At 46.9% G+C, this 144,179-nt stretch overlaps 3 protein-coding genes and 1 long non-coding RNA gene across 4 annotated transcripts in view; 1 reads left to right on the forward strand and 3 right to left on the reverse strand.

Annotated features, from left to right (window-relative positions):
* The window catches only part of ASAP3 (ArfGAP with SH3 domain, ankyrin repeat and PH domain 3), a 77,548-nt gene extending 57,442 nt beyond the window's left edge, over positions 1-20,106 (reverse strand). The window contains exon 1 of the mRNA XM_035120399.3: positions 19,515-20,106. Coding sequence (XP_034976290.2) covers positions 19,515-19,640 — 126 coding nt within the window. The 5' untranslated portion in view covers positions 19,641-20,106. The remainder of the gene's footprint in view (positions 1-19,514) is intronic.
* Positions 20,107-33,839: 13,733 nt separating this feature from the next.
* Positions 33,840-73,034, reverse strand: E2F2 (E2F transcription factor 2). The gene is made up of 7 exons (XM_035120147.3): positions 71,730-73,034; positions 44,286-44,391; positions 42,403-42,622; positions 41,265-41,423; positions 40,381-40,495; positions 39,176-39,323; positions 33,840-37,718 (listed from the first exon to the last, which is right to left on the reverse strand). The coding sequence occupies exons 1-7, from the start codon at positions 72,012-72,014 to the stop codon at positions 37,471-37,473; spliced, it is 1,281 nt and encodes a 426-aa protein (XP_034976038.1). The 5' UTR covers positions 72,015-73,034; the 3' UTR covers positions 33,840-37,470.
* On the forward strand, positions 36,265-41,425 carry LOC148685378 (uncharacterized). Its single transcript, XR_015950645.1, has 3 exons — positions 36,265-36,361; positions 39,312-39,421; positions 41,291-41,425. It is a non-coding gene; the product is annotated as an uncharacterized LOC148685378 (long non-coding RNA).
* Positions 72,565-102,869, reverse strand: CATSPER4 (cation channel sperm associated 4). Its single transcript, XM_088671321.1, has 17 exons — positions 102,822-102,869; positions 101,754-101,897; positions 100,030-100,131; positions 98,628-98,725; positions 96,932-97,052; positions 96,357-96,490; positions 94,082-94,274; positions 92,787-93,001; positions 92,124-92,286; positions 90,513-90,594; positions 89,336-89,340; positions 88,482-88,523; positions 86,859-86,903; positions 85,593-85,637; positions 82,625-82,702; positions 73,407-73,516; positions 72,565-72,943 (listed from the first exon to the last, which is right to left on the reverse strand). Exons 1-17 carry the CDS (start codon positions 102,867-102,869, stop codon positions 72,565-72,567), a joined length of 2,004 nt encoding a protein of 667 aa, XP_088527447.1.
* Positions 102,870-144,179: the final 41,310 nt, after the last annotated feature.

Genomic DNA, 144,179 nt, shown 5'->3' on the forward strand with positions numbered 1-144,179 from the left:
CAACAGCCAAACAGGAGCCTCTGTGAATGTGGAAACAGGTGCGTCTCCTGAGCCCTCCTTTCTATCCAAAGTAACTTCCAATCCCACTTTCCTTCTGCCCTCGCTGGGAGGGATTCAAACAATGAATCACAAAACAAAGCCGGATCCTAAAGATGCCTTTCTGCCACAGTAAAAAGGAGAGACACCAGCCTTCTCTCTCTGTCTGGCCATTTGAGGCAAAATGTCCATTACTGTTAAGTGCTCATCCACACCCAGAGGGTCACCAGCGATTGGCTGCTTTGCAAATTTGCATGAGTTTTGCAAAAGTTTTTTGTTTTTTTTCTTATTAATGAGCAATTGCACACCACCCCTTTAGCCAAAAAGTCTCTCAAGACAACAACAAAAAATCAATACTAAGACAGCCCCTGCCCTCAGGCTCACAATTCAAAAGAGATATGACACACAAGGGGAAAGTAATGTGAGGGAGGATGGAAAAGCAAGTTCTTCAAGTTACAGATGAAGCTAGTAGTGGTTCCATCTGTCTTGCTCTCCTGAAGCATTCTCTCCCTTCCACCTCTGAGATCAGGGCAGTCCCTACCCCACAACTCTTCCCTAAGAAGGAACAACCACAAGCAGTGCTGGATTTACGTATAAGCTAAACAAGCTATAGCTTAAGGTCCCACTCTCTTGAGGGCCCCCAAACAATGTAAAGGAAAAACATATTTTGGATATGTACATCCAGTTGTTAAGATAAAAAACAAATAAAATAAAACCTACATACAGCAACAGTGTTTTGTGTTGTGTATGCTCCTATTTATTATGTGCAAATGGCTTTAGAGACCTATTAGATTAGGTCCATAAATTAGGGACGCGGGTGGCGCTGCGGTCTAAACCACAGAGCCTAGGGCTTGCTGATCAAAAGGTCGGCGATTCGAATCCCCGCGACGGGGTGAGTTCCCGTTGCTCGGTCCCTCCTCCTGCCAACCTAGCAGTTCAAAGGCACATCAAAGTGAAAGTAGATAAATAGGAACCGCTACAGCGGGAAGGTAAACGGTGTTTCCGTGCGCTACTCTGGTTTCACGAGAAGCGGCTTAGTCACTCTGGAGGCGAGTGTGTGCACACACACACACCATACTTCCCTATACTGTGCAGGGCTGCCTTCAGATGGCTTGGTATGTGTGTGGATAACTCCATACAGGGCTTGCCGATCAGAAGGTCGGCGGTTCGAATCCCCGCGATGGGGTGAGCTCCCGTTCCTCAGTCCTAGCTCCTGCCAACCTAGCAATTCAAAAGCACATCAAAGTGCAAGTAGATAAAGAGGAACCGCTCCGGCGGGAAGGTAAATGGTGTTTCCGTGCGCTGCTCTGGTTTCACGAGAAGTGACTTAGTCATACTGGCCACATGACCCTGAAGCTGTCTGCAGACAAACGCCGGCTCCCTCGGCCTACAGAGCGAGATGAGTGCCACAACTCCAGAGTCGTCTGCGACTGGACCTAATGATCAGGGGTACCTTTACCTTTAGGTCCATAAATTACCATATAGCATGCTGTATATTCAACACAAAAAACAGTGACAATTTGTTGTTGACAAAGGACAGCTGGACATATAAAGGGCCGCATTACCTTCAGTAGCTTAGGGCCTCATCAAACCTAAATCTGGCCCTGACCACAAGCAACCTCAATCGGTTATTAACTCTAAATCAGCAATGACAGCACGCTGTAGCTTTTCACCTTAGCTGTATGCAGCTGGCAGAGCCATTAGGCAGGGGGAGGAGGCTGCCTCAGGTGGCAGAAGTCGCCCAGGCAGCATTCCTGCAGGCATCCCACCTACCCCACTGCCTCCTCCAGAGACAAGAGAAGCAGCAGCACCATCTCACCCAAAACCTGTGTGATCTTCCCTGAAATTAGCACCTCCTGGCAGTGGTAGCAGAGCGGGTGGTGTTGGCGGCGGCAGCAGCAGCAGGGCAGGGAGGCACTTCCTGTTCCACCTCAAGTGGCAAATGGGATGTGGTGCCCTGGCTGTATAAATCAAAGCTTGGGGTGTAACAATAAACACCCCCCCCCGATATTACCACCCCAAGCCTTCGGCATGGGATGGGTATATTTAGCATGGGGTTGGAATGAAAATATCAGAAAGCCTGGCTTAGACTTTCAGTGCAAGTCAATGGACAGGGATTAAGGTTAAGACTAACAGTTTTATTACTTGCTTTAGGAGAGAGAGTTTGGTGGTTAATTTTTCTGTCAGCACTAATTGCCAGATTTTCATCGCAAATTGAATTTATTCCTCCCTCACGCCAAATTGCAGGGGTCTTTGTTTACCTGCTCATCTATGAGAGCAGCACTGCCACAAACCATCAAACAGGTTGCAGAGACGGATGGAGCAGCAAAGAGTTAACCTTAAGCTTGGCTGAGGTTCAGTCATGATAACAGTGCTGGAAAAATACTTGGAGGATGTAATCATGGGATGGGGAGAAAGCAATTGTTTAGGGTCAAGCAAGGGATAACATTTGTTAAAATGGGATGAAGTCAGAGGAAAACCGTGGAGGGGAGGGGAGCTTGGCTGGGGGAAAGGGGTCTTCTTAAGGGAAGGGACTTCATCAGCACTTGCATTACAGCACACACAACCCAGAGGATCCCAACTAGGGTTGCCAGACTCAATAGAGGACAGGACTTCTGTGCCTTTAATTGCCCTGCTCTCTTTGAGTCTGGAAACCTTAAAGAGAAACCAGCAGACCCTTTGCTTGGAAATTAAACAAAGGCGCTGCTGGTTTCTCTTTAAGGTTTCCAGACTCAAAAGAGAGCAGGGCAATTAAAGGCACAGAAGTCCTGTCCTCTATTGAGTCTGGCAACCCTAATCCCAACGCAACCTTTAGCATGCATGGAAGGCAGCCTTAGTTCTTTGTTTAGAACCTGATGTTAACAGCTGGGATAGCTCAGTCAGTAGAGCTTTTAATCTCAGGGTGGTTTCCTTATAACCAATCAGTATCTACTGATATCTATTTCTGTTTTTATGGATCTTTTCGTTGATTCTATCTTTAGGTGTTGTACCACACCTTGCTTTATTTTTGTGAAAGTGTGGGCTATACCTTTGCAAATAAACAAATTTGAACCTGCAACCATCAGAGGTGCTTGGATTTGCCTCCGAGTCAGCCTCTCATTGCTCCCTGAAAACAGCACGAACCTCACAGTCAGGAATCCACCTAAGCAAGGAAGCAGGGCTCCACCAACATCCACAGTGTCCTTGGCAGGCCTGAGCCTGTCTCAGGAGCTGCAGGAGGGACAAACACCTACTTTGTTCCTGGAAGACCAGACGCAGGTGAGAGGCAGACTGCTTGTTGCTAATTATACTCCATAGCATGAGATTCTCAGTTGCAGCAAACAGATTTGTTTTTTTGTTTTTCATAAAGCTAAGAATGAGGCCACACCCTTGCATTTTGTTGCCATCTCAGAAGAAACATCCCCTTCCTTCACTTTCCTACTTTCAAAGATCTGGAAGTTCTTGCAAGCATTCTAGCATTGTTCAGACAAAACATTTGTAAACATGCCTATTCTCAAGCCAAGACCTATGCCCCACTCCTCCAATCAACAACGAAAGCTCACCTGTCTGCTGTACAGGTAAATTGCAACTTGTGCATATTCACATTTATAAGCTCAGATATATAAGCTAGGCGTCATATGGCTCCTTAAACCAGTCCCCAAAATGGAATGCCTAGTTATTATTGTTGGGCCTGACAGCTTGAAAGTCGTATTTTTCAATATGACTTCTTGGTTCCCGAAATTCATTCTGATTGTGCAGATAAAATGTAACAGATAGAATTCTGCAGGTTGTGTTGCTAGTGTGTGAAAACAGTCAAGATCCCCAGGCATGCACCTCCAGATGGGAGAGATGTCAGGTATCATCCTGGTGCCCAAGCATCTTCATTTGGTTGCAAGTGGCTGATAGCCAGGTGCAAAATATGCCTGGCTCCTGCTGAACTTTGAACACTGTCCAGAACATAACCCAAGCATAAGTTGAGAGTCGCCTGTATTCCATTCTCTTGTTCTACAGCAGGAGTTGCAATGTGGTGCTCTCCATATGTTGTTGGACAACCCCCCATCAGCCACAGCCAGCATGCCCAATGGTCAGGGGATGATGGGAGCTGCAGTCTAACAACATCTAGAGGACGTCAGTACCGCAACCCCTGCTCTCTAGCAACTTCTCCTGAACCTTTGTTTTTTAAAGGCAAGGAAGTTAGAGCATGGGAAAACCTTTTGTGGATCCCCAGATATTGTTGGACTGCAAATACCATCATCCCTAGCTAGCAGGACCAGTGGTCAGGGATGATGAGAGTTGTAGTCCAACAACAGCTAGGGACCCGAGTTTGAGAAACAGTGCACTAGACTGTAATTCCCATTACTGTTGGTATACTGGCTGGGACTGAGGGGAGTCAAACAACATCCGGAGGGTCCTAGGTTCCCCACCCATGGGTTGACAAAGTGCTAGGAAGACATCACCATCCCACAACTCACTGTCGAAGGAGTTTGGATTTGATATCCCGCTTTATCACTACCCTAAGGAGTCTCAAAGCGGCTAACATTCTCCTTTCCCTTCCTCCCCCACAACAAACACTCTGTGAGGTGAGTGAGGCTGAGAGACTTCAAAGAAGTGTGACTAGCCCAAGGTCATCCAGCAGCTGCATGAGGTTGACAATCCAACGGCAGCTCAGTAACAAAGCATCTGCTTTGCAAGCAGATGGTCTCAGGTTCAATCCTCAGCATCTCCAAGACGGACTAGGAATGTCCCCCTCTGAAGCCATGGAGCATCGCCATCAATCAGTATTGACAGTACTGAACTAGATGTGCAGGGGTCTGACTCCATCCAAGGTAACTACCTATGTCTATCAACAGTTCAAAAAAGAGCCTTCCTGGTGTGCAAAATAGCATCTTACACACGCCCACAGACACTGCTTTTTATTTTACTTTCTAAGATCCCCAAGCTCATGCCAGCAGAAGCCAAGCCAGGCAGCTGTGCATGTCCCACTGGACTTATGCAGCTGCAGTCCAAAATCTCTCAGAGATATACACCCCTCCTTGAGGATAATCAGCTCAGCCGCAGATGCAGAGATGCAAGGAAAAAATGTCTCCAGAATGAGAGAGAGGAGACAGCTCTGCACCTGTAGCTGGTGGTGACCTCACACAGCCTCCATCTGTGACTGCATTAGACCCCATCACTGACCCCATGGAGCCTCTCTGTGCAATTGTCTAATTTACACTCTGCATTCTAGAATCAGCCTTGAATTCCTTCCAAATGTGCCCGGCTAGCCAGATAGATTCTTTTTTTCTGGCTGTCAGAAAGAGAGTGCCTCTTTGGAAATCTCCCTTTCTTTTGCAGGCTGGTTGTTAAGTAAGATCAATGAGAGCCATTCTCCACTTTGCAGAGCTGCTCAATGAAGTGGGAACTGGTTGGTACGGCAATAAAACACAGCCAACTGTTTAGGAAGCCCAGCCTGAAAAGGGCAGCTATGAAATCTAAAATTAGGAGCAGCAGAGTATAAAAAAAGATATTCAGAGTCAGGGGTGCCAAGAAGATTTTCTGAGGCCAATACAATGTCTGTGGACTTGGGCCCTCTGCCCTACCTGCAAAAGTGGGCATGCATTTGCATAAATAATGCATGCACTTTGCATCATGCAAATTTGCATATTTCTTGCAGGTGGGGTGGAAGGCTCAGAATTAAATCAGGGGGTCACATGTCAAGTACTAAGATGCTTGGCAGGCAGAGTGCCAACAGGCAAGGTTTCCCCCGCAAATTTATTTCCATAGTAGAAAAGGCTTAATCAGTTGAATTTCTGCCCAATTCAAGGCACAAGAGCCCCACTTTTCCTCATTGCTGACCTTAAACTGTGAAAATAACTCTAGTTTCGTGAGTCGTAAAGTGTTGATCCTGGGTAGCCAACATGGTCGCTCATGGCTATCCTGGCTGCGGCTTATGAGAATTGTAGTCAAATCCTGCTGGAGGGCACCATGTCGGCTACCCCTGCTGTAGATCTTTCATCAATTTCTCTTAAGCTTGCAATACTGTACTACATTCAGTGAAAGACCAGGCACGGTTATTTCAGATGGTAGGTAACGGGTCAAAATATTTTCAGATTTACGATGACTAAGGTTCAGATCCCTATGCTTGGACTGATTCCAGATTAAAAGTGAGCAGTTGCTGAGTGACCTTGGGCTAGTCAAACTTCTTTGAAGACTCTCAGCCTCACTCACCTCACAGAGTGTTTGTTGTGGGGGAGGAAGGGAAAGGAGAATGTTAGCCGCTTTGAGACTCCTTAGGGTAGTGATAAAGCGGGATATCAAATCCAAACTCTTATTCTTCTTCAGTGTATTCTAAGGACTGCGGCCATTATTTATCCATTGAAACAAGTACAGCAATGTTATCAACAGGTAAGAACAGCCATCCATCTCTCTCTCAATAACAAGGATTTCAATCCTTTGCATAAAATATACACATTTAAACATTCATACTACCAGGAACAACCCACCCCGAAGTATCCACTATGGGCGGGAAAGCAATTAATCACCCCCTCCCCAGTTACTGCTACAATCTACTTAACAGCCTAAAACTATATTTCACTCCCGACCTTTGCTTTAAGATGGACTCACTACTGCCCAGGATAGAATTACAGTAAAATCCTGGATTTCTCAATTATTTTCATAGACTGGAGGCCAAGGCTGATGTCCTACACACACACACACACACACACACACACACACACACACACAAACACACACACGTTTGTTTGTTTGTTTGTTTGTTTGTTTGTTTTTGCAAGCGTTTTGAAGAATTTTGTCACAAGGCTCAATTAGCTCTCCACTTCAGTGTCTGAAATTTGCCCAGACATGTCTGTACAGTGTCCCTCCTCCACTTTGCCTCTTCCTCCATGATGAGACTTTCTCTGTCTCCTGAAAACAACATTTCAATCCAGCCTATGCAGACCCAGACTGGAGTGGATAGAGGTGAAGGAGGGTTTCTGGCCTTGGCCCAGGAAGGAAACCAACTTTTGAAATTCATTCTTGTAGCGTGTGGCAATATCCATTAGCTTATTTTTCCTTTGTCTTTTTTTTAACTGTTAGCCAATATTGAGGAAATGTCACCCCAAGGCAATTTCTCTAGAAGTAGTACACTCCAAATGTTCTAGTTACAGGTAGGTAGCCGTGTTGGTCTGAGTCGAAACAAAATTAAAAAATTCCTTCAGTAGCACCTTAAAGACCAACTAAGTTTTTATTTTGGTATGAGCTTTCGTGTGCATGCACACTTCTTTAGAAAGAAGGTACTCCAAATGTTGTTGGACCACAATACCCATAGTCCTTGACCATTGGCCTTGCTGTTTGGGGCTGATGTGAGTTGTAGTCCAACATCTGAAGGACACCATGTTGGCAACTGCTCTGAGGTATGCTGTTTTATCCCCTGTTCAGTGAAGGTTTCCCTTGTTTTACTCATAAGAGGAGCCCTCCCAGATCAGAGGTCAAAGACCATCTAGCACAGCATCCTGTTCTCGCAGTGACCAACCAGATGCCCATGAGAACTAGGGTTGCCAGACTCAATAGAGGACAGGACTTCTGTGCCTTTAATTGCCCTGCTCTCTTTTGAGTCTGGAAACCTTAAAGAGAAACCAGCAGACCCTTTGCTTGGAAATTAAACAAAGGGTCTGCTGGTTTCTCTTTAAGGTTTCCAGACTTGTCATCACTTTATTATAAAAAATTAGAGGAGGTATTGATAGAACCTTTGAAAAATGTAATGAATAACATACAACAAAAAGGGAAAATGCCAAACTCTTGGAAAGAAAGCTACATTACAATTATACCTAAACAAGGGAAAGATATTTTAGATATTTCTAATTATAGACCTATAGCTCTTCTAAATAACGACTACAAGCTGTACACGAGTATACTGGCAGAGAGGACCAAAAAAGTCCTCAATGAATTAATACACAGGGACCAATCAGGCTTCTTACCAGGGAGACATATCTATAATAACACAAGAAATATAATCAATATATTGGAATATTTAGATCTGCGGATAGAGAAACCGGCTGCCTTAATGGCGGTCGATGCCAAAAAGGCCTTCGACAGGGTTTCCTGGAAATTTATGAAAGAATTAATGCACCATATGGAATTTGGAGAACAGTACAAAAATAACATCAAAGCAATATATACAAAACAAACAGCAAAAATCATAATAAACGGAAGGGTGTCTCAAAAATGCGAAATTAACAAAGGAGTAAGACAGGGGTGTCCACTATCCCCACTAATTTTTATATTAGCCCTGGAAGTATTATGTCAAAAAATAAGAAATGAAGAAGAGATTAAAGGGATAATTTTAGGGAAAAATAAATATAAGATTAAATCATTCGCAGATGACATTATAATTACTACGGAACAGCCTAAAGAAAGCTTGAATAAAGTATTAGAAGTAATGGAAGAGTATGGGAAAGTCTCGGGATTTAAATTAAATTTAGGAAAAACAAAGCTATTAGTTAAAAATTTATCAAAGGAAGAACAATTGAATATAGAAAAAGCAACAAATTTAAAGATATATTCGAAAATAAAATATCTGGGGATCTGGATCACTCCAAAAAACTTAAACCTATTTGAAGATAATTATCGGAAAACTTGGGGGGAAATAAAAAAGGATTTAGAACTGTGGAATAGACTTCACCTCTCCTTTCTGGGGCGCATATCCGCAATTAAATTAAATGTGTTACCAAAATTACTCTTCTTATTTCAAACAATTCCAATCATACGAAAATTAGAATTTTTAGATAATTGGCAAAAAGAATTATCAAGATTTATATGGTCCGGGAAAAGACCCAGACTAAAGCATAAAGTATTAATCGATACTAAGGAAAGAGGGGGGTTCGGGCTCCCGGACCTAAAAATTTATTTTGAGGCGGTGTGCTTCGTATGGTTAAAGGAATGGTTCATTCTGAAAAACACAGAACTTTTAGATTTGGAGGGGCATGACACCCGATTCGGGTGGCATGCCTACCTAAATTATGAGAAATGCAAGTCCCACACAGGATTTAATAATCATATAATAAGATATCCTTTACTAAAAACATGGGGGAAATATAAAAAATACTTAGAACCAAAAACCCCAAAATGGATATCCCCAACGGAAGCAACAGCGGTCAAGAAAAGAAACATGAACGGATGCTGGACAACATATAACAACATATTGATAGAAAAGGATGAGCAAATAACAATTAAAAAATATGAAGAAGTTAAAAAATATTTCACAACATGGTTGGAGTACCATCAAATTTATAATTTATTCATAAAGGATAAGAAATTAGGATTCGAGAGAAAACCATCAAAATTAGAAGTCAACTTAATAAATAATAATAACAAAATTATATCAAAAATGTACAAATTATTACTGGATTACCACGTAATGGAGGAGGCTGTAAAAAGCAATATGATAAAGTGGGCGCAAGATATTGGGCGACCCATTATGTTGGCAGACTGGGAACAACTATGGAGGGTTAACATGAATTTTACAGCGAGTTATACCATTAAAGAAAACATGCTCAAAGTCCAGCATCGGTGGTACTTGACCCCTTATAGACTATCAAAAATATATAAAAATGCATCAAGCACCTGTTGGAGGTGTGGGGCAAACAAGGGTGACCTTTTTCACATGTGGTGGGCCTGCCAAAAGATCAAAACATTTTGGAACCAAATCTATGAGGAAATTAAGAAAATGCTAGGAACAACCTTTGTTAAGAAGCCGGAAGCGTTTATTTTAAGTATAATTGGAAACGAAATTCCAACGGCAATGAAAGAACTATTTTTATATGCAACCGCAGCCGCTAGGTTATTGATAGCAAAAAGCTGGAAGGAGACTGAAGCCCCCACTTTGACGGATTGGCAGAGTAAATTACAAGAATTGGCAGAAATGGCCCTATTAACAAACAACCTGAAAGGCAAATCGCAAAATTGGATAAAATATAAATTATACGTTCAAAATTATACTAAAGGTGCACTGAATTTGGCAATAATTGATTAAACAGAAAGAAGGGGGAAAGAAAAATTGAATTTATATATATGGTTTTTGATGCATGAAGAAAAATGAACGTATTAGACATGTATAATAGAGAAATATACTGGGTGTAGTACGTTCGCATAAGTTTAAGAATACATTAGAAAATGGCAGGAAGGAGTTAATATTTATAGTTTCGATGATTCTTATTGATTTTTCTCTCTCTCTTCTTGTTCTGAAATTGTTGTATATATATAACATACATATGGTACGATATGGAAAGAGGGTAACAGAGGGGAGGGAGGGATGATGGTAAGGGAAGGTTTAGAAAGAAAGAGGGGTGGGGGGTGGGGGGAAGGGGTATTCTTTTATTCGCATAGATATGCATAGATATAGGCAATGGTCATGACTTATAAGACTGGATGTTTTTGTCTTACACTGTTGCCGTCTATGCCTCTGTTCTATGTTATGTTTTAAATCGATTAATAAACTTGCTTTTTAAATTTAAAAAAATAAATAAATAAAGGCACAGAAGTCTTGTCCTCTATTGAGTCTGGCAACCCTAATGAGAACCCCACAAGCAGAATGTGAGCACCACAGCAACTCCAGCCAGCTACTGGCATTCAGAGGCATGCTGCCTCCAACAAGGAAGGGAGAGCATAGCCATCCTGTACTGATACATCCTCTACTGTACTGATATTCTTTCCCTCCATTAAAGCCATCCAAGTTGGTGGCCATGACTACCTCTTGATGCCATTTGGGGGGTGTTCCAATAGCAATAACATGAACTGAACGACTCCCTGAGCAAGTGCATACATAGGGAATGCTACAGGGAATGTGGTGAACAGAGACCACAGCCCCTTTTTTGAGGGTAACAAGAGTTGTGTTGGGTCATGTGACATTTGTTCCTTCCACATTTCAGTTTCTAAAGGTTGCTGCAGCAAGTACTGCGAATCCCCAAAGGAGATCAACCCCTTAGGAAGCGGGAAGCTGAACAAGTGAGTGGGAGAGAGAAACCATCTCGTCACAGCTCAGCCCATCAGCACAAAATTGCATCGGACCCTCAATCTTGTGGCGCTCCCTGGCTCGCCATTCTGACAGGAATGCCAACTTCCCCTCCTGCCTCCGGTGTTCTGAAATGTTGTCTAAGCATCTTTAGAATGAGCTTGATGCAGATTCTGTTCTTTTAACCACCTCCGACTCCAATTTTGAATCAGGGTTGTTTTCACTGCTGCATTTCCTTTGTTATACAGCAATTCTAAATGCTGGGTTTACTATTATTATTATTATTATTATTATCATCTCCAGCTTGATTCTACCTGTTGTAATTTGATGGGAACCTATGCTGAAAGGCAGCCTGGTGTCTATTTGGGGTGGGTGGGATGAACAGGGAAGATATAATTTACTGTAAATAAGACACAGCCCTGGCCATTCAGAATTGTAAGACAGCATCAGAAGAGAGAAACTCTGATCAGGTACATTTGCAGTTCTTCTCTTTGACCTGCTTGCTGCAGCCCATGAGCTCAACCTTCACTGAATTCAGTCCCAGCAACCTCAACCACTTCACTCACTTCCGGTGGAGGGTGGGGAACCTTTTTAGACCAACGGGCCAGATCCCCATCCCTGGGGCCAACTTTGACAAGTGAGTGTCGTTATGACTTCAGATGATTGACATACATTTTCATACCTCTGCAAACCTCTGCATAATGATATAGCCTCTCTTGTTCCTCAGTGTCCCAAATTGGGCTATAATCCAATTGGCACTCAGCACCTGAGGTTGCTATACAGAGGAAATGACGTCTCCCAAACACATGCATGTAGGCCAATGGCATTTTGCTTAACTACAGGAAATAACTGCAAGCTGTGGCTTCTGGGATTCTTGTCTAACCGGTTAAAATGGAGATTTAGGGCAATCCATAGGTCATGTATAGCTCTGGACATAACTATGCAGAAGAAGAGCTCGTTTGCTTAATGAGGGGCACACGTACACAAGCCAACCACAAGCCAAAAGAGCTGAGAAAGCAGTGATATAAAAGCAAGCAAAATTCAGTATATACTTCCAGAGGCAAAACTTTCAGGGGCAAAACAGTTCCCCCGAGTCAAATGGATTTCCCAGATGGGGTGCCAGGGTAGCATCACTAGGCCCCCAGCAATTCTAAACTTTAAAAATACAGCACTGTACAATCAATGGAAGGTGGAGTTCTTTTGTTTCCAGCCCCTGACCTGTAAACTATATGAGGTCATGAGGCCAAGACAGATTTCCAAGCATGATCTAGAAGTAGGTCAGCATGAGCTCATGTGAAGAGTGGATCTGGAAGAAGAGCAAAGCTTTGTCTGGCAATGAAATTGCAGGGTGGCTCTGATTTCTTAACCTGTTTCTTGCTCTGTACAAATGAAGAAGAATCAGCCTACTCTAGAGGGGGCTGTTGTGAAGTGTGGAGGAAGTGAAAAAGTTTTCTCTCTCCCCACCTCCCATAATACTAGCACCAGGAGCCACCCTATGAAGCTGAATGTTTGAAAATTCAGGACAGAAAAGAAAGCTTTTTTTTTTTTTTGCATAATTAAGCTACGGTACTCACTCCCACAGGAGGCAGCAAAAACCACTAACTTGGATGGCTTTAAATAAGGATTAGGAAAATTATCGTAGAATGAAGCTATCAATGGCTACCAGCCCCAGTGGCTATATGCCTCTGAATGATGGTTGCTGGGAATCCCAAGCGGAAAGACAGCTATTGTGTCCAGGTCTTCCTTGGAGGCTTCCCATAAGCATCTAGTTGACCACAGTGAGAACAGGATGCTGGACTAGATGAGGCTGATCCAGCAGGGCTTTTCTTCAGCTCTCATGAGGTCAGACAGTTTAATTACAAAGCATTTCTGGTGAACCACAGGTGCAATGCAATAGCATCTCCAAATGTGTGCCTACACCATACCAAGGAGAGGCACTGTACTCTCATAGTGTTAGAACCGCCTTGGGGAACCTGCCACCACAATGTGCATTTTGCAGAGTTCTTGGGCCACAACGTGTCTGTTGGGCAATTAAGCTCCTCATCTTCCGCAATTTGCCTATTCAGGAACATCCTATTGCTTCATTTCCACCCTGAATAGTGCCAGATCACAGTAGCAAGCAGTTGTTGTTGTTGTTGTTGTTATTGTTTTAAAGGCAACGGCCCACTCAAAGAAAAAAGCTGCAACAAAATATAAAGGGCTCTATATTACGGATGACCATTTGGACACAGCCAGTGTGGTATAGTGGTTAAGAGCGGTAGACTCATAATATGGGGAACCGGGTTCGTGTCTCTGCTCCTCCACACGCAGCTGCTGGATGACCTTGGGCTAGTCACACTTCTTTGAAGTCTCTCAGCCCCACTCACCTCACAGAGTGTTTGTTGTGGGGGAGGAAGGGAAAGGAGAATGTTAGCCGCTTTGAGACGCCTTCGGGTAGTGATAAAGCGGGATATCAAATCCAAACTCCTCTTCTTCTTCTTCTTCTTCTACCGTATGAGTCTTACAGTTATTGGAGTGTGGAAACATACACATAAGCCAGGACAACATGCAGGTGCCCTTTGACCAGCTGTGTAGCCTGGCATTTGATAAGAGGCAACAAAGAAGCAGATCACGGGTGAGGTGTAGGGATCCAATGTGCATGAATCAGATATGTCAGGTTGCAAATGATTCTCAAAGGCACGCAACCCAACAGCATGATGATGATTGTTTTGCATTGCTAACATTGTTTGTATTACTAATATCCTTTATATTCTGCTTCCCAGTGACCCCAAAAATTAGCCCATGAAGCTATTTCCAATCATAAAGCAACAACTATTTCAAAGTGGAGATGGATCCAAGATCCATTTCAAGCACACTCCTTGAACATAAGAAGAGCCTGTTGGATCAGGCTAAAGACCCATCTAGTCCAGCATCCTGTTCTCAAAGTGGCCAAGCAGGTGTCTGTGCAAAGAGCCCGCAGGCAAGACCCAAATGCAAGAGCCCTCTCCCCTGCAGTAGTTTGCAGCAACTGGAATTCAGAAGCATTACTGCCGCTGACTTAGCAACAAGGCAGGATCTACATGTATAAAATTATATACAGGGTGGGTAATGTGACACCTTCCCTAGATGTTGCTGGACCACAGCTCCCATCACTGACCATTGCCAATGCTGGCTGGGGCTGATGAGAGTTGGAGTTCAACAACATAGAATCATAGAACCATAGAATCATAGAGTTGGAAGAGACCACAAGGGCCATCCAGTCCAACCCCCTGCCAAGCAGGAAACACCATCAAAGCATTCCTGACAGATGGCTGTCAAGCCTCTGCTTAAAGACCTCCAAAGAAGGAGACTCCACCACACTCCTTGGCAGCAAATTCCACTGCCGAACAGCTCTTACTGTCAGGAAGTTCTTCCTAATGTTTAGGTGGAATTTTCTTTCTTGTAGTTTGAATCCGTTGCTCCGTGTCCGCTTCTCTGGAGCAGCAGAAAACAACCTTTCTCCCTCCTCTATATGACATCCTTTTATATATTTGAACATGGTTATCATATCACCCCTTAACCTTCTCTTCTCCAGGCTAAACATACCCAGCTCCCTAAGCCATTCCTCATAAGGCATTGTTTCCAGGCCTTTGACCATTTTGGTTGCCCTCTTCTGGACACGTTCCAGCTTATCAGTATCCTTCTTGAACTGTGGTGCCCAGAACTGGACACAGTACTCCAGGTGAGGTCTGACCAGAGCAGAATACAGTGGTACTATTACTTCCCTTGATCTAGATGCTATACTCCTATTGATGCAGCCCAGAATTGCATTGGCTTTTTTAGCTGCTGCATCACACTGCTGATTCATGTCAAGTTTGTGGTCTACCAAGACTCCTAGATCCTTTTCACATGTACTGCTCTCAAGCCAGGTGTCTCCCATCCTGTATTTGTGCCTTTCATTTTTTTTGCCCAAGTGTAGTACTTTACATTTCTCCTTGTTAAAATTCATCTTGTTTGCTTTGGCCCAGTTGTCTAATCTGTTAAGGTCATTCTGAAGTGTGATCCTGTCCTCTGGGGTGTTAGCCACCCCTCCCAGTTTGGTGTCATCTGCAAACTTGCTCAGGATGCCCTCAAGCCCATCATCCAAGTCATTGATAAAGATGTTGAACAAGACTGGGCCCAAGACAGAACCCCGGAACATCTGGAAGACTACGGCTTCCCAACCCCCCAAAATATAGATGATTCCTGAGAACTGCGCCTATGGTTAGGGGTGGAGAGTCATCACATACATGAGTCAGCTTGACTCCATCTCTGGGGGACACTCAGGGAGAACTATGCAGATGCAGAATTGGCCACATGAACAAGCAGTTTTGAAAGAAAATTAAGAACATAGGCAAAGAGACCAAGAAAGTCTAATATTTTTTTTGTTGTTTTTTGGATCAAAGTGTATGCATGCAAGTTTTCCCATTTCCCAGAACTCATCAGATACTTTTCATGGTGCTGCACTAGAGAAAGCACTGTATAGCACAGCAGCATAATGGAAGAGGCTTTTGGAACAGAAGAGGTCTCCAGCCCAAGGACAGCACTGCAATCTCTCCATTATGTAGGGCCTCAGGTATTGTAAAGAATTAAGAAAGTGAGCAGGTATCTGTAATATCAGATTGAGGAATTGCAATGGAATTCTCATCATTAACCAAGACTGCAGTTCTCAGGGTTTGGAAATCAAAGCACTTTTACAAGACAAATTAACAAATCTTCCTTTTAATCCAGAGTGCATTACTCAGTGTGGAAGGCAGCAATTTTTGACAAAAAATATAATTCTCATTATCATCCAAGATTACACTCCTTGTGGTTTCTGGGAAGGGGTGTGGGGAGGGGACAGAAATCAAAGCATTCTTTAACAAGCGAGACAAAGAAATATCATTTTTAATAAAGAGTGCATTACTCAGTGTGGAAGGCATCAATTCTGGCTGAAGGATGTTTCACTTCCAACACTGTAAGAAAAGCATCGTTTGTGGAAACGGCCTCTAACCATGTTCTTTAGAAAGACTTCTGTGAATGTGTGTGTGTTTTAAAAAATTAAGACTAAAGCATACTGGGCTGTATCCAGATAAGTCAAATTCAGAGGAGTCCCGCTGAATTTAGTGGATTTAGGTTAGCCACTAACTTGCCCTTTGATTTTGAATAGGTATAGTCTGAATATGATAACCCACTTTTTGAATTTCCTGCTTTTAGACTGCAAATATAAAACATATGTTGGGGTTACTAGCCTATTCCAAAACTGATTCTTCTTATTTCTGGCCTACCTCAATGTTCATCTCTGCAAACAACCTAGAATAAGCATGGATCAGAGGAACTTTTCACTGGCATGTGTCAAACACTCAGAGTTTGAGGGCTGCAGAAATAACCTTAGGACCCAGGTGGCACTGTGGTTAAACCACTGAGCCTAGGGCTTGCTGATCAGAAGGTCGGCGGTTTGAATCCCTGTGACGGGGTGAGCTCCCGTTGCTCGGTCCCAGCTCCTGCCAACCTAGCAGTTCGAAAGCACGTCAAAATGCAAGTAGATAAATAGGAACCGCTACAGCGGGAAGGTAAACGGTGTTTCCATGCGCTGCTCTGGTTTGCCAGAAGCGGCTTTGTCATGCTGGCCACATGACCTGGAAGCTATACGCCGGCTCCCTCGGCCAATAATGTGAGATGAGCGCGCAACCCCAGAGTCGGTCACGACTGGACCTAATGGTCAGGGGTCCCTTTACCTTTACCTTTTACCATCAGAAAAAGACGTGCTCTGGTCCATTCGGTCACGAAGAGTCGGACACGACTAAACAACAACAACCATCAGAAATCCACCTACTGTATCTCACACTGATAACAGTGCATTTCTATAGCCTTCTATATGCCTCTGGATACCATTTGCTGGAAAATCCTGGGCCTTAGTTTGCCTACCCATGCCCTAGATCAGGCATCCCCAAACTGCAGCCCTCCAGATGTTTTGGCCTACAACTCCCATGATCCCTAGCTAACAGGACCAGTGGTCGGGGAAGATGGGAAATGTAGTCCAAAACATCTGGAGGGCCAAGGTTTGGGGATGGGTAGGCAAACTAAGGCCCAAGGGGCCGGATGCGGCCCAATCGCCTTCTAAATCCGGCCCGCGGACAGTCAGGGAATCAGCGGGTTTTTACAAGAGTAGAATGTGTCCTTTTATTTAAAATGCATCTCTGGGTTATTTGTGGGGCCTGCCTGGTGTTTTTACATAGTCCAGTTTTACATAGTCCAGTTTGCTGACCTCTAATCTAGGGAGCCTGGTTGGCCATTGTGAGAATGCTGAACTAGATGTTTCACCAGCCTGATCCAGCAGCCAGCCTCCTCTTATGCTCCTATGTTTTAGCTAGACTTGGGCTTTGCAGCCCTTCCAACGGAGGGTGCCTTCAAGCAAAAAACTATCTTCTATAATACAGGATACATAGTTGCCTTAATGATAAAAAGGTAAAGGGACCCCTGACCATTAGGACCAGTCATGACTGACTCTGGAGTTGCGTGCTCATCTCGCTCTATTGGCCGAAGGAGCCGGCATACAGCTTCCAGGTCATGTGGCCAGCATGACAAAGCTGCTTCTGGCGAACCAGAGCAGCACACGGAAACACCGTTTACCTTCCCGCTGTAGCGGTACCTATTTATCTACTTGCACTTTGACGTGCTTTCGAACTGCTAGGTTGGCAGGAGCTGGGACCGAGCAACAGGAGCTCACCCGGTCGGGGGAATCGACCTTCTGATCGGCAAGCCTTCCGAAAATGGTACTCATCTCTTGTCCCCATTCCCAGGAATTCTCTCCTGGTTCATAATATTGAAACAGGTGAAGTAACCATTCCAAATGCATGCATCTTAGCATTCTGGTAAAGAGTCACTCAGAAATCTCACAGTCCCCCTCCCAGAACAAACACACAGAGAGACACCTGGATGGAGAACAACTATGATATCATGTCAAATGCAGATGGAGTATTGATCCAAGTGGAGAAGAGGCTCAACAAACAAAAGTTTGTTCAGTGGGGTCACAGCAAACAAGAAAAAGTACAGGGCTAAGTAACCAAAGCAGGGTGGCTTGGGAAGAATGGCGTCCTGGATGCTGACCGTGCATTCACAGAATCTTGTCTTACATTCAGAACAGAAGAAGAACTTGCATGGCTGGGAGTGATAATTACAAGGAGGATAAATAAGGATTCTGAATCTGTCAAGTACAAAGTAGGGCAAAGCCCAATCGAAACCAAACCTACTTGTGGGGATCTCAGCTTGGGCCAAATCAAGACAGCCTTGGCCAGACTGAGTCGTCTAGAGTGAACTGGGACTGTCAGGGGGCAGGGCATGAAGTGAGAAGGCTGCAAGGTGTCTGCTTCAAGTGCTTTAAAAAGGGACCACAAGGCTCATCTAGCCCAACCCCCTGCAATGCAGGAATCTTTTGCCCAACATGGGGCTCAAACTCATGACCTTGAGATTAAGAGTCTCATGCTCTATCAACAGGAACAGCGCTTGCGAAGAAGCAGCCTGCAGGGTTGACCTCCTCCTGTTCCTGGAGGGAGGGGGTTGGCACAGCATCTGCTCCTGCACCCCTCCTAACCATATGCTTATTTGGGGTTTTAAAAACCCCTAATGGAACGTTAGCCTTGCACCCACATTTGTTTGGGGCTGTATTTGGGCTGCATCGGGTGTCCCTCAGGTTGGCGCAGATCGGGGGCAATCTTGGTTCTATAGATGTTCCCTGTGCCACACTTGTGAGTGCCTGCCTCAGAACTCAAGAACTTTCAGGCAGAAAATCTATGGTACTAATGATTTCAGGACTGGCCCTCCTACCATAAGACAAAGGTGGGTGGTTGCTTCAGATGACAGTTGCTGAGGGGCAGGCGGCAGCAGTCCCCATGGCCACCCCCCTTCTCTTGGAGGACAGAGCTGAGCAGACGTTGGTGCCACTTAGCTCGATGTGGTCTACGATGCCAGGTAGCTACGTAGCAGCACTCTTAGTTTCTGGCGAAGGGCATTTCTGATCTGACCTGGTGCCTGATGGACCCTGGGACCCTCTGCGCACAAAGACTGACGCTCCGCCGCCGAGTTTGGGCCCTTCCCCAACTGAAGGAAGCCGTAAACTTTAGAGAAAGTGGCGAGAGCTAGGAACGCGGAACTAAACCTGCTGCTGCCTTCTGCATCATCACCTGCAAGCAAACCCCACTGAGCACTAGAGCGGCTTGTTTCTTAGTACTGTAAATACGTAAAGGCTCAGGTGCGCGCCGCGCCGAGGAGACAACCGCGCCCACTTTTACGCGCAAGAAAGGCGCGATTATTATTTTTTAGATGGCGGGCTGTAGGGAAACCATCTCGGTTCTCCAGCCCTTTCCCCCAACGAAAGAGCCTTTCCTCGCCCCCCCGCCATAGCTGCCAAGTTTTCCCTTTTCTCGCGAGGAAGCCTATTCAGCATAAGTGAAAATCCCTTTAAAAAAGGGATAACTTGGCAGCTATGCCCCCCGCCCCCCCATACAAGCCCCACTTCCTCCGCCGCCCCTCTCACCTCTTCCAGCGCCACCACGGCCCCCCGGCACTTCTGCAATTTGGAGGCGAAGCTGGAAGCCGCCGGCGAGCTGAGATCCTCCGAAGTCACGGCCACGAACTCGGAGACGCTGATCTGCTCCGGCATGTTGCTGCGAGAGGCGTTACCTTGGAGATCGGGGCGCAGTTGCAGCCGGGGAGAAGAAGGGAGGGAGATGGGGTTGTGGGGGAGAAAGTCATCCAAAAGTAAGGAAGAGGCGGCGAGGGAAAGGGGGCATTCGAAGGAGGAAGAAGAGTGACAGGAGAGCGAAGCAAAACGGCGGAGAAGTGGAGAGAAAAGAGGGGAGGGCAGAAGCGTGGCCAATTCCGTCTTTCCCGGCCCTTTCTGGTCAATTTCGTATCACATCCCCGAGGTTTGGCTTCTCTCTCTAGTGCGTAAATGACGAGCGGCGCCTCTTCTCCGACCTCTTGTAAGTTTCTTTCCCTCCCTCGGTGCCTGGCTGGTTGGAACAGAGGCTTTCATGGCAGTCACGTGGGGATATTGTTACGCCGCCGCTGCCTGCGAGCGTGCAAGCGCGGATTTTTGGCCCGGAGCCTGTTAAAGACAAAGTGCACCCAGTTGCCCTTGTTCCCTTTCTCCCCAAGCCGCGGAGATCCTCCTCTTTGGAAAAACGAGTAGCCTATCAACACAGAGAGCTAAGGCCTGATCCAGCACGTGTTTTACGCGCAAGTAAGTCCCGGTCGAGTTTAATGGGGCTTACTCCCGAGTCAGTTTGCAAAGGCGCAGCCTTCTTGCAGTTGCAGCCCTAGCGATCGGGGCTTTACTCTCTAAGAGAGCTCAGGGCTGGAACCTTTTTTGCTATTGTTTTGGCTCTTCAGATTTATTTTGGTTTTTTTACCTGCCGATTTTACATACGCTCTCAGAGCTGCTCAGCGTTTCAAAGAACCAGAAGGAACATGTTGAAGTTTTGCCGCGCGATTCTGCTCAGGAGAAGGCGCCCCATTTTATGCACAGTTTACCCCTCGCAGAGTTCCAATTCCCCCGCAACCCTTAACAAACTACATTGCCCAGAATTCTTTGAAGGAGCGGGATGTGCTTTGAATGTGCTTTAAAAGGGATAGTGCGCACACAGGTAAAGCCAGGTCTCCCGCACAGAATATTTACAGCTTTTGAATTCTGGATCCCCTGCTGCTCATTTAAGAACTTCATAGGGAAGGAGAAACACACACACGTAAGAGGTGGGGCTTATTCCAGCACTGCAAAGCTCTTGTCTTCTTTTAAACTTTTAGTTATCTAGAGCCAGTTGCTGAACGCTCTAGGTCAGACTTTGGCAACCTGGTGCCCTCCAGCTGCTTTGGACTACAACTCCCATCAGCACATGCTGTCTGAGGCTAATGGGAGTTGTAGTTTAAAGCAGTTGGAGGGCACCAATTTGGCAAGTGCTGCTTTAGGCAGTGTCTGTACTGCCCACACCTGTCATCTTCTTCTCAAACAAGTCCATATATATATATATATATATATATATATATATATATATATATATACACACACACACACACACACACACACACAGTGTAAAAGAGGAAGATTAATATCACCTCCCAATTTCCTTCCAGCCTGCTGATACCACCAAATGCTGTGTGAATCAGTTTGCTATGTATAATACGCCTGGCATGCTCTGGCCCATGGGGTCACAAAGAATCAGACACGACTAAACGACTAAACAACAACAACATGTATATACAGTAATGTACAAAATATATATAGGTGCAGGCCATAGCAACCCTGTGCATGCTTAACTGGGAAGAAGCTCAACTGAGCGCAGGCACATTTATATTGGAGAAAACATACATAGTTGTCAACCTTCATGGATAACTGTACCTACCTGCCTGTAGGTTAAGAGCCTGAACAAACATGAGAGTAAAGCCCTCCCCTCTCAGTTCAAAGGGACCCTGTTTCAGGACAGTGAACATAGCATTGCAGCCTCCATTACCACGGTAAAGGTAAAGGGACCCCTGACCATTAGGTCCAGTCGTGACCGACTCTGGGGTTGCGGTGCTCATCTCTCGTTATTGGCCGAGGGAGCCGGCATACAGCTTCCAGATCATGTAGCCAGCATGACAAAGCCGTTTCTGGCAAACCAGAGCAGCACACGGAAACGCCGTTTACCTTCCTGCTGTAGCGGTACCTATTTATCTACTTGCACTTTGACATGCTTTCGAACTGCTAGGTTGGCAGGAGCAGGGACCGAACAACAGGAGCTCACCCCGTCGCAGGGATTCAAACCACCGACCTTCTGATCGGCAAGCCCTAGGCTCAGTGGTTTAACCCACAGCGCCACCAGCGTTCCACAGTAGCAAATACAAAAGAACAAGTTGTTCATTCATTCTGTTGTTATTTTTACTAATTAATTAATTGCCCACACTAATGTCCTAGAGCAGGTTACAGCAGCTAAAACACTATGCTGAAAACAGTTGAAAACAACTTACAATCATGAATGGGTCCTAAAAAATATACATCTCAAGTGCTGAAAGAGCCTTTGCCCAAAGCTGTACTGTATAATGAAGTTCCCTAACACACCTCAGTGGGGAGAGAGTTCCACAACTCTGAGGCTGCCACTGAGAAGGCCCTCTCCCAGGCCAGCACTACTACCACAAGCTTCTGAGAGTGGTAGAACATACAATAGGTCCTCCTCTGCCAATCTTAACTCCTGAGAGGGTCTGTAGGGAAGGAGGCAATCTTTCAGGTGTTGGGAGCCTGAGAAGTTTGTGGCTTTAAACTAATGTGAGCAATCCATTTAGAACACTGCCTTTCAGTGTCAAAAACATTCTCAGGTCAGCTTACAGCTGCCACCATTTGCACACTGGCTGTCCTGGAATCTTTTAGTGCAGGGCAGTTCAGAAATACCTCATATAAATAAAAACCTAGAGCAAAACAGTAACAATACAAGCTGCAGCAATTAAAAACAATGCCATCGCATACTGTATTTGTAGCTCAGAATCCCTCAGCTTGGTGCCTTCCAGATGTTTTGAACTACAACTCCCACCAGCCCCAGCCATCATGGCCAATGCTCAGGGAGGGGACCTGTAGTCTAGCAAATCTCCCATCCTATGCTTCAGATGACAAAGTTCCAGGGCACTTACTTTTGAGTAAACATGCATAAGAGGATTTAGCTGTACAGTATAAGAGGATTCTTTCTACCAGGTGCAGATACTCTGAGGACAATGCTGTGGCGAAGTTGATTTGGTGCCTCCACCCCACATATTGCATCTGTAGACTCGGTATCAGCCAGCCTCTGCTTCTGGCTATGTCTAAAACAGGCATAGGCAACCGTGGCTCTCCAGATGTTTTGGAACTACAACTCCCATGATCCCTAGCTAACAGGGCCAGTGGCCAGGGATCATGGGAGTTGTAGTTCCAAAACATCTGGCGAGCCAAGGTTGCCTATGCCTGGTCTAAAAGGACCACAGGATGCCAACTAGGAACATGATGCTGCCAGTGCTGATGGCATGCTGCTCACAGTTGATTCCTGCAAGCCTCCAGATTATCTGGGACTGTTTTGTCTCCTTGAACCAAAGGGAGTGTAATCACTCTGTACAGGACATTGTTTCCTGTGGGCAAAACAAGCCTGGGCGTGGTCTCTCAGACTCATTAACCTGGCTTTGTTGTCCTCCCTCCTTTAAACGGCTCTTCTAAAGTGGAAAGGGCAGTTTGGCCTCTTTAGCCATTGCAGCTTGTGGGAGAGAGCAAAAGGTCAGGAGGCTGCGACCAGGATCTCTTTCTCCCCTGTTCCTTTCTCACACTAACCCAGGAGGGCCTCCTCTCCCCGCATTTGCATCTTGCACCCAAGAGCTTTCTCTACAAGGGCAAATCCTCAGACATGCCCTGGGTTTTTGTTTTGTTTTTCCCAAAAGTACTACGTGGATGACAGAGTGCCTTCTCAAGGTCTCCCTGCCCAGCCAATCAATAAGACAGGATGACTCTGGCATGGACCCAAATAACATAGCTGCCAAGTTTTCCCTTTTCTCGCGAGGAGGCCTATTCAGCATAAGGGAAAATCCCTGTAAAAAAGGGATAACTTGGCAGCTATGCCAAATAAATGACTCTCAAAGAGAGACAGAAATATAGCCGCCTTCAGTCTGCCAGTGATTCACTCTCCCTGCTCTTTATGCCTCTGACAGCTGGGTAAGAGGCAGAAGTTCACCAGGGAAAGCTCTCCCAACCATGACATCTTCCACCAGGAAAATCTCCAGCTGTTCAGTTTCTGCCTGTTATGCAGCTGTTAATAGACTGAGATATTACCAGAAAATGAGGTGTTACTATTGGTATATAAAGCCCTCAACAGCTTTACTTGAAGAAACATCTTGCCCCATTCATATTTGCCCACTCTTCAATCTCTCTCTCTCTCTCTCTCTCTCTCTCTCTCTCTCTCTCTCTCTCTCTCTCTCTCTCTCTCTCTCTCTCTCTCTCTCTCACACACACACACACACAGAGAGAGAGAGAGGGGGGGGGAGATGGATGATGGAAGTACAGCAGCAGAGGTCTTTCAGCATGCAACTTAAGGGTTAATCATGTTAGTGTTAAAGTCAACTAGGAAGAGGGGGACAGGTTAGGTTTGCTTCAATTAGATGACATATGTTCTGGTTGGCTGCATAGTTCTGAGGGAACTTTTTCCTGTATGTTTGGTTGAGTGTCACCCTGCTATGTTCAAGGCCTGAACTAAGAAAGACAAAACCTCTCTACTTATTTCTTCTCAAATTATACATTGCTTTTGTTCTGTTTGCTTAGTAAAGTGTTTTAAAGACTTTTCTCACTGGGCTTGTGTCTGTGTTATTGAAGTGACTTTGCTAATGGGGTGCAACAGGAAAAGAGTTTTAGTCTGTTCCTCATCATTTTAGTTATTTCTTCCTTTGTATGCCACATGCTTGGACTGACAACATTCCTCACAGTGGGTAATAACGTTTCTTCAGAAGCCCTTCCCCTTGGATTTCTTCCAAATGAGTCTTGCTTTGGAATGTGGCCTTAAATATTATTCCAAGAGGATTAAGGGCACGCGCTTAACAATCCTATTGGATTCAATCAGCTTTAAGAGGGCTGAACAATCCAATATAGGAATGTTGAAAGCTACCTTATACCAGGTCAAACTAATTATCCATCTCTCTAACCTGGTACTTGCCAGCCTGACTGCAATGGCACTTTCAGCCTTGTCCAATCTGCTGCCCTCCAGATGTTTGGGGTCAAAGCTCCCATCTTCAGCCAAGCTGCTGGGAGTTGTAGTCCAAAACATCTGGCTCCTGCTCTTTTCTGTGTTCCTCCTGCTCATTCTGCCGAGTGGAGCCCTCGACCTCTGCCCCAGAGTCCTGTCCTGTTGCCACCACTATGCAAGTGAGCCTATCATGCAGATTTTAAAGATTAAACAAAACATAACAAAACCTGAGCAAGGGTGGCTGGGTTTTTCTTCCACAGCAGCTCCAAGGAATTCTGGGCTCCCTGCCACTGCCAGAGTGGCTTCTGCTATCGTACGAGGTTCGGGCTGGGAAGGGAAGGGAAGGTGATCCCACTGTATGTGAGCTGAGATCCCACTGCCAAGATCACTTTGGGTCCTGCTGGCTGCTGCGTTCTCCTCTCCTCTCCCCCCTCCCCCTCTCCCACAGGCCTTTCGGGGAAATGATTGCAGGATGGAGAGTTGTGCAACAACGCAGGAGTCTGGCGTTCCACAGTAACTGAGGGAAGATAGACTTTGTGGAAGCACAAATGCAGAGTGGAGCCTACATTCCTCTCCATGTGTGTGTTTCTGCATGGGCCTCACTTCCAGCTCCCAGAAATGCTTTGCAGGCTGAAGGCAGCATGGGAAGGAGGAAATGTTAATGTTTATACAGAAAGATTAATAGCCATTACTTGTGGTTTCTGTTTTGAAAGATAACTTTCTATCTCTCGCCTCTTAAACCGAGATTTGCTGCCAACTTGCCTATCGCTCTTTCCCCGTTCTTGTATTCTCCTGGTTTTGCAACACGGCTGTGACGCCACACTGTTGTAACAGTATCAGGAAGCCAAGGCTGGATCACTTAGCTAAGCTTGAACAGGTGAAACAGCAACTTACGGCTTTTCTTTTTTAACCCTGCATCCCTACCCCTCACTTTTCCTTTACCCTCAAGTTTTAGACTGTAGGCTCCTCAGGGCAGGGACCTTGTCCCTCTGTACACTGCATTCAAGTATACTTGGGGCACTTCCTGATGGTCACTGTTTTCGGGTGGGATTTAATCGCAGCCTGGCAAATCTAGGCTGCACAATTAAAGCTGAGTTGGGAGCTGGAGCTCTCGCTGAACAATCCCGCTTCCCCAGAAGACTGGACATGTTGCGAGAAGGAATGCACGAGAAAAATGCACTGGAAAGCGTGAAATAATGCAACGTCATCTAATATCGTCCCCGTCAACAAATCAGGGTGGGTGCTCGTTAAATGGCGAAGGTCATCTGATCCCTCTGCAAACAAATCAGACTGAATGCTCATTGAGCAGGTCATGTGGAAGTAACCTCTGAGGACAGTTGTTGAGGGTGCATTTAAGTATACTTAGAGGTCAGTTGACAAGGTGACATTCAAGCAGTACAGGGGTGGGTTGACAAGGTGGCAACCCTAGCTGTTGGGGCTCATATGCATCACTGCGATGCCCTGGCTTGTGTAGCTGGATATGTATATAGCACTGTCCCATTTTATGGTCAGTTTGCTAAAATTATGCAAAGGAGGCCGGTGGATCCTAACATTTGCTTTTGCGTCCATCTGAGGATCACCAGGGCACGGTTGAGAGGAGCGGTCCAGACTTGGAGGAGATGGTAGCATTTTCCATAGCTCAACAATTGGGGGCATTATGGAGAAAAGAGGCAATTTTCTACTCAGTGCAGTTGCTCCCAGATGCTGGGATTGTTGCTTGCAAGTTCCTCCCCTTGGTTATTGCTGCTGCTTTCCAGCAAAAGTCCTTGGTCTAAAAACCCTCCGCTGCTAATTTATTACAGATGGAAATTCCTGTTTGGAGAGATGAGGAGAAACCTGAGTTCTGGGAAGGCGACGGGGCAGCCAGTCTGGATTTACAGAAAATGCTGCACAAAAAACCCTGGATTTATCACATTCTTCTGGCAAGAGGGGAAAACGAGACCACCTGGGTGGGTGGATGAGGGAACCCCAACAACCTCCAAAGGAAAAGAGGGAGGGAGCTGGGGGGGGACAGAGAGACCTCCCAGACTGCCTCTGTCATTTGCATCTCTCTGGTTAGGGAGACTTTAAACTCCTCAGCCTATTACAGGAATGGGGAATCCCAGATGTTGGCATTTGTCTCCCATTAGGGATGGGCGAAGCAGTCAGTTTCAAGTTCTTTCAGTTTCTCTTCAGTAATCCACATTTCCACATCAGTTTGCGATGATGATGATGATGATGATGATGATGATGATGATAAAATATCCTCATGAAAATCTGGTGGCATTTTAGTGCATAGTCCTAATATACACATATTTGCCAGCAGTTTCACCTAATGCAGTACATTTTTTGTATGCTATCTTCACTAATTTATGCATTTTAATGCGTACTTTACCCTTGTATATTCATTTTTATACACACTCCTTGGTTGGTGAACTGCACCACAAAATTAGGAGAACTCTGAATTTCAAAGGATGGTTGTCTTTCAGGTCACTTACTGTGTTGCAAATTAGGCAACCTGCAAACTGAATCAATTTTCTCCACCATCCCTGCCTCCCACAGTCCCCTGCCATTGGGTATGCTGGATAAAGATGATGGGAGTTGGAGTTCGACAACATCTGGAGTGGTCTCCTTCTCCCACAGGAAGCAGGTATGATGCTTGGGAAGTAAATTAGTTCTGCAATCGAAAGCCTTATTGTGAAAGCCGTCCAGAATAGCTGGGGCAACCCAGTCAGTTGGGCAGGGTCAAATAAAATTATTATTATTATTACAGTGGAACCTTGGTTTACGCCTACCTCCGTTTACGAACGCCTGTTTATGAACGCCACGGACCCGGAAGTGTTTACATCTGGGTTCGTGGCGTCGGATGCACAGACGTGATCTGCGCAGCTCGCGGATGCGCAGAAGCGCTCTATCAGCGCTTCGCGCACGTGCAGAAGTGTGCCTTCGGCGAGCGAACACCTCCGCAGAACGGATTGCGTTCGCAAACTGAGGTGCCACTGTATTCTTAACAAAGATGTGAGGGCTATGTGTCACAAACACATAAAGACATATGAACCTGCTGGATCAGGCCAAAGGCTCATCTAGTCCAATGCTATTATGGTGCTGGCACACATTGCATAGCACCTCTGGTTCACCGGAAATGCTGTATGATCAAACTATCTGACCTCATAAGAACATAAGACAAAGCCTGCTGGCAGGCTCTCCAAGTGTCCCTATTTTTCAGGGACAGTCCCGGTTTCTGATTTGATCCTGGAATGTCCCACTTCCCCTTAAACAGTAAAGGTACCCCTGACCGTTAGGTTCAGTCGCAGATGACTCTGGGGTTACGGCACTCATCTCACTTTACAGGCTGAGGGAGCCGGCGTTTGTCCACAGACAGCTTCCGGGTCATGTGGCCAGCATGACTAAGCCGCTTCTTGTGAAACCAGAGCAGCGCACGGAAACACCGTTTACCTTCCCGCCGGAGCGGTTCCTCTTTATCTACTTGCACTTTGATGTGCTTTTGAATTGCTAGGTTGGCAGGAGCTAGGACCGAGGAACGGGAGCTCACCCCATCGCGGGGATTCGAACCGCCGACCTTCTGATCGGCAAGCCCTGTATGGAGTTATCCACACACATACCAAGCCATCTGAAGGCAGCCCTGCACAGTATAGGGAAGTATGGTGTGTGTGTGTGCGTGGGTGGGTGTGCACCTTACCAGTCATGTCTTTTAAAGACACCCAAGCAGGTGGCCATCACTGCCTCTTGTGAGCTCAAGTTCCACGTGAAGAAGTGCTTTCTTTCACCTGTCCTGAATCTTCCAACATTCAGCTTCATTGGATGGCCCTGAGTTCTAGTATTGCAAGAGCAGGAGAAAAACCTATCACTATCTACTTTCTCCACAGCAGATTTCATGATTACACTAAGTTTGTTACTCAGCTTAGTTCACTCTTGAATCCTTAAATCGATAGCACAGCAAGCCAGGACTGCCTGAATGCAGAACGTACCCTGATGCTATCTAAGCATTGTAAACTCAAAAGTGCTAGCACGAAGCATTCCCTCAGAAGCACTGCTGCTGAAAAATGCCGTAACACTTAACAGGAATGGACCCTGCCTTATCCGTGGGGTTTCCTGGGGAATTTCCCCTGCTTATGGCACTTGGCCCAGACTCTGTAGCAAAGGGCAGCTCCTGCCCTTGAGAAAGCCTCTTAATTCAGCCACTTAAAAGGGACTCTGCTAATATATCTGCAGGCACGATTAGAGGATTCCTGGGCAAGTTGCAGATATACCAGTAAATCTCTTCAAAACTGCAAGAACAGAAATATGAGCATAGCAGAGCTGGAGGGAGCCCTGCAGGTGAGGGATCGCCAAACTTTTTAATGCCAGTGTGGGCACATATGGTATTTTGGAATAGTGCCGTGGGTGCAAGTCACAAAATGGCTGTGGGGTGTGACATAACGCAAGATGGATAAAAGAGAAGAAGAAGCAGGACCACAAAATGCTGTAGGTATGCCCCTCCTTTCAATCAATCACCCACATTAGTGTGTGTGTGTGGGGGGAAGGTACCTGCATTAACTACCCCACATTCCAAGAATGAAGCTGTTTATACCTCTCTTCTGTTTAGGAAAGATGGATGTTCGATCCTGCCACACACACACACACCCCAAAATGTGGGTGGGATTAGGTGTGTGTGTGTGTGTGTGTAATGCGGGAGAGGCCAAGCCACTGCAATTAAAGGTAAAGGTAAAGGAGCTCCTGACCATCAGGTCCAGTCGTGTCCGACTCTGGGGTTGCGGCGCTCATCTCGCTCTATAGGCCGAGGGAGCCGGCGTTTGTCCGCAGACAGCTTCCGGGTCATGTGGCCAGCATGACAAAGCTGCTTCTGGCGAACCAGAGCAGCGCACGGAAACGCCATTTACCTTCCCGCCGGAGCGGTTCCTATTTATCTACTTGCACTTTGATGTGCTTTCGAACTGCTCGGTGGGCAGGAGCTGGGACAGAGCAATGGGAGCTCACCCCGTTGCAGGGATTCGAACCGCCGAACTTCTGATCAGCAAGCCCTAGGCTCAGTGGTATAACCCACAGCGCCACCTGGGTCCTTGTGTAATGCAGGAGAGGCCAAGCCACTGCAATTAGGAGCTGATAAAGAAAAGCAAAAAGTCTCTCAGGCATCATGGGTTTTTGAGAAGGTATTTACTGAGACGTTTCATGGGCACCTTAGAAGGTACTGGTGGGCACACTGGCCCCCACGGGCACCACATTGGTGACCCCTGCTGATGACCATCCAGTCCAACCTTTTGTTGAATGCAGGAAACCCAAAGCGAGAGCAACCCTGACCCATGGCTGACCCCCGATGAGGGAGGGGCCACTGCCATGTCCAGCATTTTCATCATTGCCTGACATGGCTTGGAGAAAGAGAAAGAGGGAAAAGAGAGAGAGAATGACAATGAGAAAGATTAGCAGGTCTGCATTAATGATCTGTGGGCCTCCAGATGATGCTGGACTACAATTCCCATCATTCCTGACTGTTGACCAGGTTGGCAGGGGGTTGACAGGACTTGGGAGTCCTATATTTAGCCAACCATGTGCTATATACATAATAATCTATAGATGAAGCAGCAGCAGCCTGGTTAATCACTTACTGACCAAAGGTCTTCAAGCAACTTACATGTTTGAAAAACATAAACATTCATACAATATATTTGTTGTTTAGTCGTTTAGTTGTGTCCGACTCTTCGTGACCCCATGGACCATAGCACGCCAGGCACTCCTGTCTTCCACTGCCTCCCGCAGTTTGGTCAAACTCATGTTCGTAGCTTCGAGAACACTGTCCAACCATCTCATCCTCTGTCGTCCCCTTCTCCTTGTGCCCTCCATCTTTCCCAACATCAGGGTCTTTTCCAAGGAGTCTTCTCTTCTCATGAGGTGGCCAAAGTATTGGAGCCTCAGCTTCACGATCTGTCCTTCCAGTGAGCCCTCAGGGCTGAATTCCTTAAGAATGGATAGGTTTGATCTTCTTGCAGTCCATGGGACTCTCAAAAGTCTCCTCCAGCACCATAATTCAAAAGCATCAATTCTTCGGCGATCAGCCTTCTTTATGGTTCAGCTCTTACTTCCATACATCACTACTGGGAAAACCACAGCTTTAACTATACAGACCTTTGTAGGCAAGGGGATGTCTCTGCTTTTTAAGATGCTGTCTAGGTTTGTCATTGCTTTTCTCCCAAGAAGCAGGCGTCTTTTAATTTCGTGACTGCTGTCACCATCTGCAGTGACATACAATATATATATATATTTAAAAACACCTACAAATAACATAGCAAGTGGCAGCAAGAAATCCCCACCCACCCCAGGAGTAACTTAAAAAGCAGGTTCCTTGGAGTAGCTGTAAATCCAGCCATTTCTCTGCCCTTGAAGTATTTTGTTCTTCCTTGTTCAGCAGACAGCCACATGGGGGCAGCCTATGTCAATACATCCCAAATACTTCTCCCAAAAAGCCTCAGTAATTTGGGGGGATTTGTTTGTCTTGTTCGGGATTCTGTGGATTTGAGAGTGGCCTTGACTGCCAGCTTGTCTCAGGCTGCATTCCAGACAGCACTTTATTCCATTTCCCTGATTTACCTGATAAGTTTTCAGGTTTTCTTTTGTGATCTTTCACACAACGTAAAAAAGTCGCTTGTGGGAACCCAGCAGAATCCAGCATGGAAGTTCCCCACTTGTTTGTGATAATTGCTTCTGGTGGGGGGGAAAATTGTGGAACTAAATTCAGAGCGGTATTCCGGCCTACAGCTCTTTCCCCGGCATTTCCACAAGTGAATTATGAGGGAACGAAAGCGCACATGTGCATAAAGGGTGGGTGGCAACATGGTGTTGCTTTGATGATTCAAAAGCCATAGTCCCATAATGCAAAAGGTAAAGGTAAAGGGGCCCCTGACTATCAGGTCCAGTCGTGTCCGACTCTGGGGTTGCGGCGCTCATCTCGCTCTATAGGCCGAGGGAGCCGGCGTTTGTCCGCAGACAGCTTCCGGGTCATGTGGCCAGCATGACAAAGCTGCTTCTGGCGAACCAGAGCAGTGCACGGAAACGCCGTTTACCTTCCCGCCGGAGCGGTCCCTATTTATCTACTTGCACTTTGATGTGCTTTCGAACTGCTAGGTGGGCAGGAGCTGGGACCAAGCAACGGGAGTTCACCCCATTGCAGGGATTCGAACCGCCGACCTTCTGATCAGCAAGCCCTAGATTCTGTGGATTAACCCACAGCATGCAAAAGGTAGTGCAGTCTAAAAGGATCGTTAATTCTTGCGTTTCTAATCAGGAAAGCTAATGGAGCAATCCCTGTGTCTGAACACACTGTGTTGCCCTGTAGGAAAATCAGCAGAGGGGATGAATTGGCTGTCCTGGTCATTGCCTGCCTTCTGCCCCAATGGGAACTAGCTATTACTAGTCCCAGCCAAATAGGAAGCCTGGTTAAACTTTTCCCAACCAGGAGCTAATGGCTACTCTAGGTGGACAGGCACCTGGAAATGGCACCTGAAAACAGTCGGCTAACCAGGAAACAGCGGTCCTGGCGGCATGCCATGTGGGCAAGGGACACACACACTGAGGAGTTCTGCTCTCGGCCCAGCAGCTCCTGCAAAAGCAACGAGCGAGTCAGCGCTATGGGTGGCAATCACAAAATGGCTGCCACAGGGGGCGTCCCAGATCACAACATGGCTGCCTGTGGGGTGGGTGGGTGTGGCATAATGGTTGCCACATGTAAGAGCAGAACAAGAGGCAGGACTGCAAAATGGTGCCAGCATGCTGCCCCCCCCCGCACCACCCCAAATAAATGGGGGGAGGGAAAGCCACCTACATCAATTACTGTCACATCCGTTCATGGAAAGAAGTTATCTGCACCTATCCTCTGTTTGCAATGGCCATCAAATGTCAGCGTCCCACAATCTGTGGGCATGTTTAATGGGGTTGGTTCAGTGTAGGAGAGGCTGAGCCACTGCAACCAGGAACTGAACAGGAGCAGCCAACAGTCTTTCATGTATTGTGGATTTTTAAAAAGCATTTACAGAGACCTACAGGACGCAGGTGGCACTGTGGGTTAAACCACTGAGTCTAGGGCTTGCTGATCAGATGGTTGGCGGTTTGAATCCCCGCAACGTGGTGAGCTCCCGTTGCTTGGTCCCAGCTCCTGCCAACCTAGCAGTTCGAAAGCATGTCAAAGTGCAAATAGATAAATAGGTACCACTACAGCAGGAAGGTAAACAGCGTTTCCGTGTGCTGCTCTGGTTCACCAGAAGCGGCTTAGTCATGCTGGCCACATGATCTGGAAGCTGTACGCCGGTTCCCTCGGCCAATAATGCGAGATGAGCGCCGCAACCCCAGAGTTGTCCGCGACTGGACCTATTGCTCAGGGTCCCTTTACCTTTTTACAGGTACCTGATGGCATTACGTTCAGTTACACTGGTGCCTGAAGGCATTACGTTAGTGAATCCTGAGTTAAAGGTTTGGGACATACTTTTCTTTCTTTATTTGTTGCATTTATCTCCCACCTTTACGGCAGTGTTTCCCAACCAGTGTGCCTCCAGATGTTTTGGGACTACAACTCCATCATCCCTAGCTAGCAAGACCAGTGGTCAGGAATGATGGGAGTTGTAGTCCTAAAACATCTGGAGGCACACTGGTTGGGAAGCACTGCTTTACGGAATCTCCATGGAGCTCAAGGTGTCCCACATTGTTCTCTCCCTCGTCATTTAATCCCCACAGCAACCCTGTGAGTAGAGTTGCCAGACTCAATAGAGGACAGGACTTCTGTGCCTTTAATTGCCCTGCTCTCTTTTGAGTCTGGAAACCTTAAAGAGAAACCAGCAGACTCTTTGTTTAATTTCCAAGCAAAGGGTCTGCTGGTTTCTCTTTAAGGTTTCCAGACTCAAAAGAGAGCAGGGCAATTAAAGGCACAGAAGTCCTGTCCTCTATTGAGTCTGGCAACCCTCCCTGTGAGGTGGGTTAGGCTGAGAGGCTGTGACTGGCCTAAAGTCGCCCAACGAGCTTCATGGCTGAGTGGGGATTTGTACCCTGTTCTCCCAGGTCCTAGTCTGGCATGCTTAGAAATATCCACCCACCCTCTCCCCCACAAATACAAAAAAAACCTAATGGCCATGGAAATAGAACTCAAAATAGGTCTCTACTTGGTTCAAACATTTTATTTCATTTTTTGCTGTTGTTCACAAAACACACATCACCAAGTGCCTCAAGTTTAGAACAAAACAAAACAAAACCCTCACATACATCTCCACCCACCAGGCCAAAAGTTACAGAAAACCTAGAAGTCTTTAAATACTCAGTCCCAAACAAAAGCCACACAGCAGAACAGTGTCAAAGAGGGATTCCGTTATAAATACAGTGCAATGATTATATACAACTTTTTACAATATTTAAGACAGGACCAGGGACAACACTGGGCCCAAATAACATTTTAAAGGCCTTGTACGCAGGGGGAAGCACTGAAGAATCAAAACAGGCCTCCCTCTTCTCTGAACATACGGTGAATTAAGACTAAAGTTGAGCTGCAATTTATTGTTGGCGCATGCTCAACCCGTATTACAATCTAGATTCAGAAACTGATTTAAAAAAGCCAACACCATCCAGTGAAACAGGAACATGGAGAAGTAATTATTCTACAAAACAGCCTTCCCCAACCTAGTGCACTCCAGATGTTTTGGACAACAACTGTGCTGGTAGTTCAAAACACCTGGAAGTTGCCAGGTCTACACCAAACCATGTTTCAAAACAATTGCAGGCAACTGAATGCTGCAGAAATTTGGTATTCCAGAAGGGTTGATGAAGCCCCAAACTCACAACTCATTTCGCTATGTACAAAGTAAAGAACCTCGTCTATGCAACTAAATCAATTAAAGACAATTCAGTTCCAAAAGCTTATTTTCAAACAGGTATATAACACATAGCCCTTAAGTGTCCTTCTGTCGCAGAAAAGGAATGACTACGCCCCCACCCCCAATAGCACTGTGGCATTTCTTACCCAAGACTTTCATGCCCATTCCTGCCCCCCCCCCAGCTTTCCAGACAAGCCTCAAAATAATCTATACCAAATTAATGAGCTATCAAAGTTTAAAGTGAGGTTGGCAACTAGCAACCCAGTGGTTGAATCCAGGATGAATTTATACTCTGTGTCTCGTTAAATTGGGAGGGTTCTAAGAACTGAATGGTATTCTGCGCAACTGGTGTATTTGGTCACATGATGGTGTGATTTCAAAATGCAAAGTAAGCCCTGATTGGCTGGGCCACCTTAGGATGAAGCCTTCCTTCCTTTTCCAGTAGCTACAGGGAACAAACAACTCACTGAAAAAGATAAATAATGTACATGAAATCTTCTCCTCAAAGCACAATTTTCACCCTTTTATGATTCCCTAATGAATTAGGGAACGGAGCACTTTCCAGATTTTTAAATATGCTGTATCAGGAAAAGATGTTTTGCAAAGGAGGGCTGCATTCACTCAAAACACTTGTCGTCATGCAGGGACTGTGTCAAGCTGATCCCTGCTAGTGGAAACAGCAGATATCAGCAGCAGGCCACACAGTCCAAGGCAGCAACTAGTCAGTCTCACTTTCTTGCAATCCACACCTTCATGCTATTGCTTGATTATTTAGTGCTACAATAAAATCCTAGTCCTTACTAAGGTATTGCACTTCCATCCGCCTAGATTTCAACATGGCAAACTGCTAGTGGGGACTGAAATGACCTAATGCTCCAACAACAAAAACAAGTCTTTGCAAGCAGAAAACTAGCATGCCAGGAAAGGGGCAGGCCCGCACCCATAACATCTAGTTTTCCACATGCAGGAACTTTATTGTGCATTATGCAAGTTCCTCCTGCATCCTGAAGTGCTATAGACCTGTTGCAGGTTTGCTGCCCCAGTAAAAACGAAGCCTAATTCAGCCATGGAAGAAGTGATCATTAGGAGGGAAACCCATGGCTCAAGACCAGCTTAACTTATTCATGGAATTTGGTGTCATGCACCATGAGGACAAGGAGTATGTGAGATTGAGGATCTCAATTGGGGTGCAATTTGTGCTTTGAAGATCAGGCAGGCACCAGACATGTTGACGGGTGGCTGTGTACCCTCTACTGTAAGTTCAACTGCCCAGTTCTCCCTGAACCGCTCTCTAGAATGAATGGCACTCATGGTGACAGACCTCCAATCAAAGTACTACACCTGCAATCCTGGATTCAGAGTAAACGAGGCTGCAAGGAGGAGTGTTTCCAAATCTCCAAGGTGTCTGTCAGTTACCATAAATACCCAAGCAAAACATTTGGTTCCAAGACTCTCAATTCATTCCACAAAGGAGTAAGCTCTCGCTTTCTTTCTTTCTTTCTTTCTTTCTTTCTTTCTTTCTTTCTTTCTTTCTTTCTTTCTTTCTTTCTTTCTCTCTCTCTCTCTCTCTCTCTCTCTCTCTCTCTCTCTCTGTGTGTGTGTGTGTGTGTTATAGACAGAGACAGAGAGACACACACACAAGGAACAGTTCTGAGCAGCAGCACCTCCAAAGGCAGCATGTTATTTGGTCAGGAGTATCGGAACAAATGAAATCATTGTTCCCTGAGAAAGTATGCATCCCCTATAGCAGTGATGGGGAACCTGTGGCCATTCCAGATGTTTTAGGACCACCACTCCCACCAGACCCAGACAGCAAGGTCAGTCATCAAGAACGATGCATCGAAATTGCACCCCAACTTTCTCTCATAGATCATCTAGAGAAACTGGATGCTTGGGCTTGATGGTTATCATGCTGCTATTTTACACCCGCAGCTGGCAATGCATGGAGCGAAGGTGGGAAAGCTCCCCACCTATTGTGATGTTCAGAGACTTTCACTAAATGTTTCTGGGGAGAATAGAAAGATGGTTTTTCAGGGACTGGCCTGTGTCTTGTCTAGCTCTGCAATGACATATTAAGGGAAGCATGTCACCTTGCAGCTTCATACCAGGACGCACTGGAAAGGAAGTTTCAAGTTTCATTGGCTTCACCAGGATGGGCTTTTAGCTCAGACGCATCGTGCCACAGGACTGATACTTGGAGAGGAATCGCAGAGGTAGCAGGAGAGTGCCCTGTGCCAAGCAGTTGTTAAAAGTATTACTTCTCCCAGCAGATTGGCCCATAATTTCAGGGTGTCAAAGCCAAGGAAAAGGGCTCACTTGCAAATCTCCTGCTGCTGGGATTGGTGCAGTTGCTTTGCCAGCCATAATCATACCTGGTGCTACCGATACTGCCCTAAATTGACCATTTCTGCCTTGGCGAGAAATTGGAGCAAAACAGGGACGCATCATGGGGTTAAAGTTTCAAGGGTCCCTAGAAAAGTCACAGACATGGGCTATTATAGCTGCTGGCACCATGAGCATAGCTGCCAAGTTCTCCCTTTTTTTAAAGGGAAATCCCCTTATGCTGAATACGCTTCCTCACAAGAAAAGGGAAAACTTGGCAGCTATGCATGAGTGGAGTGATAATCATCCAACTTGCAACCTCTGCAGAAGGAAAAGGGGTGGGAGGGGGTCCCCCCATTGGAGCTGTTGGCACTTCTCATTGCATCCGGGGGTGGGGAGGGGAGTGTCACGCACAATGTCCACGACGGTTTCAGAAAAGCCTGAGATGAATAAGGATCTCTCGGAGAGCTGATGGGGGGGGGGTGTCTTGGCAGCCAGGTTCCGCTGAGCCCAAATGCAAGCAAGTGCCCCAAGGCAGAAAAGCCCCAAGGCTCTGGAGTGGAGGGAATTAGCACCATGAGAAGGGCCTGGGGATTCCGGGGGCTCAGTTCTTTAGCAGGTCGCCCAAGTCGTAGGCCTCAAATAAGTCGCTAACGCCCTCGCCCTCCTCCAGCCCCCACAGGTAGTCCTCTTGGTCGAGCGGAGGGGAGAAGGTGACAAAGGGGCCTGCGTCGCCATAAGAAGCGGAAGGGAGTTGGTCCTCGGTCTGTTGCAGGAGGTGGTGGGGCAGCTCGAGGAAGCCGTCTTCCCCCTCCATCAGGCAGCTGGGCAGCTCAGTCTTCACGGACTCGACTGGGGAAAGACAGAAAGAGAAGGGAGCAGTGGTGGGTGGTGCCCACTGTGAGAAGCAGAAGGCAGGGAGCCCCAACAGTTTCAAGGGGTTGGAACAGTGTCCCTATGAGGAAGGGCCGCAGCACTGGGGGCTTTTCTAGGCAAGCGGTGACATGAGAAAAGTTTATACAATTATGCATTGCATGGAGAAAGTGGAGAGCAAAAAGGCTTTCTCCCTCTCTCAAGACACTCGTGGACATCCAGTGAAGCTGAAGATTCGGGACAGATAAAAGAAAGTCCTTCTTTCTGCAGCACATAAACTATGGAACTCCCTCCCACAGGAGGCAAGGATGGCCACCAACTTGGATGGCCTTAAAAGAGGATCAGACTAACACACAGGAGGACATGTTCATGGCTACTGACTATGATGGCTATGTTCTGTCTCCACGATCGGAGGCAGTAATTGTCATGGGCCCATAGTCAGCCTTGCCTGCTGAACAGAAGGCAGAGTGACTCAACCAGCAGCTGATCAGCCTTCAAGGACTCAGAGAAGGCACTGATGAGAACCAGCTGGCTTCAGCCTTTTCAAGCAGAACTTCCAGCAGCAGTCAGCTGCTGGAAACAACGCCTGTAGTTCCCAGCCCTACCTTGCTGCTTCCTGCTCTCCATCTGGACCCTTGGGCTCTGTGACCACCTGGATTCCCTGATCTCTAGACTGTCTGACTTTGTAGGCGTATTCTGCTATCAGGCAAGAGTTCCTCGGAGACTCCTAACCTGTTTGCTTGCCTTGCCTTGTTTAGCACCACAGCAGATTCAGGAGCTGCTGTTTAAATTCTACACAAGGCTCTGGGGTGGTGCTACAGGCCATTGTAAAGGTAAAGGTAAAGGTACCCCTGACCATTAGGTCCAGTCGTGACCGACTCTGGGGTTGTGGCGCTCATCTCGCATTATTGGCCAAGAGAGCCGGCGTATAGCTTCCAGGTCATGTGGCCAGCATGACAAAGCCACTTCTGGCAAACCAGAGCAGCACACGGAAACGCCATTTACCTTCCCGCTGTAGCGGTACCTATTCATCTACTTGCATTTTGACGTGCTTTCGAACTGCTAGGTTGGCAGGAGCTGGGACCGAGCAACGGGAGCTCACCCCATCGCAGGGATTTGAACCGCTGACCTTCTGATCAGCAAGCCCTAAGCTCAGTGGTTTAACCCACAGCGCCACCTGCCATTGTAGGAAATGAAAAAGGTGGCCACAAGACCCAACTGCTGGGTACTGCTGCCAGGTTAAGCAGGAAGAGGCCCAAGGAAGGATGCTTTGGCCCAGGGCGCTCTCCCCTGAGACAAGCAAACAAACCAGTTTGGGGAGCATTGCTGGGAAGGTGGGGGTGTGTGGTCTGCAGAGACACCTTGCATAAATGAAAACATAATCCATTGATGCAAAAGTGCCAAGGCATTGGTTATCCAGACCCTCGAGATTTTACCTTTCACCGTCGGGGGGTTGCTGCTCTCCTGGGGTGCTGGAGCGGGAAAGCTGCCCTCCTTGGCTGGGCTCTCCTCCAGGATTTCCTCAGGACAGAGGTACACCTCGATGGGGCCATTGTTGCTTTTCAAATGCAGCTGGACGTTCTCCTGGCCCGAAAAGAGGAAAGCGGTGAGAGACTAGAGAACAACCTGTCACCTACCAAGCCAAACACAACTCACTGAGATCTGGGGCAGAGGCTAGGAAGGTAAGCTATCACCCCCCTCCCCTCTCCCAGGAGGCCACATTACATGGGGAAGAAGCTGCTAGTCAGAGTATTAGGGTAGTTGGAGAAATAGGCAGTTCAAGGCAGTTTCCTATGTTCTACCAGGCTACGTTTTACTTAGGAAACAGGGCCCTGCCAAGCTGTTACCTACATGGTAATAGGGTCCATGCCTCAATGTAGGCGAGCATTATTATTCTGATATTGCATTTACGGAGGGGTGGGGGAGAAACTGAGGCTGAAATAAAAGTGGCATGCCTATGGGTCACCTTGTAAGTTCATGACAGGTGTAGGATTTGAACCCAGGACTCCCCAATGCACAGAGGAGTCTCTCAGCCGCCAATGCTATGCTAGCTCTCGTCTTGTGAAGCCACTCTTTGAGTTACAAGAAAGGAGATTCCAACTAAACATCAGGAAGAACTTTCTGACAGTAAGAGCTGTTTGACAGTGGAATGGACTTCCTCAGGAGGTGGTGGACTCTTCCCTCATTGGAGGTTTCCAAGCAGAGGTTGGATGGTCACCTGTCACAGATGCTTCAGTTGAGATTCCTGCATTGCAGGGGGTTGGACTAGATGACCCACAGGATCCCTTTCCAACTCTACAATTCTAGTATTCTAATGCTGCCAAGAGGCAGGCAAAAAACAGGAGACAGTGGTGGCCATCAACTTGGATGGCTTGAAAATAGGGCTTAACAAATTCATAAAGGATAAGGCAACTGATGGCTACTGGCCCTGGTGGCTAGCTCTAGCCCCACAGCTGGAGGCAGGATGCTTCTGAATATCAGCTGCTGGATACTGCTCAGGTCCTATCTGAGGGCTTTCCCACAGGCATCTGGTGGGGCCACTGAAATAAGATGCTGGACTAGATGGGACATTGGCCTGATCCAGCAGGCTCTCCTTACATTATTTATACTCTTGCCCCGCAACCCAAACTTGCAATCTCACCTCGCAAACATCTGGCACCTCCAGCCGGGTTTCTGGTGGGGCTCTGACCACAATCACCGTCTGCTCGTTGAAGTTGCTGATGGCACGGATATCCTGATATGTGACATATGCTAGCGTAGGGCAGGGCAGAAGTTAAAGAAAACACCAGGCAACCGTATCCAGAATCAGCTCAGGCAGAGGTAAGCCAACATGGTGTTCTCTAGATGTAGCACGACTCCAACTCCCATCATGCCTGGCAATGTGTCAGGGACTACTAGCAGGATGCTGACGAGTGTGCCCTGGAGGAAAGAGGGCTGGCCTCTGACTCAGGAGAGTGACACAGTGATCTGTGGGCACCTGTACCAGCCAGGAGGCAAGACCTTCAGTGCTGGAGGGTGGAGCACAAAATGGGTTGGAAGACGAGGAAGAGGCAGATCAGGCAAGTGAAGGGCCAGGTGCTTCCCCACCCTCTCCTGCACCACTGTCCCCTAGAACCAGGAGGGAAATGAAAAGGGAGGAGCAGAGGAAGTTGCCGCACAGGGACAGTCTCTGGCTGCATGCATGCAGCCCGTCGGGGGGAGATATACAAACTGGTGGAGGGGAGTGGACTCATGTTGATGCTACTGCTCTATAGAGTGAGGACTGAGAATAACTGGATTGGGGTGCATAGGTATCCAGAGCTGTAGAAGTGACTGTAAGTGTTATCTTGAGGCTTAACTATCTGCCATGAGTATTCCTTTGGCTGGGAAGCACCCTTGACGCCATGCTACCTGGGGCTGATGGAAGTTGGAGTCCAACAAATCTGGTGAGAGTCACATTGAGCTAAATTGTTCACTGGGGACAGAAGCCAGCTCTCCAGACTCCCACCCAACTTCTCCAGAACCTCTCGGCCCTCTAAAGGATATCTCTGATTTGTTTCTTCATCTGTCAGGTGCTTCAACTGAAGTGTGCACTCGTGGATGAGCTTGTCCAGCATCCTCTCGGTCTTGGAGAGCTCCGTCAGCTCCTGCCGCAATGCCTGCTGCTTCGTTGCCACAGAGGAGTCCTCAAAAATCCCTGTCCCCCTGGGTAGCAAATCAAGAGATACACTGAATGAGTGCAGAACTGCATTTTGCTGCATTGAAACAAGAACCAACTTTATCATTATTTTAATTTCTTCAACAGGATTTAAGATATAGCATTTAATCGTCAAAAGCTCTAAACGGTTTGTGTACATTAGAACCAGTACAGTTGTACCTTGGTTTTCAAACAGCTTAGTTCTCGAACAATTTTGGCTCCCAAACGCCGCAAACCCGGAAATGACTGTTCTGGTTTGCGAACTATTATTGGAAGCTGAACGTCCGGCAGGGCTTCCGCAGCTTCTGATTGGCTGCAGGAGCTTCCTGCAGCCAATCAGAAGCTGCACTTTGGTTTTCGAATGTTTTGGAAGTTGAACGGATTTCCGGAATGGATTCCGCTTGACTTTCAAAGTACGACTGTAATTAAAAAGAAGTTAAAACTTGGATCTTCTGCAGCTTTCAGTAAAGAGACAAATGGTATGGACAGTGCCGTTGGTAAAGAAATTGACCAAACGCATTAAAGTCCTGAATGGGGCTCGGGACTTTTCTCCCTCTCTTGGGAAGTGTCCATTCTGCTTTATGCTGATGACCTAGTTCTGTGCTCTCTTTGAACAGAACCAGACTTAGAAAGGTGTTGGATGAATTTGGTCAACTGTGTAAAAAAAAAAGAACACCTAAAAGTAAATTATGTCCAAACCAAGGTTGCTGTATTGGGTGAGACTTAGATGACTATTGAAATATGGCACCCGTTGATAACTTTCTCAAACGACAGCACCACCACATACTCACAAAACGATTATGGTGTAATGTATTCCCCAAATGCTTTTTGGGGAGAAAGGGGAGGGTTATTATTCTTGTCCCTATCATATCCGGCCAACCTCACTAGGCAAGGCTGCAATTCCCTTAGCTGTCGTTTTTCACCAGGGGTCCAGCAGCTAAGGCACTGGGTGGTGTGGGTTTGCTCCCAGTTCCCCAATGCACTTACATCCATTGGATGTTGTTTTTGGATTTCTTCCGAATGAGCTGGATCCCCTCCAGGACATTGGTGATATCGTAGATGCGCCGCTTCTGGACATCCAGCACCTCGGCCGCCCGGTTCAGGTCCAACACACCATCCTCCGACTCGCTGAGCAAGTGGATGAACTTCTTAGTTAGCAGGCCGAGCGACGTGTCATAGCGGGTCTTCTCCCCAGGTGACTTAGGGGCTAAAAATGCAAAAGAGATGATTTGCCATAGCCTGCACACAGAATTCTTCTAACTGAATCCTTGTAAATTTTGACGGGACCCTGGTACCTTCCCATTGAGACGTGGCAGGACAGAATATAAACCCTTTCCTTTTAAAATGGGACAAGCTCTAGTGCAGTGTTTCCCAACCTTGTGCCTCCAGCTGTTTTCGGACTACAATTCCCATCATTCCTGACCACTGGTCTTGCTAGCTAGGGATGATGGGAGTTGTAGTCCAAAAACATCTGGAGGCACAAGGTTGGGAAACACTGCTCTAGTGCTGCTTCAAGCTGCAATGAGCCACTTGCTCGACCCTTCTGAGTCCTATAAAATGCCCCAATGGGAATGACAGTTGTACAGTGGTGCCTCAACTTACGAATTCAATCCATTCCAAAGGCACCTTCATAGGTCAAAAAATTCGTAAGTCGAAAAGCGCCATTGGAAACGCGATTTCCCATAGGAATGCATTGGAAACTGAAAAATTCGCAAGTTGAAGCAACCCCATCTAAAAATTCGTAAGTCGAAAAAACCCTATCTAACCGCTGCGGTTTCCATTCGGATGTCGAGAAATTCGTAAGCCTGCGGCCATTTGCCCCATTCGTAAGTTGAAAAATTCGGTTGTTGAGTCGTTCGTAAGTCGAGGTACCACTGTATGTGGAAAGGCAGCTGCCCCTCACTCACTGCCCGGTAGCCGGACTCTGCGAAAAGCAACTTCCTAAGATCTGCCAATATCTAAGCCGCTTGTGTGCTACAAGAAAGTAGTGCAAGCCTTCCCTGACTCAACGCTGGCAGATGATCTCCTTACTAGCTGGCCACAGGACTGCGGCCACCTTTCCCCTCACTTTTGTTGGAATGTGCCCTCTAGTTGCCCAGGGAAGGAGTGGCATGCAGTGCCTCCATCTCAGTGCTTGCTTTCCCCATTTGCTTTCCCCTTTGCCATCGCTGCCTCCTCTTCCTTCTGCTATGGCTGGGAAGGGAAGTGCAGGAGCGCTGCAATTTCCCTGCCAGGTGCAAAATCACAGCAGGGGCAGGGCTAGGTGGGAAATGGTAGCTTGCGGGGAGGAGCCAAACATCTACTTGCTGCCATACACTGGAGTGACCTGCACCTGTGGGCATAAATCTGCACCCGAGTTACTACAGACCAGAGATTCTAACAGCCTAATTTAGACAAGAGGTGGGGGAAACCAGCTTTCAGTTATCCCTGTTATTAAACACCCACAAACCACCCACCAATCCACCTGTAGGTTTTGAGGTCTCTTCTTCCACACCCTGCGGTGACATATACTAGCATTCTTCATCTCAGGGTCGTGGGTTCAAGCCTCACATTGGGCAAAAGAGTCCTGCATTGTCGAGGGTTGAACTAGATGGCCCTCGAGGTCCCTTCCAACTCTACAATTCTATGATTTGCAATAGAGTACAGCCACACGTGAGTTAAAAAGCGACTTTGTACATTGAGTGACCTTTTTCTATTTCATCAGTACGGACACCTTTAGCTCCTCAGCTTTCCGGGATGCTGCCCACATGACTTCCAAGCTAATCTCTTCAGTCACAAGGGCTAGAAACTTGATTTTTAGATTTTAAAAAAGCAGCTAAAAATAAAAGAATGCAGCCTTTTCTCCACCCAGGACTTCTGCTTTCACTTACTTTTGGGGCTGGGGATATGCGGGAGCGTCCTTCCTTTGCCCTTTGGGGTTCGGAACTCTGGGAGGCACTGCTGGCCTGTTCCTTCCAGATCCAGCTTCCTTTTGGCCTAGAAAGAAGGGAGAGAAAGATTGCCATGGTTAAGTTACCAACAGGAGTTCAAAGAACAGGCAAAAGGCAAAAGGTAAAAGACCCCTGGATGGTTAAGTCCAGCCAAAGGCGACTATGGGGTTGCGGCGCTCATCTCCCTTTCAGGCAGAGGGAACCAACGTTTGTCCACAGACAGCTTTCTGGGTCATGCGGCCAGCATGACTAAACCGCTTCTGGTGCATTGGGACACCATGACGGAAACCAGAGCGCACGGAAACGCCATTTACCTTCCTGTCACAGTGGTACCTATTTATCTACTTGCACTGTCATGTTTTCGAACTGCTAGGTTGGCAGGAGCTGGGACAGAGCAATGGGAGCTCACCACCGTTGTGCAGATTTGAACTGCCGACCTTCCCATCGGCAAGCCCAGGAGGCTCAGTGGCTTGGACCACAGTGCCACCAGTGTCCCTTGGGCTCAAAGAACAGAACAGGGCACAAGCAAACAGGCGGCCACAAAACAATTAGCTTGGTATTGCTGAGTTAAAGAACATCTGTAGTGGGAAACCATACCATTGTCTCCATTTGGACCCAAATGAGTAGAGTTGAACTTCTTGATGATTTGAGCCTAGGGGAAGAGCCCTCTCTGTAGCTCAATGGCAGAGAAACTACGATCCCTGCAAAAGGTCCCAGGTTCAATCCCTGGCATCTCCAGATAAAGCGAGGAGCCACTGCCCATCAGTGTGAACTATATTGACTGAGACAATACTGGCCAAGTGGTCTGACCTGGTGTACGGCAGATTCCTAATTTAAGAGTAGCCCATGGGAGCTTCTCCCTGGTTTTCCTCTGTTCAAGTATGACCCACCTTTCAAACTGTTACCTGCTGTGAAAATAGTTCATAGAAAAGTGGGGTAGAAATACAGTGAGATAATAGAATAATTCAACAAAAGACATCTGTGTCATAAAAACACGAGCCAACTGGATGCCTGCAAGCTGGGCATGAGCGCAATTTCCAGCAATGCAATGTGGGTGGCGCTGTGGGTTAAACCACTGAGCCTAGGGCTTGCCGATCAGAAGGTTGGCGGTTTGAATCCCTGTGACGGGGTGAGCTCCTGTTGCTCAGTCCCTGCTCCTGCCCACCTAGCAGTTCAAAAGCATGTCAAAGTGCAAGTAGATAAATAGGTACTGCTCCAGCGGGAAGATAAATGGCGTTTCCGTGTGCTGCTCTGGTTCATCAGAAGCAGCTTAGTCATGCTGGCCACATGACCTGGAAGCTGTACGCCAGCTCCCTCGGCCAATAGAGCGAGATGAGCGCCGCAACCCCAGAGTCGGTCACGACTGGACCTAATGGTCAGGAGTCCCTTTACCTTTAATGCCTCTGTGAGTGGAGGACAACATAGCCCTAATGGCCAGTAGCCACCGAAAGCCTTTCCCTCCATGTATTTGTCTAATATTGTTTTAAAGCCATCCAAGTTGGTGGCCATCGCTGCCTCCTGTGGAAGTGAGTTCCACCGTTAACTGCACTGCAAGAAAAAGTACTTTAAAAAAAATCTGCCCTGGCTCTTCTAACTTCCAGCCTCATTGGATGTCTACAAGTTCTAGTGAGAGAGGGCGGGGGGGTGGGGCGGGGCGGGGGATTCTATCCACTTACTTCATGCCATGCATACAGTAACTCTGTAAACTTCTATCGTGGTTTAAAGCTGGCATGTAAATCCTCACATGTTTTGAAGCTGTTAACCATAGTTTCCTAGTTTGGATGTAACACCAAACTATGGTTAAGAGCAACTGCTTGGCTCATTTCCTCACTTGTGTAGAACAAGGCAGCTCTTGCAGGTACATGTTGATTGTGCATATTCGAGGTTATTAAGCCATGATTCATGGTTTAGACCAGGGGTAGGCAACCTAAGGCCTGTGGGCCGGATGCGGCCCAATCGCCTTCTCAATCCGGCCCGTGGATGGTCCGGGAATCAGCGTGTTTTTACATAAGTAGAATGTGTCCTTTTATTTAAAATGCATCTCTGGGTTATTTGTGGGGCCTGCCTGGTGTTTTTACATGAGTAGAATGTGTGCTTTTATTTAAAATGAATCTCTGGGTTATTTGTGGGACATAGGAATTCGTTCTTTTTTTTTCAAAATATAGGTTGCTGACTCCTGGTTTAGAACAAAACATGGCTTCCTCTGCTGATCTCAGTGCATGGACGGGCCTAGTTAATTTTGTTAATCAGGCCGAGGACAGAAAAGGAGAAGAAGAAATTCACTCCTGCTGCCCTTCTCACTCAGTGTTAGATATTAGCGAGGCGCTTTTTGCGACTGGTGCGGGACTATGTGGAGATTTCTGGGTGCCAGGTTGGCAACCAGTTTTAAAACCTCTGCTTTAATTCCATTTCCGCTGTGTGTGTTTCTCCTTCTTGCATACTGGGACAAGTGAATTATTGTAAGAGCAAGCAGCAAGCAATGTACATGAGATCATAGAACTGTAGCATTGGAAGGGACCACCAAGAAGGTCTTGCTGTAGCAACCATAACCTAAGTTGAAACTTTAGGGCGCCATTTGGCACCTAGCTTATATACCTGAGTTTCAAACACTGGCTCCACTGCTTGACGACAACCTGCTGGAAAAGTTGCCTTGAGACATACATACCATGGGCTGTACTTCTTATTATCAAAGAACACAAGTGGTTCAAGAATACAGTGTTTCTCTTAAGGAGAGATGTTTGCTACCAACCTGGCTAGCAGCCAAAGCAAAGGGGAAAGGCCTGATCTTATCAGGGCAGGCTTTAGGACTGACTGCTTGATGGATTGCTACATGTTTCTACAGTACAGTATATGACTTTCAGCCCAACCCTGCAGAGAAACATGTCTTGCTGAAGCAGCAAGTTTTGAAGAGGGGTGGGTGGAGAGGGGGAGGTCAGAGCAGCTTTGCTGCAAGTTTCTGCCAGTGAACACAGGTAAAGGGTCTCCGTGATAACAAGGTGGTGGTCAAGCAGATCAAGGCTGAGAGACACCTATGGAAATACAGTGGTGCCTCGCTAGACGAATTTAATTCGTTCCATGGGTCTTTTCTTATAACGAAAAATTCGTCTAGCGAATCCCATAGGAATGCATTGAATTTTTTTAATTTTTTTTTTGCCCATAGGAATGCATTAATTGAATTTCAATGCATTCCTATAGGAAACCGTGATTCGCTAGATGAATTTTTCATAAAACGAATTCGTCTAGCAAGGCAACCTCCACTTGAAAAATCCTTTCGTTAAGCGGAAATTTTGTTAAGCAGGGCATTCGTTAAGCGAGGCACCACTGTACGGCAAAAGACACCAAGTTAGCCCAGCTGAAGTTGCTAGCAGCGGATCTTAAATCCTAAAGCAGGTTGCTAGTAGCAAGTTTTAAGTTCAAAGAGAATACAACACACCTTGTTGAGCAAAAGGAAGGGAGACGTTTCCTTTAGTGTTCCTACAAAGAAAGAGGAGCACTAATTCCCAGCTAGCTGATTCTACTGGTCTGAGGCAACCTAATCATTATACCAAATTGGAGAGGGACCAATTTAAATAGAAAGCAAGCAGACGCCAGGCTGCTGCTATTAGTATCGGGGTGAGGGTGGGGTTTGGTTTTCCAATGGGGGAATCGCAAAAAAGAAAAAGAAAGAAAGAAAGAAAGAAAGAAAGAAAGAAAGAAAGAAAGAAAGAAAGAAAGAAAGAAAGAGAAGGGGGAGGGCAGAGGAGAGAGGAAATGGAACAAGGATGAATGTGTGCAATGAGTCCATGATACTCAGAAGGTGCAGAGAGCACACAAATATGACTTTTTGCTATTTTGGCAAAGGAGGTTACCATGCGCAGAGGGGCAGGTGCAACAGCCAGCAAGTCGCAAAACAGGCCCGGCACTAGGCTAATTTCTAACACTGGTGAAAAGACCTTTGTGACGCTAACACAGCAGGTCCAGGTCTACCAACAAAGACCGTGTGAGACAGCCCAGTGTGGTATAGTGGTTAGAGGGTTGGCCTGAGAGAAGAGGGTTCAAATCCCCACTCAGCCATGAAGCTCACTGGGTGAGCTTGAGCCGCTCACCGCCTCTCGGCCTAATCTACCTCACAGGGCTGTTGTGGGGGGGGGGTTAAAGCAGATGGGGGAGAACCATGTTTGCCACCTTGAGCTCTGCAGAGATTGAGATGTAACTGAAACAAGCAAACAAAGCATTTTGTCTAGTACCAGAGAAAGATTGAATCAAGACATAGAATTTACAGCCATGATAAAGGCAGGTTCTGAAATCCCGCAGCTGCTCAGCTAAGGGGTGGCCACTGAAAAGATGAAGAAAGGGTCTGCAGGCATGAGCGCCAACTTACGGGAGGACACCTGTCCTTAACCCCATTCAAAATGCAGGCAGGAGCAATAAGCAAAGACGGCCGACAGGAAAAAGAAGGGCAGGCAGCAGCAGCCCAAGTCAGCCAACTCCCCTATCGCTTCCTGCCCGCTTCCTGCCTAGCGGCCAGACTGCTCCCATGCTGCCTGCCCTTCTCCTCAAGTGCTTCCTCCCTGCTACTGGATCACTCGGCCCAATGGGAGCCGTGGGAGCAGAGAACAGGGCAAGACAGTCCCCAAGCAAAGTGGCTCCTACTGAGCGCCTTGTTCTCTATGACTTATAGATTCTTCTAAAGCCAGCCAAGGGAGCAGCCATCCCCACCCCTTTGAGGCAGTGAGTTCTATAGTTAAACCAGGGGTCAGCAAACTTTTTCAGCAGGGGGACGGTCCACTGTCCCTCAGACCTTGTGGGGGGGGCAGACTATATTTTGGAAAAAAAAATATGAACGAATTCCTTTGCCCCTCCCAAATAACTCAGAGATGCACGGGCCGGATTGAGAAGGTGATTGGGCCGCATCCGGCCCCTGGGCCTTAGTTTGGAAAGCTCTGAGTTAAACTATGTACTGTGTGAAAAGGATACCCCCTTTTCTCTGTCCTGAATCTTCCAGCGTTCAGGTTTACTGTTGCAAACCACTGTGATATATTTTTTTATGACACAGTGGTAATGACCAACCCTGTGATACAGGTTAGGCTCAGAGATAGTGACCGGCCCAAGATCACCCAGTGAGTGAGTTTCGTGGCCAAGTTGAGATTTGAACCCTGGTCTCCCAGGTCAAAGCCCAATACTCCAACCACTACACAACACCAGATTTGCTTTTCTCAATCCAGTACAGCTAGTGCTATTGGCTAAAGTTCCCTCTTCTGTAGAAGCCTTTAAAAGACACAGGGATTCTGATTTGGCTCCGCAATGGGTTCAGCTTATTGTGTGCGTTCTGGGGACCCACGTTTGCCACTGTTTTGCCTTACAGCAGGCATCCGCAAACTTCGGCGCTCCAGATGTTTTGGACCACAATTCCCATCTTCCCCAACCACTGGTCCTGTTAGCTAGGGATCATGGGAGTTGTAGGCCAAAACATCTGGAGGGCCGCAGTTTGGGGGTGCCTGCCTTACAGTTTCAGAGAGAACTTAGCTATAGTGCAGCATTTGATTCCTGCCAAAGTTCGGTTTCCTTTTCTTTTAAAAAAGGGCCAAGACACTAGCATAGTTGTAGTGAAGCATGCACACACACAATACTGTCTGAAGTCTACAGGTCAGGCTTGTGTGTTCTGCATGGATACATGTGCAGCTTTCAGTTAACATTGTCTTCGATGTACACAGAGAGAGAGGGAGGGGTAGACAAAAAGCACACAAACCTAAATCTTGTATAATTCCTCCCGCCGCCAGGATGGATATTTGGCTCTTTTCTCTATGTTTTGAAAAGAAACCCTAATATTTAAAATAAAGCATGCACAGAGGTTTCCGCACAAGCGGCTCGCAGATTTGTTTATACCACTTTTGGTTTGAACACAGCGAACCGAGATATGGGTATCCTCCTCTTTTCCATTCAGCAAGTCCCTATGGGCACCCATATGGTTAAACCCAGCTGTACGGGAAACACCTGCCAATGCAAACAGCATCACCCCAAGCAGCAGAATCCACTGCACCACCTTCTCCTGCCTGCCTTAAAAAAAAAAAAAACAGGCTTGGCAGATCAGAGGCAAGGAGGGTTCTCTGGGGTCTCGACGCTTTCCGTTCCCTCTGCTCCCCATGCGGTACATCTGTCAGCCACAAACTTGCAGGCCGCAGAGCAACAGGTGGCTTTGACAGGGCAGACAATCCGGGGAGGGGTCCAGTAGCCCGCCAAGTCAAGATGCCAACCCTCCTCCCACAGTGCAAGGCGAGACAAATGGGCTCTGTGCTTCTCTTGTTCTCTCTCACACTCAGAGAGAGATAGAAAGATGCTTTTGCAAAGTTATTCTGCTCCCCTCCCCACCTCCTGCCACCTGCTGCTCTGTGATAGCCAAACAAGAGAAATGCATATTATCTGCAAACAAGCGAGGCCCTGCTGCAAACGGCTGCATTTTAAAAACCAATCAATTAATTAATAAAAGTACTGATAGACCCTCCCTCTCACAAAACGTCAAGGCTTCGTACAGCAATGTAAAAACCTTTGAAAGCAAATGAAGACCATCAAAATGACCAGTTACCCAAAAACCAAAAATTGACAACTGCATTGGCCGGTCACCTTTTCTTTTTCTTTTTTAAGTCTTCAAGACACCTCAAAGTCAAAAGTGAGGATGGCTGCTTGAATCTCAGCACGAATATCAAGGGCTGCTCTAGTGGGCTCCCAGCTTCTATACCTGAGTTTCTAGCACTGTTTCCAATTCTGCAGCTTGATGATCCAACGGCAGCCTCTTCTGGACTCTAGGAAGCTCCTGCCAGTATGGTTTTTACACAAGTTGAAAAAGAGGAAAGGTGGCCAGACCGTGGCTAAACATTACACACACCAGAGAGAACTAGCCATGTGTAAGTCAGGCTGTTGTGACTTCTAATGGGTCCCCCACTCTTTAGGGTCTCAGGCAAAGAAACCCAGAAGGAACCACAGAACTATCACTTGTCTTCCTTGACCTATCTATGCTTGTCTTTTTTTTAAGTAGGATTGGAGCCTGCTCCCCTAGATTGAATTGGGCACTGTCCTCAGTCAACCCCTACCTGCCTGCCTGCCTGCCTGCCTGCCTTCTTACAGCAGGTCAAGAGATGGCTCTGTCTGTCAGCTTAGCTTCCGTGTTGCCCCTGAAGAACTCAGCAGGGAGGAGGATGGGGACATATTGACTCTGGCTCCACCTACTGTTTGGCCTCCCTGCCTTCTGCCCCCCCCCCCCCGGTGCCAATGGGCACCAGCCACAGCTTCTTAAGCAGCTAAAGAGTTAGCTTCCCAAACGACAGGTAACAAAAGCAGAGAGAAATGATGTGACCCCTTTCGGCTTCCTCTGCTCATCTCCTTCAGAATCTGCAACAGTCAGTTACTGCTTGTTTACACATGGCAACCCTTCATGCGATGAATATAACAGGCATCTAAGATCGTAGTAAACATTGCAAAACACTCGCCAGCGGACTAGCAGCTGCAACGGCAGCAACGGCTCCCAGGTGAGCAGTTGAGAGGCAAAGAGCATTTGCCGTGAAGCCATTTGCCTGCTAACATAGCGCTGCCCTACATTTAATTTGCTTGGAGAGGAGCTGCATGCCACACCAGCTGTGGTCAAAGTTCTGCACATCCCAGCTGTAAAACGGTAACAGTCAAGAGCAGAAGGCTCAAATGCAACAACAAGAAAGGCGGGGGGGGGCACACACAGAGAGCAACGCTATTGCCGCTGCTCGCACTTTTGTTTCCTGTCGTAAGGTCATGAGAAATGGAAGAGATCATCATCTTAGCATGGCCCCAAACACAACAACCATCAAAGGCAGACCCAGAAAGACAAACACCCTGCAGCAGGCACTGTATTGCTTGGCACTCAAGAGCTACATTGGGAGACCATCATCTAGCCCTATGAAGGAATTCAAGGGCAAGCACATTATGGGGAAAGTGAGAATGTGCGAGGCAAGCTCCACCCGCTCAACAACAAAGCAAGATGGGCACACCTCTAGCGATCAGGATTAACCTGAAATAGTGTTTCTACTCAGGAAGAGTTTCCAACACACAGAATGGAACCTCCGTCAATCAGGATTCCTGTCCCCATGTTGGAAACCCCCAGTTTAGCCATCTCCCCCCCCTCCAAACTAAGATGTTTTGAGCAATGTAGACTGTCACATGATAAATGTATGCTGCTGGCATTTTCCCATAGTTGGAACCGGGAGCTTAGTTGCTTAAAAAGCTGAGTGCGTGGCATCCAAAACTGTGAGGTGGTGGTTGTTATGTAGTTTCAGCCATGTAGCTGAAACTCTGCATGCCTACCTGTAGTTTATTATGGATGTTGAGTGTTGTTAGGGAGACCCCTATCCCCCTGACAGAGCTGCAATTCCCAGAATGGTTTAACAGTCAATCCCTCTTCCCAGAGAACTTTGGGAATTATAGCTCTCTGAAGCACACAGGCACCTTCTTTGGCTCTCAGCACCCTTGCATCTCCCAGGTTTCTTTGGGGGAAGCCATGACTATTAAAATAGTATAATAGTGCTTTAAATGTTTGGTGCGGGTACTGCATACTTTTAAAGCCCTAGTTGGCATCCCTTAATGCAGTGTTCCTCAAACTTGGGTCCCCAGCTATTGCTGGACTACAACTTCCATCATCCCTAGCTAGCAGGACCAGTGGGCAGAGATGATGAGAGTTCCAGATAATAAAACACAGGAGAAAGAGAGAGGCAGGGCCATTTTTGCACCAAAGGTGGAAGAAAATAAATATAAACAAGAGTATTTTCAACTGCTGGTGGCAGGAGAAGGTTTGTGTGTGTGTGTGTGTTTCCTTACCGGTTCCAACAAGAGCAAATGAGAGCTTGGGAAGGAGTTCTGCATTCTGCCTGGGCCCTCTCTTCACTGGGCAGGTTTCTTTGGGGAAGGCATGGTTGTTGAAGCGGCATGATAGGGCTTTCAAAGAATGGTGCAGATGTGGTCCAAGTGGAGAGCGGAAAGGCCCTCATAGGAAGTCGCCTTATAAAGAGTCAGGCCATTGGCCAACCTCGTTTTGTAATTCTCTATGCTGCTCTCTGATGTCTCAGGTTGGGGACATTCCCAACCCGACCAGGGATTGAACCTTGGACCTTCTGCATGGAAAGCAGCAGCTCCACCATTGAGCTATGGCCTGTCCCCACGGCAGCCTTATGGAAAGAATGGGAGGCAGGAAAATAGGGTTGCCATATTTCAAGAAGTAGACAAACCCCCTCCCCTCAAAAAACCGTGATTTCTTGGTTTACTTGCTGAAGATCCAAGACAACCAGGCTCCTTCTGGAACCCCCCCCCCCCGACGTATGGCAGCCCTACAGGAAAAGTCCCCCACGTCTGGGGTGGAGGGGTCAAGACTACACAAGAGTCACCAGCGCCCGCCTGTCCGCTCCCCTCTGCCGACTCCAAAACAGGGAGAAGGATGCATTCACAAGTCCCCAAGGAGGGGAGGAGGGCGTTTGGTGGGGAAAGGACAAAAGGAAGTAGCAGAGCAGGCCAGGGAGCAGCTGCTTTGCCTGGCCCAACCTAGTGCGATCCTGTCATTCCCCCACCACCAGCAGGATTAGCCGCACGACAGCTGGCCGCCCAAGCTGCCACGTTGATAATGGAAGAGAAGAGCCCTCCTCCTTTCCCCATCTCCTCAGCTTTGACAGGCTCATAGCCAAAAGGAATTGGGGGTGTCGGGAGCTGGAGGGAGGGAGAGACAGAGAAGACTAGCCGAGTTGGGGGAGAGAGAAATGCCCCTGCAGCAGCCACGGCTGGTGCTAAGCAAAGGAAGTTGCTGGTGGGTCGAAGTGGGAAGCAAGGAGGCCTCAATGCCCTGCCCTGTTTGTACAAGGCATAGTTCTTATTAAACATTTGCATTTATTTATTGATTTATGGGTATGTAAGAAGATGAACGTTCCTTTTTCAGGGACTTTTTTTTTTTTAATGAAGAGGTGGAGAACAGGATCCTGGCCCCTCCTTTTCATTCCCAGCAAATGGCATTATCAACAAACGTTTTATTTGACTACTAGGCCTCAACCTAGCCAGGCATTCCTTGGCAAATTTCCCACAATCCCTTGGGGCAAGGGGGACGGGAGGGATGGCAAGACAAGCGGGAGCCTCAAACAGGTGAAAAGACCCTGGTCGGAAGGCAATTCCCTTCATTAGCAGCCAAAAACGAAGGCCAAACCCAGCCCCGAGGGGGCCTACATTTCTTTAAAAAGAGGAGAGAGGATTCTGGTGGCAGAAGTGTGAACAGAGCCCCACCACGCTCTAGCCTTGCCCAGGCAGATATGTCATGCCCTGAACTCAACCCCCCTCCCTCCTTTCCCCAAAACATGCACACACCCTCTCTAGGGCGTGGGAACCCTTCTGCTACATTATCACAGAATACCACAGCATTTATGGTACACACCCACTCTCTCCTCCTCTCTCTTTCATGCACAGACAGAACAGGATTTCCACCATGAAAAATACAAGAACAGCACCTCCCAAGGTAATCCAGGCCTCTACAGAAATCTTTATACCCCCTGAAAACTATGCACGGGGGCCCATTCACACATTGCAGCAGCAGTGATTACCCTGCGGAACCTCCAGATGTTGTTGAACTACAACTCCAGTTATCCCTGGCCATTGGCAATGCTGGCCGGCCTGATGGCACCTAATAACTCAACAGGGAGGAGGATTTGCGGTGGGAGATGGGGCTAGAATGGGCTCCGTCTATTGCTCATCTGCCTGCCTTCCACCCTAGCAGTCCCAATGGGCCCCAGCTCCTACTTGCCCTACACAACTTGGGCACCAGGGTATCAGAAGGAACTGGTTTTAATTATTGCTTTGTATTGCTTTTAAATGTTTTTTGCGCTGTTGTATACCACCCTGGTGTTCTGCGAGGGCAATATATAAATGCTTTATCTATAAATAAATAAAGTAAATAAACTTCGTTTGAACCAACATTGGCTCTACCAAGGTTGTTGGGACTCCAACTCCCATCAAACCCAATAGTCAGGGAAATGGGATTTGTAAGCCTACAGTATCTGAAGGGCCACAGGTTCTCCATCACTGGTTTAAAACTATGTCAGGTTCAAAAAAGAAGCAAGAAGGATCAAACTATGGCTTACAATTCTAGCCTGCTCACTAACCATAAATTACACCAGCCAGTTCCCAGAGTTTGGATGCAGTTGGGAACCATAGGTAGTTTAAAAGTGGAAATAATAATAATAATAATAGTAATAATTTATTATTTATACCCCGCCCATCTGGCCGAGTCTCCCCAGCCACTCTGGGAGGCTCCCAATTGAATATTAAAACAATATTAGATGCTGCCAATCTTCTGCTTGTGGACATGGTAGAGAGGACTTTGCCCAAGTCCATAGTTTAGTGTTACAATTGAACAGGCCCTTTGATTTCTACAAGGGAGTAAGGCTAGGACTTAACTCCATCCCTCTGAAGTGGGGCTTAAAACTACAGTGGTGCCTTGCTAGACGAATTTAATTCGTTCCACGGGTCTTTTCTTATAACGAAAAATTCATCTAGCGAATCCCATAGGAATGCATTGAATTTTTTTTTAAATTTTTTTTGCCCATAGGAACGCATTAATTGAATTTCAATGCATTCCTATGGGAAACCGCGATTCGCTAGACGAATTTTTCATAAAACGAATTCGTCTAGTGTAGTGAGGCAACCTCCGCTCGAAAAATCCTTTCGTTAAGCGGAAATTTCGTTAAGCAAGGCATTCGTTAAGCGAGGCACCACTGTACTTACATTTGATGGCAACTTACCCTAAAGGCAACTTACCCTAAACTGCTTCACAGTTATAAATATTTGCAATTTGCACATTGAACAGGCATAGTCATATTCACCCCCCTCTTTTCCAAATATTCTTTCTAGCGCTGACACCTAATGAAAGAGATCTCACAGCACAAGCCCAACTTCAAGTTATGCAGGCTAGATAAAAAAAAGGATTGCTCCTAAATCCCTCATGACAGCAGCATAACTTTATGCCAATGTGAAGTTCTATGGTACCCTAGTTATGTTGACAGAAAGGGCAGCTTAGCACAGATCCTATCCTCCACCAGCCAAAATCCTGCCTCCACCACCAGCAAAGCTTTAAAACAGCAAAAGAGCTGTTGCAAGCAACTACACAGCCACTGACTCAATGGGGAGACCAAGTGGCTGCTTCCCACTCAGCCACAACTGAGCACAGGATGCCAACTAACTCTGCAGCCAATTAAAACATACCAACAATGGGAGTCACAATACTCTGGTAGGGTACATAGCAGAAGCCAGTTATCACTCTGGCCCCCATGTCAAGTAAGTTTCAAATGTGCAAGCAGGAACTTTGGTAATGGGAAAGCATTTGGTGCAAATAGGGAATTTGGTGCAGCTTGGCCCCAGAAAAAAACAGCATAGGAAGAGCATACGGTATTGCACTACCGTAATAACCAGCTTTTCCATCTCAGGACTCCACTCAAATGCCCAGCAAATGAGGATGTGCCCACATATTACATAGTGCACTTGGACTTTCAAAAGGGTTTTGAGAAGGAATCTCCACAAAAACTAAGAGGAGAGCTCCTCTTGTGGATCAGGAATTGGTTCGGCAGAAACCAATTCAGAGGGCAGTTCTCCAAATGGAAGGATGTAAAAAGCGGAGTCCCCTATGGATTGGTATTGGGACCTGAGCTGTTTAACTTGTTCATAAATAATCTTAAATTAGGCTGGCCAGTGAGGTGGCCAAGATTGCTGATGATGCTAAACTGTTCAGGATCATTAACACAAAAAGCGATGGCAAAAAGTGCCAAAAGGAACCTCTCCCAAAATGAATGAATGGGTAGTAAAATGGCAAATGCAATTCATTGTAAGCAAGTGTAAAGTAATGCAGGCCAGGGCAAGAAAAGACCCTCAGCTTCACATACAAGTCCATAGAGTCTGAAATAGCAGTAACTGACCAGGAATGAAACCTTGGGGTCATAGTCCATAGCTTGATTAAGATGTCAATCCACTGTGCAGCAGGTGTGAAAAAGGCAAACCCCATGCTAGGGATCAGCTAGAAGGGAATTGGAGATAAAACTGCAGGTAGCATAATGCCATTACAGTGGAACCTCGGTTTATGAACACCTCAGTTTATGAATTTTCAGTTTACGAACGCTGCGGACCCATCTGGAACGGATTAATTAACTTTCCATTACTTTCAATGGGAAAGTTCGCTTCCGTTTATGAACGCTTCCGTTTATGAACAGACTTCCGGAACCAATTACACCCATGCTTCGGGTTAAGTACGCTTCAGGTTGAGTACTCCGCGGACCCGTCTGGAACAGATTAATCCACTTTCCATTACTTTCAATGGGAAAGTTTGCTTCAGTTTATGAACACTTCAGTTTATGAACAGACTTCCGGAACCAATTGTGTTCATAAACCGAGGTACCACTGTATACAAATCAATGGTGCAACCACATCTGGAACACAGCTCTGGTCGCCTCACCTCAAAAAAAATATTGTCAAGTTGGAAAATGTTCAGAAAAGGGAAACCCAATGATCAAGGGAGTGGAGCAAATATTGGAAGATTTGGGACAGGTAAAAGTACTTCAGGGCTTAATTAAAAGTACACAGCAATTAATTAAACTATGGAACTTGCTCCCACAAGAGGCAGTGGGAGCCACCAACCTGAATGGCTTTAAAAGAGAATTAGACATTAATGTTTAGGCAATCAGTGGCTACTAGCCCTGATAGCTATGTCCTACCTCCACAGCTAGAGGTAGTAATGGTCCTGGATGCCATTTGCTTGGACACCACAGAAGGGGAGAGTGCTCTTCTTGTGCTCAGGCCCAGCTTGTAGGGGTCCCACAGGCATTTGGTTGGCCACCATGAGAACAGAATGCTAGACTAGAGGGGCAATTGGCCTGATCCAGCAGGCTTTTCTTATGTTCTACCATCAGAAGAGGTTATGTTCTACCATACCCTCAAAATTTAATTGCTGCAGATGTCTCCTATATCCTGCACCTCTCTGCAATATTAATAACTGTGAATTAGACCTTTTGGCTAAGTGGGTAGCAGTGTCTCCCTTGGAGAACACACATAAAAAGTGTACATTGTGCAGAATGGAGGAATCCTTGTGACCAAGAAATAGCCAGACATTGGCAAGCTCCCATCATGCACTGGCAGGGGCATGAGGGAGCACAGTTCTCTCTAGCAGTGAAAACTTGGCATTCCACTGCGACTCCGAGCCAAGTGATCATGGCTCCTTGCAGGATCGCCATCTGGCAACATGGAGCAGAACAAATAGACACTACAAACACCACACCATAAAATCTCCCTGGTGATCCCCCTATCCCCGCTAGTTTAACCAAATGTGTTTGACAGGTCATGGATGTAGGGTTGTTGTTTTTTAAGAAAAACAGTAAGGCTTATAACATATAACATCCAGAATTTCCAAGAAATCTCCAAGAGTGCCAGGATTTCAAAGACAGAATTGACGTTTGGGGGGAATTCCTTAAAGGTGGCACTTTGTCCTGGATCTTAGGCAAGTTCAAGCTCAACAATTTTGGTGGTTTCCTAAATAAAATAAATAAAAAGCTAAACAACTTTCAGGGTATCCTGGTTTTTACTTTTTTGAAATATGGTGTGCTGCTTTCTATAGAACAGGCAGCTATAGGTGGCAGGAGGAATGGTGATGGCAGAGGGACCTTCTCTCCATTGCTGAGTTTTACTTGCAAAGACCTGGGAGTCTGTTTCTTCCCTTTACTCGGGAAAGATGCTCTGTGATGAAATTGCAGAGGAAACCCCCTAGAAAACCCACAAAAGCTACATGCTGTAAACCAAGCTCAATGGACGTGATGCCCCTGGTCTTAACAGGAACCATAAGGCAGTATCAAAACTAGCAACTGGCCACAGCACAGACGTCCTGCAAAGATGGGGAAACATGCAGCTCCGAATGTCCTTAGATGGCTTTTCCTCACTCTTTTATCAGACTCTCTTTTGGGAGTTGCCTGCCCAGCCCTCAGTTTCCTCTCCTGCTACAGATAGGGAAATTTGCAGAGTCACATTGGTCAGGGCCTCTCGATGAAAGGCAGGTCCCACTATGCAGCGCACACACCAGCAACCTAAAGAAAAGGCAGGAAGTGTTTTTCACATTCTGAAGCCCATCTGCACGGCAGCCCTCAAAATCAAAACCTGCCTGCCCAGAACAATGTGGCTTGTATTCTGATGCAGTCCACAGCCTCTAGAGCATAGCTGCCAAGTTATCCCTTTTTTTAAGGGAAATTCCCTTATGCTGAATAGGCTTCCTCGTGAGAAAAGGGAAAACTTGGCAGCTATGCTCTAGAGTGACATAGGAAACTGCATCACACCAGCTCAGGCCCCTGGTTCCATCTAGTTCAATAATGTCTACAGTGACTGGCAGCAGCTCCCCAGGGTTTCGGGAGATCTCTTCCAACCAATGTTAGAAACTCAGAAATATAAGTCAATTGCCAAAAGGTACCCAGGTGGTGCTGTGGTTAAACCACTGAGCCTAGGGCTTGCTGATCAGAAGGTCGGCGGTTTGAATCCCCGCAACGGGGTGAGCTCCCGTTGCTCGGTCCCAGCTCCTGTCAACCTAGCAGTTCGAAAGCACGTCAAAATGCAAGTAGATAAATAGGAACCGCTACAGCGGGAAGGTAAACGGCGTTTCCATGTGCTGCTCTGGTTTGCCAGAAGCGGCTTTGTCATGCTGGCCACATGACCTGGAAGCTATACGCCGGCTCCCTCGGCCAATAATGCGAGATGAGCGTGCAACCCCAGAGTCGGTCACGACTGGACCTAATGGTCAGGGGTCCCTTTACCTTTACCTTAAATCTAGGTTACAGTCACCATAAAGGAATGTCTAGATGCCCCCTTTTTTGCAATGACATTTATTGTTATCATTACTCTTCATTTCATTCCTATGCCACCTTATATTCTGAAGGGAAAAAATCTCAAGGCGATTTACAACACATTAAAACATCCAATCAAACAATCCAGAATAAAACAAAGGAAAATATTTCAGATCCTTTGCTAAGTGACATTTGGCTTTCCCCATATTTATTTATCTGCTTAATTTATATAGCTGCCCTACAGCAGTAGTACTCAAGGAAGCCAGTGTGGCGCAGTGGTTAGAGCAGGGGTAAGCAAACTTTTTCAGCAGGGGGCCGGTCCTTGTGGGGGGCCGGACTATATTTTGAAAAAAAAACGATGAACGAATTCCTATGCCCCACAAATAACCCAGAGATGCATTTTAAATAAAAGGACACATTCTACTCATGTAAAAACACCAGGCAGGCCCCACAAATAACTTAGAGATGCATGATTCATTTTAAATAAAAGGACACATTCTACTCATGTAAAAACATGCTAATTCCTGGACCGTCCACGGGCCGGATTTAGAAGGCGATAAGGCCGCATCCAGCCCCCGGGCCTTAGTTTGGGGACTCCTGGGTTAGAGTGTTGGAACAGAACCTGGGAGATTAGAGTTCAATTCCCCACTCGGCCATAAAACTTACTAATTGACCTGGGACTAGTCACAGTCTCTTAACCTACCTCACAAGGTCATTGTAGGGATTAACTGAGGAGGAGGGTGAACCATGTACTCCTTGGAGAAAAAGGTAGGATATAAAAGCAATAAATAAGTTATTCTGCTTAAGAAAGCTGGAGGGGATAAGTCCCCAACTTGGCATCAAGAGATCTCCATGTGGTCACACTTGGACCTGTGCCAGTTGCAAAATGTGCCTGGCTGATTTATAACACTACTTCCAACCCTATGTGGGAATGCCGGGATTTAACCTGGGACCTTCTGCACACAGAGCACATGTTCTGCCACTGAGCTATGATATAGTACACCCTAAAGCTATGATATAGTACACCCTATGATATAGTACACCCTAAAGATATAGTACACGCCCAACTGCATCTGACTGCCAATCCAAATGGACCAAAAATCCATTGACAACAGTGCATGGGAAAAAGGACACAGCCCACAAGGAGTGGAACAAGGATCAGGACATTATGTTCCAAATCCTGGAGGGCAGCTCTGCAATGAGCTCCACAAAGCCTTCTACAGCAGAACTATTATACTCCTATTATGCTCATTTTCAAAAGGGGAGGGGGAAATGGAATGGAGTCTCCTAGCACAGGGCACGGCTGGCTGGAACCCTGAATTGAAACAGTCCGCGCTACAGGACCAATTTTTGTAATAATACTAATACCACCAACATACCAGGAATTGGGACGTTGAAAGGGCTCTGCATGAATTTAGGCTCCCAGTACCAGGGAGTTAATGCGGACGCAGTGCATTTATACCTCTTCGGGTTATTAAATAAAACTTTTGGAAGGAGCAGAAAGAATGAAGGCTATGATGACTGAAGTGCAAGAACACCAACTTTGCAGCTCTAGACCACCAAAGGCAGAGTTACCATTCTGACTCTCTCTCCCTCCCTCTAAGCCAGGGGTCAGCAACCTTTTTCAGCCGTGGGCCGGTCCACCGTCCCTCAGACCATGTGGTGGGCCAGACTATATTTTGAAAAAAAAATATATGAATGAATTCCTGTTCCCCACAAATAACCCAGAGATGCATTTTAAATGAAAGGACACATTCTATTCATGTAAAAACACACTAATTCCCAGACCGTCCGTGGGCCGGATTCAGAAGGCGATTGGGCCGCATCCGGCCCACGGGCCTTAGGTTACCCCTGCTCTAAGCCAAGGCTCTCGGGATGCCAATGTTCTGTGCCGTTCACTGGAGTTGTGCATGGCCCGCCCATTCCACAGATGGGCGGAAATATGGCCCCAGGGAAGAAGAGACTGCAGCCACCTTCAAGAAGAAGCCCATAAGGCTGAACTTGCTGTCCCTCAAACCACGCCCCTCCTGGCAGCAGCATTTTGTGCAATTAAAGCGAAGTGACTTGCACTTCAAATGCTGACCCAACAGTTTCCTGTTAGGAACTCTGTGTTGCTAGTCCTCTGAATCATCATCTCAAAGGGCAGCCCGGAACAAAAGTTACAGAACCAAAGTCAAATGGGGGTGGGGAGAGGAGAGCCCAGGCAATAAGATTAAAGGTCTCTGCTACCTGGTTCTAATCTGTCAAGGGTCACTGAAATCATGCCTGGGTACATGCATGCAAACAATGAGAATGAGATCAAGGCCTATGAATCATAGAGATGGAAATGTTCTCTCCCCGCCCTCCCAACCAACAACCCCCCCCCCAACAATGCTGGAAAATCCAGCCTAGGGCATCATTGATAGCTGGCTTATCTGCCTCAACAAAGAAAAGTCCACCAACTTCCCAAGCAGTCTGCTCCACTGTCAAACAGTTCATCCCATCAGGATGTTCTTTGCAAAGTTTAGATGAAATCTAGTTTCTTATCATTTGAAGCTGTTAGTTCAGTTCTTACCCTCTGGGGCAGGCATAGGCAAACTCGGCCCGCCGGATGTTTTGGGACTACAACTCCCATCACCCCTAGCTAACAGGACCAGTGGTCAGGGATGATGGGAATTGTAGTCCCAAAAACGTCTGGAGGCCAGCAGAGTTTGCCTATGCTTGCTCTGGGGCAACAAGAGAGCGAATCTGCTCTGAGATCTATGCAACAGCCATTCAAATGTTGAGTGTGGGTGTGCCTCACTTGATTTATTTAAAAGAACTTAAAAAAAAATCAGCACAAAGATTCCTTGATCTGCCCAAAGATTCCTAAGAAATAAAAACTCCCACCCCCCTCAAAAGCAAGTATTTAGCCCTTATGGCTTCCAGCCTTTCCAATGGCTACAAAAACATGCTTGAATGTGTGGGCAATACCTGCTGAACCTCAGAAACTAGAGAGGTAGATTTATAAGATGTCCAGATGTTGTGAAGGAGCCACATTCATAGAATTGCAGAGTTGGAAGGAACCATGAGGATCATATAGTCCAACCAACTGCAATGCAGGAATCTTTTTTTGCCCCACATGGAGCTCAAACCTACGATCATGTATGATTAGGCACATATCCCTTTAAAATGCTTGGAAGCGCTAGCTCAGTGTTCCCCCTGCCCTCCAGAGCTAAGCTCCTCAAATCCACTTGCCAGGATGCCAGTGGCAAACATCCCTTCAACATGTTCTCTGTGAGCTGAGAAAGGGGGTTCTCTGTAAGTCCTTGGGCACACACAGAGGATTTGGGGTGGGACTAGATCTCACTTCATTTTGCACTGAACTTTTATAAAATGTGTCTGGGAGGTAGGGCTGTCTGGCTAGTAAGCAGAGCAAAAACATGCAATAATACTAAGTTTATTATTTACAAGCTGGCAATCTGAGTAGGTCACCCAAGCCACTCTAGGCGGCTCCCAAGAAAATATTAAAAATGCAATAAAACATCAAACATTAAAAAACTTCAGATGTCTTCTAAAAGTCAAATACAGTCATACCTCATGTTGCGTCCGCTGCGGGTTGCGTTTTTCCAGGTTACAAACGCGGCGGACCCGGAAGTGTTTACTTCCGGATTTCGCTGCGTGCGCATGCGCAGAAGCGTTCTGCGCACTTCGCACAAAAGCGCCGCTCGGGTTGCGGACTTTTCAGGGTGAGAACGGCACCCCGGAACGGATCGGGTCCACAACCCGAGGTCCCACTGTAGTTCTTTATTTCCTTGTCATCTGATGGGAGGGTGTTCCACTGCTCCACTTACAAGGCAGGCCCTCTGAGCTGGATCTCAGTGTCCAGCCTGGACGATGGGGGTGGAGATGCTCCTTCAGGTATACAGAGCTAAGGCCTTTTAGAGCTTTACTAGGTCAGCACCAACTCTTTGAATTGTGCCTGGAAACTTACTGGGAGCTCTGCACCACACTTATGGTTTCAAAAAGAAGAGCATGGCTTACAGTGCTACACCAGGCTTTTCAACAGCTTCTTGCTTGGTACTGCAAGAAAGCTGGGCCCTGCTGCCACCTTTCTGGCACCTGATGTGCCGTAAGTAACCTGCATTAGGCATCTGCATCATCAAGCAATGCAGTAAACATTTGGGTGGGCTTTCAGTCAGAGCGAATTTCAAGCTTCTAGGGGGCCGGACCCCCCTCTCCGAAAAGCACCCCCTCTCCCGAAAGGACCTCCCCCCGCCGCCTCGTCTTCGGCAGCGTTGGTGTCATGCCCTGTCTTGGCCGGGTGCAGAGCCCAAGCCTCTGGCCTGGGCAGTGGAGGCAGGCTCTGTGCCACCGCCGCTTCCTCCCGCTCAGCTCTTCCCGCTCACCCGCTTCCTTCCACTTGGTGGCCTCTGGGTGCCACCCCTTCCTGCTGAGGTGGCTGAGCGGGAGGAAGCGGCGGTGGTGCGGAGGCTGCGCCAGCATCGCCACCCACCCAGAGGTGTCAGGAGCTTCCTGCAGCCAATCAGAAGCTGTGTCGCGTTGCGGAAGTCAGTTGCCGTGCGGCAAGGCCACCACACCGGTTTAGCGTGGGGACTGACCGAGAGGACGGCAGGGTCCGCAAGGTTCAGATTAACGAGCCCGGCGGTCCACATCTGGCCCACGGGCCTTAGTTTGCCGACCCCTGCACAAGCATATCCAACTTGACTGGTGCAGTGCCCCTGTTTTGTGAGCTCAGGTACCTGGGTGGGGCTTACGAAGCAGCCTTAACTGGTCTTAGCAAAACAAATGGAGTAGCTTATTTAGAAGTTGAATCATAGCCACAGTCTGCTTGTGAAGGCCGGAAGAAAACGGCTGTGCCATAATCAACCGAGCGGCCAAGACAACATTGACCTAAATTGCAAGTTTATCCCAACCTGCACTTAAAAAATTACGCATCAGCTTATATTAGAAGCGGCTTTCCAAAACAAGTTTCTCAGATGCAACTACCAAGCATGTTTACTGTGAAATCTGATACATGTCTATGTACAGACTTAATGGGGCATACACCCAGGCTAAGTGCAAGTGTTAGAAATTAACATTAATAATAATAATAATAATTTATTATTTGTACCCCACCCATCCAGCTGGGTTTCCCCAGCCACTCTGGGCGGCTTCCAAAAAAGATTAAAATACATTAAAATATCACACATTAAAAACTTCCCTAAACAGGGCTGCCTTCAGATGTTTTCTAAATGTCAGGTAGTTGTTTATCTATTTGACATCTGATTGACATTAGCATGGTGGGGGCTGTAGTTCAGCAACATCTGGAGGGCCAAATGTTGCCCACTAGCCACTTAGAGCAGGCACCCCCCAAACTCGGCCCTCCAGCTGCTTTGGGACTACAGTTCCCACCACCCCTGACCACTGGTCCTGTTAGCTAGGGATGATGGGAGTTGTAGTCCCAAAACATCTGGAGAGCAGAGTTTGGGGATGCCTGACTTGGGAGGCTTGCCGGGGGGGGGGAGGCCTTTTACCAAGTGGACTAGTAGAAAAGGGATAGGACGATCCATTCTTCCTCACCAACCCACTGCATATCTGTGCTGTGCTGGTCATGGTGATTTTTCATCTTCTACAGCTAACCTAGTAACCAAGGAGCCTGGCAGAGGAGGGATGGCACAATGTGTCCATTATCCATCATCACTCACTCACTCACCTGCATGGAATTCCTATGGTCGCCTGAAAGTACCAGGCAAGCTGTAAAATACAAGGCTATATCGGTGCAGCCACATGCCTATGCAAGTCAGGATAGAATCATACAGGACTTAAGTTTGGAAAGATCTTGTTCCTCAAATGCAAGAGGAGCTTATGAGGTCTATTTCACCAGGGCTCCTGTTCTGCACAGATAACACGGGGGGGACATGGCTCCCCTGACAGACACATGCCTTCAGAAGGAGTCTGAGCAACAAAAGAGGGGAGGGGTTTAGATGGTGCCTTCCCTCTTTTGGGGTGTGTGGAGGGAAAGCATCTCCGAGAGCAATGCAAGGCACAGATGCACAGCAGGAAAGAGAAAGCAGGTGATATTATTATAGCATAAGGCAGAGGCTGTTTAGAGAAACTGGCATTCGGCCCCTGTTAAGCACAAAGGTCCTAGTTGCTCAGCCAGATTAGGAATTCCAAGAACTAGAAAGTATGGAGGGGAGAGGGAGAGCTACAGGCCCACAAGGGGATGTTCATCCCAAAGCCCACACCTGCCAGGAGGCGTCAAACACTCAGCAGGGGAGATAGAGAAATCTGAGATTCGATTCAGCCCTTGGGAGGACAGAGGGTTACAGCAGAAGCTGGAATGGTTCCCAGGACTTGGGGAAAGGGGGGAGGTGATGACTCCAGGCTTCTCTGCCAATTAGGAGCATTGGTCAAAGCTTTCAGCAAGCATGCCATGGAGGCCTAGCATCCACAGTTGCAAAACAGGGGAGCAGGATTGTATTGCGGAAGGTATTCTTGAACCCAGAAGGTCCATCAGTCTGCCACACTCTGCACCGTCTACACACCAGCCACACTCACACATTATGCTAAGATCAGGCATAGGCAACCTTGGCTCTCCAGATGTTTTGGAACTACAACTCCCATGATCCCTAGCTAACAGGGCCAGTGGTCAGGGATCATGGGAGTTGTAGAATCATAAAATCATAGAGTTGGAAGAGACCACAAGGGCCATCCAGTCCAGCCCCCTGCCAAGCAGGAAACACCATTGAAGCATTCTTGACATACGACTGTCAAGCCTCTGCTTAAAGGCCTCCAAAGAAGGAGACTCCACCGCACTCCTTGGCAACAAATTCCTGGACACAGTACTCCAGGTGAGGTCTGACCAGAGCAGAATACAGTAGTTCCAAAACATCTGGAGAGCCAAGGTTGCCTATGCCTGGCTAAGATGAACCATGGTTTAGTGTGAACATGCTGGCTCTCAAGGAGGAGATTTCACCCACAGCAAGATGTGCATACCCAGCCACTAACTGTTAGAAGCTCTCCAGAGTTTCAGATGGGACTCTTTCCCAGCCTTACTTGGACATGCCTGGAACTGAACCCGGGACCTTCTGTAAGCAAGTCATGTGCTCTACCAATGAGCGATGTTCCCTCCTGTCCTCCCGATGGCACTATAGGGAAGGAGTGCAATTTGCAAATTCCCTGGGAACAGAAATGGCCCCAAGCAGAAACATCAACATCACCTCTACCCCAGAGGCAGACAACTACCAGACAAGCCCAGCTGAGTTTTCTGGTCTTTCCAGAAACAGCAGCACAAGGGATGTCAGAGCAGGAACAAGAGCCACAGCTCTGTGGAAGGAATGAGAGAAGGCATAGCTCAGTGTCAGAGCAATGCCTTGTATGCAGAAGGCAACAGGTTCACTCCGAGGCATCTTCAGTTCTAATGAACAGGCAGCAGGTGATGGGAAAAACTTGGCTAAATCCATGAAAGAACCCCTGAGAAGTTTCTGTTGGACAATACTGATGGGTCAGCGATCTGACTCAATATGAAGCAGCTTCCTATGTTCCAGGGATAAGCATCACAGCAATGCAATGAGGAAAGCTGCTGTGCCTGACAAAATGCCCTTTTCCATGCAATGCTTAGAGCAGGGGTCCCCAAACTAAGGCCCGGGGGCCGGATGCGGCCCAATCACCTTCTAAATCCGGCCCGCGGACGGTCCAGGAATTAGCATGTTTTTACATGAGTAGAATGTGTCCTTTTATTTAAAATGCATCTCTGGGTTATTCGTGGGGCATAGGAATTTTGTTCAATTTTTTTTTCAAAATATAGTCCGGCCCCCCACAAGGTCTGAGGGACAATGAACCAGCCCCCTGCTGAAAAAGTTTGCTGACCCCTGGCTTAGAGGGACGGAAGCCCTTAAGGTGCCTCTGCCTTGTCGCTCACCTCAGCTGCAACTCAACTTCCCTTTGGGCCAGAAGCTATAGCTTTGTGGTAGAGCTCATGCCCTGCAGTGCATACAAAATATCTCCACTTCAGTCCTAGAGACCCCGGAGACCCACTGCCGCTCGGTGTGCACTATTGAATAGAGGCCAGCACAGTAACACTCTCCCATTTGTGCTCCCAAACAACAGGTGTTCGGAGGCATATGATTTATAGCATCAAAATCTTACCAGACAACTAAGTCCAACCTGGGACCAAGAGGTTCCTAGAAAGACAGGTTTTCAATAGCTGGCTGCAAGCTCACCATGGGACTGGATGATCAAGTGCCACACATGCCACTAAGGTAAATCAATTTTTGGACTTCTCATAGGCATCTGGTTGGTCACTGCGAGAAGAGGATGCTGGACTAGATGGGCCTTTGGTCTGAACCAGCAAGGTCCTTCTTATAGTCTCAAAACACACACAAATTATTGGGGGTGTTACAAGATAATATGCTTTAGAGCAGCAGCCTGAGACTCAGAGGGCATTGGAATGCACTCCTAAAACACACTTACTAGGGAACATGTCTCCTCGGACACAGCAGGATGTACTTCTGAGTAAACATGCATAAGGTTGTAGATGGGCAGGTACAGAAAGGTGTGTGGAAGCGCCACCAATGGAGACGTCCAGTTCGCTTCTAGTATATGACCCAGCCAAGTACCACTAATGGTACAGGAGTAGTTTTGGTGCTCCCTTCTGCACCCCAAGCCCCTAGCAGGAAAGCAGGGGGTTATAGTTCTACCTGATAACACAGGTAATACAATTACTAACAACAGCACTGGTTAAATCAGAATGACGAGCATTTCTACACCTTTGCCTTATCAACCATCATGTGTAGGGCATCACTCCACGCTATGCCCCACCCTGTGGCTCATCCATCCCACATACGGTAATGTACAGGCCCAGGCAGCAGTGCCTTGCAGGGATTAATAACAATATTTAATCAAGGCATAAGAACTTCACATGGACCACCTGGTTGTAAATCCTTACAGTGGCCCTTTAAAGCAGGTGTGGGGAACCTATGGCCCTCCAGATATTACTGAACTACAATTCCCATCATCCCCAACAAGCACGGCCGGGGATGATGGGAGCCATAGTTCAGCAACATCTGGAGGGGCACAGTGCCTCCACTGCTGCTTTTAAGCAAGCCGCTATTATCTCCCATATTCCAAATGGGAAATAATACTGGCTAGAACTTGGGCTCATCCAATGAAGCTCGATGGTGGGAAGTATTTCTTCGGAGTTATGCAATGAAATTTGCTATCACAAGATGTGTGACGGATTCCCATTTAGAAAAGAAAGCCAGACAATTTCATGAAGGATGAGGCCATCAGTGGGTACTAGTCCCAGTGGCTCTATGTTGCCTCAAGAATTGGAAGAATATTGCTTCTGAATACCAGCTGGAGAACAACAGTGGCACTCATGCCCTCATGCCTTGTATGTAGGCTTCTCATAGGCATCTGGTTGGCTGCTGTGAGGAACAAGATGGCGGACTGAATGGGCCTTTGGTTTGAGCCGGCAGAGCTAGTCTTATTTTTTTTTTCATTGTGTGTTGTGGGAAATGGCTAGTGATGAGTTGAAGGAGTTAAGGAACACCATGACCCATGAAGCCATCTCTTAGTCCAGCCTTCACCAACCTGGTGTCCTCCAGGCTTTTTCTATTGCAATTCCCATCAGTCCCACAGCCAACGGTCAGAGCTGATGGCAGTTGTAGTCCAGAACATCTGGAGGGCACCAGGCTGGCCAAAGCTGCTTTAGCCCAACACAACAAGGTTCACATGTTCGCCTACTGAACTCATGGCAGAGACAAGACTGAAACTGGGGCCCATGAACCTAAGTCAAAGCCACAACACTACATCAGCTCTCACAGCAACCACTTTCAGGATGATTGCAACTAGATCTACCATGCAAAGGCCATCTGGGTGGGTGTTCTGTTTTTAAGATGAATGTTTTGCTCACCTGGATTAACCCACCTGCTCTTACGGCAGGGGTTGCCAATGCAGTGCTCATGGGTACAATGGCCCCCTTGAGTTTTTTCCATGGCGCCCATGAACTCTCTGAGACCCTCACCCCACTGCCCTCTCGGTCATCGGGCAGAGGCTGCTTATCTTTTTCTCTCTTGACCAGAAGGTAGAGCTGAAGGAGGAAGTTGGAAGTGCAACACTTTCCTCCCACTTCCTCTTTCAGCTCTACAAGCTTCTCAAGGTTCAGATTAATTCTGCTAGACCCAACTCCCAGATCCCTTGGAAAAGCAAAGACAAGGGAAACAGCCCGGCTTAAGCACCCGTGGGTCCTCAGGATCCATCTGGCAATGCTGGGTGCTGCTGTCCAGCCCTGTCTTGGGACCAGAGTGCTTCCGATTTCAATTCACACCCACACAAAAGCAGCGCACACCAGAAGTGCGAAAAAAACGTGGCCAGAGGGCACAATCCCCAGCTAACAAAAACACACTGAAACAACAACTATTTTTTTCTTAAAGAACATCCTCATCGTTCACCAAGCGCAAGACTCCTGCACCGTTGAACATCCCTTATTTATATGGTCACAATGATTGCGTACTACCTCCATTGCCAGAAGTAGCACACCTCTTAATACCAGCTGCTGAGAATCAGAAGTGAGGAAAGTAGAGGTGTGGCGCTCAGTTCCTGCTTCTGTGCTTCCCAAAGACACCTTCTGTGAAAAGAAGATGCTGGACTAGGTGGGCCTTTGGGCTCTTCCTTAATTCCTTATAACTGTTTTTCCCCTTTGGGGATAGGCTTGGTGGAGAGCACCTGGCTTGTATGGAAGTCCCACGTTCAATCCCTGGCATATCTAGGTAGGGCTGGGAAATCCCCCTGCCAATCAATCCTAAACTAGATGGGCCAATGGTCCATCTTACTATGATTCCTTTGCCAGAGGAGGCATCAAACTTAGGCATGGTTCTTTAGATTCATGCACAGAAGGCTACTGAAGCAGGTAAAAGCCATCGAAATCAGAACTCTTCCGGAGAGTGAGTGGGGGAAGAGACAAGACTTTGATCAAAGGAAAAGGGAAAAAAGATTAAGGCTCCTGGAACTGATTCACTGAGGCCTGGCTCAACTCGGCTGAAATAGTGATGAAATGTATCAAACTGCCATGTCAGTGCAGGAGAGGAATTTTGCAACATGAAATTCTTCTCCTTAGCATCTTGTTTTTAAAGATGCTTCCCCTATCCTTTTAATGTCACAGATGGCATTTTGCATGACGTAGCAGCGTTAGGATTTCTGCAATAACAAAAAGGAGAAGTGTTGTAGGGCAAAGTACAGGGAAGTTAAGAAATGGCATGAGCCACAATGTATTGAGAGTCACGTATTTTGGGGCATTAGCCCAAAGGACACCTCCATCTGCACGCCCCCATACAGCATAACCCCACAAAGCCCACCCAGCAATCAAGGTTTTCATAAGGTAGCCTTGGCTTTGGAGCTATTGGTAGAAGCACACCTTGTTCCTTGGGTCTGCATAGCCAGGTGCAACCTAGTGCCAACCGCCCGCCCCCCAACCCTACCTACATTGCTGCATCCATATAAAGGTGCAACAGTGGTGTCAGAAGCCAACGCGCTGGTAAAGAAACGGAAATAAAAAGAAAGAGAAAAAGGAAAGCGGTATTACCGGCAATTTTCCAGTGGAAGCGGATCGCATGGTTTTGATCTCGGGTCCATGGGGGGTGGCATAAAGGCAGCTGCCCCTAGGCAATGGGGCAACCACAGCAGTCTGAGGGTACACCTGAGTGAAATAGGTAGCTGGGAGAGCTCGCATCTGGGGGCTGCCGAGGTTGGATACCACCAGTTCTGCAGAGGTGATCACAGGCATTACTTTCTTTTGCTGCTGGGGAGGTCCAAGAGCAGAAGGGGCCCGTCCAGGGGCAGGAGGCCCAACTTTGGGGATTCTCAACATGGCTGAGCCTTCTCCAAAAGGCCACAAAGGAACAAGCAGAGCTTCAAAAACAAGTGATGGTGGCAATAACTGTTCTTATTTTGAGAGATCCTGAGAGGTAGCTTGGAAAATGTACTCTTAGCCATTTAAAAAACTGCCATTGGCTTGCTCCCCAGGGGTCAAGCCCCAATGAAACATTAAAAAAATCACAAATTCATCCTTCAAAGAAAAAGAAACCTGGAAGAAATGGCTTGCAATATTGACTTTTGGTATTGGAGGAATGGCTCATGCAGACCCCAATTTCTCTCTTTTCATCTAAGTCTGTTTCCAGAGCCTTTCTTTGCTAGGGGAGCGAGCCATAGGGCGGCCAAGCAAGCTTCCCTCCCCCCACCTCCTCCTCCTCCTCCAAACCGATGAATGACCCCAGCTCTCGGCTTCAAAAATAAATAAATAAATGATGCACGCTTAGCGCGGAGAATAATAATTAAAAAAGACACACCAACTTTGCACTAGCCCTCTTTCCAAAAACATAAAATAAAGGATTTTTGGAGAGACTTTGCAAGGTTACAGATCAGCTTTGCACATCCCCTCCCCCAGCAAAGAAAGCAGCTTTTGTGGCTGGGAGGAAAAATCGCAGCCGGAGAATCGGGGGAACAAAAGCTCGGGTGCCTTTTCTTTCTGCTCTTTCTTTCTTTCTGCAAAACACCACCCGGAAGATTTCTCTCCCCGGCTGCCCCCCGCTCCGGCCCCCAGTGTCTAGATCCCAGGGCTGGCGGAGGGGCTCGCCAGAAGCATCCTGGCAGGGCTCAAGCAGCCAGTCCGGGCCCTGGATCCTTTCGCGGCCCCGGCGCCTTTCATGGAGCTGCCGCCGACTTGCAATGCTGGCCCCCTCGGCTCCTTGGGGCTCCCGGCTGGGCCGCTGCCAGGTTCCGGGCCGCTGCCAGGGCCGCCTGGGGCAAGGATGGATCTGGATTGGGGCAAGAGCGCACCCGATGGCTGCCCAGCCCTTTCTCTTTCCGTTCCTCCTTCTCTCGCTTTTTTTTTTTAAGCGCCAAACTACGTGCCGCGAAATTCGGATCTCCCGCGGAAAACGCCACGCTCCCATTGGCCCGTGCCGCGCCAGCCCGTCCCCGCCCACCGGATTTGATACATTTTGCCAGGCGAGGGGCGAGACCGGAGGTTCTGCTCTTAAAGGGGAAGCGCGTGGCGGCCCGCGCTCCCCGCGAGCCTCCAGCCAGCCGCCGTCTCCGGCTCCCCCCGCCCTTCAGGGCGCGTGGGCGTGGCTATGCAAATATTGACCCTGGGATGGTCTCCCTTTGCACGCGTTGCTTGCTCTCGCTTAAAGCAGCCGGCGGAGGCTTTGGTAGTGGCGATCCACGGTGCCGGGCTCCCTGGGAGGCAGGCGCATCTTACCTGTTGCGAATTTGGGGGGCAGGCCTTCCGTCTACCCGCTTCCCCCGCGACCCCCTCGAAACCCGCAAGGTGACCGGGGAAGAGAGGCGCGCTGGACCGCCCGGTGGACTCTGAACAAAGAAGAGGCCGATGGCGAGCGAGGGGGTGCACGCTCATAAACGGGCTTGGAAAGCGGGGCTATTCCATAGCTCATCTGCTTTGCGTGCAGAAGGTCCCAGGATCAATCCCTGCCATCTCCAGGGACTCCCTGTCTGAAATACCGGAGAGCTGCTGCCAGCCCGTGTATAGACTACTAAGCCAGGGCCCAGTGGTTTGTCTCATTATCAGGCAGATACCTATGTTGCCCCCCAATCTCACTTCTGATGTGAGCCCCTGCACCTCTTTGAAGCTCATCTAGGGGCTCCATCTTCCATTTGTCAATATGGAGAAGTGGGGTTTGACTTTGTGGTGGATCTATCTATCCTGAGACAATTACACCACAATAAGTCTCATTTTGAGGAAAGTTGGGTGGGTCGGCTCCCAAAGCAGGGCAGGGAACTTGCAGCCCTCCAGACGTTGGTGGGCTCCACCTCCCATCGGTGCCAGCCAATGCAGCCATCAGCCAAGGCCCAGGGATGATGGGAGTTGGAGTCCATCAACATCTGGAGGGCCACGGGTTATCCATCTCTGCAGCTGCACTCCTGAATGCCAAGTGGTGGTGGCTGGCTGGGGAAGACCACCATAGCTGGATGCAGAGCCCCTGATGGGCAGAGCCAACAAAGTCCAGTTTGGTCCCCATCCTCCTCCCTGCTAAGATATACCAAGACAACACTTCCATTGTCTCCTGAGCAGATGGCAACCAACACTGGAGATGGAGGATGCTGACAGGTACTGCCACCCCCTGGACTGCTTGTAAGCAAGACTCAAATGGCATCACTGCCCTCTGCTGGTTGCAACAATCATGTTCCCTATTCTTTGTGCTGCTCTGAATAAAGACTTTCCACAAGGGACACTGAGGGCCAGACTAGACATGAGGGGGAAGGTCTTTTTGCATGTAATGTGCAAGTTCTCCCCCCCCCCAAAAAAAATTACAAATAGCAGCTGTTGGAAAGGGGAGGTGCTGATCAATATCAGGATCATAGCAGGCAGGGAGAGGGAACTTTTCCCCCTGATCCTCCTGCCAAAAAGCTCTCCCTCAAAGCTGCTCTTTGCACTGTGGACTTCAAAGGTGCCGTTTTCCTCTTTTCATGTCTATGCATGTCTTTAGAACTGAAGCTCTTTAATTGCCCTGCAGACCAGCAGGCAAGAAATTAACCTTTGCTCTCATTCTAGTTTCTGCTTATTTTTGCTACTGTAATGTTGGCCGGCTGAAGTTCTGCTGGTTCCCTTTTACAGTAAGTAGGGAAAAAAATGTTCTGCCATGAATGCTCAATAAATAGGTCTTCTGGAGGAGCCAGAAGAGCCAAAGTTTGGGAAACTCTTGTTTTATTTTGTATTTTTATTATTTTTATTAGTAGTAGAAGAAGAAATTGTATATGAGGTATTTGTATACCACTCTGCATAACACGTTATCCCAGGATAGTTTACCGTACAATTAAAAAACTTACTATAATCCCTCCATTCAAAATATACAGGCCAGGATCCAGTCACACAGGTTGGTGCATGAGCAGCGATTTTTCATAAACATAAAGGCTCTAACACACAATTCAGCATTTTATTGTTCTATTGTGACTCTGAAGCCAGCACAATTCTGAAAGTTGATTAACATTACTCCATCTATTACCCCCCCCCAACTATTTTGTGACGTTCCCAAAGTTCTTTGGGGGCAAAGTTCATTTTAAAGGGCAACTGAACTAGGCGGCACCCCCAAATCCAGAGAACGCAAAGCAGCAAGTGAGCTTTCCTTATTCCTCTGCGTGTGAAGCAGTCCTAGGTGGCATTGGAAAAGACTTGGACGAGAGCATGACAAGCATCTTGAGGCTTTGGAAGAGAAGAGCTTGGAATCAAAGGTCTTGCTGAAAAGACCCGCTAGCATCTCTGTACGTAGCAGAAAAGATGACCCAGAACCTGGCTAAGGAACATGTCCTGGGTTCTTTCTGGATGAGCCAGAGCCAAGCTGTGTATGTTGTTCTTGGACTTGTCCGCAGTTCAAGCAACCCAATGCTATGCCATGCTCTGGGCTGCTGCCAGGGGGATGTCCTCCAAACTGGCACTACTTGGGCATGATTCCTACTCAATGCCAACACGGAAAGGGTTCCTTTGTGGCCCACATCCAAGGAATGGTGCTCTAGCAGTAAGGATATCACTGGAGGTTGGTACGCATGCTGATATCTCCTTCTGCGGGTGATGAATGCTGAAGCTGTTCTCCCCTTTCCCTTCTGACACTTCTTCGGATGCAGCCTCCACTCAGAAGACTATCCTAACCGTATCTCCGTCCTTCCCGCAAATCTGCCTCTCCCGCCACTTGACTCCTGCTTTTTGCATTCTCTGCTTGGATGCTGTTTTCCCATGATATGCAAGTCTCTGAAGTCCTGATTGCGCATTTGTCTCTCCTCACTCTCCTGGTTTTCCAGAGGACTTCTGGTATTAAAATAAAAATGTGTGGTTAGTTTGGAAACTTTTAACAACCTGGGGTGGGCGCCCAGGCTAGTAGATCTCTTTGGCTTAAAAAGGCCTCAAAAAGGATACTGTAAAGCAGGCATCCCCAAACTGTGGCCCTCCAGATGTTTTTGCCTACAACTCCCATGATCCCTAGCTAATAGGACTAGTAGTCAGGGAAGATGGGAATTGTAGTCCAAAACATCCGGAGGGCCGAAGTTTGGGGATGCCTGCTGTAAAGGATGCAGAAAAGGGCAACCAAAATGATCAAGAGGCTTCGGAAAGTCCCCTGGTGGGGGAAAAAACAAGAAAGTAAGAAGAGCCTGTTGGATCAGGCCATTGGCTCATTTATTCCAGCGTCCTCATTTCCTAGCGGCTGCCCAGATGCCCATGGGAAACCCACAATCAGGAGTCGAGCACAAGGCCACTGTCTCCAGCAACTGGTATTCAGAAGCATAGCCAACATGCCTTGTAGCCATCGACAGCCTTCATGAATTTACCTATCCCTCTTTTGAAGCCACCCAGGCTGGTTGCCATCACTGCCTCTTGCAGAAGCATGTTCCATAATTGAACTATGCACTGCATGAAAGTGCTGAATCTTCATACATTCAGCCTCCCTGGATGTCAGTGAGTTCTAGTGTCATGAGAGAGGGAGAACAACTTTTCTCTATCCACTTTCTCCATGCCATGCCTATTTTTTTTAAAAAAAACTTCTATCATGTCGCCTCTTTTAAGGTGGGGTGTTTTGTTGTGCTTTTGTTATATTCTGTTGGAAAGCCACCCAGAGTGGCTGGGGAAAACCCAGTCAGATGCAAGTAGGGTACAAAAAGTATATTATTATTATTATTATTATTATTATTATTATTATTATTATTATTTATTAGCCTTTTCTCTAAAGCAAAAAGTCCCAAACATGGCAACCTTTCTCCATAGGGGAGTTGCTCCTTGATCCTTTGAGCTTCCTTTTTCTGAAGCTTTTCCATCTCTGTAACTCTACAATATCCTTTTTGAGGTAAGGCGACCGGAACGGTTCACAGTATTCCAAATATGGTTGCACTAAAGGTAAAGGTAAAGGGACCCCTGACCATTAGGTCCAGTCGTGACCGACTCTGGGGTTGCACGCTCATCTCGCATTATTGGCCGAGGGAGCCAGCGTATAGCTTCCAGGTCATGTGGCCAGCATGACAAAGCTGCTTCTGGCAAACCAGAGCAGCACATGGAAATGCCGTTTACCTTCCCGCTGTAGCGGTTCCTATTTATCTACTTGCATTTTGACGTGCTTTCGAACTGCTAGGTTGGCAGGAGCTGGGACCAAGCAACGGGAGCTCACCCCGTCACAGGGATTCGAACCGCCGACCTTCTGATCAGCAAGCCCTAGGCTCAGTGGTTTAACCACAGCGCCACCTGGGTCCAAATATGGTTGCACTACAGATTTGTAAAACAGCATTATGATACCAGCAGTTCTATTCTCAGTTCCTCTGCTAAAGATTGCCTAGCATGGAATTTTGCCTTTTTCATGGCAGCGTTACAACTGGGGCCAGCCTTACTGTTAGGCAAAGTGATTGCGGCAACCACTACAGGATGCAGAAGCTGGGGGCAGCAGCGGTAGCTGCTTCCCCAGCTATTGGAAATCAGATCTGTGAGTCGTATCCAGTGAAGTTCCATACAGAATAGATCTATCTATCTATCTATCTATCTATCTATCTATCTATCTATCTATCTATCTATCTCTCTACCGTATCTATCTATCCCTCTACCGTATCTCTCTCTCTCTCTCTCTCTCTCTCTCTCTCTATCTATCTATCTATCTATCTATCTAATCTATCTATCGGACCAAAGTTAGCTGTGTTCTTTCATGTTCTTTGTGTTAGTAGTGGCTCTACTCTGAGTAGGACTAACATTGGAAACAACCCCATGTGTGTTACAGGCCTGGTATGCTCCCCCCAAACCATCATCTTGCCCCCAGGTGGACCAGAAAGTCTATCCTGTTGTCATTACTCCCAGCTGGGGATGGTGGTGGTGAAGAAATGAGGAAGACGACAAAATATGACTAAGAATAAAACTGTTGCCATTCACCTACAGAGCTATTTCAAAGGGCAGACTCCAGCATGAACTGGAATTGCAGATACAGTTTGATTATATTCATCTGAGCATCAATATAGACCAGGCATCCCCAAACTTTGGCCCTCCAGATGTTTTGGACTACAATTCCCATCATCCCTGACCACTGGTCCTCTTAGCTAGGGATCATGGGAGTTGTAGGCCAAAACACCTGGAGGGCCGCAGTTTGGGGATGCCTGATATAGACCATGGTTTCCACTCCCAGTACTGTTTCTTTGTCCTACCAATGCTAGGATAGCTGTGTATCACCAATTGATCACCAAGTGCTTATTTTACAGATGACTGAGCTTTCAATTGTCGTAATCTGTACTTTCTACATTCTACTGCCATTTGAATCCACTGTTAACCTTTTTTCTTTCTCTATACCCTACCCTCCCAACATATATATATTGCTGCCGGCAGAGAACATCTGATGAAGTGGACTTTAGTCCATGAAAGCTTATGCCTAATTCATTAATCTTTAAAGTGACACAGGACTCTCTGTTTTTGTTTGTTTGTTTAATTCTTTCTTTAACAGACAATTAGCACCGCAACCCTGTGGGGAGTTTGTTTATTTATAAAATAATTTATATACTGTACTGCCAATTCATACAATATAACATCATGGTTTGCAGCATTATAAATAATATAAAAATAATTCTGTAAATATAAAAATATACATCTGAAATACATATGTCCATCAAGTCTTACTAGGCTTTCCCGGCGCCTGCGAGTCCTCTGCCCTGACCTGAGAGCCTATGGTGTGGAGAAGTAATGAAGAAAAGGTTAAATGAAGGGGAGGGGAGGCAGAATACGTGAAACCCTTTCTTTTTGGGAGTGGTGTTCATGGAAATTAAAAACAAACAAGAATTGATACCAATCCCATTGTTGGCATTACTGGGGATATAGGATGCCCACAGTTTGGATAAAGCATTGGTTTTATATTCATTATTAACTCTGTCAGGATGGTTATGGTAAGAAAACAGAAATATTTTAAAGGGATAAATAAGGATTTGTGTGGCTTTGTCCATTCTGGTCTGTAGCTATTGCTGAAAAATCAGCTGAAATTAAGGGATACTAAAAGACAAACAGCAAGAGATTCATTTTCAATTGCACTGCAAAAATTATAATAATACAATCTCCCCACTTTTGCAGGGGCTATGTTCCCAGGTATACGTGAAACTGTGTATAGTCAATGGCAGGTGGGATTGAAAAAACAAAATTCCTGGATGCCCATCTCTGTTCTGCCCCCCTTTCCCCCCCAGGTGCATAAAGCTGAATGTGCACAAGCTGAACACATACGGTATACCGTAAGTTGGGAATGCCTGTATATAAATGGTGCTAACAATGTTCAAATGCCTGCCCTGAGATGCTCTACTATTTGCAATTCTTAGTAACTTTTCAGTTTTAAGTAAGAATATCCTAAGAGTTCCTGATATTTATAACCAAAGCAAATCTTTATTTTCCGAAGGACACCTTAGTACCCTCCAACATTATTCATCCGTAGATCCCAGGGCCATTCACAACACAAAAAATATCCAATATCAACACTTATTATCTTTCCCAGGAATAGAGAATGCAACAACCCAAATTTGTGTCTTTGTGTGCGCATGTGTTTTCCTGTAATTGCATTGCTTTTCTCTTTAGCTTTATTTCAGTGTTTTATTGAGTTATATGAATGAATGAAACCTTTTCTGCCTCTTCATGCTCAGCTGAAGCTACGGAGGCTTCTTGTGTTCTGTCAAATATATCAATTGGTATATATCAATTGGCGTTTTATCCAGGGACATCCCCCCTCCCCCCCGCACAGCTCTTGTTGGATCCTAGAACCTGCCTTCCCCTAAAAGTATGAGAAAAAGCTTCTTCTGCTTGTAATCCTCTGCTGCAGGGAGAGGAAAGTGTGGCCTTCAGCGCCTATCATCCTTGACCATTAGATGTTTTGGCTGAGGCTGATGGGAACTGGAGTCCAAGAGCATCTGGGGGATAATATAGGAAGGGTAGTGGCTCTGTGGTAGAGCATCTGCCTTGCATGCAGAAAGTCCCGGGTTCAATCCTCAGCATCTCGAGGTAGACTTGGGACAGTTCCCCATGTGAAATCCTGAAGAGCCACTGCCAGCCAGTGTCAGCTATAATGAGCTAGCTAGATGAATGAGCTAGCTAGATGAAGATTCCACCTAAACATTAGGAAGAACTTCCTGACAGTAAGAGCTGTTCGGCAGTGGAATTTGCTGCCAAGGAGTGTGGTGGAGTCTCCTTCTTTGGAGGTCTTTAAGCAGAGGCTTGACAGGCATATGTCAAGAATGCTTTGGTGGTGTTTCCTGCTTGGCAGGGGGTTGGACTGGATGGCCCTTGTGGTCTATTCCAACTCTATGATTCTATGATTCTATGAACCATTGGCCTGACAGTATAAGGCAGTTACCACTGTTCTTCCTGTTTTCCAATGGAAGGCCACAGATTTCCAACCCCACTGAACTCAATAGGACTGATTTCTGAGTAGAAATGCCTAGGATAGCTTTATCAGGAACCCCCTGCCCTGCCTCCAGGCTACACCTCCATACTTAAGCTGGGGATGTGGCTGTCCAGATGCTGGACTACAACTCCCATCATGCCTCACCACTGCCCATGCTTGCTAGGGCTGATGGGAGCTGGAGTCCAACAACATCTGGAGAAGCACAGGTGCCCCAGTCCTGCTTTAAGTCAGTGAATGCCTCTCCGAAGCAAGGAGGCACCCTTTGGATTTCCCTATATGTCTGGAAAAGTGTCCATGGATCAAAGCATTTATCTTAAGGTTACCAGGCATTCCTGTTTCCCAGGGACAGTCCTTGGATTTACAAATCAGCCCCCTGACAAAACCCTATCATTCCAAAGTGTCCCTGGATTCATTGAAAAAAATCTGGTAACCTTAATTTATCTCACATATTCTTCCTCTCCTCTGCTTTTAATGGGTCCTGATGTCAGATGGATTTAGGCAGCCTTTTCTCATTCTGGCCACAAGACTAAGGATGGAATAGCAGAGCTAGCCGTAGGGCTGCTTAGTTGGGGGTCTAACCACTGCTGAGGCAGCATCTTATCTTGCTGTGCTGGACAGCTCCATTGCTATCTGAAACTTATTGATCACTGGCTCACTGGACAGCTCCCTGACCTTGCCAGTTGAGTGGAAAGCTTAGCACTACCAGTCACAAACAATGTAGAATTGTAGATGTTCCTCCTCCCCACCAGCTGGACCCCAGGCCATGTGGTGGTGGGGCTTTAATTTTAAAAATTGATCTATTCTTTACATTCATTAGTTACGTACTAACTTAGTCCTCTTAATATGAGAGAGGCAGGTTCAAGCCCCTTGTTGAGCAAAAAAATCCTGCATTGCAGGGGGTTGAACTAGATGGCCCTCATTATCCCTTCCAGCTCTAGAATTCTATGATTCTATGTCCAATTCAGGTTTTTTTAAAAAAATAGAGCACAAAATTAAATAATACAGTATCAGCATGAAAAACAAACACCTACAAATGGCAACAAGAATCCCATAATGTTACAAATAGAATTCTGAGATACTGCCAGTATAAAGACTAAAATTATATTTCTGGACATTTTTAACCCTTTGCATCTGCTGTGGTCCCATTCTAGATTGGGGTTGAATGGCATGGGTTGATTGATTATAATTATATTTATTTATGTATTACATTTGTTACGTTGATATCCCACTTTTCATCCAAGGAGCTAAAGGTGGTATCCATGGCTCTCCAAATTTTCATGTTATCCCCACAAGACCCCTGTGAGGCAGCTTAGGTGAGATACAGCAATGGGCTGGGGGGTCACCTGGTGAGCTTTGTGGCTTCTTTAGATATGAAACAGAGACTGAACAGGCAAAAATGGTTGTTTCTGGTAGCTTGGACTTCCTAACATTTGTAAAGGAAGGCACTTTCTCGTGCAGAGAGATGCTGGAATTACAGCGCTGACAAAGCCTCATCAAGGCATACGATGTGGGCATGTTGAGTGATATATTATTTTTGGCCTGAAGCTACTGTCCATATAAAGCTTATGCTTTGACATTTGACATTTGGAGGATGACCACGTTCTTTTTAACTATATTCCTGTTGTGTGAGGATAAACAGCAAGACAGCAAAAGTGAATGTCGTGAGGTCTTGTGGTTGCCAGGAGACTTAAATTTTGAGCCTGGAAGGCTAAATGCCCACCATCCATTAGGCAATGGTCTGAGGACCTCACTGCCCTTGCTACATTTGAATATATTTTTGTAAACACCAATTTCACATGGCTTCCTCTCTGGACACCTGGAGGGCTTATAACAATTTTTATGTCCAACTTTAGCTGGAAGTACTGGTCGCTACTGCATTCTCAATGCGAGCTGACAGTGGGTGTTGTTGTTATACTTTTCCCTGTACTTTTTTTTTAAAAAAATAGTCTATCTCCTATCTTTCTCCTTTGCTAAATTTGACAATAGAGATGTGCATCCACTGTGAAAGGCTGCGTAGGGGCTTGCTGACCAATGCTATTTCATCTTGCAGCATTTGGCTTTACATTCTTACCAAGCTATCCTGCGGCTTGCTGCTGCTTTCCTCAGAGTCTGGTGGCGGCTTGCGGGTGCTGTCCTCAGACCTTGGTGGCTAGGGGATGGACAAACAAGGAAGAAAATGCAAAACACCAGTAAGAATGTGTACAGGTAGCAATAAAAAATCTTTGCATCGCAGGGGCTTGGATGACCCTTGGGGTCCCTTCCAACTATGGTTCTTCCTGGCTCCTAATGTGCAGCACTGAGGGTTGGGCTGGAATGGGGTTGAAGCTCCAGAGGCTCCCTGGATTCTGTTAAATACATCTGATTGCATTTGCACCCCTCTCTGCACTTTCTTACCCCCTACACCCAATAAAATCTACCGTTCCTGCGGCCATCAAAGATGCAGGGCTGTCAAAGATCAGAGGCTTCCAAATACTCTTTTCATGCAGAGACCATCCCTTGCACTACAACTCATATTGTTGCAGTATTGGCTGGTGCCCTTTGGAACTGACAGGGTGGTAGGTAGGGCCAGAGCCAAGACAGGCAGAGCCAACTGATTCTAGTCCCCCCGCCTCCCCCCCCCTCCATGCTGATTTCTTCAAGGGTGACACTTAGGCTGAGGAAGAAGCTAACAAGCAGTGCTGCCACCCCACCCTGGGCTGATTGTAAATAAGAAGGCAGGCAGAAGGGGGCATATTGAAGTTGGGGCAGTGCTCCATTGACCCAAAGGAACCAGCCTCCATTGTGTTCCTGGAGCTAGGGGAAACACATGTTTTGAAAGATCTCTTAAAGCAACTGTTTCCCATCTAATACTTGTTTGATTCTGGTTAATTCTGGTTAATTCTGTGTCCAGGGCGGTTATCTACCAGCTCCATCTGGTACGCAGGCTGAGTCCCTACCTGCCCGCAGACTGTCTCGCCAGAGTGGTGCATGCTCTGGTTATCTCCCACTTGGACTACTGCAATGCACTCTACGTGGGGCTACCTTTGAAGGTGACCTGGAAACTGCAATTAATCCAGAATGCGGCACCTAGACTAGTGACTGGGAGTGGCCACCGGGACCACATAACACCGGTCCTGAGAGATCTACACTGGCTCCCAGTACGTTTCCGAGCACAATTCAAAGTGTTGGTACTGACCTTTAAAGCCCTAAACGGCCTCGGTCCTGTATACCTGAAGGAGCGTCTCCACCCCCATCATTCAGCCAGGACACTGAGATCATTCAGCACCGAGGGCCTTCTGGCGGTTCCCTCATTGAGAGAAGTGAGGTTACAGGGAACCAGACAGAGGGCCTTCTCGGTAGTGGCACCCGCCCTGTGGAACACCCTCCCAGCAGATGTCAAGGCAATAAGCAACTATTTTACTTTTAGAAGACAACTGAAGGCGGCCCTGTTTAGGGAAGTTTTTAATGTTTGATGCTGTACTGTTTTTAATATGCGGTTGGAAGCCACCCAGAGTGGCTGGGGAAACCCAGCCAGATGGGCAGGGTATAAATAATAATAATAATATATTATTATTATTATTATTATTATTATTATTATTATTTGATTTTACAATAGTCTGAGACATGCTAAAGGGAATTGTAGTTCAGCAACATCTGTAGGGCCAAGGTTCCCCACACCTGTCCCAGGCCAACACCCGAACCACTATTATGCCATACTGATTCTTGTTGGACTTCCACTCCCATCAGCCCCTGCTGGTGTGCCCAGTGGTTAAGGGTGGTATGGAATTTTCAGTCCAGTAGCACCTGGTTGCTTCCCCATCTCTCAGTATGCCTTTGAAAACAAAGCAAGACATGGGGAGCATTGTGTCTCCATGCAAGTACAGTGGAAAAGTACAGTGGAACCTCGGTTTATGAACACCTCGGTTTATGAATTTTCGGTTTATGAATGCTGTGGACCCATCTGGAACGGATTAATTCATTTTCCATTACTTTCAATGGGAAAGTTCGCTTCAGTTTATGAACGCTTCAGTTTATGAACAGACTTCCAGAACCAATTGTGTTCATAAACCGAGGTACCACTGTAAAGAACAAGCATAGCAGGGAGAAAATGCAGCCAAGCTGCTCCCAATAAAGCAGTTTTCCACTTGCAGGGTGTTGTTGTTGTTTTTCTTGTTTGCTACATTGTGGGATATGTGGCTGCCTGCCTGTGTCTGAAGCGAGACAGTCCATTCTACCCCCTCATCCCAGTGCCTGTGGCATAGAACAGAATTCACACCGACTAAGGGAGCAATCCTACACGCAAGAAGCTGGCATAAGCCAAGCTGGCGAAACTTAATCCAGTGTAACGTTACACCAGATCCAAACCCTGTTCCCTAAATCCTAGCAAAGGGGGAAACTAAGCCTTTAAAATAGTGGTCTAGGCCAGGCTGCGCTAGATCATGTGCCTGAGCGGAACAGGCTTAGGATCCAGCACCTCACCTCACTGGTCCCACCCCTGCCACACCCCCAGAATGAAAGTGGAGGGCAGCAGTTGTTGGAGGAGAATGTGCCACATGGCAGAGAGGGAACTAAAGGAGGTGCAAGGGGTTCACAATCCACATTAAGGTGTCAGGAAGCTTTAGCCCCCTAGATGCTGCTGAACTCCAACTCCCACCAGCCCAAGCAAGCATGGGCGACAGCTAGAGATTCTGGGAGTGGTAGTTCAGCAATGTCTAGAGCGCCAAAGCTTTCCCACACCCGACGCCATGTTATCTAAAGGGTGAGAATTTGAAATTAATGTGAGGGGATGGAAATGCGACAAGCCTTTGTTTTCTGCTGAAGGCTTTTAATTATTTTACCTAGGGCAGTATACAAAATTGTGATTCCCTGCCTCACTTCCTCATCTGCAGTCTGAGGTGACAAAGAACATTTCAAGCAGGACATTGCGCCCTGTGTTTAATCCACAAAGCCAAACAGTTTTAAACTCCTCTGCATCAACTCATCCGCATGCACTAAAAGGCTGTTAAGGGGGTAAACAATGAAAGTGGTATCTTCTGCAATATATGTTTCGACAGTCTTACCAAATTCATCAGAGTACTTGCAGTTTTTGCTACAGATGGTCCCGGCTGTGGGTATGGAGAAAAAGAAGAAGAGAAAAAAAATGCAAAATCTAAATAAGGAAAAGCGTGCAGGCAAAGGAAGCTCATTTTGGCTTCTCGTGTGGAGCAGCCGCCTTTTGAAGACATAAACACACACACACCTCTTTTATTATTATGGCTTTAAGTTATATGCCGTTTGATATAACAACACCATTAAATTACAATAGGAAAACCACAAGCAAAATGTAAATGCATAATATAAAAATGTGGTAAAAAAAAAAAGAATCCAATAAAAGGTTTTGCAAAACATTTCACACCCTTGTCTTAGCACACCATCTCTGATATGACGGTACATGCATGGGGGATTATAAAGTTAGATGTTGACATTCATATGTGACAACTCTCTGATATGACAATCTAACATGTCGTGAATATCCAAAAACATGGGGACATAGGATGCTGCTGTATGCAGAATCAGACCCTCTGCATCTTGCTCAGTATTGTCTGCATGACACAATTCTGCTCTCCCCAACCTGCCCGTTTATTGCTCCGTTTCCCAGTCAGCACTGGCTGCTGCCCATTGGGACTGGTAGGGCAGAAGGCGGGGAAACCAGTGGTCAGTGGAGCCAATCACAGGCAGAGCTACCCTCTGACTGCCTGTAAGTAAGAAGGCAAGCAGCTTGGTGGGGCAGTGCCCCTCTTTCCCTAATGGAGCAGCCTCCACTTTCCCCAGACCTTCATCATCTGTAAACTGTAAACTGGGGGAGTTGCATCTGAAAGCTGAGGAAAGACTCCTAGTCTGCACCTCTTGGGCAAGGTTTGCTCAAGATGGACTGGTGGCAGGCCAGAGGTAGAGGTTTCCCTTCACCCAGTCCGGAAGAGCTCCACTAGCCTTCACGGCCCCATGGACTGGTGTTGGTGTTTTCCCACCGGTGTGGAGTTCCTGGTTCTGCCTGCTGAAAGAGAGCAGAAGTACTGGGTGGAAGTACTACCAGGACAATGGGTGTGTGTGAAGTACTGCTGGGAGACTTTGCCCCATAGCTGGGCACTCCAGGAATAGGGAGCGACTACGGTGGCCTTGGATCCACTGGATCTCAAGCTGACCAAAATGCCACCACTTGATGGCGCCGAGCTTGACTTTGTCCCCTCCTAAGCCGAAGCGCTTAATATCCCGCTGTGCCATTCACAGGCATGCACCGAAAGGTGTCAACTGCACATCGTCGAACTGATAAATTTCTACAGCCTTACCAAACTCAACTGATGGACCATAGATTTCAATGGAGCTTCCGACGGCTGCGGTGTGGTGGAGCAAAGAAGAGAAGCACAAGGCATAAGGGAAAGTGTGTTGTCAAAGAAAACTTGTTGGCTTTGCCACAACCACCTTTTAAAGCCACCCCACCCCCACCCCATTACAATCAAGGAGTGTGTGGAGGGAAAGCCTGGAGCACACCAGTTGGCTCCACCCCCACACATCCCCATCTGAAAAGTGCTGGGGATGACCTACAAAGCCCTACATGGCTTGGGTCAAAGCTACCTGAAGGACTATATCTCCCTATGGGAGCCCACCTGGGTTTTGAGACTTTGCAGGGAGGCTTTCCTCTCAGCCCCGCCACCTTCACAGGAAAATTTGGCAACAATGCAAGGGCCTTCTGGGTGGTGGCTCCCAGATTGTGGAGCTCCCTTCCATGGTAAACTAGGCCCTCTCTGCTTTCCTTTCACTGGAAGGTCTTTGACCACCAACTGGCTGTTGTGGCAGTGTCTTGTGCAGATGGAGGGTGTTCTTAATTTTATGTTTGGAGGATGTTCTTAATTTTATGTTTGGAGGAGGAAGGTTTTTCTGTTCAGTTTTTACTAGGGTTCCTCCCCCTCTACACACACACACACACACACACACACAGATATATATATATATATATATATATATATATATATATATATATATTTCTCATTGTTTGTTTTTAGTTATCTGCTTTGATTTATGCTGTGAGCCACCTTGGATGCTGCACTAGGAGAAAGGTGGGATATGGAATGAATGAATGAATGAATGAATGAATGAATGAATGAATGAATGACTAAAAGAGGAGCCTATGCATTTATAGCTGAACGTGCTCCCCTTTAGACATTGTGTAGACATGTGGACATTGGGGTATGAGGCTGGGCACATTTTCCAGACACGCAGACTGCGAACACCCTCTGAGAGGGTTACTGTATGTGGGAAGTAAGACCCAAGGCCAGGGATGTCGTTGAAGGAGCTGAGGTTTTCTGTTCTATTTCATTTATCCGTTTCTTGACATTTGCATGCCTTGGTCTGGTTCCTGTGCTCTGAGGTCATTGGAGGCTGTCTTTTAAACAGGGGCTGTCTTACTCTCTTTTCCTACAGAGCATGTTGGAGTGCAAGCCCTCTTCGGTCCTCAAAGCTCCATGTGAGCATAACCTCCAAGGGGGGGACTAGGGTGCAACCTCCAGCTTCTGCCACCATTCTGATCACTCTGCACCACTTGTGAATCTTGTCAGAACCCATGGCAAAGGAGGGGCAGCTGCTCTCCCATTGTGGGAGATCTTGCAATGTGTGATCACTTATCATAACCACAGTGCCCCTCCAGGTGGCAATAAAGGAGTATCATCAGAGAAGCATTTAAGATAAAGTGGAATGATGCGCCGGTGATGCCGTATAAATGCACTGCTAATGCGTTATTATTGCAGCAATTACATGTTGCAGAAGACATCCACAAACACCCTCACTCCAGTCTAGAGGGGCCCTCAGCTGCTTAAAAACCCTCTCTGTCACTCACAGGAACACATGGAAAAGCTGTATGTTGATATGAATAATGAATGTTATAGCATCCACAGTATAGGTTTCTGCAGTCTTACCAAACTCAACCGATGAGCTTCAAGCCTTGAATGTCTTGTTGCCTGGGTTGGAGTTGTTGCCTGGGTTGGAGTTGTTGCCTGGGTTGGAGCTGTTACCCGGGTTGGAGCTGTTGCCTGGGTTGGAGCTGTTGCCCGGGTTGGAGCTGTTGCCTGGGTTGGAGCTGTTGCCTGGGTTGGAGCTGTTGCCCGGGTTTGAGTTGTTGGCTGGGTTGGAACAACAAGAAAAATACAAAATATGAGTAGGAAAAGAGTGCAGCCAATGGAATATTACTTAAGCTTTATGCACCCTGACTAGCTTATTTGTGGGTGAAGGTGGGGGGAGGGTTTTAACTGGTATCTGGAGATGACCAATTAATCCCAGCTTGGTGCTCTCCTCTTTCAGGGTCACTGTTTGTGCCTTGCCAGAAAAGAAGAAATGCTTTTTGAAAAAGAAGATACATCTGCATACATTTTCCATCTGCTGTTTTATTATTTATTTATTTCATAAAATGTGTACACCACTCAGTTGTAAAAAACGAACAAACAACCCAAACCCCTCAAAGTGTTTTACAAAAAGCAAAACAGTAAAAATCGAGAAAAATTTACAACTTTCCTTCAAAACATACAAAAGTTAAAATACTAAAGCAGATTAAAATTGCTTAAGCTTTCTAAGCATCTGGGCAGGCTTGTCAAAAAAGGAATGTTGTTAGCAAGAACCAAAAAGCACTAACTCCAGCTTCTGGATCAAGTGGAAGCCCCACATTGCAGTGATCCAGTCTTGAAGTAACTGCCGCATGAACTAGGTAATCTTATCCTATAATGCATATTTTTTAATCTACAGATTTTATTTATATCTGGGGGAGGGAAAGGTCAACTTGTTCTTAATATCTGATTATAAAAGGTGAAGGAAAGGGAAAGGGAAAGGACCCCTGGACAGTTAAGTCCAGTCGAATTTGACTATGGGATGTGGCGCTCATCTCGCTTTTCAGGCCAAGGGAGTCGGCCCTTTATCCACAGACAGCTTTTTCAGGTCATGTGGGCAGCATGAATAAATCACTACTGGAGCACGGAGGACTGTGACAGAAGCCAGAGCACACGGAAACGCCATTTACCTTCCCACCGCAGTGGTACCTATTTATCTACTTACACTGTTATGCTTTCAAACTGCTAGGTTGGCAGGAACTGGGACAGAGCAACACATCTGATTATATCAGTATTGTAATGCGTATTTTATTTATGGAGCTTAGAGGTTTCGATAATTAAGTGGTATATATATAAATAATAATAATAATAATAATAATGTTGTGATTTCACAGTACAGTGGAACCTCGGTTTATGAACACCTCGGTTTACGAATTTGTATGTAAACCACTTAGAACATAACATGAAAAGGGAAATTAAGATGAGCCTGCTGGATCAGGCCAATGGGCCATCTAACTCAGGATCCTGTCCTCACAGTGACCGACCAGAGTGGGTGGTATATCAATAAATCGTCTGAAACTGATTTGAAGTTCAGATTGTGATGACTGTTTCAGAATGACAATATATTGCCAGGCAGAGCTTCAAAACAGAGCATTCATGCAAGAGGCAATTGCTGGGAATGCTGGGGCAGACAGCCCAACTGGGAGATTGCTCTTCCTCCTCTCTCCCTCCCTCCAGACCTTGACATCATGTTATATCAGTATATCACAATGGTTAGCTTGTGATATATCATGATGCTGGAAACTGCCCAGCCCTCGATTCCTGTGTAAAACCTGCATGCAGGACCTGAGCTCAAGTGCCCTCTCCCCCGCTGTGGTGTCCAGTGACTGGCATTCAGAATATTACTGACTCCGACAGAGGAAGCAGAGCATAGCCATCAAAGTTCGTCTCCATTGATAGCCTGGAACTATCAAATCCTCTTTTAATGCCATGTAATCTGGTGGCTGTGTCACAGCCTCTTGTGAGGAGGGGTTGGGTGTTCCATAGTCTAACTTTGCACTGTGTGCAGCAGTTTCCCTTGGACCTGTTTGTTCTGTGGTATGTAAGAAGGACCACAAGCTGCTGATCTACCTACCGGAACCACAGACTGCCGCCGTACTCTCATGGCGGCTGATTTCACACCTCCCTTTTGGAAGTCCACGTCTGGGCCCAGCTGTCAGAGAAAGAAGGCAAAGAATGAGGGCAATCTTAAGAGAGAAGTGTGTGTGTGTGTGTGTGTGTGTGTGTGTGTGTGTGTGTGTGTGTGTGTGTGTTGCTGACTTGGGCCACAGAGGTACAGAGTGGCCATGTCTAGACTGGGGACTGAGCACATGTACCTGTGTGTAAAAGAGATGGAGGTGTTTGGTGAGCCAGAGCAGGAGCAAATGAGAGGTCTGTGCATAGGAGCCAGCTCCTGGGGGGTCTTTGGTTCCCCAAAATAAAAATTAGTCCAACCCCCTGAAATGCAGGAATCTTTTTTGCCCAACGTGAGGCTCGAACCCATGGCCCTGAGATTCAGAGTCTCATGCAGTTGGCTTCATACCACTTTAAAAATCCATGGCTTCCCCCAATGAACCCCCACAGAGCTACAATTCCCAGGGTTCCCTGGGAAGAGGGACTAGTTGTTAAATTGCTCAGGGGGTTGTAATTCCATGAGAGGAATAAGTGTCTCTGAGCAGCTCTCCGTATCCGTGACAATCTACAGCTCCCAGCATTATTTGGGGGAAGCCATGGCTCCATGCGGGAGGCAGTGCCTGGCGTGCTCTGGTCCATGGGGCCACGAAGAGTCGGACACGACTAAACAACAACAATGGCTCTTTAAAGCAGTATGTTACTGCTCTAGATGCATAGTGTGAATAGGTTCAAAGAGTGTGGCATGTGGTCGGGCAGGCTGTCTGAAGCCCACTGGGTTTGAGGACAGGATTTCTACCGCAGGGGAGGGGGACCTTCAGCCCGTGGGCAAAATTAGGCCTGAAATTAGGCTGGCCAAAACAACAGGGCGCCAAATTTAAACAGCCCCAAACACAAGCCTCGGTGCAAAGCGACAATTGGGAATGTGTTCTAAGCCATGCACTCCTGATAGCTCCTGATAGCTCTTGCCTTCCACGTTGTTTCTGTTCAGAGCGCATTTAAGCCCTACTGCTTTCTGATAGGCTTGAACCTACCTGTGCCGTGTGATGCCAGGAGATGGGCCTGTTGGCATAATGGCTCACCAGACAAAAGTGTTTCCCAGCCCCTTTCCAACAGTGTAGGACATACAACCTGTTCCTTTCTACTCCTCTAGGACTTCAGGCTTGCAAGCTCTTTTTTTTTTTTAATCAGTCTCCTGAGACCCACCGCAGAGCCCAGGGCTGGCCCAAGACATTTTGGCACCTGAGGTGAACCACAAAATGTTCTCCTCCCTCCGCCAGGGAAGAAGGGGTAAGTGAAGATCTACATTAGGAATGGGGGGCGGGCCATGAGTATCTACACTGAGATCTGCTGCTCCTATGGATCCTGACACCTGAGGCAGTCACCTCACCTTGCCTTATGGGTGGGCTGGCCCTGACAGGGCCTGATGGGAGTTGGAGCCCAATGACAAATGGCAGGCAAGACCTTGGCTGCTCCTGACGAGGAGAATGACTTGTGACAGAAGTAATGTTGATTGATATGGAATGACCTGCTCCCCGCATTGCCTTCAAAGGCGTGAAAAAGCAACCATACCTTCTCCAGGCTTATCATTGTACTGAGAACATCGCGACTCCTTGCTTGCATGGGATCCGTATTAAGCATAGTCTCCGAGAGGGTAGATCCACGGATGTTTCGCAGAACAACCTCTTGCTCCTGATCTACATTGAATTTGATGGACCTCACTTCATCGACTATTCTGTGGAGATCAACCACAGAAGAAAGAATGCTGGAGACTTTCTTCATGCATCACAGAGGGGCACCTTGGTCTTTGACACATGAGATATGTGTGACTAATAGCATCTTCCGGGAGGGGGGGGGGGAGGCCATGGAAGCAGTTAGGGAGGACTTTAAAAGCCTCCCTCCCTCTGCTACACTCCTGGTCCAGTTTGCTCCACCCACTTTAGCTGCTTTAAAGAACAAGAAAAAAGTAACAGGGTGACAGATTTCCCTGGGATGGGCCATAGCTCAAGAGGAAGGGTCAATGGGGTCTCTTCCAGATGCTGCGGAACTGCAACTCCAATAATCCTGGACCACTGACCCTGCTTGCTGGGTTTGTTAGGAGTTGGAGTCCAACAAACACCTGGAGGCCACCAGGTTGCCTTACTCTGGTTTTTGGGGTGGGGTCAAGTTAGGAAGTGACATGTGAGGTGCTTCTCAACCTTCAGGAGAACAAGCAAGAAGGGGGGCTGGACTTACTGGTCAATCTCATCCCGGATCACCCGGTATGCCTTCAGGTTCTCGTGGATTGCTTCCAGGACAACGCAGAGTTCTTCGCAGGTGCCTTCAGTCAGGTTGCCCAAGTTTCCAAGGCTAAGCAAATTCTGGTGGTGCACCATGGGTGTAGCATGCATGACCTCTCTTACATGCAGAGGTGCTTGCTCATCTGGTTCAAGATCATCATCACTGCCTTCCTGCTCAAGGAGGAATATAGTTAGGTCCCTGTATTTGTTCCAGTGTCATAAAATGACAGGGGCCACCCCAATCCACCAAGGGTTTTTTTCCTGGTGTCTCTCTGGATTGAAATAATTTTTTTTTAAAAAAAACTCCATTCAATATTCCACCTTTCCTCCAAGGAGCTCAAAGTGGCATACGTGGTTCTCTGTTTCCCCATTTTTATCTTCACAACAACCCTATTAGACAGAGTCAGACTAAGAGGCACTGGATGGCCCAAGGTCTGTCAGGGAGTTTCATGGCTAAGTGAGGCTGTGAACCCTGATCTCCAAGGTCCTAATCTGACACTTTAACCTCTACACCATGAGAATCACACACCAGAAACTTGGAACCCTGAGGAGGGAACAACCATATAGCTCAGTGGAAAATCTTCCTCATCAAAGAATTCCACAGGACTGATTGCAAATATTTTTTTACATCGTTCAGACAATGTAACTGTCTCTGTTGTATTGATGTTGAAGGGCAAACTGAAAAAAGCTGAGAGTAGGGATAGGGCTGAAATTCAGTTCCTGTGAAACTTGAAACTAAGTAGTTTGCACTTTCCAAAATAATATGCAAACCAAAACATAGCCAACTCTTCAAAACTCACACTTCTCTGAATTTTGCAATGTACTTTTCCAGTCAAGTAATGTGTACAAAAATGCATCTTCGAGGGGAAAGTGTGCCTACAAATGCATATATTAGTGAAAATAACATGTTTTACATTGGGGAAAGTGGCTAGGCAAAACTGTGTATATTGGGCAAAATTGCATACAAAAGAAGTCTATAGTAGGCAGACAAAAAAGCCTATGTTAAACAAAATTGCATATTGCAAAAAACATTTGAATATTGCAAAAAAAGCAAAATGTGTATACAGGCAAAAAAAAAGCATACAAAAAATCTATATTAAACAAAATTCCATGCCAAAATGTGTATACTGTATTAGTAAAATGCTGGTGAATTTTCATGAGGCCTTTTTTTCTTTTTAGGCTCCTAAATGGCATATTTCTGTGCCAAGTTCCCACCTGGCTTCCCTCTCCAGCCCTTGAATTAATACTCACATCCATTGCAGGGTCGGTCAGCACAAGAGGGATATTAGCTTCTGATTGCCTCTTCTCTTTGTATTCACTTACAGACCGTTCTAGGTTCGTCGTCACGACGGCCACAAGCAGATTTGCAAAGATGAAGGCCCCAAACGTGATGAAGATGAAGAAATAGAGAGCCCCGCCTATCTCCAAGGCAAGACCTTCTTTTCTGTAAAGGAAAGAAGGAATGCGGTCACCAAAGCGGGTGGCTGGGAACCCTTTGCCACTACTCTGAGGATGGAGCCATGGCTCCCATATCCTTTTCTCTTTAGGCCAGGGATAGGGACCTTGCAAGCCCTCCAGATATTGTTAGACTATCATCCCATGACTACTGGCCATGCTGGCTGGGGCTGATAAGATTTGGCGTCCAGTAGCATCTGGGGGGCACCAGGATCCACATTCCTGATCTAGGGCTATGATGTCAGTCTGAGGGCTCATCCAGACTAATTTCCCCCTGCGATTCCTAGGCGCAGATCTGTACTTTTCCTATCTGCGTCCAAGCGCTTCACCCACCTCCCCTACTTCCCAGTAAAGACCAGCTCTTTAACATTCTCGGCAATCCATGGGGAACCCCAACTGCTGTTTGTTCTGATTCAGCATTAAAGAGCAGTTTTTCCTGGGGAAAGCAGTGGGGCAAAAGAAGAGAAGAGCACTTCAGCATGGACCAGGAAAGCACAGACTTGTGTTCAGAAAGCATGGGGCAAAAGGTCAGTGTGGATGAGCCTGGGACCAGCCCTCTACTATTTATCAAATCAATTTTATACTGCTTTTTCCAACACTAAAAAAGTCCCTCAAAAAAGAAAGAAGCAATTTTCATAAAAGAACAAAATCAATCCAAATGGCCATCAAATAACAAAAGCAAAATCTTTAAAAGTTTTAAAAACTTTAAAATCAAAAGAACCAGAGTTAAGGCCTTCAGTCATCTCTTAATGAACATCAAAGCCACACAGGAGGAGAATGTTTTCACTGCCAGCCATCTGGGAAACATTTAGAATGGCCTGGTGAAGAAAAGAAGACAGGGCTCCCGTAACTTTAAGTTGTTTAGAAGAGAGAATTTCAGCAGATATAGCTTGTTATTAAATGTGCAGAAGCCCTGTCCCTCTTTTGCAACTAGCCACCGTCAATGGAGGTCAGGGGTACCAACTTGAATAAAATATGGGGGGAGGCAGGTATGCCCCGCCCCACATAACTGATCACATGACACAGTGCACACACACCATTCGAACAGCAATGCTCATCAACTTGGGGGAGGGTGGTCCCCTCACATATTTTATTGTATTCTAATATTAGAATACAATAAAATATTTGAGGGGACCACCTCAAATATAATATACAGTCATGCCTTGGATCCCAAACGCCTTGCAACTTGAACGTTTTGGCTCCCGAACGCCGCAAACCCAGAAGTGAGTGTTCTGGTTTGCAAACGTTCTTTGGAACCTGAATGTCTGACGGGGCTTGGTTGTCGAATGTTTTTGGAAGTCAAATGGACTTCCGGAACGGATTCCGTTCGAGAACCAAGGTACAACTGTATTTATATATTATATATTATATAATATTATAATATAGTGTATTATAATATTTTATTATAAGACCCCTTGGCCCCTAGGAATTGACTCCTATGATGGGGGCAAAAACCTGGCTTCTTTGGCAGAAATCTCACAATCCATGATCACTATTATTTGCCATGTGAGGCCACTGCCCCACTCTATCTAATGACAGGGCCAGTCCTGGTTGGACTAACCTAGTCTGGGTGCCACCTGCTGGCTTCTTCTAGGATTTCTTCTGATTTTACTGGACCATAGGGGACGGTAGGCTTGAGGAAGGGCACTTGCTTTGAACACAGAAGGTCTCAGGTTCAATTCCTGACATCACCAGGTAAAGCTGTAAATGTCCCCTGCCTGGATCCCCAAAGAGCCGCCACCAGTCAGCACAGACATTGCTGAGCCTAACATGGCTGCAACTCAGAACATCATTTATTGGCATGATGCCCTTCCTCTCGTATGGAATGAAGAACCAGTTGTTGGCATCCGTCTGTCTCGAGAGACAGCAGAAGTGTGCACCATCAGAAGTAGAGTCAAACTGTCGGAGGTTTACAGCACCTGCTGTGGCTGTAGAAACCAAAATGGGAGGTGCATGTTTCACTGCAGCTGGGGCAGTTGCAGGCATCTAGGTTCACTGCTTCCTCTTGTTTGGAATGAAGAACCAGTGACCCTTGTTCATTGTGGCTGAGCATGGTGTGCAAGCTACTCACTCAAAGTCATCATATATGTTAATCCACCCATCCTGCGTTATGCAGATGAACAGGGAGTACAAAGCAGTCCCCATATTCCCAAAATGTGCTGGGACCAGACTTCCAAAGAGGGTAACGCCAAACACAGAGAAGACCTGCAAAAGGACAAAGCAATGGTGATGTAAAAATAAAGGAGGTCTCCGGGTTTTATTTGCACTATCATATGCATTTTTAGGCATACTTTACCCTAGCACTAGCATTTTTTGTACACATTCCTCTGCTGGTGAGCTGCACTGAAAATCCCAGAAAAAATGCAACTTTCAAAATTGCCCTTGTTCCAGTTTGCAAAGTGTGAATTTTGTTTTGCAAAGTGTGAATTGGTTTGGGTCAACTTCAAAGCGAACAGAACTGGTTTTATCCCCCATTCCTACATCATACATATGCCTGGGTTGCCAAGGTGGAAAAGAAAAGACAGAGGTGAAAGAACAGAATAAAGGAGCACTGAGTGGGTGCAGGAAGATGTAGGAGACGGAAGGGATCTCAGTTCACTCCCATGCACCGCAATCTGACTTAAGAGGAATTTGACAGCATCTCACCAGCATGATGACAAAAAGCAGGATCATGATGTTAGCCATGTCAGGAATGGACTGCAGGATCACCTGGATCATCCGTGCCAGACCAGACACCATGGTGCAAACATGCATCAGTCTCATGACTCTGGAAAGCAGAGGAATAATAATAATGTGCTTGCATTTAAAGCTCATGGGCAGAGCACACAGATTGCATGCAGGACAGAAGAAGGAGAGGAAGAGGAAGAGGAAGAGGAAGAGGAGGAGGAGGAAGAAGAAAAGAAGAAGAAGAAGAAGAAGAAGAAGAAGAAGAAGAAGAAGAAGAAGAAGAAGAAGAAGAAGAAGAAGAAGAAGAAGAAGAAGAAGAAGAATTAGCAGCCACCAGGAGGAGCTTAGCAATTTAGTATTTATACCCCACCCATCTGGCTGGCTTTCCTCAGTCACTCTGGGCGGCTCCCAACAGAATAGTAAAAACACAATAAAACATCAAATATTAAAAACTTCCCTAAACAGGGCTGCCTTCAGATGTCTTCTAAAAGTCAGATAGTTGTTTATTTCTGTGACATCTGATGGGAGGGTGTTCCACAGGGCGGGCGCCACCACCAAGAAGGCCCCTCTGCCTGTTTCCCTGTAACCTCACTTCTCACAGCGAGGGAACTGCCAGAAGGCCCTCGGAGCTGGACCTCAGGGTCCAAGCTGATTGAGGGGGGTGGAGACACTCCTTCAGCTATACTGGGCTGAGACTGTTCAGAAGTGATGTAAGAACAGAAACAGAGCCTGCTGGATCAGGCCAATGACCCATTGAGTCCAGCATCCCCTTCTCACTATGGGCAACCCCTAGATGAAGAGCTAAATTGTTGGGCCAAATCATCTGACCAACTTGGATCCTCTCTCTACCATGTGCAGAGTGCAGACCTCATGAGAGAGGATGAATGGAGGATGCAGCCCACATTTTCTCAGTGGCAGTTGCCCATTTGTGGAATGCCCTCCCTGTAAGGCGCATCCGTCTCCCTCATGATTAACATTCAGTAGAAATTGAAAAACTCTTCTGTTCACCCAGGCGCTTGACGGCTGAGCAAAAAACTATTCCCTGTAACCTTGAAATCATGGAACATGAGTAGGCATGTGGAAGAACTCTGCCCAAAACGGAAACAGGAGCAGAAACTGCTGGTGTTCACTTATTCATCCCATTGTCCAGAACAGAACTCAATTTGGTGAATGCATTTCACCAAATTTTGGCCTTTGCTGCCGTGGCTTTCAATCCGCAAAGCAATGCATCATGGATTACGTTGCCCTCCCTGCCATTTCTGCTGCATTTATCTGGCACTGAAAATGTCTGAGGCAGAATAATATAATGACAATGTAAGTTACAGAAGCTCAGCACAGTGGGCAGCAAAATGCATAATGTCATTTTTAGTGCAATATGAACTGCAGCAGAAAAGAAACGGAGCTGTATGCAATGACAACAGGGCAGAAGAGACAATGATGATTCCTTCTTACATCTCAAGATACAAGGATGTATGACTGATATTAAACATGTTTAGATGTTTATTTTTATTTCTAATAATATTGTTTTGCTGTCCCCCCTGTTTTGTTGCTCTGGGCTCCTTTGGGAGAACAACAACAACAACAACAACAACAACAACAACAACAACAACAACAACAACAACAACAACAACACTTCCTAAGAACTTTGGGAACAAAGACAGCCCTCCATTCCTACCTGAGCATGTGGACAATTGTTCTGTCATTCAGTATGGTAAAGATCATGCCAAAGAGCAGAAGTAGCATAATTAAAAAATTTATGATGTTCCAGCCATCCTGAGTTAAGAAACAGGGAAAAATGAATTGCCATATGGAAGATCTCAAAGGAATGTATTTATTTTAATCCCCACATTTCTATCCCATCTGTCATGGACTGGTTGGATGCAGAGGAAGGTTCAAACCCCGGGGAGTGGCGGCAGGACAACAATGAGTGGTCAAAAGGAGAAGAGGGAGAAGATTGGGAAGAAGAGATGTTGGAAGCTGGAGAGGTGACAGGGCTTAGTGAGCTGGGAGAGTCTGTGGCAGAGAGCAGTCAAGAAACAGAGGCAGAAGTTGAAGCAGGAGAACAGGATGTGGGAGGCCAAGAGGCAGAGATGAGTCAGGCTGGCAAAGAATCAGGGGTGTCTCCCTCTCCTACAAAGGCGAAAACCCCTCCCCTCATATCTCCCAGAACTGGAAGGGGCGTGAAAAGGCTGGAGGAGAGGTTGGCTGCATATGTAGCTGCTGTCTCTGATTGCTTGGAAAAAGTCCTGGCAACTGATTTTCATGGAGGAAGACTACCGGGAATGAGCTGCTCTGCTCATTAGGCCTGACACTCAATCAAATCTGTTAATAAAGAATTTATTCTATCTTTGAACTGTGTTATTACTGACCGGCACACTCCTGTGACACCAGTCTTCCTCGAAGAACCTCAGGGTGATGTTGGGCATAGGAATGCAATAATATGTCAATTTATCTCAAATTGTCGTTTCCCCCATCTTAAGTTCAGCTCTCCACATTTCTGCATCAGTCTGTGATTATTATTTTTTAAGTCAGTGTGAAGTTTGCCAGCATTTTAGTGCAAATTTCTCTTAATACACACATCTTATATGTAGTTTTGCAATTTCCTCTATTATAATGCATTTTTAATGCATTTTTCTCTAATATACAGTACACATTTTTCTGCACGCCTTACCATGGTGTAAAGCCATAGTGTGGCATAGTGGTTAGAGTGTTGGACTAAGACCTGGGAGACCAGGGTTCATATCACCTCCTACTTGCCTTTTTATCTAAACTAAAAAGTTCTAAACGTTGAGACCATTCTTTGTTTGATTATTTTGGTTGCCCTTTCCTGAAACTTTTTCCCAAACTAACAATATCCTTTTTCAGATGAGGCGACCAGAACAGTACTCCAAACGTGGTTGCACCATAGATCTGTATAATGGCATTATGGTGTCAGCCATTTTGTTTTCCTTTCCTAAGGATCCCTAGCATGGAATTTGCCTTTTCCCACAGCCACCACACCCTATTTTCTCTTGAGAGTAACTAAGCTCCCGCAGACAAAGCTGATCTATGCACTGAGGCAGGTCCCCTGGTCTCACCTTCCAGTACAAGGAGAAGCCATAGTACCAGTTGAGGAGAACTTCACAGACAAGGAGAGACATGACAATCATATCTATGGCTGAGAAGAACCCAAAGTATCTCTACAGTAGAGGAAGGAAAGAACAAAGTTGGCAGTCTCCCTAGATTAATAATAATAATAATAATAATAATAATAATAATAATAATAATAATAAATTTAATCGTGCCCATTTGGCTCTGGGTGGCTTGCCACATGTAAAACACAACAAAACATCAAACATTAAAAAACAAGATATCCTATACAAGCAACAAACAAATCAATTAAAACCAACAACAACAACAACAACAACAACAACAAACAGTTTACAGTTACAGTCGTACCTTGGTTTTTTAATTTAATCTGTTCCAGGAGTCCGTTTGACTTCCAGAACAATTCGAAAACCAAGGCATAGCTTCTGATTGGCTGCAGAGTGAGTCTGGGCCCCTAGGCCAGGTGAAAAAGGGCCTTGCAGTCTGGGAATCAGCGTGTTTTTACATGAGTAGAATGTGTCCTTTTATTTAAAATGCATCTCTGGGTTATTTGTGGGGCCTGCCTGGTGTTTCTACATGAGTAGAATGTGTGCTTTTATTTAAAATGCATCTCTGGGTTATTTGTGAGGCATATGAATTTGTTCACCACCACCAGCCCCAAATAATCCAGCCCACCACATGGTCTGAGGGACAGTGTACCAGCCCACAGCTGAAAAAGGTTGCTGACCCCTGGTCTAGATGGAGGGGATGTGACCTTGTGTAGAAGATTTGCATTTGTTGCTCCACCCACTTTTGATTCTGACCCCACCTACCACTGCTGTGTGCTCCCTGGAAGGTTGCCCATATGGGAACATGACCTCCAAATTGAACAGGGTTCCCCACCTGTGCCCTAAAGCCTCAGATACAACATGGAAACAGAAGGTTTAGCTCAGGGATGGTGAACCTCAGGCCCAGGATTTGTGGCCCTCCAGACCTCTCTATCAGGCCCTTGGCATCTCAGTTCCCTGGGAAGAGGGTGTGACTGTGAAAGATCTCTGGGAATTGTAGCTCTAGGAGGGGAATAGGCACCTCCTGACAACTCTCAGAAGCACCCAGGACAATCTACTTTTCCCAGGATGCTTTGGGGGAAGCCATACAGTGGTACCTCGGTTTAAGTACACAATTGGTTCTGGAAGTCTGTACTTAACCTGAAGCGTACTTAACCTGAAGCGAACTTTTCCATTGAAAGTAAGGGAAAGTGGATTAATCCGTTCCAGATGGGTCCGCGGAGTACTTAAATTGAAAATACTCAAACCGAGGCGTACTTAAACCGAGGTATGACTGTACATGTTTAAAGTGGCATGAAACTGCTTTAAACGTAGAGTGCCAATAGGGGGCTCTGTTAATTGCAATGGTTCTACTCTGAGGAAGACATAGTTGGATGCAACTCCTACAGTCAACTGGTACCCAATCAACAGAGGAGGGTTCAGGAACCTGTGGCCCTGCAGAGGTTATTTGATTCCCACTCCCATCAGTCGCAACCAGCTTAGCCCATGGTGAGGGATGACGGGAGTTGTAGTCCAGCAGTATCTGGAGGGCAACAGGTCCCCTACCACTGAACTAGAGAGGAGAAGGGATACCAGAGAGGGAATAAGGCTGAGTCAATGGTGTGCTGTGCCCATTTAACACTTGGTGGTCCTTTGGCCCTGCCCTGGATTGGTGTGTCAAAGCTCACCTCTTCTAACGTTGGCTCTGTTCGCACAGCAATAGTGATGGCATTGAGGATGATGAAGCTGGCCAGTAGCAGCCTGAAGGCCGGATGATGGAGGAATGTCCCCATGCATGTTTTCGAGACAAACTCTTCCACGTCCCAGTCATCCTGTTTGGGGAAAGAGCAGAATTGTGGGGGTGTCAGTCAGGCTGGGCATAGGAACTCAAAACATAGGAACTGCACCTTCCCGTCTCTCTCTGCCTGATTCTGCCTTTCTCTGTAACAAGGTCTCTTCTGAATTTATCACTACACTACCGATGGAGAGTCTGTAGATGGGCCTCAGATCAGAGTGATCATGCAGGGAGACCTTCCTGTGGATACAAAGGCGGCTCTTTTGGAGGCAGCGAGTGGAGCTGTGGCTATTCCTGAGATGTTGGAGACAGAAGGTCAGCGATACTACAACACAGGTGGAGGCAGTGGTTCCCAGGGAGGCAAGACCTTAGGAGACTCTTCAAGAGCCGATTATGACAACTGAGCTTGCACCAAGTAGAACTTCTCCCTGAATCAAGATTTGTCCTAATGGCTACATTTACAAACAAAACAAAACAAAACAGAAACCCTGGAGCTTCAGTGAATCTTGTTTAGTTACCTACACGGATCTTCTTCCCCTATGTAGCCTTTGTCACTTGTAGCCTGAAAGCTGCAACCTTGAGCTCCTTGGAGGAAAAGGAGGTTTATAAGTGTAAAAAATAAATGAACGAGAAAGGTGGTCTGCTTAGATTTCGCTCAAAAGAGTGGTTTTAAAGCATTTTTAAAAACAGTTTCATTTGCCTCACCCTCTCAGTCCAAGGTTTGTTTGTTTGTTTTTAACTTGACATATTAAACAACTTTAAACAGCTAGAAGCTGAGCAAACCTTTTTAAAAAAAAATAAAATAGTGCAATGCACTTAAGAGCTGATCTCTTCTTGTATTGTATTTATTTTTATTTTAGAGAGTTCCACAAATCTTATGTACATAAATGAACATATTTAAAGCCTAATATTTCTCAGCTTTGTGTTACAATACAGTCATACCTCGGTTTAAGTACCATACCTGCCAAGTCTCTCGCAGAGAAATCTGGGATTGGCAGCCGCACGCCATCGCCAGAAGTCGCGTCTACGGATGTCCAGAAGTGCGTAGACGTAACTTCCGGTGTCGCTTTGCCCATCGATGGGCACCAAAAATGGCCGGCGCTAGCGCTGGAAGTTGCGTCTACGCATGTCCGGAAGTGCATAGACGTGACTTCCGGTGCCGCTTTGCCCATCTATGGGCACCGAAAATAGCCGGCACCGGAAGTCACGTCTACGCATGCCCGGAAGTGCATAGACACAACTTCCGGTGCCGGCGCCAGCCATTTTCGGTGCCCATCGACGGGCAAAGCGACACCAGAAGTTGTGTCTACGCACTTCCGGACATGTGTAGACGCGACTTCTGGCAGCAGTGCCGGCCATTTTCTGGTGCCCATAGATGGGCAAAGCGGCACCAGAAAAATGGCCGCCGACAGGAGCCAAAATAAGGGAGATTAACGGGAGAGGAGCTGAAATGGGAGACCGCTGGGAAACGGTAAGGAAAGATGGGGGTTTCCCGGGAAATACGGGGTACTTGGCAGCTATGTTAAGTATGCTTCGGTTTGAGTACTTTCAGTTTAAGTACTCCACGGACCCATCTGGAACGGATTAATCCACTTTCCATTACTTTCAATGAGAAAGTTCGCTTCAGGTTAAGTACGCTTCAGGTTAAGTACGGACTTCCAGAACCAATTACACTCATACTTCGGGTTAAGTACACTTCAGGTTGAGTACTCCGTGGACCTGTCTGGAACGGATTAATCCACTTTCCATTACTTTCAATGGGAAAGTTCACTTCAGGTTAAGTACAGCATAGCTGCCAAGCTCTCCCTTTTTTAAAGGGAAATTCCCTTATGCTGAATAGGCTTCCTCGCGAGAAAAGGGAAAACTTGGCATCTATGAAGTACAGACTTCCGGAACCAATTGTGTACTTAAACCGAGGTACCACTGTAATTTACAAAGTATGACCACCAATCAACCAAGTTCGTATTACAGTGGCACATTGGTTCTTGAACCGCTTAGTTGTTGAACAAATTGGCTCCTAAACGCCGCAAACCCGGAAGTAAGTGTTCTGGTTTTTGAACGTTTTTGGGAAGCCAAATGTCTGACGCGGCTTCCGCTTGAGTGCAGGAAGCTCCTGCAGCCAATAGGAAGCTGTGCCTTGGTTTTCGAACGGTTTTGGGAGTCGAACGGACTCCCAGAACAGATTAAGTTCAAGAACCAAGGTTCCACTGTATAGGTGGTGCCATTCCTGTGATGGACTGACTCAGCCTCTCCCTTTCTGTTGATTCAAGGTTATTCAGGAGCCATTCCCATATAGATGCGACACGAGGGCATAGCTGCCAAGTTATCCCTTTTTTAAAGGGATTTTCCATTATGCTGAATAGGCTTCCTCGCGAGAAAAGGGAAAACTTGGCAGCTATGCACGAGGGCATTTCCATTTTCTCACCCCTACTACTCTGGCTTCAATAAACAAGATTATTATTTTTTAAGATATCTGTTCTGCAGACACATCGTCCTCAATCCAATTAAATATTATCAACGTTGGGAAAAGTCTAATATTTGCTCCTATCATCAATGTAATCTGCTGCATAATATGTCTCCCAGAATAATAGGCATGTTGACAAGAGCTTAGCTCTTGACATGGCAAGGGAAGGCAACAAAACCACCTTGGTATTAGCCAAAGAATTAAATGATTCCAGCTGGTCTAGTAAAAAAGAGAGATTTTACTGTAAAGCAAACCCAGAGATCAAACCAAGTGGTCCTTGAAAAGGTTTGTTTATATCCTTTATTTTCTTTTGTTTTTACACTAGAGGAAACATGCATGACTCAACCAAGATTGCATTTGAAGATGATCAGAGGGCTCCTGCGCTGAGTTTCTGGTTTTATGAAGTCCATTAAAATCCCACAATGGCTGTGCAATACCTCCAGTATCTGAGCCAGCATGTCTATGAATGCCGGTTGCTGGGGAACACCAGCTCAAGTCCTGCTTGTAAGCTTCCCATCGACATGTGCTTGGCCCACAGCCAGCCCTGCAATGAGGCAGAGTGAGGCAGAAGCCTCAGGTGGCAGATTCTGATGTCTGTGCAGTGTCCAGAGCTGTAGTGCCATGTACCCCCTAGGCTAGACTACTGCCCTCAACTGCAGTAGAAGGCATTGCCCTTCCCCACTATTGGAGTAATAGTCAGTTACCAACCCAGTTGAGGGACGTGGGTGGCGCTGTGGGTTAAACCACTGTGCCGCTTGGGCTTGGCGATCGAAAGGTCGGCGGTTCGAATCCCCGCAATGGGGTGAGCTCCCATTGTTCGGTCCCAGCTCTTGCCAGCCTACCAGTTTGAAAGCATGCAGTGCAAGTAGATAAATAGGTACTGCTCTGGTGGGAAGGTAAATGGCGTTTCTGTGCGCTGCTCTGGTTCCGCCAGAAGCGGCTTAGTCATGCTGGCCACATGACCCAGAAAAACTGTCCGTGGAAGCAGACAAACGCCGGCTCCCTTGGCCTGTAAAGTGAGATGAGCACCACAACCCCAGAGTCGTTCGCAACTGGACTTAACTGTCAGGGGTCCCTTTACCTTTTACCAATCCAGTTGGCTTCTGTCTGTGCCTTGGGGAAGGGAACCACCTTTTATTTTGCCTCAAGCAGCAAAACGTCTTGAGCCGACTCTGGCTTGGCCACTGTTAGTATTTGTACTGTAATCATTAGAAAATGTATTTTACAAAGAATAAATTGTACTGGGGGAAAGAAAACCAATGCAATGCAATGCAACAGCTGCAAAATCTTGCGACTTCAACTACTTTAAGGTCACAGAAACACTGAATCATTGCCTTGTCAGTGTGTGGAGTCTACTTCATCCCTAGGGCTTCGAGGGTAAAACCGCTGAATCACTCTGCACTCTGCATGACTCAGAAAAAAATAGCCAACAGCTTGGCCATTGTGGAAAACAGGATTCTGGACCAGCTGGAGCAGGGCTCTTATGACAGTGAAGGGAGCTCTGGAATAAAGTCAAACAACAAGCAAAGAGATTGAGCCTTGGAGAAGAGAGGCAGGGGAGGGGGGGGGAAGGAAAATACCTGACTACGAGTGACATATCTGCAGTTGATCTCGGGGAGTTCTGTTTCAGTACTATGTCCCTGACCGGCTAGGACAGCCACCTGGGAGACAGGAAAACACAGAGACTCTTGTGGAAGCAGGCTAAGCATATTGAAGGTGCGTACCATAAGGGGAGAAGCTTTTTTCATATCGAGGGTCACATTTCTGATGGGTGCATACCAGTAGAGGGCAGGGCCAGAGGCAAAAGTGTGTGGGAGCAATAAATGTCATTTCTACCTTTGAACAGCGGCCTAGTTTTACACACACTGACACATGTCCTCCTTCCAGCTGGGCAAAAACGTTCCAGTAGGGTTCATGAGGGCCATGGCCTGGGGAGAAGAGGTGTGGCTGAGGAGGCTGGGGACAGTCCCCAGAGCCAGACAGAGAGGCCTGGAAGGCTGGGGTTCCTGGGGTTCCCCACCCTTGGCAAATATCCCATCATCAGAGGGTGCTTTATCTATTCTGGCCACTAGGAGCGCTGCTGCGCGGCCTGCTGCCCCTGATGCTCTACTTCAGGCATCCCCAAAGTGCGGCCCTCCAGATGTTTTGGCCTACAACTCCCATGATCCCTAGCTAACAGGACCAGTGGTCAGGGATGATGGGAATTGTAGTCCAAAACTTCTGGAGGGCCGAAATTTGGGGATGCCTGCTCTAATTGCATATTTTGGAAATGGCAAAGAGATCCCGAGTGATCTCTCCTCCAACAGAAAGGCAGACCTGGGTAGCTCTGTCTCTGGTACTTCTCACTGCCCAGGGAAGGACAGAGCGCATAGCCAATTACAGTAAACGCACAAACGCAACATTGTGATGTTACAGTCTGCTGTTTTACATGCTGCAGCTGCTAAACTATATTTTGAGCAATTGACAGCATGCAGTAGGGGCAGGGCCAGAGATCACTTCTTTGCACCTGAGGGCCGCATTCCATTCTGGGTGACCTTCCAGGGGCCACATGCCAGGGGTGGGTGAGGCCTGGAACAAAACTGGGCAGGGGAAGGAATGTGGGTTTTACACACACACACACACACACACACACACACACACACACACACACACACACACCTCTACCCTCCATCCCTGCAAGCAAGAGGCACTGCCAGAGTTCAAGGTTGCAATCCATCCAGGTGAAAACACTCAAGGAGGCTGCAAAGCAGGACCAGTGAGGGGTGTGCCTTGCAGGGAGGCAGAGAAGGGCCAGACAGAGGCCCCTAGGAGAATGATAACCTTCTGATCAATCTACTAAGACTTTGTTTTTCTGACCTATCTCTAACCACAGAGGTGGTTGTTGTTGTTGTTTTTATGTCAGTGGAGAACAGGTAAGTGTAGGGTCAATATATGCAGCATAGAACAGATAGGACCTGTTTTTTTTTGTGATGTGTAATATGCTGGGGATTGAGGAAATGATCCTTGGTATGACGAGAACTGGGATGTTACAAGGGTGTGCTCCTATTTCCATCCATTGGAGGATATGCTTGAACTTCACATCCCTCTCTCCAAATTGCTCCAGCCCCACAAAAATCATTTGGCCTCAGGGGCAGTATCAAAAAGATGGAAGGACTGGAAGGTGAGTGAGATACAAGGATTTCAGCTATATCAAATGTGTATTGGGATGGGAGCCGGGAACTGGTGTAATGGAGGGGAAATGTGTTGGAACTGCAGTTCCAGGACTTGTTTTCAGATCAAGAGTGATAGCATAATCCACAGGATCTCCAGGCCCTCCTTTATCTAGCAAATGAATAAGGTGATAATGAGGCATTCAAGTTTTGCTATGGCTTGTGACCGATTAGCACACCTCCTTGCAACAGGGTTTTGAGTTTTTTCTAACAGAAAGCTTGGCCTGTTTTCTCCCTGGTAACTAAGCATAGGATTGCAGTCATGCCATAAGCATGAGGAAAACTTTTAATTTCAACTTTAGTCTAGCTTCGAACCTAAGGGAACACACAAGCCTTGCAACCATAGCAGCTTTCGAGATGAGGTCCTGCAAGTCAACATTTGCCACTACTTCTCTGGGGAGAAGAAAAGTTCCTGCTGCTCCACAAAGAGAAGGAGGGCAAACCCCACCAGCTTCCTGAAGTTGCAAGAAATCAACCCCTAGGATCTCACCAGAGAGCTCCTACGACGTTCAACCATTGTGCCTGCAGCATCAAGTCCACCACCTACGAAACCATTCCTCCCTCTTGCACTGTGACCTCAGCATTCTAATATCATGAAATCCTGGCTGTAACATGACATCACAAAAGCCTCTATTCTCTCCTGCTATGTGGAATAAACAGGAAATTATAGGGGGAGGGGGGAGGAGAGAGCAGGGGATAAGAGAAAATGGCAGGTGGGAGGAACATCAACAGTGGCTGGTGCCCATTGAGACTGATAGGGCAGAAGGCAGGGAGCCGAACTGTAGGGGGCGCCAGAGCCAATGGCAGATGAACCCCCAGCCAACAGTGGGCAGAGCTAGTTCATTCCAGTTTTGTCTCTATCCCCCTTCTCCCTGCTGAGGTCCACAAGGGGCAACACTCCGACTTAGGAGCGAGGAGGATTGCAACCAGCCCCACTCCACTCCCCTGGACTAAGTAGGAAGTCAGGCAGGTGGGTGCTGGCAGAAGGTCAACTGAGGTTAGTGTGGTAGTGCCCCATTTACCCAAACAGAGCAACCACCACTATGGGGCTGGTAGGACGGATGGAAAGGGAGGAGGCCAATGACAGGCAGAGGCAACTAATTCTAGTTTTGACCCCATCCTCTTCCCCAAGGCAACGCCATGATGGAGGTGGTGGACCAGCTCTGGGCCATTTGTTAAGGGTTCCCGGGAGTTGTAACTCAGTGAACGGGTAAACTTCTCTTGCCCAGAATTCTTTGAGGGAATGATGATGCTTCAGATGTGCTTTAAAATAGCATGTCTGCAGCCTAACATTTCGCCATCATGCATGCCTTCTTCCTGATTTGATGGCTCTGCACTTGCACCTTTTGACCACAAAGGGGAGGCAAGAGACCAGGAAATAATATGGAAGCCGCTTTTCCAAGGCTGTCTGAGCCTTGTTAGGCAAATCCATCTGATCCCATGAAGAGTGAATTAAATACTTCATTGACCTCACCCTTCCCACTTTCAGGGGGCAAGGGCCTTGCAGTGCCACAGCCTGCCCAGGGCCTCCTCCCTTGTCTGCCCAACACCCTGGGGCTGTGCCACAGCCTTTTGGCTGGACTAATGCCAGCACCAACAGCCCCTTTTGTGCTGAGTAAAGGTAGCCAGGAGACATAGGAGTTTGTGGACAAGGAGAGCAAAGTCTCCCTGTTTGGAGGGGAAAAGGCCAGAGGAGGGGTTAAAGGCAATCTGAAAAAGAGACAAAGATTTGTTGCTGCGCCTGATGGTGGTGGTGATGAACAAGTGAAGAAGCTGTAAATAGAAAGGAAGGGCATGAGATAAAAATAAAGTAGTGAATAGAAAAGACTAGGAAGGATGGAAGAAACAGGAAATTGGCTGGGGGAGTGCGTGTATGGATATTTTTAATTTTATTATTTATTACATTTGTATACTGCCCTTCGTCTGTGGATCTCAGGGCGGTTCACAACATAAAAATGACGAGTCCAAAACAGGGAGAAAACGTTCCTCTTCAACCAGGCCCCGGTGATTTTGTCAATGCTGCCATAGGCTAAGCTAGATTTGCCAGCAGAAACACCAAAGTAGATCCAGGGGCTGCAGTCAGGTGTCAGCAGTGGAGGCAGGTCCATTTGGGCAAGCAGGGCACTGCCCAACGAAGCTCAATCTGCCCTCAGCCAGCCTCCACCTGCCTCCCCAGGGAGGTACCACTGCCAATCAGCTTCCTCTTCCTTGGTCTCAGCAAGCTCCACCTATTAGCTGGCTCCGCCTATCTGTGGCCCACCCCCTAGTCCCAATGGGCACCAGCCACCACTCTTCCCCACTCACATTTCTTTAACCAGAAACAACTCAGTTGGCAGAGTGCATTATATGACTGTCAGCACACACATGACAGAATGATAGAATTGTAAAGTTGGAAGGGATCTAGCAATCATTTGCCCAATGTGGGGCTCAAACCCATGACCCTGAGATTAAGAGTCACTTGACCCACAGCCTGCAGCAGTATGGCTAGAAGGCAGCAAAGGCTCAATGAATCAAAGCAACAGATCCTAAGGAATTATGCGCTTTGCAAAATATGAATAATTCCTTTTTTAAACGTGAGATATACATTTGTTAAATAAACAAAACAACTGCCTCTAATTTAGTGCTGAATCTAAAGCTTTTCTGCAGAAACAGCTTTGGAGTACAGTACAATTGCTCTAATGCTGCCCAGAAAGGGGGCATAGCAGTGTGTTTATTTAAAGAAGGTTTGGGGACCTTCAGCCCCAGCGACCAAATTTGGCCTCCTGACCTCTCTATCTCCCTAAGCCACACCCCTCCTCAGCCACACCCCCTCTCGCCAGGCCACATTTCTAACCAGCCTTACTGACCAGCATCAAAGCAGTGGGGGGGAATCGTAGAGTCATAGGATGGTGGAGTTGGAAGGGACCACCAGGGTCATATTTTGCCCAACATGAGGCTCGAAACCACAACCCTGAGATTAAGAGTCTCATGCTCTACTGACTGAGCTATCCCAGCTGGGAAATCAGAACTTTGTTAGACTTCCTTACATACCACTGCACACTGCTCCCCAATTTCCCCCTTCTCTTATACCCACCTAAGCCAAGGGGTGTTGTACTAACTTAGGCTGAAATAATGCAAGGAAATCAGATCCTGGCTTGGATAGTGGACTCTGCCCTGGCAACCATAGCTAGGCACCTTGCTTGCTATGCTATTAGATTAACAGTTGTAAGGGGCTAGGGGGGCTTCCAGCAGCCCCTCTTAGCCCTCTGATTTGGGATCGGCTCTTTTTATGAAGAAATTCTCCCTTAGACCAAGATGTCCCCCATCTGCCTGTGTGTTGATTGCTGGGTCTGAACACATCAACTTGCCGAGTGTTGACCACCACACCTGAAGCACATGTGAAAAAGCATATTATATATAAAAAAGAGAATGGCACGATGCTCTGTACAAGAGACAGATCATTGTCCTCTTCTGGGGATTTTCTGCAAGGAGTTCTGACTGCCAGTTGTTTACCAATAGCCCCCTCCCTCCCCCAGGGCAAAAAGAGGCAATTGGAATTCCTGATCTGTAATAGATGGAGATGATTTCATTTATGAATCACTTCCCGTGAGGCATCCCAAAGCGATTTGCAATAGCACACGTAAAACAACTGCATATGGAAAACTTTTTCTTTCTTTTTTTAAAAAAAGAGAATTGTGGTTTAAAACAACAACAGCGCAGAATCTATTCAGACTAAAGACAGATACCAACTGGGAGAAAGATTTTAGATGGTGCATTGAAGGAGGAACATTTGTCTGATAGGCTACGGGAGAGAGTTCAAAAAAGTAGCTGCCACCACACTAAAGGAAGATCTAGGGGGAGAGTAATTGGATCACCCACTATGGGTACAGAGCCTCAGGGCTCTTCAATGGAAGGTGAGAGGCTGGAGACACTGGATTTGGGCATCACACATGGCAGGCACCGCTGAAATTTGAGGCACCAAGATCCACCATTGTAGCACACTGAAGGCCTGGTTTCAACATTTTGCAATGGGCCTCCTGATGGTATCTGCGAAGGCCCTCTCCTGCAGAATGTAGGAATTGCTAGGGTATTCAGGGAGCGTGGCAATGTTTTAAGCATCCTTCTTCAACATCAACTTCGTTGGACTGGTCATGTTGTGCGGATGCCTGATGATCGTCTTCCAAAGCAACTACTCTATTCCGAACTTAAAAATGGAAAGCGTAATGCTGGTGGTCAACAAAAGAGGTTTAAAGACTGTCTCAAGGCACATCTTAAAAAATGTAGTATAAACACTGACAACTGAGAAACACTGCCCTGCGAGTGCTCCAGTTGGAGAACAGCCTTTACCAAAGGTGTCATGGGCTTTGAAGAAACTCGATCTCAGGACGCAAGGGAGAAACGTACTAAGAGGAAAGCATGTTTGGCAAATCCACACCGTGATCAACTCCTGCCTGGAAACCAATGTCCCCACTGTGGAAGGATGTGTGGATCCAGAATTGGCCTCCACAGTCACTTACGGACCCATTGTTAAAACCGTGTTTATGGAAGACAATCTTACTCGGCTACGAGTGATCGCCAAAGAAGATCTGCAAAGCATCCCAGCGCCATGGTTCGTAAGGCACACTGCAGTAGGGAATTGACCCTACCCCCTGAGCCACCAGCTTGCACCTGGCTCTGCCCCAAGCCACTATTTTGCCATTGGTGGATTTCAGGGTCCCAGGAAAAAGGAACGTCAATCCCAGATGCTCGGAGCCCGTCCACACCTGCTGGACACGATGCAGCCTCACCTCATTGCCACCTCGATTTTCCTCAGTGGGAGGCTGAGAACCCTGCCCAAGGATCCCCATTGGTAATAAACAGCTCTTGCCAGCTCCGTCCTGGAGTCAGTCCGTCTTTTCTGTTGCTGCTTCAGATCAACCGATTTTCATCTTTACCCACCGGCTGTATATCCCTCTCGTAACCACGGTTACGTGGGCTAGGCAATTAATTGCCCCTTCAGCATGCAGCTGCGGGCATCGTTAACACAGTGGCAGCAGCAGGGGAGGAATTAGAGATAATTATAAGCCTGGGTGGTGTCCCAGCTGCAGAGAGCTGCACCACCCAAGTTTACGGTCTGACTGCATCTTCCAGATCATGGGGCTTCAACAGCGCCTTTGAACACCATCCCCCTCCCCCCCATCCCCTAAAACAGCAAAAAGCAAACCAGAGCCCTCCACCCAACACCCAACACTTCTCAGGAGTCTTCTTGATGGCAAAGTGGAATGCAAACAGTTTATTCCACAATTTGCACGCGGCAAATGCCATTTGGAGCCCAGTTCTTCTCAAGGGGCATGTTAAAAGTCCATGGTATCTGTTTTTATTCATTTCCTTTAAACGATTTATTGGCTGCTCACGTTATAAAATAGCAGAATGGTGCAAGCAAATGCCCCAAGTCAGTCTGAAGCAGATGCCAAGAATCGCACAGTTAAAATTACAGCACGGCATCAACAGACAAGCAAGAAGGCAAGAATTAAAAATGCCAGTTTTTAAAGAGAGGCACAGGTAAATGGCAAAGTCTCAAGCATGCTGATGCAAGAGGGGATTTGTTGGAGTATTCTATGGATTCCAAAAACAGACACAGCTTTTGAGTCATTGATCGTTCGAGGCAGATGTGTTACTTGCTTCCTCCCAACCTGTTATTGATAAACTGCAATGGAATGTTCAAACATAATAACCTTTCATGATTATAACAAAAGTCAAGACCTGCCAGGGACATGGGCGGTGGCAAAATGGCTGCCCCAAACCATTGCTTCTTCCAACCATGTCCCAAGAAGGATGTCCCAAACCATTGCTTCTTCCAACCATGTCCCAACCATGTCACAGTGGTGGCTGGTCCATTACTTAATAAACCGCTTTACCCCTCAAATAGTCAATAGATCACTATTGTCTGCAGGAATATATCCTGCAAGTTCCAAAGATCTCAGAAGCTTGCCAAACAGGGACTTGGAGCAGGGCTTCCAAGCTGCCCTTGTTCTGTGGAATAGCATTCCTCTTGACATACAAACAAGCTCCCACTCTTTGCACTTTCCAGAAACAATTGAAGACATTCTTGTTGCGACAGGCATTTCCAGCTGGATAAATGGGTCTATGCCATGAGTGTTGATTTTGTACTGTTTTAGTTTTCTTTTAAAGGTATCTGTGGGTTTTTTGTGTGCTTTTAAGTGTTTTCTCTTGGTTTTATTGAACATCGCCTTGAGACTATTGTGTGGAAGGCAATTAATAAACTAATAGTAATAATCGCGACAGGAGTACAGTACAACCCTCCGAGGGAATCTGTTCCACTGTCGAACAGCTCTTTCAGAAAGTTCTTCCTGATATTTAGTGGGAATCTCCTTTGTTGTAATTTGAATCCATTTGGTTTGGGTCCTACCCTCCAGAACAGGAGAAAACAAGCTTGCTCCATCTTCCATGTGACAGCCCTGGAAATATTTGAAGATGGCTACCTTATCTCCTCTCAGTCTGCTCTTTTCCCAGGCAAAACATACCCAGCTCCTTCAACCATTCCTCATAAGGCTTGATTTCCAGACTCCTGATCATCTTGGTCACGCCTCTCTGCACACATTCCAGCTTGTCAATATTCTTCCTAAATTGCGGTGCCCAAAATCGGATACAGTATTCCAGGTGTGGTCTGGCCAAGGCAAAATAAAGTGGTGCTATTACTTCCCTTGGTCTGGACCCTATACTCCTGTTGATACAGCCTAGAATCGCATTAGCATCTTTTGCTGCTGCATCACACTGTTGACTCATGTTAAGCTTGTGGTACACTAAGACCCTTGAAAAAGTATCATAGGCCGGGCCAACCCCACAGGTGGTTAGGTCACACTCATCCCGGCACACATCGTGTCCTGCTGTTGAGTATGGATTTGAACCCTGGTCTTCCAATGGGGTGACTTTTGGTCAGTCACTGCCTCTCAACCAACCTACCCAACCTACCTTGCAGGGTTGTTGTCGGGATAAAATTGGGGTGGGGAAGAACCATGCATGCCACCTTGAGCTCCTTGGAGGAAATATAATGATAAATAAATAAAATAAATAAATAAAAGCCATACCCTTAGAGAGGAACTGGGTCTGTGGCAAGCTGATGTCCTGTTTGAAGACGTGCTGGGACTGTTTTCTAATGCAACCTCCTCACATGAGATGCTGCCCTGGCCTGGAGACAACTGTTTGCTTGGGCCACTAGATGGTGACAAAGAGTTACACTCCGGCCCACCAAAAAGCTCCAAGGGGCCCAAACTTGGTTGACTCTCCTTAAGTCCACAGCTTTGCGAAATGGGCCTCCTGTGAACTTGTACAGAACTGGCTAGAAAGCCCTGTCAATGGGAAAGTGGTTCTGCAATGGGAGTTCGATGGCTTCTGGAATCAGGAAAGTGGGTGGGGGGGAGGAGCCCCTCCAAGGAATCACAGCAACGTTGCCTGATGCGTGATGTGTGCAATTTCTCATTGGAGACAAGGGCATCAGAAGGAACAAATGTGCACACTAGTTATTTGGGAAGCTGGACATGTGACATGGGGTGAAACTATAAGATGTATACTGTATAAAGATTGTGGGTGATGTTATGTGTACTTTGCTTCTGACATTGGCAGTGAGAGTGCATCATCGATACTTGTTACAAAGCCTACATCTTCCGCCATCCCTGACTATTGGCCATGCCAGTTGGGGCTTGCAGGAGCTGGGGGGGCCACAGAAAAACAAAACCCAAAGATGGACTTCAGATCTCGAGCATCTTGGACATTCACTCCACTATGGAGCTATGACCTATTTTGAAATGAAATTCCTGCTTGGCTGACCATATTAGAAAGGGAATGAGCACAGACTCCTTTTTAAAAAAATAACCCCTATATTCTAGTCTGACTGAACCGTTGAGATGAAACAGGTCCTTTTTCTTCTGATGAGCATCAATGCCAAAAATGGAAAGAAAGAGAAAAAGGTTTGTCTGAACAGTTTTATCGGCTTCTCCGACTCATCCCCCAAGCATTTCTCCTCGACCTGAGGAACTCTTGCTGGGACAGAGAGCGGGGTGGATAGAGAGATGTGGCTTGGGGAAAGAAGTGCTGGAATCCAGATGGGATCGAGAGGTGGGGAAATAGCCAGCAAGGGCCTGGAAATGAATGAGTCAGCAGTATGAATCATATTTTGCCCCCAAGCAGAAAAAAAGCTTGTTGGCTGGGGTGTTGCTACAGGGTAGTCCAAGGGGCCCAAACCCCAACCAGATCTTTCTTGCCAGGCCCCCAGATCTCCTATCCCAAAGGTGGGAAACTTTTATCAGCCACATTCCCTTCTGTTCAACCACATGTCAGTGCTGGACGGGACCACAGACAAAAGTGGGTGGAGCAATTATTATACATGTTACCTTTGTACTGTAGGCTAGCTTCTCCACACACTCACAAACCCCGCTCCTTATCTTCCATCCAGGCAAGCATGACATCTTTGGGAGAAGAAAAGGCTAAGGAGGAAACCCTACACAAATCGGGAGTGTGGTCCCTAAGGCGGTTGGATGGTGCTTTGTACGGCTCCTTCTGGCAACTCCTGCAGCCAAGCTGGCGCCAAATGTATTGCTCTGCTTTCCTTTGGACCACATCAGCGAGGCTGAGAGGGGAGGGGTCTTGCCATCTGGGCAGCCCAGGACCTCCACACACACTGCCCAGGCTGCACCCTCAGAGAGGTTACTATGCAGTTTGACTTCATCTCTGAAGGCGCACTCTCTCTCGAGATAGATAGATGGATGTCAACAACAAGGCAAGCAAGAGTCCAAGGACACATTCCAGTCAAGCATAACACTCAGGGTGTGAGGCTGCGCCAGTTGAGGGGTGGGGTCTAGGGAGGGTTCCAAGGGTCAAATAGAAAGGTCTAGAGAGCCACATTTGGCCCCCAACGCCTGAGGTTACGCACCCCTGCTGAAACTAGCATATGCACATTTTACGCCAATGTGTGCCACTTGATGGAAATTTGTGTCAGGGACCTGTGCCCCCAGTTATTTAAATAGCTGACAGCCTCCCTGCTTATAGGGCTGCTTGGAGTGGGTCAGAACATCTGAGCCCTGGTGAAAGCCAATGGATCCACATAGGAGAGGGGGGCAAGGAAGCAGAGCCACGACTCCGCCCAGCCAAAGCATGGCCATTGGCGTGAATGAAGAACAACCACCACCTCTACCACCTCTAATGCTCAAGTTCACTTTGGAATACAGTGGTACCTCGGGTTACAGACGCTTCAGATTACAGACTCCGCTAACCCAGAAATAGTACCTCGGGTTAAGAACTTTGCTTCAGGATGAGAACAGAAATCGTGCAGCGGTGGCACGGTGGCAGAAGAACAATTTCAGGTTAAGAACAGACCTCCAGAATGAATTAAGTTCTTAACCCGAGGTACCATGTATAGAGGTTTCAAATCCCAACTAAAAATGCCACCTGCACCTGAGAAAGTCAGGCTCACAAATTCCTGGCTGCACATTGGCTGTGTCGCACCATGCATTTACAGCTCGCACTGGGTGTTGGGAATCGTAGTTCTGTGATAATTATAGTTCCCAATATTCTTTGTGTGGGGTGCATTAAACATGCTTTGAATGCATGGTGCATACACAACCATTTTGAGCATTTATAAGGGTGGGGGAAGCAGTTTGGTGAAAATCCAGCAGGGCAATTGTGGGAGACAAAGAGACACAGTTAACAAAGTACTGGAGGAAACAGTATAATTTGTTTACAAAAGGCCCTCCAGTTTTCTGTTGTGATGCCTAATGACTTTTAAGTCAAATTCAAGGAGGACAAGACTATCAATGGCTCTTAGTCATCATCTTCCTATTCCATTCAGAATAAGAGGCAGCATGGGGCAGGCAAGGGCTGGCTCGGGCACTGAGCACCTGTTTTGCATGCCAAAGAACACAGGTTCAATCCCTGCCATCTCTTGGTAGGTCTGAAAAAGACTCCTTGTCTGACACCCCAGGACAGCTGCTGGCAGCCAGTGTAGACAGCACTTAGCCAGCTGGTCAATGGTTAGAGTCAGTGTTCAGACATATTTCAATTTCCTTTCTTTTTATTTTTATTTTATAAACTCCACACTTTACATTTCAATAATATAGGTCAAATAAATAAAAAAGTGACATTCTAGAAAGAAGAGAGTTGGAGAGACAGAATATAAAGACAGAATTTTACATTAATCTGCACACATTGTGCCAGCTGTGATTCCTGTGCTGCATGGTGTTGGACTAAATGACCCTTGGGCCCTTACAATCTTCTGATTCTATGATTCTAAAGAGATAAATAATGTCTCACTCTACCAGTACTGGATTGCCAGTAGTAAATCTGAACAGGATTTTGGGGTCTTAGTAGACCACAGGCTTAAAATGAGCCAACAGTGTGATGCAGCAGCAAAAAAAGCTAATGCTATTCTAGGCTGCATCAACAGTAGTAGAGTGTCCAGAAGATAAAGGGAAGTAATAGTCCCGCTCTAGTCTGCCTTGATCAGACCACACCTAGAATACTGTGTCCAATTCCGGGAACCACAATTTAAGAAGGATGTTGACAAGCTGGAACGTGTGCAGAGGAGGGCAACCAAGATGATTAAGGGTCTGGAAACCAAGCCTTATGAAGAACAGTTGAGTGAGCTGGGTATGTTTAGCCTGGGAAAGAGCAGAATGTGATGAGATAGGATAGCCATCTTCAAATATCTCAAGGGCTGTCGCATGGAAGATGGAGCAAGCTTGTTTCCTCCTGCTCTGGAGGGTAGCCTCCTTTATCTGGAGGGTGGCAACATGAGAGCGGGCCTTTTCTGCAGTGGCTCCCTGTTTATGGAGCGCTCTCCCCAGGGAGGTTTGGCTGGCACCTTCATTATACACCTTTAGGCACCAAGCGAAAATATTCCTCTTTAACCGAGCAATTGTCTGAATGACATCTGATGCCCTTTTAAAATATGTTGTGGAAGTTGGGGGTTATTGGGTTGTCTTTGCTTTTGTTTTTACTATGTATTTAATATCTCAAATTTTATGTTGCGCACTGCCCTGAGATCTATGGTTAGAGAAGGTATACAAATTTAATTAACTTAACAACAACACCCACACCCAAACCAAGGAGATTCCCACCAAACACCAGGAAGAATCATCTCGCAGTAAGAGAAGTGGTGGACTCTCCTTCCTTGGGGGTTTTAAAGGAGAGGTTGGATGACCATCTGTCATGGATGCTCTTAGTTGAGATTCCTGCATTGCAGGGGGTTCAGTGTTTCCCAACCAGTGTGCCTCCAGATGTTTTGGGACTACAACTCCCATCATCCCTAGCTAGCAAGACCAGTGGTCAGGAATGATGGGAGTTGTAGTCCCAAAACATCTGGAGGCACACTGGTTGGGAAACACTGGACTAGATGACCCTTGGGGGTCCCTTCCAACTCTACAATTCTATGATTCTATGTTCCTATAAATACCAGTTCCTGGGAAACAATCAGCTGCTGCACTCAGGTCCTGTTTGTGGTTGGCTGCTGTGGTCAGCAGGATGCCAGACTAAGATGGCCCTCTGGTCTGATGCAGCACAGCTTTTCTTGTGACCATAACAACTCTTCTGCCTCAGAGGCAGAAAGCATATCTTCCTTCCTTTTCATCTCCTGAATGAACCTCTTTGTCTCAGGCGAGAGTGAAATCCATCACCAAATCTAGGGTTAGCCACGGAATGTGAGTGCCGCCATTCAAGATGACACGGAGATACAAGTTTGACATTAAATTTGCATTTCATGGTTTGAACATCAAGTTGCAAGACACACATTTTAAAATTCCTTCACCACCCCCACTCTCTGACTGCTGAATTTGAGAGCCAGTGTGGTGGAGTGGTTAGAGTGTCAGACTACGACCCAGCAGGCCAGGGTTCAAACCCACACTTGGCCATGAAGCTCACTGGCTGACCTTGGGCCATTCGCTGCCTCTCGGCCTAGCCTACCTCACAGGGTTGTTGTGGGGATTAAATGAGGATGGGGCGAACCACGTGCTCCACCTTGAACTCCTTGGAGGAAAAAGTGGGACATAAATGAAATTAAATGAAATGTTGTTAATGTCATATTATGGTGATGTTTCAGCTTGGCAAAAGACAGATGTTGCATCCGTACGTTGCCTTTCACAGGTTGTGCTTTGCCTACGGGGTGGTGGGATTTCTCAGCCAGGAGTAGATCTTGCACAGGCAGTCATGAGCAAGCTACAAATCAGGCAACATGCCCTAGGGTTGCTATATTTCAAAAAGCATCATTCCTGACACCAGGAACCCACCTAAATTGTTGAGTTTTTTGGGGGGAAACCTCCCCCGAGAATAGTGATTTTAAGATTTTGGATCTGTTTTCGCTGCTTTTTCAGTCGCATTGCTTGCCCTACATCCAGATTTTCCCTGACATTTTGCCAATTCAGCAAAATCCCCCCCCATGCGATTTTTACGCCCCAAAACCAGCACATTTTCCTGGCGTATGGCAAGCCACACTCCTCTGTGTGTCAATTCCAACTTTCTAGGTAAACGACCCTGTGAAGGAGCTCAAACTTCAGCTTGAGAGACCAGCTCAAAGACCTTACAGCTGGATTGCCAAAGCTGTTAAGATACCATCACACATCAATGAATTCCCATATGCAAATCCCTAACAATTTTGCATTGGTTTTGCATGCTGCTATTTATAATGTTTTGCCTGTGTGACTTGCTTTTTGGGGGTGCTTTTTTTTTTTGGTAAACAGTTCTGGATAGCTTTGGCAAAGGCGAAGATATAAAACTTTAGAATAAATAAATAACTGGGTCTTGCATGCCCCCAAGAGGAACTGCAAGCCTGTCTTTTCAGTAAGGATGGGGAACCTGCAGGGCTGCAGAAGATGCCGGACTCTAACTCCCATACCACACTCAAGGAATACAGAGAGATAAATCACAAACTCTGTATGTAGTTTACAAAAACCTGTTAACAATAATGTACAGCATTTCAACACCTTCTGTTACATGAAATCTCAAATAATATATATAACGCCAAAAGAATAATGGCTTGCGCAACTTTGAGATACTGAATTGCGCATGTCATTATTATTTTGGCACTGTATATATTATAAACTACATACAGAGTTGTTTAGTTTGCGGATTCTAACTCCCATCAGACTCAGCAGGAAAACCAAGGATCAGGGATGCAGAGAGATACAGTCTAGCACAGGCATCTCCAAACTTCGGCCCTCCAGATGTTTTGGACTACAATTCCCATCATCCCTGACCACTGGTCCTCTTAGCTAGGGATCATGGGAGTTGTAGGCCAAAACATCTGGAGGGCCACAGCTTGGGGGTGCCTGGTCTAACACATTGCAAAGGCTAAAGGTTCCTGGGCCCGTTTTACAGGGCAGGTTTCCTTTAGAAGAGAGAGCATTGGAGACGTCTGGGATCTCTCACACACTACACTGTCCTGAACCCCTGGCCTACCTGGCAGCAAGTCAGCATGCCAAGTCAATAGTTCAAAGTGCAAGGATCAACCCACACAAGCAAAGTCCAAAACCCAAAGTCCAAAGGTCAGGAAATGGCCAGGGTCAATCCAAGTAGCCACGGCTGAAGTGCAATAGTCAGGATACAGTCCTGAGTCAAACCCAAAGTACAGTCCCATGGAGGTCCAGCAGCATCCAATACAAGGTCTATCAACGTGGGCAGTTGAGCAAACACAGCACCTCTCAGCCCTGCTTCCCTTTGGTACTTTGCATGCTGATTGCAGCACCTGGGCTTGATGAGGCAGGTGACTTTCACCTGTTCTGAGCCTAAAGCAGCTGAGGAATCACACCTCTTCCCAGAGCTAGCAAGCCCCACCTAGCCAGCTAGTGAGCTGGGTTGTGGGCCCTTCCCTGCCTCAGCCTCCTAGAGTGCCCCTTGTGTATTTGTGGAGACAGGGACCCCTCTGTTTCTGGTGATGGGTCCTAGTTCTCTGGTTCCTGTGCACTGACTCCCATCCCCTTGTCATCCTCCATCCCCCTGTTAGTACTTCCTTCCCCATCCCCTGCTTGCTCAGGTGTTTTCCCAGTCCCAGCTACACCTCTCGGCAGGATCCTCTTCCTCTTCCTGTCATCCTGCCAGTTCATGACGTATGCTAAGGGTGGAGGAGCATGGACTGCCCCCCCCAAGCCTTTCTCGCTGACCCTTGGGGCTCTTCCTCAACCACATATCCTCGCTGGCCCTGTAACACTCCCTTCTTCAGTGCTTTTTGCCTGGCTGGTATGCGCCTTTGAATTTTCATAGGTCGTGTCCTCCCTGTGCATTAAACCACATGGCTTCCCTCAAAGAACGCTGGGAACTGCAGTTTGTCAAGGGCGCTGGGAATTGTAGCTCAATGAGGAGATAAGAATACTGGGTACTGTAGTTTAAGGGGATGTCAAAACAGTAAAAGTGGTAAAGGTAAAGGGGCCCCTGACCATCAGGTCCAGTCATGTCCGACTCTGGGGTTGCAGCGCTCATCTCGCTCTATAGCCGAGGGAGCCAGCATTTGTCCGCAGTCAGCATGACAAAGCTGCTTCTGGCGAACCAGATCAGCGCACGGAAATGCCGTTTACCTTCCTGCCGGAGCGGTCCCTATTTATCTACTTGCACTTTGATGTGCTTTCGAACTGCTAGGTGGGCAGGAGCTGGGACCAAGCAACGGGAGCTCGTTGCAGGGATTCGAACTGCCGACCTTCTGATCAGCAAGCCCTAGACTCTGTGGTTTAACCCACAGTGCCACCTGGGTCTGGGTATAAATGTACTTTAGTTGGAAGGTGTTGATGTGACCAGAATGCTTCTTGGAGAGGTGATTTTGGATGGAGAGGCATTTGTGTCTACTGCGTGTGCAGTAGTATCTAAGACTCTGGGTTTTGCATGGGCCAAATGTAAATTTAATGAATGATGATGATGATGATGTAGGGATCTCATCCATGGCCCCACCCACCACTGGCATGCAGACCCCAACCTTACAGATCTCATTTGTTTTGATCCAGGAGGTTCTTTGAGGTTCAGAGTTTAACAATTCCGCAACTCCTGCTTATCTCAGCTGGCTGGGAGATTGAAGCTGGTGAGATTCATCACATTTCCTAATGTAAACAAAACCTGTTTCCTAAAGCTATTCAGGCTTGTAGTTTCCGAAAACCAAAGCTATCTTTTACTTGCCAGGAAGGATTCCCGTTACTGCATCTTAAGTATAAATCAGGATCTGAGCTGATGATTTTTCCAAAGAACAAATTCAGGTCTTTTTGTGAGAGTGGGTATGTGCAGGCTAGTTTAAAAATGGCACAAATAAGTGCACAGAGGAAATGCTATGTGTTCATCGGCTTTGGGCTTGAACACGCCAGCTTTGTGCAAACTATGTCAATCATATAGGCATCAAATTGCTTGGAGTCCTTGTGGTCATGGTTGCTTTTCCAGCATCAAACAAATTGCCCATCCATGCTTTGGAAGAATCAAGGGGGGGGGAGGCTGTCTCCCTTTTACAGAGGCCTGTCCGTTGTGGAGGCATGTGCGTGTCTGTTTGTTACAGGTCTCTACTGAGATAAGGATAGAGCTGGCTGTTTCGTAGGTGTTTTTGAAATCATGTCCATTTCCTATTGACAGTGAACATCTGGCAACCTTTAAGAAGGAGGGGGGAAAGGCCTGGAGAGTAGCAGAAGTTATCTAAGACTCTGCAGTTCGGTGAGAATGGAGGGAATGCCGGGGGTGGAGGTAGGCAAGGTGGTGGATGAAATTGTAGCAGTGGAGAAAAGTCGTGAATGCCCTATAAAAGATCTGGGCCTCTTCTAGACATCTTTCACTTTCACTGCTATGTATGCATACAGTTTTCTTAGGTTATTCAACCACCCCAACCCCCAGATCTGGCCTTAACCTGATTGGGATGATGCACACCAGCCACACCAGAAAGCTTAAACTGTGGTACTGGCCAAATCAGTGATCCTGGAGATGATGTTCTAAATCGGGGGGGGGGGAACCAATACGGTGTTCTCCGCGGTTCTTGGACCCCCAGCTCCCATCCTCCCCTGACCATTGGCCATGCCTGATTCCAGAAGCTGGCAGTGAGTGCAAGTAAAAGATGTGAATGATTGGTTTGGGAGTCGACTCTTCTGTTTTGAAGGCCTCCTTCAGATCTGTTTTAGGTTTGGGAAATTTTACAAAGTTCTTAAGTGTGTTCATACACACAACACACACACACACAAACGCCATATCCTCTTGTTTTGTGTTGATCTTTCTGCAACGACAGAGATGTGTGAATAGAAGAATAGAGTAAGCTACAGCATGTAATGGCAGCATGCTGGTAACTGCTGCAGCTAGGGTTGGGACCCTGGTGCCATCCAGATGTGGTTGGACTGCAGCTCCCATTGGCCCCAGCCAGCGTGGTCAATAGTCATGGATGATGCAAGTTGGAGTCCAGCAACATCTGGAGATCCATAGACTCTTCATCCCGGATGCAGCAGAGACCAGCATGTTGCCATTATATACAGCAGTTCACTGTGTAGACTGGGTGGCTCTCCTCCACAGCATTTTGGAGGAGGAGGAAGAGGAGACCTTGACTGATGGGTTGATACCCCATGTTTTCTCTCTTTAGCAGGGCTTTCAAGGGTAGGAACCACAGCTCAGTGGCAGAGAGCATGAAGGTCCCAAGTTCAATCCTTGGCATAGAAAATTAAAACAGCCAGGGAGCAGAGATTGGGAACAACCTCAGCTTGGAAAGCTGCTACTGGTCAGAACAGACCAGGGGTGGGGGACCTGTGGGCCTCCAGATGTGGCTGGACTCCAACTCCCATCATACCTGAGCTTTGGCCAGACTGGCTGGGGCTGATGGGAGTTGGAGTCCAATGACACCTAGAGGGCCACAGGTTCATTGGTGGTTCACAGGCAGGCCTCCTCTGTGGGGAAAAGCTATAGGTCGGTGGAAGGCCCCTGGTTCCATCCCTGGCATCTCTGGATAGGACTGGGGGTGTCTCAGGTCTAAAAACCCTACAAAGTCACTGCCATTCAGGGTGGAAAATGCTGAGCTGGAGGGGAGCAAGGATCAGACACCCGAGACGCAGCTTACATTCCTCTGCACCTAAATGCCACTGCGCACTTGTGTTGACGGAGGGTGGCCGGTGCCACCCCAATTCCCAGCACAAGCTCAACAAGTAAACCCCTAACCTTGCTCCCTGCCCCGCACATGCAACCCTGGGGGAAATGCTACCTGTGGGGAGTTCAGCTTGAGCAGTTGTTAAAAGGCGCAGGAGCCCTGCCAAGGAAACAGCAGCAATATTATTAGCAACCCTGTTTTACATACCCCCCTCCCTTTCTTGGAAATTATTTTAAATCACTTAAGGGCAGGGTTCGGCACATTTCTCCCCCCCCCCCCAACTACCGTTTCCAGGAGCGATTGAACAGATCTCAATACACGAGGAAAACTGGAAGCGGCCTCTACGTTTCTCTTCCTCTCTATAAAGCTCGGGTGGGAAGAGAAAGGAAAGACGGGCGGGGGGGGGGAGAGATGAGAGGAATGAAATTCTTTCAATTATTTCGCGGTCAAAAGCCCCCTTTGGCCTGATCGACAGCGAGCAATAAACAGGGGGAAAGGGCTGGGAGCAGGGTGTGTGTGTGTGTGTGTGGAGGACCAAAGAGAAGACTTCTGAGTATTCCCCGCACCACCACGCGCGAAGAAGGAGGTGGGGGAAACTTGAGAGAAATCAAGGCAGGAATTTGTGCAGGATTTTTGGCGTTTTGAGAGCAATGGATGGTGCTTTTTTTCTTTTTTGGAATGAGGCTATTAAGCGCGAGAGCAAGCGGCTGGTCCTTTTCTATGTGGGGCCTTGTTTGCAGACGTGTGAATGAGCGAGCGAGAGGAGCGAGAGCGAGAGAGAGAGGCGCATTGAATGGACTTGGAAGCGGAGAGGCAGAGATCAGCCGGCAGGGAGGGGCGGGGGAAGGAGCCGAGGCTGGGAGCTCAGACAGCCTGGCGCCAGCAAACACCTGCGAGCAGCTAACAGGAACACAATGGCAAACGCAGGTGGGGGAGTGCTGTCAAGCCAGGCCTCTCCCCACTGTTAATCACGGCTGATTGCATCAGTTTCCAAAGCCTGCCAAGACCCACCAGCCAGCAGCCGGCCAGAGTTGTTCTCTGTGTCAGGATTTTTTTCCCTTTTCTAATTTAAAGCAACTTTGCATTAATTCCCCCCCTCTTTCAGCACAAAAAGGGAGGGGGAGGGAAACAGGTGGGGGGAGGCTTCAGAGTAAGAGTCTCACTGGCTGAACGAATAAAAGGCAAGCCGGATCAGCTTGAGGGTTATCGATCTGAGCGCGTCCCGTCCCGTCCCCCACTCCAACCAGTAGGTTCCTGCCCTTTCTCGTGCCCTTTCTTGCGCAGTGGATCAGAGCAGGGTTAGGTTTGCCCAAGAGCAGGGCTGGGGTTGGTGCCCAGCAGCCTTGGGCAGCTGCCAGCGCTGTACCAGGGCCCACTGGCGACCCCTTTTAATTTTTTCCCCCTCTCTCTCACTCTCTCTCTCTCACACACAAACACCTCTTCGCCATAGCCTTCTGAACAACACTGGTTGGCTGGGTGGAGCAGACATGTCAGATTTCCCACAGTGCTCTAGGGCAGCATTGTTCCAGGGCATTGTGGGCAATTAAAATGGCTGCCGGGCACAGCCACCCAGTGTGGTTTGTTTGCAATGCTGTGTGACTGCTTCTCCCAGGTGAATCCAGAGAGGCTTACAAATATTTGCTTTGCCCAGGTGCCCTTGAACCTGAAGCCATTCCTGCCACTGAATGTGAAAGCTACCAATTGTGCCATAATAAAATCGGTCTTTTGACTTTCTTCTTTAGATGTTGTGTGGTGGTTTCCAAGCTGTGTTTTGGGGAGGGGAGCAGGGGTCTGTTACTGAGTGTTTATCGGGCATTCTTTAGTTTCCTGAGGTTCAGACATGGGTGTGCAAATATCTCTAAAAGTTCTTGCCTGCCAATGTTGATCTTTTCTTGAGAATCAGGAGGGGTTAAGGGGGTGTTGCCCAACATTCCTGGCCTTCTCGTGTGCATCCCTATCACTCTTGCCCTACGAAAGAGTTTTAGGGCTGCCTTCTGATATAGTTCTTCTCGTAGTCGTTGGGAGTGTTCCACAGCACTCCCTGTGACTACTCTTGCCCCACAATTCAGCTTTGCATGGGAATGTTGCTTGCAACTGATGGATGGCAACCAGGGCTAGCGTCCATGCCTTGCAATCCAGAGTCACAGAGAATGCTTGCCCTTTGAGAATGGTTACACCACAATTCTGATCCTGCTCTGCAATCTGAAGTGGTGTGGGAGCATTTGTCACCGCCCCCAATCTTCCTCTGCATTCGAAATTCAGTCAGTAGAGCGTGAGACTTCTTAATCCCAGGGTTGGCGGTTCGAACCCCACGTTGGGCAAAAAAAATCCTCCATTGCAGAGGGCTGGACCCTCATGCTCCCTTCCAACTCTACAATTCTAGGATTTTAGGAAGTTGTACAAAAATATCAGGCACAGTACAGAGTGCAGTCTTGGTTGACATAGGAGCCAGGGTGAGAGCAACTGAGGACAGCAGTGCCTTCCACCCAGGGTGCATTCTAGCACATGCCCCAGAATCCTTTTGCAGTATGGCAACGTATCAAGCTGAGCTGTGCCTTTCAGCCCATTCGATGTTGTGAGCAAAAAAAGTGCACATTGAGTCTCTCAGAACCAAACATAAAAGCTCATAGCCCAAAATTAAGCACAGGATGCTGACCAGGAATGCAATGCTGACTCCTGCCGTTGCTGATGTGGCAGATCTTAGGAGGCACCCATAGGATGTGGCTGCAGGGCTTACCACATCTTCAAACCAATGTCCCTCTAGCCACTTAGCAGAATCATTCCTGAACATTAAATGTATGGTTCTTTTCTTGATTTGTTTCTCGCGGTCGTATCCTGCCTTTCCCCCAAGGGAAGTTTACATGGGGATTGTGCTCACCACAGCCCTGTGTGGTAGGTTAGGCACACAGAGAGTACTTGACCTAAGGCCACCCAGTGAGATTCAAGGTTGACCAGAAATTGGAATCCAGCCGTCCCAACCCAAATCTTACCACTGCACCACAGATCGATGCATATCCACATGTCGACTGTACGTCTTGTGATTTCAAAATGCCATGCATGGTTGACGGACCTTGGCCACCTCTGCTGTCCCTACACTTGCTTCATCCCTTGAAATATAAGGTTATACCATGGTTAGGGATCGGCAAATCTGTCAGCTTTGGTTCACCCAGTTTCTCAATTTTCCAATCTTAATCTCAATTTTGCACATTGCTACAGATTCGCCCCTTTCAAAACAGCTGTCAGTATTTTAGTATGAATTGCTCCTGATGAACAGATTTTTATATGCAGTTTTGACCAATGTACTTTTTGCAAGGCGATTTCCCCTCATATTATGAACCTTTGTATGATATTTTCACTAACGTGCATTTAAAACACACTTTCCCCTAATGCACTCATTTTTGGTACACATAGCCAGGTTGGAGAACCATGTTGCCAAATTCAGAGACGTGTGAACTTGGAAGTGTTTGGGTTCACGTTCTGATTCAAGTTTCTCATGGAAAAGCAAACTAAATTGAATTTCTGCCCATCGACTGAAATTGGTTCTCATGAAGAGGAGCCAGTGAGTGCCCTTATGGATGTCTCCACTGTAACAGTAGAGGACAGGGAACTACTAAAGCCTCGTGCGTCATTCCCAGAGGATCATTGTCTCCCTGCATAATGTTACGGGTTAGTGAACCATTCTTGGCTGGGGCCTGGATCCAGTTTCCCAGCTCAGTAATGCAGGAAATAACGATCTGCATTCAGAGGTTTGTTGGGGTTTTTTTGTTTTTGTTTTTGGTGAGCTGGATGCCTTCAATGGATGCCAGGATACATGATAAACAGCGCTGCCATTTGGAACCCTGCCCCATTGTGCAAGCATGTTAGAGAAGAGTCACAAGTTGTGGCATCCCATTTACTACAACTGGGGTGGGGGTGGGGGGGTGGGAAGATTATTGTGCTTGGTTTGCATGCGTCTTGTAGCCTCATTCCAGCCTTTAGAACGCCAACAGGATATGCTGGTCACAATATGTGAGTCACCCAAAACCAAATCCTCTCTTGCCATCCTCAAGAGACAGGTTAAAAAAACCAACCAAAATGAAAACTAGTTCCCTGTGACTCAATATATCTTTGCAGTGGCCCCAATCCAGGGAGATAGCAACAACAATATTGACACACTGGGGATGCTTCCAACTAACTTTACTTGGAGCAGATACACTGACATTAATCATGGGCCAAAGTTAGTCATCATGGCCATTAATTTCAGTAGACCTACTCCGAGTTAAAGTTAGTTGAATAAAACCCAGGAAAGATGGCAAGTACAGTGTAGTTGAGCTTTTGGAGCAATCCAGATTGATGGGTTGTCGTTGTTGCTGCTGCTGCTGCTGTTGAATGTGGGCATCTTCTGCAACATGTCGCTGATGCAATAATAATGCTTTAGCATTGGATTAATATTGGACCACCCACACATCGTCCCACTTTATTAGTTGTTTTGCATTGCTTTCCCAGTGCTACTGCATTATTGCTGTCCGCAAGGGCACTTGGGCACTGTAATGCAGCAAAAGGAGGACAACACACACACACACACACACACACACACTGGAATATTTGTGGCCTGAAAAGGTATAGAATCTCACTAGGATGCTATGGGACAAGTCCCAATGGAAACAAAACAAAGCAGCATGTTTGTCCCAAAACTTTTGCAGGTGAAACGGTATTGAAAGTGGAATTGTGTATAACTGCCCCAATATTGTCATGAGCACGAATCAGCATGAACGCACAAGGGTTGTTCTTGTTTGATCATGCTCATGTACAGCTTTGGGAGTCCCACTGAGGGCTGAAAAGCAACATCTAAATATCAAATAAAGCTCAACTCAGCAGAGAGAAGGGTGGAGACAACTAGAATTAGTTGCCTCTGTCTGGATCTGGCTCCACCTATTGGTGGGATACTTCCCATATGCCCCATATGCTCTCAACGGGCACCAGCCATGGCTTGCTACAGACCTTCCAAGTGTCCCTGTTTTCCAAGGAGAGTCCTGAATTTACAAAAGGCGTCCCAGTTTCTGATTTGATCCCGAAATGTCCCGTTTTTACTTAGGGCACCCCTATTTCCATCGGAGAAATGTTGCAGGGTATGGAGTTATGTGACCCACAAGCCATGGAGATAAGTAACTATACAATCTTTAGAAGACGTCTGAAGGCAGCCCTGTATAGGGAAGTTTTCTAAATGTTTTATTATGTTTTTATATATGCTGGAAGTTGCCCAGAGTGGCTGGGGCAACCCAGTCAAATGGGTGGGATAATAATAATAATAATAATAATAATAATAATAATAATAATAATAACATCCCTATTTTCATCGGAGAAATGTTGGAGCATATGTTGTTAAAGGCCCACCAATTCCACCTCACATAGAAGATGTTCTGAAGAGATTGTGTGGGGGCGCATGCCTGCTTCCACCCCAACTTTCCCACACGGATCAGGAAAGTCTGCATCTTCTTTTTCCGCCAAGCATAACTGACCACCCTTGTGCTAAATTCAATTACAGTGCTACCTCTGGTTATGAACTTAATTCGTTCCAGAGGTCCCTTCTTAACCTGAAACTGTTCTTAACCTGAGGTACTACTTTAGGTAACGGGGCCTCCTGCTGCGATTTCTATTCTCATCCTGAAGTAAAGTTCTTAACCCGAGTTGCTACTTCCGGGTTAGCGGAGTCTGTAACCTGAAGTGCTTGTAACCCGAGGTGTTTGTAACCTGAGGTACCACTGTAGCAAGGAGCAGCGATGAGGCCCATTTTCAGGAACGTCGCCTGTTCGTCTTCACCAGGATCCTTTTCTTCCTGGTGGCGACTCAAGTTCATAAAGCCCAGGGATCCAACATTCCTCCTGGGAGACCCCTGCTTCTTCTTTCTTCCTCTCCCAGAAGTCATGTCGGTGTGCATCCAACTGCCTCACAGCTTTTACCAAACATGCTTGGAAGCTGCCAGCCTCAAGCCAGTTGCTCTTGAGGGAGTGTTTCCACGCTGTTTGCCATCAATCACGAGTTTTTCGTAGCCAGTGATTATGTACACAGGAGCAGCAGCAGCTCCTGCCTGCCTGGGAGAAATCAGGGTGGGGTGGGGGCTCTTGCTTTCCTCGAGTTTTCCCAGCCAGTACAGCAGGCACCCCCCATCGAGCCCTCTTCCTCCCCTCACCCCCCCTTAATATCTCCCACATGTTATGCTGAGCCAGACTCTTCTTCCACTGGCTATATAGGGGTTTAGAAAGAGACACCTGTACACATACATCACTGCCATGAGCTAAGAGAGGGTGATGATCTACGAGAATCCCCGTGGGCACTTCCTGTTGTATTTACACAGGGAGCTGCTTTGAAGCTGGAGAAGGCCTGAAAGGAGAGAGGGAAAGGAGTCAGGTGGGCGGTATATAAGTAATAAAATTATTATTCATAACACGGCTCGGGAACTCCAGCATCCTTTCCATCAAACCACCCCAACCTCCACGCAGGTTCGGCAGAAGGTGATAGCAAATCGTAGCTCTCTCCAAGAGCAGGGAGAGCTGAGGAGGGCTCTGCCCCGCCAAGCTCAGCCTGTCCTTAGCCAGCCCCTGCCTGCTTGCCTCCTCCTTATGACCAGTCCAAGGGGTGCAGAGGTCGCCTACTTCCTCCTTAGTCTCGGGGTTGGCCTGTAGAACTGAAAGGGGATGAGGATGAATCATAGAACACCTTCTGAACGTGGGTATTTTTAATGACGATGTCATCTTTAGACTCAGAAGGTGCCTTCCCAGGGGTGTAGGCAGGGGGGGGCAGTTGCCCCTCCAGAACACAGGCGTACCCAGGGAGGGTATGCCCCTAAAAAAGGAGAGAGAAAAGCAACTCTCTCCGCGCCTCACTGTCCCCAGTGCGCACTGTCGCAGGGCCGTCTCTAGGCCTGGGTCTGGTGGCGCGGGGCGCCAGGCCACCAGGGGCACCGCTGCACCCGCTGAGAGGCGCGCCTCTCAGCTGTTCAGCGGCTTCAGGCCGCTTTCCGGAGGCACGTCATATGGCATTTAGCACACAGCACATTGCAATTGCTACAGCAAGCAGAAAAACCATTAAGTGCGTGGTTGAAATTATGGAATCAAACATTAAAATTTACTGCATGTACCGCCCTGAAAGAGAATGTTTGGAAGATGATGTATAGATGGCATTTAACTCCAGTGAAACTATCTAGAATGTATAGAATGAGTAATAGAATGTGCTGGAAATGTAATGAGAAGGAAGGTGATTTTTATCATATGTGGTGGAAATGAGAAAAAGTTAAAGAATTTTGGGAAATGATATATAATGAACTGGAAAAAAAATTAAATATACTTTCCCAAAAAAACCAGAAGCATTCTTGTTAGGAATAATAGGAGAAGAGATTACAAAGGAGGACAATATACTATTCTTGTATGCGACAACCACGGCCAGGACATTGTTAGCCCAAAAATGGAAAACTCAGGATTTACCGACGATTGAAGAGTGGCAGACAAAAATGATAGACTATGGAGAATTAGCAAGACTGACTAGCAGGATTCAGAACCAGGGGGAAGCAAGGTTCCAAAGAGACTGGAGTAAATTTGTGGACTATATGGAAAAGAACTGTAGAAGTTTAAAGACACTTGCAGGACTGAAATAAGTCCTACGAACCGACATTAAATGGGAAGTAAAAAGGAACTGCGAGATAAGAACTGAATAGAAAACCAAATGAGGGGAGGGAGGGAAGTCAAGCTCGGCGGAGCATTGTTTATGAGAGTTTGGGAGAGAATTGTTTAAAAAGATGTATGTATGTGTGTGATCGTTTCTGTAATGTTTGTTTGTTTAATGTTTTTAATGTGTTTTAATTGGAAAATTTAATAAATTGCTTTTTTTAAAAAAAAAGAAAAACCATTAAGTGGTCCACCAAGACCCTCAGCGATCTTCAAGTGGTCTGTGGCTGGGGGGGGGGGTTAGTTTGGGAACCACGGGATTAAACTGTTGCAGCTCTACTATAACTATAGATTCAGAAGATCTGTGATTTTAAGAACAGCAATCTGTCACATGCCTAGATTGTGTGCGTGTGCGTGTGCATGCATGCATAATATACATATATGCTACTGCTGCATAGGCAGAAGGAACAGCACTTTCATATATATGCTAACATGAATTCCATTTGCTGCTGATTAGACCGGCAATCCTTTCTATGGAGAAATTGCTCTGATGTTCCTATCCCTCTTTTTTTTTTTAAAGCATTGCAAATGACTGCCCAGTCTCAAGATGCTCCAGGCTGACTTGTGACATTGATCAAGAGTTGTTTCACAACAAGAGCAAGACAGCTGTGCAGCTGGGTGCGTGTGCGCGTAGGTGGCTCATTTCCCTCCTGCTCCCTGCTCCCTTCTGGGAATAAGGCTTATGTTAATTACACAGGGCTCCCTTATCTTTTTCTTTCTGTCCTCTGAGGTAGGTCAAGAGTTCCATGTGAAACTAGGAGACACCCAAATACCCTGGCTGACCCATCACCAACTACATGGCCTTTTAAACAACTTGGTAGCAAAGGCGGCAGCTACCAGGCCACTGGCTAACTTTGAAAAACCCCTTCTGACAACAGAGGGATGCAGCAAAGGGATGGTATCTGCAACACACAAAAGTACTGCTCCATAACACTACAGGCCCATTCACCACAATCAAAGGCCAATGGGAACATGACATAGGACACAAAATAAACTCAACCCAGTGGTCAGAACATTGGCTTAAGTCACACTTTAAATATATCTCAGCCAAAAGAAGGGAACTTGCTTTGAAACTTCTTTATAGATGGTACCTAACACGGACGTGGGTGGTGCTGTGGGTTAACCACAGAGCCTAGGGTTTGCCGATCAGAAGGTTGGCGGTTCGAATCCCTGCGATGGGGTAAGCTCCTGTTGCTCGGTCCCAGCTCCTGCCATCCTAGCAGTTCAAAAGCACATCAAAGTGCAAGTAGATAAATAGGTACTGCTACAGTGGGAAGGTAAACGGTGTTTCCGTGTGCTGCTCTGGTTTGCCAGAAGCGGCTTTGTCATGCTGGCCACATGACCTGGAAGCTGTACGCCGGCTCCCTCAGCCAATAACGTGAGATGAGCGTCGCAACCCCAGAGTCGGTCACGACTGGACCTAATGGTCAGGGGTCCCTTTACCTTTAACACCATGAAAGCTAGTATTGATACATCCAGGAACTTCACCTAGGTGCTGGAGAGGTTGTTTCTCCATGGGCATATTCCTCCCTATGTGGTGGGAATGCCCCCAAATTCGATCCTTTCAGATATTAGTCTTACAATAAATTTGCAAAATAACAAAACAGGTAATAGAAGCAATTCCAGAACTGGCCCTACTCAATATCTTCCAAGACAATTATGTGCACTCACATGACAAAGAAGTCACAAACCACTTACTGTCAGCTGCTAGGAGTGTCATAACTAGACACTGGAGGGATCTGTTGGGAGTGAACATGGACTACTGGTACCAAACTGTCAGGGACCGTGCTGAGGAGGACTGCACTGAGGAAGAATGGTGGGAGCCACCCCTCCCCCTGATCCTGATCCTGAATCTTCCCAGGAGCAGGAGGACAGTATAGATTTGGAACAGTGGTTTGCAGAGGGGCATAGTTCAGAAGACAGAAGCTGGGAAATACTGGATAGGGAACAGCTAGCAGAAGAAACACTAGAAGAGAGAGAGTTAACAGATTCCCAGTCTCTGGACAGCATTCACCCCCCTTCTCCAAAGACATGGAGAGCTCAGAAAGTGTTAGAACAGAAAGCGCAGAGGGAACAAGCTGAAATTACAAGACATAGGAGTGATGTAGATTAATAGGGACGGGGGGGAGTAAGCCTTAATTGGGAGCACCGCCATTTCTAGGTAGACATGTTCTTTCATCTCTCACTGTGATTATTAAAGACTTTAACTGGTAAGACGTTCTGTTCGTTTGATCTTTTTCTTTACTGCCACTGGGGAGAAAGCCGATTCCCCAAAGCCTGACACAAACTGTATGGGAAATGGCCCGGCTAGAAAAGCTAATTAACAAATTGAAGTTAACATTGGGACAAACACAGGAGGACATTTTTACCCCAATGTGGCACCCCTTTATTAGATATGCAAGCCAGCAAGACAATAATCAACCCCCCCCCAGACAGCATACAAATCAATATGGTTAACTTAACCCACCCAACAATGCCCCCCCTCTCACATACAGACAAAACATGCTGCAACCAACTCACAACCAACCATGCCCTGGGCCCTCTGGTCTCTTGCACCACCAAGAAGAATAAAGTAACTGTTTATATGACACTGACACAAAATCTTTGCTCATATACTATGTAAAAAAATGATATTTTTTTTACTGTCTTGCCCTTCCCTTCCCTCTCCCTTCCCATTTTTCTTTCCCCTCAACCCCTATAACAGTAATGTCTCACTTTTAATATGACTGATTCGTTTGAATGATTCTGTGACTTGAAAACAGAGACTCTGAATGTTCTATTGTTACAAAAGAAAACCTTTTAATAAAACTCCCCCCCCCAAAAAAAGAGAGAGTTCCATGCGACAGGCAGGCAGGGGAGATTAAGAGGCAGCAGTTTGCACGCAAGGCTACCTGGAGTGTCTGCTGTTGGACTGAAATTTGAACTCGGGCCTTCTAAAGTACAAAGGCAGATCATCACATGAGTGCTTCATTTCAAACAAGGGTGGCTCTAACTTGCAGCCCTCTGGATGTTTGTTGGACTCCAAGCCCCAATATGCCCAACCAGCATGGCCAACGGTCAGGGATGATGGGAGTTGTTGGTCAGCAACAGGTTAGCAGCCCCTGATTTAAACACTCGGGATACTTGGAGGCACTCCTGTTGTCTGATATGCAGACAAAATGGCTTTGAACCTCTCCTGGGGTAGCACAGAGGGGAGATACCTTAAAACACAGAGAGATCCATGCCATTGTCAAGGAATGTACCTCTAAATGTCCTTTAGTTGGCTCCAGACTTAGCTGAACGACTTAGGTCCCACAGAAATCACCGAATCTACTTACTGGTAATCACAGCTTTAGTCCCATTCATTCCAATGGAAATGCAAGCCAGCTTACTTATTCAGGGACTCAGCTGATCAATGCACCAAAGGAAAAGGACCAAGATTGGGTAGGATGGAATGCCTTTTGGCTTGGAAATTTACCCAGGGTAGCCTCTTCGGCCCAATAGAGATGCTTGGTGGTCCACTGCCCTAAGCTTCCCCACCACTGGCATAAACCCACCATCCAATCAGCCAGACAGACACAACCTTCTCCTGTCCCATCACCAGGAACATTGGAAGCTGCCATATAACAAGTCAGACCATTGATTGGTCCATCTTGCTCAGTATCACCTATGCTGAGTGGTTCTTCAGGGTCTCAGGCAAACGTTTTTCCCAGCTGTGAATACAGTTGTTGGGGGACTGACCTAGGGACCTTCTGCAGGCCCCAGCACTGAGCCATGGCCCAGGAAGTTGGGCTCGTCCATTGGCTGTGCAGAGAGACCTGCCTTTGCAAATAACACACAAAAAGGAATGATAGTAGGAGAAATGGCTAGGCAAAATGTGTGCATTGGTCAAACTGCATACAAAAAATGTGTTTAATTAGTTGAAATCCACACTAAAATGCTGAAGAATTTTCATGGTGGGGTTGTGGGGTTTAAAGATTCCAAATTAACCGCAGAAATCTGAGTAACTGGAAACTGGAAAAAATGAGAAAATGAGAGAAATGAAATGGACAGATTCTTCTCTCTATTATCAAATGGATCTGGAAAGCGGTGGACTCTCCTTCATTGGAGGTTTTTAGGCAGAGATCGGATGGCAAGGATTCTTTATCTGTAATTCCCAGATTGCAGGGGGTTGGACCAGACGACACTTGGAGGACCCTTCCAACGCTACAATTCTACGATCCTATGGAAGTGACCTTAGACTGAGACAGGGAGGGATCAACACATAAGAAATCAGAACAATAAACTTCACACAGACCCCCTTCTCGCATCGCCACATCCTGCCCAGCTTTCAGTGCAAACAATTTACTGTTTAACTCTGGTTTCCAGGCTGCCTCAGAGCACTGAGATCAAGGGGACCCCTGTTCCTGTCTCATCCCACGCCCCCCACCACCACAAGCGCAACAACGAGGGGAATGTGGATACCTTTCTTGCGTCAGCGGCACTTGTGCCTGATGCGTGTGCCATCCCACGCACCCCGTCACCTTGCTTCCTCTCTGGGCACACTTTCCCTCTGCTATAAGAAAGGGGGGGAGAGATCCCAGTGGGGCTGAAGAAATGGCTGTGTGCACCTAGCCTCCCCTTCACTCCCCTCCCCCCCGCCATGCAGAAACAGAGAGAGAGACAGGTGCTTCTCAAAGCCACAGTGGGTGGATTCAGTCGCTTGGCTCATGGCAGGTTATTATGTGGGAGGAGGGGCAGTTTCGGGACCAGCCATTCAGGTTCTTGCAGGAGACCAGCCAAGACTTCGAGGTTCTAGTCCCAGCTGGGCACCTGACTCACTTTGACTAAGTCACTTAAGCCCAGAAGCTAAAGTTACACAAAGCAAGCACTGTAGTGACGTCCTGCCTCCTGAACCACATTCTTCAGGAGGAGTCAGCTTTCGAGTTACAACAGAGGTCCTTCTCACCGCTGTCCCTCTTCTGCGAGACCCAAACCATAAGGCTGCGAGGAGGGAGCAGTGGGTGGGGGGTGGGCTAGTCCATTGCAGGGCACTGCCCCGCAAGCCTCAAGCCTGCCATCAACCAGATATCACTTGCCTCCCTTCTTACAACATAAAAGCAGAAGGAGAGCCTGCTGGATCAGGCCACTGGCCCATTTAGTCCAGCATCCTGTTCTCACAGGGACCAACCAGGGGGACCCACAAGCAGGATTTCAGCACCAGGGCACTCTCCCCTCCCGTGGCTTCAAGCATTGCTGCCTCCAACTGTAGGCAGAGCATAGCTCTCATGGCCAGTAGCTATTGATACCCCTGTGCCCTCCATGAATTTGTCTAATCAACTAAATGGGAGGCCGTCACTGCCTCTAGTGGGAAGGAGTTCCATAGTTTAACAATGCACCCCAGGAAGATAATTCTTTCTTTTGTTATCTGTCCTGATTATCTTTCCAACGTTCAGCTTCATTGAATGCCCATGAGTTCTAGTGTTGTGAGAAAAATAAAATAATCTATCTGCTTTCTCCATGCCATGCATAGTTTTTTGTAAACTCTTATCATATCACCTGTCCAGCGGGTGGCCCCGCCTTTTAGCTTCCTTCCCAGTTTGCCCTTGTAAGAACTCAGCAAGGAGTGGAATGGGACAAACCTAGAATGAGTCAGTTTGACTTGTCACTGGCTCTGGCTCTACGTAGTGTTGACCTCCCTGCTCCAGGGAAGAGTTATTATAGCACTAGCGTTCCTTATAAGTTTGCAGGAAGAGTTTGACTGAGTTTGGGAATGTGGCAATGGTACTTGAAACACACACACACACACACACACACACACACACACACACACACACACCACAGTTCCTCTGTATTGCAAAGGGGGTTCAGTCTTCAGTCCAGTGGAGCTCTGCACCACATTTCCAGATGAACATGTTAATCATTTCTCAATTGTCAATTTTTCATGGGTGACTCTCTCCTAATTAAACTTGCAATGTCCCATCAGTTAGTCAATCAAGTGGCAGAGTAGGCTCCAGCTCAGAAAAGACCTGGACAAACATTAAAAGGCATGATACTAGATAGAAGAGATCATAAACCAGTGTGGTGCAGCAACTGGAGTATAGACCAGGAGCATATCTGTCAAGTTTTCCCTTTTCTCACAAGGAAGACTATTGAGCATAAGGGAATTTCCATTTAAAAAAGGGAGAACTTGACAGCTATGACCAGGAGCTGGCAGACCAGGGTTCAAGTCCCTACTAGTCCACGATGAAACTCATTAGGTGACTTTGGGCCGGCCACAGTCTCTCAGCTTCATCTACTTCACAGGTTTGCCGTGAGGACAGAATGGAGAGGGGTCATTATTAATAATGTGCAAAAGTGTGGGTTTTTTGGGGGGGGTTGTGTGCGCACAAAACACTCCAACTCTGATGGTGCAACCTGGATTTGCCAGGATGTTATTTAATCCCACTGGAAAATAACAACAATCTGGAAATGCCCTTTTGCTACCTTCCTCTGCTCACACAATCCCTGAAGCAGCAGCCACTGACAATTAAGTCACTAGACTGACCCTCAGGGTTGTGGCAGTCCCCCCCCACCCCCTACCCCTGCTGATTTCTGAGGCGTTTGCTCTGTTCAGCTGTGTATCTCTGGACCTGGGTTTCTGAGAAATGCTGTGTACAAAGCAGAAGCAAAGTTGAGTCATGCTCCTTCCTGTAAAGTGCAACATTTGACTTGTGAATCTCACCCACAAGGGTTGTTATCTGCATCCCTCCCAATTTACCTTACTAAACAGGGAAAGCCCCTATTTTCTTCTATCTGTCCCTGATTAATCATTGCTCCTATTTTGCTTTTGGGGAATGCCTTTGCCTATTATTATTATTATTATTATTATTATTATTATTATTATTATCATCTATTTTTAAACAAAGTTTAAATAGAAAGTAGCAATAAAAAAGAAAGCAGAGTTTTGACAAACCAGTAACAGAATGGTAAATAATGAAAACTGCTTCTCCTCCTCCTCCCTCCCTGTCCCCTTTTCCTTTCATGTCTGTTCAGCTGTGTACACATTCCCGTTCCCTTCAGCTCCAGTGCACTCACAGCTGCTGGCATTTGCAGTCAAGTACACATGATGCCAGCCACAATCCACAATGCATCTTGTCGTTTCCTGAGAAATACTGCTGTTTGATGCGTTTCCCATTAAACTAGCTTCCATCTGATTCAAAAATGCCAGGTCCAGGTTAAGCTGAGGTGTATACAGGGCTGTCTTAAGCATATGAGGCACCTGGGTGCAAAGATCAACACCCCCCCCCCAGGTTGCCCAGTCCCAGGAGTGCAGGAGGGCAGAGCTGGCTGGCCGCCTCAGCGTCTCGCTGGCTCGGTTGCCCCCGAACTCACGGCGCAGAGCTGCCCACAGCAGAAGAGCCTGCCATAGCACTCCAACTGAGGAGCGGGCTCTTCCCCAGCCTCAACTCTCAGGCCCTGGATTCTTGGCCTGGGGCCCCTCAGAGCCCGGTGCCTGGGTGCCCCGCACCTCTAGCAACTATGAGTAAGACGGCCCTGGGTGTATACAATTCAGACAGCCATTGCACATGTGCAGATGAGAGTGTATGCTCAGATTTCAACTCCCTTGAATTGGAGCTCAGGACGGAATGGGACAAACCTAGAATAAGTCAGTTTGGGGAAGCAAATTGGGTAATGTGGTTCAAGTGTAGACACCCCACCCCCGTCTCTGATGTGTTCAACAAGTGCAAATGTGACTTGAAATGCAGATTGTAAACCTGTGAGCAGGGCTGTTTTGTTTCAACTGATTGTATGTCAGCCACTGAAAGAGCCTTTTAAATATGAACCGCAGGGTAGAAATACTGAAAATAAACAAACATTTAACCACTAGTGATTGAACAATTGATATCATCAGGCAATTAAACATTTAGTGAAACGGCATAATCATGACCCTGGCTTATTCTTACATGTGAATATGTGGCAATGATGTGTCTGCTTTGCCCGCTAGGATGCAAACCCCTTGTGAAATATACCTCTTAGGTCAGCGTGAGGAAGAGGCAAAATGGACACATTACTTCTGGTTCCATATACCGCCCGCCCAGCCCCCTTTTATCTGGTGACAATACATATAAATGTAGGATCTATGTAAGTTGCAGAAAATTCACAGGGGGAGTTACACACACACACACACACACACACACAGAGAGAGAGAGAGAGAGAGAGAGAGAGAGAGAGAGAGAGAGAGAGAGAGAGAGAGAGAGAGAGACCCTCACTGTCAAGATGGAGCGGAAGAAGGCAAAAGAGCCTGGCAATGGCAGCTCCTTCATCTGCTAGGAAGGACCCCTGTTGTGGAAAGGTCTATAGAGACAGAGGTTTTCTCCAGTCACCTGTTTGAGGAGAGATTTAAGGCTAATGTTCCTTTTTCCACCCCCGGCAGGCATCCAACTGATGACAGGAAGACAAGAGTTCAAAGGTACCAACATCTGCGCCTGGGAAACAGCTTTCATACCTACTTTGGGGGGTGGAACAGACAGTCTCTCCACTCCAAGGTGAGAGAGTTGCTTTAATTTGAACCAGTTTGCTTTCCCCGCTGGCTCTGTTGCCAGGTGGGTCCCTCGACAGATACAAACATCAGGAGGGCTTTGCTGGATCTGCGCAGTGGTCCATCCACTCCAACATCTTGTCTCTTACAATGGACAATCAGGTGCCTCTGGGAAGCCCACCCAGTGTGGCACAAAAGTAGCCCTCTCCCCGCACTGGTGCCTTCCCTTAATATTTTGGGAGTTTATTATTTTATTGCATTTGTATCCCACCTTCCCTCCAGGGAACTGAAGGTGTCATACCAGGTTCTCCCTTCCCTCTCCATGTTATCCTCACCAATGACCCTATGAGGTAGGTTAGGCTGAGAGACAGCGACTTGCCCAGGGTCACCCAGTGAGCTTCATGGTTGACTCAGGACTCGAACCTGGGTCTGAGTGACCCGGTTTTGAGTCCTGACTTAACCATGAAGTTCACTGGGTGATCCTGGGCCAGTCACCATCTGTCAGCCTAACCTACCTCCTAGGGGGACTGGCAGCAGAATGCTCAAGTGTGAAGTGCTCTTGCTCAGAGTTCCAGCCAGCCATGCCCTCCTGTGATACTCCATTCCACTACCCCCCTTCCAGTTTTCCATTTCCCCTCCAAGACTCAGGTCATGATGTTGTTGCCACTGAGCACTCTCAGTCCTTGCTGGTCTGTTGTTGTTTTGTAACCCTCATTTTAAGACGTTTTTCCTAACTTCCCTGCCCACCTCCAGTATTCTGCAAACCTCAGGGTTTCCCCAAACATGCCAAAATCTCCTCTCTCTGTGTGTGTGGTTCCATTTTGGCTCCATTGGCACTGGCACTCACACCTGAACATTGGAAACAGTGTGAATTATAGACATCGCCTCCCCCCTGAATTACGCTAATCTCTTTTTAAAACCATTTAAGCCAGCAGGCGTCACCACTTCTCGCAATAGCAAATTTCATCAGTTTGTGATACGTTGCACGAATCTATTGTTTGTCACGTGTGATTTATATGTTGGCTACTGTTTCCTTCTACTGGTTTTTTAATAGGTTTCATTTTTATTGTAACTCTGCGTGCTTCATTGTTGTTAGCTGTCTTGGACAGCTAAGTGAGGAAAGACGGGATAATGTTGGATAAAATGGATAAATACGGATGGGGAAAAATAGGTGCATTTGCTCATACTGAGGTGAGCTCTGTTGTGGTTCCTCTGCTAGTTCTCTGCATGTTTTCTGTCCTGCCCATTTATAGGCCACATACGCACCATATCTTGAATGTCCATTTAGAGCACAAAATGGCCTCTGCCCAAGAATCCTGGGAACTGTAGTGTGTTAAGGGAGGAATGGCTCAGTTCGTAGAGCATGAGACTCTTAATCGCAGGGTCGTGGGTTCGAGTCCCATGTTGGGTGGAAAATTCCTGCATTGCAGGGGGTTGGACTAGCTGATCCTCATGGTCCCTTTCAGATTACAATTCTGTGAGGGGTAAGATTACAGTTTGCTGGAAGAAGCCAAGTGCTTTAAATGCCTGGTGTGAATGTGACCATAGAACAAAGTGACGAGTATCAAAGCAGAAGTTGCTTCTTGGATTTCAGTACCATTTTGTACACTTTTTGCCTAAACTTTCTTCGTCATTATGAAGAGTTGGGAAAGGAAGCAGGTGATATTCCTATCCTGTTTGGTGCTGGATAGTCAGAACAGGAGAAGGACCCTTCACCAAATGCCTGTCACAAGCCAACATCCTGTTATCACAGTGGCCAACCAGGTGCACACAGGAAGCCCAGAAGCAGAACCTCAGCACAACAGGAGCTTTCCCTGCTTGTGATTCCAAGAGAATGGTATTCAGAGGCACACTCTGACTCCATCTGTGGAGGTGGAACATTGCTGTAGCCACCGATAGACTTCTCTCCCATGAATTTGCCTAATCCTCTTTCGAAGCCATCCAAGTTGGTGCCTGTTTCTTGTGCGGGCGAATTCCATACTATGTGCTTAACTATAGAATAAAAATCTGGGACGAACTTTCCCACTTGTCATGGATTGGGAAATTGTGCCAGGGAGGGAAAAAAACCCAGAATCCTGAAAGCCAGGTAGAAAAGAGGTATTAGGATTACGGTTTGTCCCTCCATTGGGTGATCATCTTTTTAATAGCTCCGGGTTTGAAAAACAACACGCTCCTGAAACACAGTGAAGGTGGTTTTCTCAAGAGGCCTTTGCCAACAAGGAGTGGAGCTTCGGGTAACTGTTCATGCAAAACGGGGTGCATAGCAGAGATGGAGCTGTATCAGTTGTGCTCATCATCTACAAAAGGTTGAAGAAAAGCAGCCGGGGGGGGGGGGGGAGTTTGCAGTAGAGAAGCAACTGTCAGCAAGAAGGAGCTTAACTTCTCCACTCATAACTTCTCTGTTCAAAATTACCCACTTGTGGGTTATTTTTCTTCCCAGAGACTCAAAACACAAGTGCATTCTGTAAGGCAGGCATGTCCAAAGTATGTTTTGGGGGCCTAATATGGCCCCCCCGGTTGGTTTAATCCTGCCCCTGTGGCCGTTTATTTCCTGGGGTAAAATCCCCCCCAAAAAACCTCAACAACTTCAATCCTAAGAAAATCTCAACAAATTCAACCCCAAAAAACCTCAACAACTTCAGTCCTTAAAAAAGTCAACAACTTTGGTTGGCACCTTGGCCAGCCATCATGGCTCTTCACTTCATCAAATCTGCCCCTCTTTAGAAAAAGTTTGGCCACCGCTGTTGTAAGGGAAAAGCAGCTAGCGGGAGGATTTGGAATGAAGGTTAATGGATTAAGCAACTAGTTTCCATGCTGTATTTCTATTCCAAATTTTTCCCCTCCCAACATTGCTGTCTAATCCCCCTCCCAAAAAATAAAAGAAGCCGTGAGGTTGTGTCTGCACACTGTAGTTTTTCAGAAAAAGCAGTTTTACCATTTTCTGAAATTTATTGTATATTTCATTATGATTTTTTTTTAAAAAAATAAAAAATTATACTACCCTGGGATAAGATTTTATGAAGGATGGCAGACAAATAGCTTACACGAAATAAATCAACACTTTGGGTCAGGGGTGGGGCAACTGGAGACCTCAAACTAATTTTATGTGCGATGGGGAAGCCCAGAAGGAGAGGAGAAATAAGGTGAAATTGATAAAGCAGTGGAAAGAGGGAGGAGGGACCTTCTGCATGTGTTCAGGGGTGTACCCCTGCCATGAATGATCTGTCCCTCCCCCAGGGGGGAAAGAGAAAGAAGGAACAAGAGAGAGGGGGGTGTATCAGAAAGAGAGGGAGATCAGGTATCAGAGAGAAGGGCATTAGAAAGAGAAAGACGGGGTGTCAGAAGAGATGAGGTCACATCAAAAAGAGAGAAAAAAGGGGTGCTGCGATCCTGTTTTATCTGGGATTAATTATCCAAGAA

The sequence above is a fragment of the Zootoca vivipara genome, chromosome 6 (genome assembly GCF_965207765.1).
Source record: "Zootoca vivipara chromosome 6, rZooViv2.hap1.1, whole genome shotgun sequence".
NCBI classification, from domain to species: Eukaryota; Metazoa; Chordata; class Lepidosauria; order Squamata; family Lacertidae; genus Zootoca; species Zootoca vivipara.

Bases quoted from the DNA above. Each gene is read 5' to 3' on its own strand.
- E2F2 (XM_035120147.3), bottom strand. From the start codon at position 72,014: ATGTTGAGAATCCCCAAAGTTGGGCCTCCTGCCCCTGGACGGGCCCCT. The intron at 40,496-41,264 runs ATATCCTTTAGA...GCCCTGCCCTAC, and splicing joins GATGAAGAAACAAATCAGAG to GCTAGCATATGTCACATATC. The intron at 37,719-39,175 runs GTAAAATCTCGA...GTCTTTCCCCAG, and splicing joins CAACCCCCCGACGGTGAAAG to TCGAGTCCGTGAAGACTGAG.
- CATSPER4 (XM_088671321.1), bottom strand. From the start codon at position 102,869: ATGGCGTGCGGCTGCCAATCCCAGATTTCTCTGCGAGAGACTTGGCAG. The intron at 98,726-100,029 runs GTGAGACCAGGG...TTCTTAACTCAG, and splicing joins GCTTCTCCTTGTACTGGAAG to GATGGCTGGAACATCATAAA. The intron at 96,491-96,931 runs GTGAGATGCTGT...GTCCTTTTGCAG, and splicing joins TGCTTTTTGTCATCATGCTG to GTCTTCTCTGTGTTTGGCGT.